Here is a 144,179-nt window from a genome sequence, read left to right as displayed (position 1 = left end):
TATCTAGTGTATGGCATCGGTTGAAGGTCCTGTGCGGTGAAGAAGTCTTGTTTGAACCTGTGCATGAAGATGTTGGCATATTGAGGTGCGAATTTGGTCCCCATGGCTGTTCCGTGTGTCTGGATGACGAACTGGTTGTTGAAGGTGAAGATATTGTGGTCCAGGATGAAGCGGATGAGTTGTAAAATTGCATCTGGAAACTGGCAGTTGTCGGCGCTGAGCACTGAGGCCGTTGCAGCAATGCCATCGTCGTGGGGGATGCTGTTGTAGAGTGCCGAGACATCCATTGTGACGAGGAGCGCTCCTGGTTCAACTGCTCCATGTGTGCCAAGTTTCTGTAGGAAGTCCGTAGTGTCGCGACAAAAGCTGGGGGTTCTTTGTACAATGGGTTTCGGGATGCCCTCGACATAGCGGGAGAGGTTCTCGCACAGGATCCCATTGCCCGATACGATGGGACGGCCGGGTGTGTTTGCCTTGTGTATGTTCGGGAGGCAGTAGAGATCTCCAATGCAGGGAGTACGTGGGATGAGAGCACGGAGGGTGCTCTGAAGGTCCGGATCAAAGGTCTTGATCAGAGTGTTGAGTTGACGGGTGTGTTCTTTGGTCGGATCGGCGGGTAACTGTCTGTAGTGTTCCTCGTTGTTTAGTTGTCGGTACACTTCTTTGCAGTCATCCGTTCTGTTCAGTATGATGATGGCCCCTCCTTTGCTGGTTTGATAATGTTGCGGTTGGTCTTGAGAGCGTGGATGGCGTTGCGTTGTACTTGGGTGATGTTCGGGGCTGTCTTGTGAGTGCGGCTGATGAATTTGGTGTTGCCGCACCTCCTGATGGCTTGGGCATACATGTCAAGTTGAGGGCAGCGGCCTTCCGGAGGAGTCCAATTCGACTCTTTCCTCTTCGGATGCACTGCGGATCTCTCTGTCGGCTGTTCCGGTTCATTGTCTGTCTCATTGTGTTTGCTGTTGTCCTCTTGGGGTTTGTGGAAGAACTCCCGCAGCCTCATTCGCCTGATGAATTCCTGTGTCTGCTGCGAGACTGATGTGGTCTATTTTGGTGGTGGGGCAAAAATTAAGCCTTCGGCTGAGAACTTCGATTTCATCTGGTTGAAGTGTGTAGTCAGACAAGTTGACAATGGACTTCCCTGCAGTGGTACTGTTTTCTACTGTGGTACCGGGGAGGCTTGGTTGCTGCTGGTGGTGATGCCGAGTTTCTCAAGTTTCCTGTTCTTGGTGTGCATGTAGATGGTGTAGTTCCTTTGTCTAGTCTGCTTGGCAGAGTTTCGCAGCTGGGCTGCATCCTGAGCGCAAGTTGAGAATGTGGACTCTATCTTGGTTTCCAGGCTGCGGCGTTTACTGTTGAGCTGGTGTACGAGGTGTTTGAGGAGTGTTTGAGAGAGGTGCGACGGCAAAGTCTCTCAGCGTAGTCTGTTATAGTTTGACCTGAGTGGGTTCGTGATCTGTAGTCCTTTCGGTATCTTGTCTGATTTCTTGCATCTTTGTAGAAACTTGATGTCTGTGTCGATATGCGCGATCTTCTTGGAGATCCTCTCCACTTGGAGGTGGCAGTTTGCGGTGTCGATGGTAGTCATGATGTGGAGATGCCGGCGTTGGACTGGGGTAAACACAGTAAGAAGTTTAACAACATCAGGTTAAAGTCCGACAGGTTTATTTGGTAGCAAAAGAAACACAAGCTTTCGGAGCCTTAAGCCCCTTCTTCAGGTGAGTGGGAATTCTGTTCACAAACAGGGCATATAAAGACACAAACTCAATTTACATGAATAATGGTTGGAATGCAAATACTTACAGCTAATCAAGTCTTTGAGATACAAACAATGTGAGTGGAGAGAGCATCAAGAGAGGCTAAAGAGATGTGTATTGCCTCCAGACAGGACAGCCAGTGAGACTCTGTAGGTCCAGGCAAGCTGTGGGGGTTACAAATAGTGTGACATGAACCCAATATCCCGGTTGAGGCCGTCCTCATGTGTGTGGAACTTGGCTATCAGTTTCTGTTCAGCGACTCGGCGCCATCGTGTGTCGTGAAGGCCGCCTTAGAGAACGCTTACCTGAATATCAGAGGCCGAATGCCCATGACCGCTGAAATGCTCCCCAACAGGAAGAGAACAGTCTTGCCTGGTGATTGTCGAGCGGTGTTCATATGGACATGGATTGCTTTCTCATCTGAGGAATCATGAATGGTGCTGAACATTGTGTAAACGTCACCAGACCTCTCCAGTTCAGAGTTTATGATGAAGGAAGGTCATTAATGAAGCAGTTGTTAATAGTTGGGTCTTGGACATTACCCTGAAGAACTCGATGACTCCTGCAGTCTCTTTCTGACACACATCAAAAGGGGACGGCTCCAATTGCAGGTTCTCAAGGAAATCTTTCTCCCAGCTCGAGCATCATTTCAATGTTGAGTACCAATGCAGTTCGAGGGTGCCCCCTGAAAGCAACCCAGTCCTGGGCTCCTCCCACACTTCTCAGACCCATGCTGTGCAGGCTTTGATTTCAAACTGTAACAACTTCAGGCTATGGTGCTGCAACCTTTTTGTTTAAAGACGAGCTGCAAACCTCTCCTTGTCACTTTTCGGGTTCCTCCAAATTTCCTGCAACTCCACAATTGTAGGAAAATGTCCTTCTGGTTATTCTTGTAAGGAAAGGTTCAGTAGAGATGTGCGGGGGAAATGTTTTACACAGAGTGGTGGGGGTCTGGAATGCACTACCAAGTGAGATGGTTGAGGCAGACATGTTAGCGACATTTAAGACTTATCTGGATAAACATATGAACAGCTGGGGAATAGAGGGATACAGACGGTTGGTCAAGATAGAACAACGTGATCAGCCCAGGCTTCGAGAGCCAAAGAGCCTGTTCCTGTGCTGTACTGTTCTTTATTCTCCAGCTTCCGAGTAACCCGAGATCCCATTGTAATTGTAATGAACATTTCAGCCACCTGAACTCATCAATACCATATGTCCCATGTAGACCTCACCCCTCCCAATCTTGAGGATCTGTACACTATCATATACCGAGGACAACGCGCCACACACACACACACAAAGTTTGACTACTCCTCTATCATGTTTTCCTGATTTACAAGCTCCCCTAACGGTACCATCTGCAACTCAGTACTGAGCCAGACAAGCCTATGGCCACTGATGGTAAGACCATGTTCATGCCCTGCATACTAAGCCGTACCTTATCCAAATTGAGCACTTAAACTTTGTCCCTCCCTGGGATAGTACAGTAATGTACATGTCTTGCATAGTGCTGTAGCCTGGTCCTGGAAGCCTCAAGACTGTCTTTAACATCTCACCGAATGTGAGGTCGATTCAGCCCAACAACTGTTTTTCATTTCTCACCTTGATCCCCTCGCCCTGACTGGTGATTATGACTTTCTTTCAAGGAGCTCTCCACTTCCTCTTTATACTCTCCCAGCCCCCACCTCCATTTGTCACTGTGCGATCTACCTCACCAGCCGCAGCAAACCTTGTATCGACCAATCTAATTTCTCACTAAGGTGATGCAAGATTAGAAGGTGGAACCAGCAAATAGACTTATATTGAGTATTCATGACATGGTAATGTACCCAAATGGCATTCCTGTCATGGATCAGTGGGAAACCCAACTCGCCATTTGTCTACCATGAATGTGGTGAGGGGAAAATTCCAAATTAATTTCCTGCCAGAAATCTGATTTTCGGCTTCTCTCTGTATTTTCTGCTCCTGCCCACCATGAAACCCGCCACAGGCAGGACCAGAAAATTCAGCCCTATGAAACAGAGTGACAATCTACTAAATCTTGTACTTGTTCTTTAAAATGTACATTTGTGAGAAGTTGCCTGTATAACATTGTTCTGTTAATATATATTGATGAGATAATTTGAATTATTTTTAATGTGTTGACTTGTATGTATTGCAACTAAACAGAAAACAACGTAATGCAAGAGAAGAATTTGACAAGTCAAAGTTTGAAGAAGGTGAAGGAGCACTAAATGAAAAAGCATTACATCAAAGCTCCAATGAGATACCTTTACGTGATCATCATCGCCATTGCGGCAAGGATACATCCCTTCATTCATTTGGCTCAGTCACATCTGAAAAATTAAATTACAAAAAGTCCAGCTCAGTTTCTGATACCTCTTCTCTTAACAGTGCTTTAAACGGTGGTGGAAAGAGCTGTATCGCCTCATCAGACTTGAAACAAAAATGCTCAGAACAGAATTTGTTCGAAAACTACACCTCGATTGGAACAAACACATCTGACCAGTTCTCTTCTGAAGAAATATGGAGGATGACTCTGAGCATTACATGGCGAAGTACTGATGAGCAGTGCACAGTTACTAGTAATACTGTGTATGAATCCTTGAGTGAAATAGAAACATCAGGATGCATGCCATCCTACTGTCCAACATCCCCACCAGGCCAGACCTTGCTTGCCTCCACAGCAATAATTGACAAAATAAAAAGCGTGCCAGTACAGAATGATTTTATAAACAATAATTACACTAATGGTCTTCATGTAACAGTCTTCCCAGACTCAGAGACAAAACAGATGGAATCATTAGAAGTTTCTAACTTAAAGAACCAGCTACCTTTGCCTGAAATTTACCATTTGGGAGAACATGAAAAATATGCATTGGCAAGCAATACTAATTTTCATGTTTATCCACGCATTCAGAAAGTTGCTTTGCTGACCAAAGAAAATGTTGAAAAATTTGAGTTACTTCAGCTCAGAAGAAAACTTCATTCTGTTTCAACACCAGTTACTGAAGAGTTGGAAATTGACAAAAAAATTCAGGGAGTGAATGGAGAAGTTCAGCAAATGGAAAATGCGAATGATCAACCAATACCTTCAGTTACTCCAAGCTTACCTAATAACCAGGTTGGTACTCTTGAGCTGAATGTTGCTCAGATGGCATTAGAAGGTCAGTGGGGATTGCCATTTATGCATAAGAAGTCACTTTCACTGATACTGCTTCCACTGTTATCCTTACCTAAGAAATCATGTATTGAACTCATCGGAAAGGATTTGAAAATGCCAGCCCTTCTGGAACCTGACATTTATGACTTGGAATTTAATTTGCAAAGGAGGATTGGAATTCATCAGTGGAGACCAATATTAATCAAGGGGGTTAACCTCATAGATTCTGTTAATGTGAACATAATGAAGTCACTTTCAGAACCATTCAATGAAAGCCATGTATTGATTATTCCACCAGTCTCCATTTTTAGCACTAAGACATTGGTTAATTTAAAACCTCAATCTCTTGATAAGAAACAGGCTCCACCATCTGTGACCCAAGCAATGGATTCTAAACAAATTAATTGTTTTGATGAGATCAAAACAGACAGAGCTGAATTTAGAACACAACAAAAAGCAAGTAACAGCCATTCATCAATTCAGTTTAGTAAATCTTACAGCACTGACATAGCCATGCCGATAGAGAAGGTTCAGAACATTACAAATGAATCTGAAATGTACGTTGCTGAGGAACAGTTTGAAATTCCATCTGATATTCAAGAATCAGTCAGCAGTGTTCACCCAAATGAAATACCTTTAATTAACTTTCCTCCTCTTGATAGAAGAAGTCAGAGGCCAAGGCCGCGATGTGTATCATTTATTGAGCAAGATGCTGTTGATTGCTTGGAGATGAAATTAAAGCAAAGACTTATTTCCCATCTCTGGCAATATCCAATTTCCTTTGAAAATTCAGTGAGAAAGGTGACTCCTAAAGAAACATTCACAACCAAGGCAAATGATGCCCAAATAAAGCCAGTTCGTGTGGAATCAGTTTTCATTGATGACAAAACAAGGGACAATCTTGAATGGCATGTTACACAGGGACAGCTCGAACACAACTGGGATTTATCCACAGATTTCCAGAAGCCAGCAGAAGCATCCCTTTCTTCAGTTAATTTGATTTCTTCACCGCTAAGTCTAATTGATACAGTTACTACCACCGAATTACCATTCGTAACTCCAGAACATAAAAAAATTGAAAGAAATGTGAATAGAAGAATTACAAGTAATAGGTGGAGTTCCTCCAGGTTTGTCCAGCAAACCTTAAATGGTTATAACGTTCCTGCACCGCTACAATCAAAAAGCACTGATAGAAATAATTCAGTGTTCAATAACACTGATATATCATATTCTTCTAAAATCATTCCCTATCAGGAAAACATGCTTCAGAATGAAAGCAAAAGCATGCTTCTGTCACTTGAACGTAATCGTAGGAATGGAGAAACAAAAAAATTAAAAGAGGGATTTGCTGTTACCAGCTTCAGGCCAGAATATGAAAATAAATTAATTATGTGCTTAACAAAACAAAAGGTTGAAATGAAGCTAAATTGTTTACCAAATCCGGTATTGGAATCGTATAATGATTCCTATTTTCTAACGTCAAAGAAACGTTTACCAGTATTGATTAGAGTTGGAAAAGGATATAAAAAGTCAAGGCCATTGTATATATCTTTTATGGAACATGATGCCGTTGCTCGATTGGAGGTAAACTTAAGCCAAAAGCTTATTTCAAGTTTGTTGGGATTCCCAACTTCATATGAAAAGTCCTTGGAAATAATGATCCCTAAAGCACCACCATTACCTCCACAACTTAAGACACGTGCAACTAAAATAGAACCCACCAGTACAGAAACTACTTTCCTTGAAGATAAGGTCAGAAACTATCTGGAAAGGCACGTTATACAGATAAAACTTCAGTTTAATTGGGGCCTACCAACAGAAATTCAGAGATCAAGAGATGCACTCATTCCACCTGCACCAAAATTGATTTCTTCCCAGCTAAATCCACTGCCTTGTTCACAGTTAGCTGTTGTCCTAACTGAACTGACAGTTATAAGTGATAATCATAAGAAAATGTTGGACTCCAATATGAAGAAAAAGATTATTAATAATAGACGGGGTCTCCTTCCCAATGTTGTGCAGAGATCGTCAATTAATTTCATGGATTTTAGTTTAATAAAAGATCTCATTGCCCATTCAGACATTATAAAAAGAAAAGCAATGTCTGTCAGCAGTGAACATCGTAAGGAGATACTGCAATACACCCCAAAATTGCCATTTCTAAAGAATAAAAGTAGGAGGAAAAACATAGATCTCAAGAAGATAGAACTTAAAGAAGTGTTCATGTGCATAGCAAAACAATGTTTAGCCATTAAAATGGATTATCTTCCTAATATAGTAAAAGAGATGTACAAAGTCACATATCCTTTCGAATCAAGAAAAGATTTACCAAAATTAATTACATTTGGCAAAGGTAATAAGAAACTACGGCCATGTTATATACCTTTTTTTGAGCAGGAGGCAGTCGATCGCTTGGAGCTGAACCTAAAGCACAAACGGATTTGCCATCTCTGGGGGCTTGAGACATTACATGCAAAGTCATTACGGATGATGATTTCTAAGGTACTACCTGTTCCTCCAGTAATCAAGGCAACTGACGCTACAATACTACCTACGGCTGTAAAGACTTCTTTTATTACTAATAAAGCCAGGTTGATTTTAGAGTGGCACCTTACACAAAAAAAACTTGGAAGTAACGGGAGTTTTCCGTTACATATTCAAAGATCACAAGAAGCATTCATTCCACCTGCTCCAAAACTAATTAATTCCCAGATCAACCCATGTCCTAATTTTGATGTGAATGTTGTTACAATTGATCCTGCATTTCTCGACGTTGAAAATAAGAAACGAATGGAACTGAATGTAAAAAAACGGAGCATAAATCATCATTGGGGTCTCCTGAAGCTTGTTCATTTGTCTTTAGAGAGTTTTATGTCTCATGCACCATCAGTAAAGGGTATCAAGTCACAGTCAGAAATATCAGAAGAAAGTGAGGTTTTGTTAAAGAGTAAGTTTAAAACAAGTTGTTTGCAAAGCAAGTTGATACAACTCAAGAGAGAAAAAACGTCTGCACCATTCTGTGACCAAGCTATCAAATTAATGAAAGTGAAGAGAAAACCAATGTTATCTGTGATTGCTACCCTGGAATCGCAGCATAAAGATCAGTTAGATACGTGTTTAATAAAACAATGTCTCGAAATAAAACTGGACAATTTACCAGCAATTGTACAAGAATGCTACAAAAATACATACCCCCCAACACCAAAAAAAACTTTAACAAAATCTTTTCCACCTGGTGAAGGTTGTAAGAAAACAAGGCCACGGTATATACCATTTTTTGAACAGAATGCTGTTGATCACTTGGAAATGAATTTGAAGATCAAACACATTTCCTACCTATGGGGATTTCAAACTCCACATGAAGAGTCAATAGAAATGATGATTCCCAAAGCTCCATCTGCACTTCCAGCACTCAAAGCAAATCGAGGCCAATCCATGGGAACCACTTGTATTAGCAAAGAAGTCAGAGATAAATTTGAATGGCATGTTACTCGAAAGAAACTTCAACACAATTGGGGCAAGCCATCATATTATCAGAAGTCAGTAGAAGCATTCATTCCAGTTGCTCCAAAGTTGGTTCCATCTCGGCTGAGCCCAAAAGCTGATTCTGTTTTGGTCATTACTCTATGTGAGTTGCCATTTGTAGATGTTGAAATTAATAAAATGTTGGAGCTGAACACCAGAAAAAAAATCATCAATCAAAGGTGGGGTCTTCCTAATTTTTTTCAGTCATCTTTAAGAAAATTTGTTGCTTCTGCACCATCAATGAATGATATTATGGAGTCAAAAAACATGGCAAGAAAGAAACCAAAAGCCAATAACATTGAAATAGAGAATAATGAAATGAGCTTTCAACAGAAAATGTTTGTACAACCACAAAGAGAAAAGACGTTCTCAGTACAATACAGAACAGGTAAAAGGAATTCAAAAACAGCTAAATTAGGTGAGCAGTTTGTCTTTGCTCATCTGAAACAAAAAGTTAAAAATAAACTGGATGTATGCTTGATGAAGCAATGTCTAGAAATGCGCATGGACTGCTTGCCAGAAAGAGTGAAGCAGTTTTATAAAGTCACCTATTATCCGACCTCAAAGACATCATTACCACAGCTAATTGTACCCAGAAATGGATTCAAAAAGCCAAGAGCAATGTATATATCTTTTATGGAACAGGATGTTATCGATCACTTAGAACTTAATTTAAAACACAAACAGATGACCAATTCTTTGGGACTTGCAACTCTGTATGAGGAATCAGTGGAAATGATGATTCCTAAAGCACCACCTATGCCACCACCTTTCAAGATGAATGGAGCTCAAATAGAGCCTGTGGGCGTGGAAATTAATTTCTCCAATGATAAAGTTCGAAAAGACCTTGAAAGGCATATTACACAGAAAAAGCTTCAGCAAAAGTGGGGTTTACCACTACATATTCAGAGATCACAAGAAGCTTTAATTCCACCTGCTCCAAAACTAATATTATCTGAGTTAAATCCCCAGCCTAATTTTGTGACTGTCTTTGCCCCGCCTGAGCCAACATTCCTTCACAATGAACATAAAAAAAGACTGGAGTTCAATCTAATGAAGAGAGCTGTAAATCAGAAATTAGACCTACCCAAGCTCATTATGTCATCTTTAAGTAATTTTATGGCTCCTGCTCCATCAGTGAAGGACTTCATGCTACAAACTGAAATAATTAAAGACAAGAAAAAATTGAGCAACACTCCCATTGAAAAGGTAAAGAGTGATCTGTTTCCTCGAGGCATATTTCCACTGCGCATTCAAAGAAAGATTTTGTTGCCACAATCTAAAAGAAGTAGTAATAACAAGACATCAAACAAAATAGATGATTTTGCTGGTCTGAAACCAGCACAGAAAGATAAACTATGTATATGCTTAACAAAGCAAAGCCTACAAATCAAAATGCACAGTGTTCTAGAACTCGTAAAACGTTTGTACAAAGATACCTATCCTGTGCAATTAAAGAAATGTCTTCCAAGGCTAATTACACCTGGTGAAGGATTCAAAAAGCCAAGATCGTTGTATATATCTTTTATCGAACAGGAGTCTGTTGATCGTTTAGAATTCAACTTCAAGCACAAACAGATTATTCATCTCTGGGCACAGGACACACTGTATGAAAAGTCAGTCAAAATGCTGGTTGCTAAAGGACCAAATGTGTCGCCAATACGTAAATCAAATGGAGTTCAAATTGTAACTGTAGGTATGGAAACATCTTTCATTAACAATGATGTTAGAGACAAAATGGAATGGCATATTACGAGAAAAAAACTAGAGAATAATTGGGGCTTTCCATTACATATTCAGAAATCAATGGATACATTTATTCCCTCGGCTCCGAAATTGGTTTCCTCTGAGCTAAAGCCACATTGTATTCATGATATAATTGTGACATCAACTGAACCACTTATTATAAGTGCTGAAGATGGAAATAGATTGGAAATGAATACAAAGAAAAAGATCATAAATCAAAAATGGGGTCTCCCAAATCTTATTCAGACATCCTTGAAGGACTTAATTACTCCAACGCCATCACTACAAAGTGACACATTACAGTCAGGAAGCATAAAAGGAAGTAAAACATTCACTCACAATGTCATAGATCTTAATTCAAAAATTACTGCAGGGCACAAGAAGGAAAAGTTCCCTTCACTGCTTTGCCAGAAAGTTTATAAAAGAGCAAAGTTTAAGAAGATAAGTGCATTCCCAGATTCTTCCAATCTCAAATCAGAATGTAAAGATAAACTAAATATGTGTTTATTAAAGCAAACTCTTGATATTAAAACACATAATTTACCTGACATTGTACAGGGATTTTATGAACGTACTTACCCTACAGCAGCAAAAAAAGAATTACCAAAACTTATTGTTTCCAATGAAGGTTGCAAAAAACAAAGACCATGGTGCCTACCATTTATTGAACAAGATGTTATTGATCATTTAGAGCTGAACTTAAAGCACAAGCAGATTATCCACCTTTGGAGACTTGAAACTGTATATGATAAATCAATCAAAATGATGATTCCGAAAGGACCACCTATGCCTCCTGCAATCAAAGCAAGTGAAACTAAAGTAGAACCTGTGGGTATGGAAAGCACTTTCATTGAATATGATCTTAGGAGCAGAATAGAATGGCACATTACACAGCAGAAACTTCAACAGAACTGGGGCTTACCGTTGCATATTCAATTGTCAGCAGAAACCTTTATTCCCCCTGCTCCAAAACTGATTCCATCCCATCTATATCTACAGTTTAGCTTTGAAGTAATTGTTGCTCCAACTGAAATGACATTTCTAAGTAAAGGACTTAGGAAATTATTAGAACTTAATACAAAGAAGAAGATAATAAATCACAAATGGGGTCTTCCAATACTTATTCAGTCTTCATTAAGAAAGTTCACAGCCCTTTCTACATCAAGAAAAGATTTAGTGTTACAGTCAGGAATAGTCGAAGCCAACAAAACAGAACCCAGCAATATTGATAGAAGAAGTAGGATGAGAATTCCTTCGCAAATGCACAAAAGTAAAGATGGTAGCAAAGACACAACACCGAGCAAAACAGCTGAAGTGGCCATTTTGTTCAACTTCAAACAAGAGTATACAGATAAACTTAATATGTGCTTCGGAAAAATGTGTCTAGAAATTAACATGCATTGTTTACCAGAAATAGTAAAAGAATCTTATAAAAAAAATTATCCTTCCATGTCAAAGAAGCTATTAAGGAAGATTATTGCACCTGGTGATGTATATAAAAAGCCACGTTCATTATATATAGCGTTTATTGAGCAGAGTGCAGTTGATCGTTTGGAGCTGAACCTAAAGCATAAACGCATTTGCTATCTCTGGGGACTTGTAACCCTAAATGATAAATCATTGGAAATGATGATCGCTGAAGTGCCACCTATGCCTCCAGCAATCGAGTCAAGTGGAGCTAAAATAGAACAAGTGGGTAGGGAAACAACATTCATTGATCGCAAAGTGAGAGACAACTTTGAAAGATATGTTATGCAGAAAAAACTCCAGAAAACCTGGGGATTACCATTAGATGTTCAGATATCAGAAGAAGCATTTATTCCACTTGCTCCAAAGCTAATCCCATCCCAGTTAAAACAAGAGCCTGCTTTTTCAGTCGTAGTTATTTCACCCGAGCTGCCATTTCTTCGTAATGAGCATAAGAAAATATTGGAGATGAATACAAAGAAAAAGATGATCAATTACAGATGGGGTCTTCCTAATCTTATCCAATCCTCTTTGAATAAGTTTATAACTACTGTTCCAGATGCATGCTGCAACATTAATGTGGGCAATAAAGAAAACAAAATGTTTCTTCACAACACGTTGACAGCAATCAGAAGGGGGAAATCATCAGCGCTACAATATGAAAAGAATAACAAAAGCAAGAAAACTAAAAAAATGGATGAGAAATTTTCACTTGCGAACTTCAAACCAGAATTGAAAGACAAACTTGAAATTTGTTTAACAAAGCTGTCTCTAGAGATTAAGACCGGGTGCTTACCTAAAATGTTAAAGGAATTTTATAAAAATAGCTATCCTTCGCAATCGAGGCAATCTTTGCCAAAGCTCATAGCACTTGGTAAAGGACTAAAAAAGCCAAGACCGCATTGTTTACCATTTATTGAACAGAATGCTGTTAATCACTTGGAGATGAATTTAAAGCACAAACTGATTACCCATCTATGTAAATTTCCAAATCTTTATCAAGAATCAATTGAAATAATGATGTCTAAAGGTCCATCTGAACCTCTAATCATCAAGAGAAGTACAGCTCTAGTATACCCTGTTGGTAAAGAAACAAGGTTCGTTGATGATAAAGTTAGAGACAGACTGGAATGGCACATTACACAGAAGAAACTTCAAAATGGTAATTGGGGATTACCATTACTTATTCAGAAATCACAAGAAACATTTATTCCACCGGCTCCAAAGCTAATTCCTTCGGAGCTAAAACCACCGCCTGGTTTTCCTTTGGTTTTTGTTTCACCTGAAATGGTTTTCTTAATCTCAGAACCTAGAAAAAGACTTGAGCTGAATACAAGAAAAAGAATCCTAAATTACAAGTGGGGCCTCCCCAGTGCTATTCAATCGTCTTTAAGTAATTTCCTAGCTTCTCCTATGCTGCAATCTGAAGTGTTGGAAAAAAGCAAAATATCTTCCAGCAATAGTCAAATGGAAGATGTACAAGTAGATGCCTCAATTAACACATTTTTACAGACGAAGAAAATAAAACTGTCTTCAAAACAGAGTCAGAAATATAGCAGTAATCTGAAACCTTGCAATGTAGAAGAGATACGGCTTTCCCCTACACTCAACCAAGAAAGTAAGAACAAGGTAGAAATATGTTTGATAAAACAGTGCCTTGAAATTAAAAATAGTGGTCTTCCAGAAATAGTGAATGAGATGTATAAAGCCACCTACCCTTCAATGTCAAAAAAGCCTTTTTCAAAACCAGTTGCCCCTGGCAAAAGATTTAGAAAGCCAAGATTGTCATACATATCTTTTATTGAACAGGATGCTGTTAATCATTTAGAACTGAACTTAAAGCACAAATTGCTTACCCATCTCTGGGGATATACAACCCAATATGAACAATCGATGGCAATTATGATTCCAAAAGTACCACCGGAGCCTCCAGTGATCAAAGCAAATGGAGTCCAAATAGAATTTGTGGGTCAGGAAACAACCTTCATTGACAATAAAACTAAGGACTTAATAGAATGGCACATAACACAGAAGAAACTTCAGCACAACTGGGATTTTCCACTCCATGTTCGAAGATCACAAGAAAACTTTATTCCACCTGCCCCAAAATTAATTCCATCACAGTTAAAACAAGAGGTTTTTTTGGTGAAGATCTGTGTGCCGGTTGAACGGCCCTTCCTTAGTAATGGACACCGGAAAATACTAGAAAGGAATACAAGAAAAAGAATTATAAGTTGCACATGCGACATTCCGAAGATCATTCAGTTATCTGTAAAGAATTTTATACCTGTTGTCCCAAAAACAGAAGATTTAATTCTACAGCCACAAGATGCGGCAATGCCCATTTTCATTGTGCCTACTTCAGACAGTATTATCCAATTAAGAAAATTGCCTTTATCAAAGTATCAAAAAAGCACAGAAGTGGAAAAAAATATCGAGGTATTTTCTTCTGATAATCACGGCGTTACATGTAGAGGTTCTATAGATTTCTGCTTAATAAAGCAGTGTTTAGAAATTAAAACAGAGCACCTACCTGAACTGGTAATGAATACCTACAGTGCTCTCAATGCTCAGACATCAAAGAAGATTTTGCCTAAAGCTATTTTACCTGGCATAGGTTTTAAAAAACAAAGATCAACATATATGCCTTTTATTGAACAAAAAGCAATTGATCGTTTGGAATTGAATTTAATGCACAAACAGATTACACATCAGTGGGGATTTCCAACTCCCTATAAAGGATCATTGGAAATGATGATTCCAGTGGTACCAGCATTGCCTCCAATAATCAAAGCCAGTGGAGCTCAAATAGAGCCTGTGGGTATGGAAAACAACTTCCTTTACAAGAAAATAAGAGACAAGCTCGAACTGCACATAACACAGAAGAAACTTCAGTACAATTGGGGCTTACCTTTGCACATTCAAAGATCGCTAGAAGTGTTAATTCCACCTGCTCCAAAACTTATTCTAACCCAGTTAAATTCCCAGCTTGATAGTGCAATAGCTGTTGCTCCTTTTGAACCGGCATTTGTTACTGACGAACATAGGCAAACCCTGAATCAAAATATAAAGAAAAGGATCATAAATCAAAATTGGGGTCTTCCAAAAGTTATTAACTCATCTTTAAAGCAGTTTATGGGTCCTACTCCATATGATGAAAGCTTCGTCCAACAATCAGAAAATGTTAAAGAAAGCAGCACAGTATTCAATAGTGCCAATTTGGGTAGAAGTTATGAAATATTTTCTCGGGGCACAACCTTGCGACTGAAAGGAGGAAAATTAGGTTCACAATTTGGAACAGACGAAATGCACATAAATAAAGTGAAAGAGATAGCTGCCAATGTTATCCTTAGATTAAAGTCTGACAAAAACCTTGATATGAGTGTGCTAAGGCAGTGTCTGGAAATTAAAACTGAATGCTTGCCTAAACTGGTAGAAGAGTTCTACAAATGTACCTATCCTTCAGTGTCAAAGAAATCTTTACCAAAGCTTATTGCACCTGGGAAGGGAATTAAAAAATCAAGAATCAGGTATATACCTTTTACTGAACAAGATGATATTGATCAGATAGAAATGAACTTGAAGCACAGGCAACTTTTATATCTCTGGGGACTTGAAACACAGTATGAAAAGTCAGTAGAAATGATGATTCCCAAGGGACCACCCATTCCTCCATCAATTAAGGCTAGTAGATTTCAAATTAAATCTGTACCTGGACAAACTTCTTTTTCTGATGAAACCAGCAACTTTCTAGAATGGCATATTTTGCAGAAAAAGCTTCAGTGTCCTTGGGGTTTCCCATCACATGTTCAAAGATCAGCAGAAGCATTTATTCCACCAGCTCCGAAGCTGATTTTAGCCCGGCTCAATCCAGGGTTTCATGTTGAAATAGTTATTGTTCCAATCGAGTTAGAATTCATGAATGATCAGCTGAAAAAGGCACTAGAAGTTAATATAAAGAAAAGGATTGTAAATCACGTATGGGGCATTCCCAGGCTTGTTGAGGCATCTTTAAATGAATTTATGGCACCTCCTCCACCTATAAGGGATTTTGTAGAACAATTTAAAATTAAAAAACAGCATAGAATGAAGTCCAGAAAGAAAGGCTTATCAAATGCTGATAAAACAGTTTCTTCTTCGTGCACATCTCTTCTGAACAAAGAACAAAATAATACTTCATACTATGGAAGTTTGAAGGGAAGTGTCCAAATGAAAAAGAGAGAAAGGAGGAAGTCTACTCTTACTGAACTTGTACCAGAATGTAGTAATAAGTTAAATATGTGTGTGATAAAACAAAGTCTATCTATTAAACTGGATTGTCTTCCTGAACTGGTGAAGGAATTGTACAAACAAAGTTATCCTCCAGCATTGAAGAAATCATTACCAAAGCTGAGAACACATGTTGAAGGATTTAAGAGAACAAGATTACCATATATTCTGTTTGCTGAACAGGATATCATTCATCACTTAGGTACAAACTTAAAGCACAAACAGATTAATAACCTTTGGGGCATTGCAACTACATTTGACAAGTCAGTAGAAATGATGATTCCTAAAGCACCATCTTTGCTTCCAGCAATCAAACCAAGTGAAGGTAAAATAGAGTATATAGGTATGGAATTAGCCTTTCAGTCTACTGAAACCATTGAAATCCTGGAATGGCACATCACAGCAAAAAGATTTCAATCTCATTGGGGCATACCATTGCATATCCAAAGATCAATAGACAAGTTCATTCCATCACCTCCAAAACTGGTTCTGTCCCAATTTAGCCAGTATCTTGATATTGATATTGCTGTTTCTGTAAATGAGCTAATATTCCTAAGTGAGGAATTTAAGGAAGCATTGGAAATAAATACAAACAACCGGATCATAAATCACAGACAGGGTATTCCCAATATTATCCAGGCCTCGTTTAAGAGCTTTATAACTCCTTTTCCATCAGTAAAGGATTTCATGCCACTGGTACAGACTGGAGAAGGAAGTACAAGAGCACTGAATAGATCTGAACTGAGCAAAATTGATACAGATGTATCTGCTAAACAGAGGTTATGTGCAAGCACAGTTTCTTCACCAAATTGTAAAGATGGTAAAGGCAGTGTAAATAGCATGGAAACATTTCCAGTCAATCCAAACTTGGAACCTAAAGATGAAGTGGATACAGATATGACAAAGCAATCTTTGGAACTGCAATCAGTGCACAGATGTTCTTACACAAGTAAACGTTTGCTGAAGCTAAATACCCCTTATAGAAGATTCAAAAAACAAAACCGAAAGAGTAAATGGAGTGATGATTGTCTTGAATTAGAGTGTTCCATAGCCTCACCCAGTTATAGGCCAAAATGCATGAAAACTGTGGGCTCTTCAACTTGGACAACAGATCCGAAATTGGCTGATTTGACATATAAACCAGTGACTATTGTGGGACTGTCTTTAGGTCCAACAATGATGGGAGCAAATGCACCTTTATCCCCCATGACTGTGCAGGAGGATTTCAACATTTATCTGAAACAAAACATGGGTTCCGTTTTATTGCCACGTCTCATTCCTTCTGCTGATTGTGAAGAAACCTCATCGAAAAGTGCAAGAGAGATTGGGAATGATGTGTCCTGTTCAGAACAATTGACTGAGGAAGCAAAAAGTCATATTCAACAAGGTGAAGAACATGGATATGTTAAAATAATTGCAGGAGCTATTGTTAAAAATCAGAATGAAGAAGAAAAGGTGCAAGTTGATCTATCGGAAATAATTTGTGCACAGCGATCACCTACAAGACCTTGTGACACCTTGCAAGAGAGAATAATGATTACATCTCAAGATCCTGATGATGGAAACTACTTGTGTGTTTCTGATGAGGAAGTCTATGATGATTATTATGAAAACTTCAATAAATCATACCATACTTCCAGAACCCATGTTGCGAAGAAAAAGTCCAAGAAAACTTTTCAAAGTCGGTATTCAAATCAAACAAAGCCAGATAAAACTTTGGTGAATTCAAAGAGTAAATTTTCCAAGCCAGACTGTCAGAGATCAAGAATATTTAAACATGAAGAAGGGAGAAAACCTGAGTTATGTAACCAAAGCACTCTTTTTGTTAGCCCAACTGAAGAACTGTGTTGGTCAGACACAGACCAAAAGGAGAAATGTTCCTCTTACTCCTCATATTGTGACCAACCAGAAAGTCCAATGTCAACAAGAGAAATTTCTCACAGTTGTAGACATGATGAAAGGTCCCCACAAAGTTCCACATCTCATAATCCAGGATGTCAGCAAGTATTGTCGCATGAGGATTCTCCATTTGCAACAAATGAAGACTGTGAAGGTACAGTGTAAGATGATGTTTTTGTCAGACAGTTGAATGATATAAACATGTACAATTGACTTATTTTTTTTACTTTCAAAGTTTGTATAAGTAAAATGTAATTTAAGATATTTAGTTGTGAGCATCCTAAATTAACTAAAATTGGTAGACATTTTATGTTGTCCTAATTTGGAACTATGATATGGATAGCTTTATGTTGTAAGTGTTAAGAATTGGGGAAAATTAAGATTAAGAGATGAAATTGGAATATAATAAAAGGGAATTGATAAGGGCACCTGTTTGAAGGAATGTTTTGATGGGGAAATTAGCATCAACTATGTGACTGGGGGAAACAATGGGGTGTAGAAGAGGTGACTTCACAGTGGAAAGATAAGGGAATTGGCACTGTCAGAGGGTAAGAATGACACATCCATAACACAATAACTGGAGAAAGGCAGCAGTTACTGTTCACAGCCACACCCTTTAAAAACAGAGATGAGGAGGAATTTCTTCAGCCAGAGAGTGGTGAATCTGTGGAACTCTTTGCCCCAGAGGGCTGTGGAGGTCAGGTCATTGAGTGTCTTTAAGACAGCGATAGATAGGTTCTTGATTAATAAGGGGATCGGGGTTATGGGGAAAAGGCAGGAGAATGGGGATGAGAAAAAAATCGGCCATGATTGAATGGCGGAGCAGACTCGATGGGCCGAGTGGCCTAATTCTGCTCCTATGTCTTATTCTATCTTCATTAGAATAGTTAATACAGCTTGCACCGATTTCTGGTGTGGAGCTGAGAGGTCCGGAAATCTGGTGGCCGGACACTCGTAGAGGCCATGGCACCCAGCGGGGAACCTGCTAAATGGCCTCCACGTGAGTCTCTCGGCAGCGCAGCGGGCTGGGAGAATTGCCCACCCCTTCTCCTGGAGTCCTGTGTACACTTTTGGTCTCCTTACCAAAGAAAGGGAATACTGCCCCAGAGGGATTGCAGTGATGATTCGACCGGCTGATTCCTGGGAATCAGGATTGTCCTATAGGAAAGATTAAGTAGCCTATATTCCCTTACAGTTTCGAAAAGTGAGAGATGATCTCATTGAAACATGTAAAATTCTTAAAGGGCTTGAAAGGTCATTGCTGGGAAGATGTTTCTCTGGCTGGAGAGCATAGAACAAGAGGTCACAGTCTTAGAATAAGGGAATGGCAATTTTGGACAAAGATGAAAAATATTTACTCAAAGAGTTTGTATCTTTAGAAACTCCACCTGAGAAGGCTGTGGATGATTGTTGGTTGAGTAAATTCAAGTGAGAGATCTTGGATACCAAAGAGTTAAGGGATATGGGATACTCACTGAAGTTGTTTAAAATCTCTCCTGTTAAACTTCCAGGTCATATACAATCAATGCATGATTACACTAATAAGGAAGAACTAAATAAATGTCTGTATAACTTCAACTAATAGGTAGACATTGATCTTACCAGTACTTAAGTGATGAGGATGACTTTCATAGTTGGCATGCGTATCAGATTTCTTATCACACACCACCCTCTTTGGTATTTAGTTGCTGTCTCTTCATTATAACCTTCAGGTCTCCTGTACCACTGGGTCTCCTTCTGGGTCTGTCTCAAAGGCACTGATCATGTTACCATTCTCTGCCTTGGGAAACCACAGTTCCGATGATTTCCATATTGTCTCCTTTTACCATCGAATTTCAGTGCTAATTTTCACATTCTAAGATATTCTATTCTCTATTGGTACACTAGCTCTCTGGAGAGACATTTGTTTGTGTTACATCACTTCTTACAGCACTCAATGTCCGAGTGAATCTATGCAAGTCTATCACGCCACATATGTTAATTTACTGGAGCAGGCATTGCCACACCTGCATTGCATTCTTTTATTATGTCAATGAATTTCTAACTCTTCAGGACTTACTTTCTAAATTATCAATCTGATGTATCATTGCTGCATATTTTATTTATTTTACGATCTAAGGCACCCAATCTAAATTTATTTCTTATCCTGTAGTGTACTTTCAGGATAATAAAAAATGCCCCCAATGACTGTATGCATGTACTGATGTTGTATTCTTGAGCCTTACTTTCGAGAAAGGTCGCAGATAACATCACTGAATTGTATTGAATCAATACATCTCAGTTTAACATCTCATCCGAAAGACGATTGAGTAATTACTTGCACCATATCTTATAGTGTTTGCACCTTAACCCCTTAACCTCTCTTTAAGCCATTGAATGTAATGTCGAACAGAATTAATTTGATGGCATCAATAACATGAATGAAAACTATAGCACCTTTAGGAACCAAGTCATGCAGACTGTACATTATTTTGAATGGCACAGAACTTGATAACAGATACAGATTGCATCATAGATTTGAGTTCATACTTAATTTAAATTTTTCTGTTTTAGTCTATTACCGATGTGAGAGTCCAGTGGTATTTCACACAGTACACGAGGAAGAATAAAACAAGAAAACGTGAAACGGGTAATGTATGTGTAATATTCAGTTTTTAATAGCCATTTATTACTTGCCAGAGTGAAATCCTAATAACATGGAAAATTGTTTTCTTGAATTGCAGGTTCATCAGCAGGATTTCACAAGACAGGACATCGATGAAGTAAATGAATATCTTTTTGCCTGCTGATATGATTTCATATCATCACGTGTAACATTTCACTTGCTTCAATAAACATCAAAATGGCAAAGTGAATAATTCCTGATCGCCTTGTAGATCATTGCAAAAATAATTTGAAAAGAGATTGTGAATGCGAAATAGTGACAGTCAGTCTTGAAACAATCACATACCAGCAACTTTAAATTTCACATAGGGTGGGATTTTACACTCTTGCTGACAAATTTGGAAGGGGAGGTTGATGATGGGGGTTGTTAAATCCAACTTGTAGTCTGCCCACACGGTCACTCGTAATCATAATTATGTGAGGAGAGTGGGGGTTGATATATATGCTGGGTCATGCCCCTTTAAGAGAACGGGTCAGGTGACCTGGAACTCAAGCTCCACCCTGGATGGTGCTTGCCTGGGCAGAATGTGCTACGATGAAGATTATTGTCATAAACTGTTCCAGTTAGTTTACTACCACTGACTTTGTGGTCTTTTACTAGTTTTAATATCCGATTCCAAACATAAAAACTGGTGGCGGCTGCATCAGGCCCAGGAACGACAGAGGGAGAAACATTTACATTGTCGTCCTGGACTCCGAAAACAGCGGGAATCGCCAAGGTACTGGAGTAGGCTCAAGGAACAGGCCTAGGCATTGGGAGTAGTAATCATGAGGGGACTCGGACCGCATTCGACGCTGCAAGAAGTACTCGCCGGGAAGGCTGAAAGCAGTGGTCACATGGGGACTTGGGCTACAGGTGAAGGCCAGGTATAGGAGAGGGATCTCTCCACCAGGACTGTTTGGAGGGAAATGGTTGCGGGGGGACGCAGACGGCAACTGACAGGAAAAGTAGGGCAGCACAGTCGGCTTGGGAGATGTGGCGAGAAGTGCGCGAAGAACAGCAAAAGGCACCCGAAAAGCGGCTACAGAATGCAAAGGAGGGAAAAACACCTGCCAAAGGAATCAGGAAATGGTGGGCCAATTAAGGCAAGGGGCCTTTCAATGAAAATGTGGAGAGCTAGATGCTGCACGTGAAGTGTTTCAACTCCAACTGAAAGGCAAATAAGGTAGAAGATGAATTAGCAGTAGCAGTTTTCTTAAGTACTGAAGGGAGTAAAATGTTTGCGACATTAAGAAGCCTCATACAACCAGAGAAACCCACAGAGCATCCCCTAGCAGAGCTGTGAGAAGCACGAAGGAATCATTATGCCCAGAAGCCACTTATGATCGCTGAACGTTTCTGATTCTTTCAGAGAATGCAATTGGAAAGTGAATCCATTGCAATTTTGTGGCTGTGTTGAAGAGACAAGCTGAGCACTGTGAATTTGGCGCTTTCCTACAGGATGCCTTGAAAGATCGTTTGGTGTGTGGAACAGATTTTTTCATTTTATATGTAGGTTAAAATCACCCATGAATATTGTTGTATTTTTACACAAGCACCAATATTTCTTCTTGTATATTTTATTTTGTGGTCAGATTGTTACAGAAATATTGATTTTTTTCATGAGCATGGATAAAAACTTGAAATGTGGAAGCCCAGTTTAAACCGAGCTGGAGTCTGCAGTTTGCAAACTGCAGAGCTGGAACAGACAGTTTTCATACAGCCAGGCTTTGGACAGTCAATTTCCCCCAGGCAGGAACTGCCTGGCCAGATGCGAATGGCAACGTTGCATCAGAACAAACTGCTGTTTACACCGCCAGTGAACCTGCTTTGTTAGAAAAATGCAACGCAGACTTGGTGGTACGCAGCTCAATAGGAGGCCAGAGACATAACATGGCAAAAACAGCACTTAACAGTTGATGGTTCAAAACGATGTTCTGTGACCTCCAAACATGGAAATAGGCACCTCATTGGATCATCCTGCCCCCCACCTGAGGCTAGTATTGGACAAAGGCCACAGAATCTTCAAGAAGGACACGAAGAGGGGGAATCTAAAGGGGCGATTTTACCTTTTTTTTGTCTTTAGTGCTGGGCAGACTTGAAACTGGGAGAGTTTCAGATCCAACTTTTGGTGTGTTTTTTGTCCCCCTGCTGGACAAGTTCTGAACAAGCCTGTTGCCCATTACAGAAGCCTGTGGGCAGGGCTTAATGTGCCCAAAAGCCGGCAGAGCGGGGTAGTGAGCATCTGCTGGTCTCTGATGCTGCGTATGTGCAAGCCTCTGATGCTGCAGTAGCAGGGGAAAAGAGAGAGCTGTCAGGCCCCTGCTAGTGCAGGCAGCCTGAAGTAGCTCCCTCCTCCTCTCTCTCCCCGCCCCCCCCCCCCCTGGCAAACACGGGGGCATGTGCCCCGGGAAACAGCGCATGCTACCTCCTGCTGTCCAGACCGATCGCGGACCCCCTCCCTCCCCCACAGATAGTGGCCCCTTTCCTCTCCCCCCACCAATCGCTGCATTGTGGCAGTGGGCCCCCTCCCCCATTAACCCTGCCCAAACTAACCTGCCCCTAGTTGCCCCGCCTCCACTGGCCCCTCCCCCATTAGCCCTGCCCCTTGGGACTGCCCGGTGGGCAGTGCCCAGATGCCATAGAACCATGGAACTTTACAACACAGAAACAGGCCTTTTGGCCCTTCTTGCCTGTGCCGAACCATTTTTGTGCCGAGTCCCACTGACCTGCACCTGGACCATATCCCTCCACACCCCTCTCATCCATGTTCCTGTCCAATTTTTCTTAAATGTTAAAAGTAAGCCCGCATTCACCACCTCATCTGGCAGCTCATTCCAAACTCCCACCACTCTGTGTGACGAAGCCCCCCCTAATATTCCCTTTAAACTTTTCCCCCCTCACCCTTAACCCATGTCCTCTAGTTATTTTCTCCCCTGGCCTCAGTGGAAAAAGCCTGCTTGCATTCACTCTATCTATACCCATCATTTTGTACACCTCTATCAAATCTCCCTTCATTCTTCTACACTCCAGGGAATAAAGTCCTAACCTATTCAACCTTTCTCTGTAACTCAGTTTCTCAAGTCCCGGCAACATCCCTTGTAAACCTTCTCTGCACTCTTTCAACCTTATTAATGTCCTTCCTGTAATTAGGTGACCAAAACTGCACACAATACTCTAAATTCGGCCTCACCAATGTCTTATACAACCTCACCATAACATTCTAACTCCTATACTCAGTACTTTGATTTATAAAGGCCAATGTACCAAAATCACTCTTTACGACCCTATCTACCTGTGACGCCACTTTTAGGGAATGATGTATCTGTATTCCCAGATCCCTCTGTTCTACTGCACTCTTCAGTGTCCTACCATTTACCTTGTATGTTCTACCTTGGTTTGTCCTTCCAAAGTGCAATACCTCACAATTGTCTGCATTAAACTCCATCTGCCATTTTTCAGCCCATTTTTCTAGCTGGTGCAAATCCCTCTGCAAGCTTTGAAAACCTTCCTCACTGTCCACTACACCTCCAATCTTAGAAGAATCTTAGAAATCTTAGAAACCCTACAGTACAGAAAGAGGCCATTCGGCCCATCGAGTCTGCACCGACCACAATCCCACCCAGGCCCTACCCCACATTCCTACATATTTACCCACTAATCCCTCTAACCAGGACACGAAGGGCAATTTTTTTTAGCATGGCCAATCAACCTAACGTGCACATTTTTGGACTGTGGGAGGAAACCGGAGCACCCGGAGGAAACCCACGCAGACACGAGGAGAATGTGCAAACTCCACACAGACAGTGACCCAAGCCGGGAATCGAACCCAGGTCCCTGGAGCTGTGAAGCAGCAGTGCTAACCACTGTGCTACCGTGCCGCCCCTGATACAATCTTTGTATCATCAGCAAACTTGCTGCTCCAATTTACCACATTATCATCCAGATCATTGATATAGATGACAAATAACAATGGACCCAGCACTGATCCCTGTGGCACACCACTAGTCACAGGCCTCCACTCAGAGAAGCAATCCTCCACTACCACTCTCTGGCTTCTTCCATTGATGTGGAGATGCCGGCGTTGGACTGGGGTAAACACAGTAAGGAGTCTAACAACACCAGGTTAAAGTCCAACAGGTTTATTTGGTAGCAAACGTCACTAGCTTTCGGAGCGCTGCTCCTTCGTCAGGTGAGTGGGAGTGAGAGAACTCCCACTCACCTGACGAAGGAGCAGCGCTCCGAAAGCTAGTGGCGCTTGCTACCAAATAAACCTGTTGGACTTTAACCTGGTGATGTTAGACTCCTTACTGTGTTCTTCCATTGAGCCAATGTCTAATCCAATTTACTACCTCTCCATGTATACCTAGCGACTGAACCTTCCTGACTAAACTCCCATGCGGGGCCTTGTCAAAGGCCTTACTGAAGTCCATGTAGGCAACATCCATTGCCTTCCCTTCATCCACTTTCCTCGTAGTCTCCTTGAAAAACTCTAATAGATTGGTTAAACATGACCTACCGCGCACAAAGCCATGTTGACTCTCCCTAATAAGTCCCTGTCTATCCAAATATTTGTACATCCTATCTCTTAATACTCCTTCCAATAATTTACCTACTACTGACGTCAAACTTACCGGCCTATAATTTCCCGCATTACTTTTTGATCCTTTTTTAAAGAACGGAACAACATGAGCTATTCTCCAATCATCCGGCACCTCACCCGTGGATACCGACATTTTAAATATATCTGCCAGGGCCCCTGCAATTTCAACACTAGTCTCCTTCAAGGTCCGAGGGAATACCCTGTGCGGTCCTGGGGATTTATAGAACATAGAAACGCTACAGCACAAACAGGCCCTTCGGCCCACAAGTTGCGCCGAACAATTTCCTTACCTTCGAGGCTCATCTATATCCCTCTATCTTACTAACCTCCATGAACCTATCCAAAAGTCTCTTAAAAGACTCAATCGAAACCGCTTTCACCACCACTACCGGCAGCCGATTCCACGCACCCACCACCCTCTGAGTGAAAAACTTACTCCTAACATCTCCTCTATACCTACTCCCCAGCACCCTAAACCTGTGGCCTCTCGTGACAACCATTTCAGCACTGGGTAAAAGCCTGTGAGAATCCACTCTATCAATACCTCTCAACATCTTATACACCTCTATCAGGTCACCTCTCATCCTTTGCCTCTCCAAGGAGAATAGACCTAGCTCTCTCAACCTATCCTCATAAGGCATACCACTTAATCCCGGCAACATCCTCGTAAATCTCCTCTGCACCCGTTCTATGGCTTCCACATCCTTTCTGTAATGAGGCGACCAGAACTGGGCACAGTACTCCAGGTGGGGTCTGACCAGGGTCCTATACAGCTGCAGCATTATCTCCCGATTTCTAAAGAACCTTCCTGACTAAACTCCCATGCGGGGCCTTGTCAAAGGCCTTACTGAAGTCCATGTAGACAACATCCATTGCCTCTTGATGAAGGCCAGTATTCCATACGCCTTCTTAACCACAGCCTCTACCTGCGACGCCGCTTTGAGCGTCCTATGAACCCAGACCCCAAGATCCCCCTGTTCTTCCACACTGCCAAGCGTCTTACCCTTAATATTATATTCTTCCATCCTATCCGACCTGCCAAAATGAACCACCACACACTTATCTGGGTTGAAGTCCATCTGCCACTTCTCTGCCCAGTCTTGCATCTTATCTATGTCTCGTTGCAACTGCGAGCATCTCTCTGCACTATCCACAACACCTCCAACCTTTGTGTCATCAGCAAACTTGCCAACCCACTTCCTCATCCAGGCCATTTATAAAAATCACAAAGAGCAAGGGTCCCAGAACAGATCCCTGGGGCACCCCACTGGTGACCGACATCCACTCTGAAAAAGACCCATCTACAACCACGCTTTGCCTTCTGTGGGCAAGCCAGTTCTGAATCCACAAAACAACGTCCCCTTGTATCCCATGCCCCTTCACTTTCTCCATAAGTCTTGCATGGGGCACCTTATCAAACGCCTCACTGAAATCCATATAAACCACATCTCCCGCTCTTGCCCCGTCTAAGTGTCTAGTCACATCTTCAAAAAACTCAATCAGACTTGTAAGGCATGATCTGCCTCGGACAAAGCCGTGCTGGCTACTTCTGATCGTACTATTTCTTTCCAAACGTTCATAAATCCTGCCTCTCAGGATCTTCTCCATCAACTTACCTACCACTGAGGTTAGACTCACCGGTCTATAATTTCCTGGGATATCTCTTCTCCCTTTCTTGAATAACGGAACCACATCCGCCATCCTCCAATCCTCTGGAACCTCTCCCGTCTCCATTGACGATGCAAAGATCATCGCCTGAGGATCAGCAATCTCTTCCCTCGCCTCCACAGTAACCTGGGGTACATCCCATCCGGTCCTGGCGATTTATCTCACTTGATGCTTTTCAACAGCTCCAACACATCCTCTTTCCTAATGCCCACATGCTCAATCTTTTCAGTCCACTGCAAGTCTGCGCTGCAACTACCAAGATCCTTTTCCACTGTGAATACTGAAGCAAAGTATTCATTGAGTACCTCTGCTATTTCAACCGGTTCAATACAGACTTTCCCACCGTCACATTTGATATGTCCTACTCCTTCACATCTTATCCTCTTACTCTTCACATACTTGTAGAATGCCTTGGGGTTTTCCTTTATCCTGTCTGCCAAGGCCTTCTCATGTCCCCTCCTGGCTCTTCTAATTTCCCTCTTTAGTTCCTTTCTCCTCGTCGTATACTCTTCTAGATTTCGAACATTACCGAGCTCCCTGAACCTTTTGTAGGCTTTTCTTTTCTTCCTGACTAAATCCGTTACAGCTTTCGTGCACCGCGGTTCCTGTAACCTCCCATAACTCCCCTGTCGCACTGGAACATTGCCGTGCAGAGCTCCAGACAAATTTTCCTTGAAAATTTGCCACATTTCTTCCGTACATTTCCCTGAGAAAACCTCCTTCCAATTTATGCCTCTAATTTCCTGCCTAATCGCATCATAGTTGCCCTTACTCCAGATAAACACTTTCCTAGCTCGGCTGATCCTATCTCCCTCCAATGCGAGTGTAAAGGAGATAGAGTTATGATCACTATCCCCAAAATGCTCTCCCATTGATAGATCTGACACCTGCCCAGGTTCATTCCCTAATATCAAATCAAGCACAGCCTCTCCTCTTGTAGGCTTATCCACTTACAGTGTCAGGGAGCTCTCCTGAACACACCTAACAAACTCCTCTCCATCTAAACCCCTTACCCTAGGGATATTCCAATCGATATTTGGGAAATTAAAATCTCCCATCACAACCACTCTGTTATTATCACATCTCTCCAGAATCTGCTTCCCAATCTGCTCCTCCACATCTCTGCTACTATTGGGCAGCCTATAGAAAACACCCAATAAAGTTACCGACCCCTTCCTGTTCCTAACCTCCACCCACAGAGATTCCGTAGACAGTCCTTCCGTGGCAACCATCTTTTCTACAGCTGTGACACTATCCCTGATCAACATTGCCACTCCCCCACCTTTTTTGCATCCTTCCCTGTCCCTCCTGAAACATCTGAAACCCGGCACTTGAAGTACCCAGTCCTGACCCTGAGATAACCAAGTCTCTGTAATGGCCACCACATCACACTTCCAAGCAGCGATCCACACTCTGAGTTCATCCATTTTGTTCACTATACTCCTTGTGTTAAAATAAACACACGTCAACCCTTCGGTCTGAGAGCTCCCCTTCCCCTTCACCTGCCTATCCTCCCTCTCACACTGCCGACCAGCCCCTCTTACTTTTACTCTAACCTCCTCTCTCCCAGTCACCACATTTTGATTCCCACCCCCCAACCATTCTAGTTTAAACCGTCCCCAGTAACCTTAGCAAACCTTCCCGCCAGAATATTGGTCCCCCTGGGATTGAAGTGAAACCCGTCCTTTTTGTACAGGTCGCACCTGCCCCTAAAGAGGTCCCAATGATCCAGGAACCTGAATCCCTGCCCCCTGCTCCAATCCCTCAGCCACTCATTCATCCTCCACCTTATTCCGTTCCTTCCCTCACTGTCTCGTGGCACAGGTAGCAATCCTGAGATTACGACCTTCGTGTTCCTTTTACTTAACTTCCCACCTAACTCCCGATATTCTCTTTTCATAACCCCTTCCCCTTTCCTGCCTACGTCGGCAGTACCAGTATGCACCACAACCTCTGGCTCCTCTCCCTCCCACTTAAGGATTTCTTGAACCCTGTCGGAAACATCCTTGATCCCGGCTCCAGGGAGGCAAACCATCATCTGCGTTTCTCGACTTCTTCCACAGAAACGCCTGTCTGACCCCCTCACTGTGGAGTCCCCACTCGCCTTCGGACTCCTTTCCTTTCCTTTTTTTGCTACAGGGCTGGACTCCGCACAGGAGGCACGACCACTGCTGCTTCTCCCAAGTGGGCTGTCGCCCCCAACAGTACTCAAACAAGAGTACTTATTCTTAAGGGGCACAACCACTGGGGTACTCTGATCCACCTGACTCTTCTCTTTCCTAACTGTGACCCACTCGCCTGATCCTTGTGGCCCCGGTGTTACCACCTGTATATAACTCCTATCTATCACCTCCTTGTTTTCCATGACCAGATGAATGTCCTCGAGCTGCAGCTCCAGTTCCCTAACTCAGTCCCTCAGGAGCTACAGCTCAATACACCTCGCGCAGATATGTACCTCTGGGAGGTTAGGCGACTCCACGACCTCCCACATCCGGCACTGAGCACAGCAAGCTGGCTTCACATTCATATTTCCCTTTTTCCTCAGAATCCGCAGGGGAAGAAATAAGAGTTAAACGTTGCAGGGGGGGACCTACCCTGCCTCTGCCTGTTTACGCTGAAGCCCGCTGAGCCAAAGCCTTTCAGCTCTCATTCTGCTCCCTTCTCACTCCACTGCCCGCTCTCAACGTTGCCCACTGTATACTGCAGCTTGCTTTTTAAACCTCCTGCACGCTTAAAAAAAAACTAAATTCCTTCCCAGGTCGCCCCGCGGGCGGCCTACTTCCGCTTTTCAAATCTAAACTCCTAAAACGACAAACCCCGTGAAAAAGTAAGTTAAAATAATCAATTTCTTACCCCTTTAGCTGAACACACAAATCGCTCCTCTCTTCTTTGCTCCTGTCGAACTCCTCCCCTTTAATCTGTATAGGTTCCAAGACTTGTTTGCCTTATTTCCGTAGATTCCATGCCAGTTTCCTTAGTAAATACAGATGCAAAAAACCCATTTAATATCTCCTCCATTTCTTTTGGTTCCATACATAGCCGACCACTCTGATCTTCAAGAGCACCAATTTTATCCCTTACTATCCTTTTGCTCTTAAAATACCTGTAGAAGCTCTCAGGATTATCCTTCACCTTGTCTGCCAAAACAACCTCATGTCTTCTTTTTGTCCTCCTGATTTCTTTCTTAAGTAGTTTCTTGCACTTTTTATACTCCTCAAGCATCTTATTTGTTCCTTATTGCCGATACATGTCATACATCTCTCTCTTCTTCTTTATCAGAGTTCCAATATCCCTCGAGAACCAAGGTTCCTTATTCTTATTCACTTTGCCAGATTGGCATTGCCCAGGTGCCAGGGTGGCACTGCTCAAGGGGCACATCCCTTGCCCTTGGCCTCCCTGGGGAGCTCTGTGGCCTCCAGTTCCACTGGCGAGGCGAAGTTGACTGCTCCCCTTTCATGGGGAGCATGTCTATTCCTCGCCGACACGAACCTTTCCTGGCGAGGTCATAATGGCAGTAGAACCCGGACGATTGAGCACCGGACTCGCTAAGCAGATGTTGAACAGCATTTAAATAAATTTAAATACATTAACTTGCTTCTCCTCCATTTCTGGCGAGAGGTTGACCGCGCCGGAAATCCGGCGCTCGTAAAATGGCAACGGGCGCGCAAACTGGTGGCAATCGCACTAATCACTTTACCCCCCACTGTACTGCGTCCAAAAACGGGCACAACGGGTAAAATCACCCCGTCAGGAACAACCTGGAGCCCCAGTTCTCCCTCCACCTTTTGCACTTTCTTCAACAGCATCTCCAGAGAGCACCTTCGACTGACAGCCAAGCAGCACAGCATCTCCAGCTCCTTGTATCTCGTGACACGTACCATCGGACTGACCAGACCCACCAGATCACCCGGTGAGATGACCCGAAGTCCAGAACCAGCCTTGGACGAGAGGGGAAGCCCAAATGGACAAACTGCAGATCCTGAAACATCAGCCAAAAAGACCGAGGAACAGCCTTATTGAACAGGTATTACCAGTCTTTTCAGACAAATAGTTTAAATATATTAATAGGGATCTTTGGATAGGGTGCAGCACACTGTTTACTCAGAGATTTAAGACTATTTACTGAAGAGTCCTGTAAAAAGAGTGATAGTTTTATAATTTAATTAAGTACAATAGTAGAGTCTGATAAATATTGGGCGGTATTTTACCATTTTTTGCGCAAGTGCTGGGCGGACTTGAAACATGGAGAATTTCAGATCTGTCTTTTGAGCTCGTTGTTCGCGTCCGATCCTCGCTGCAGAAGCCTGTGGGCAGGGATTAACATGCCCAAAACCCTGCAGCTTCAATCAGAGTCTCCAACTGCGCACGCACAAAAAACAAATAATGCTGCTCCCCTGCCAGATCCCTCCCGGGCTGGATAATGCCTCCCCTGGCCCACACGGACATTGGAACCCCCCCCAACATTACTGACCCCCTTACTGCCCGCCACCCAGACAGATCACGCCCATCCCCCCAGTGATCGCAGACAGAGTGGCAGTGGACCCTCTCATCCCCCCACCGATCACAGGCAGAGTGACAGCGACTCCTCCCCCCCCCCCCCCCCCCACCCCCCCTCCGACCTTGGACCCTCCTGCACAAGGCCCCCATCTCCCCATGATCCCCATGACTCCGATCACTGTATGCCACCTCCCTCTCATCATAGAGGCACAGACCAACATGCACATCAGCACACCTGCAAGTGCTCACTTGCTTTCCCATCAAGCTAACAAGCAAACTGAATTTAACTTGCTGGAATACTCTCCCAAACTGTCTGCAGCTGATCTGCCCTAACAAGGCTCCAAAAAACCCCAAGGATGGACAGGCAGGCAGACAGTGCAGGAACAAGTGGCAAAGTCAGCGCCCAGATTCACTGAGGGTGACCTCAGCAGGTTGCTGAATGCTGCAGTGGCAGCAGCCAGCAGGAGGCAAACCCAGGGGAGCTGACGGCAAAGCAGCCTGGGAGGCAGTTTCTGCCTCAGTGCCATGGCACTGGCCCCCAGAACTGCGAAGCAGTGTCACAAAAAGGTCAATGACCTCATCCGGGCAGCAAGGGTGAGTGGTTAACCCCATCTAACATCTTTCCCCAAATCGCCCCCAGATCCTCCTATCCCCAGCACCCTGCATGCTTCCAGCCCCTGACCCCAAAGCATCTCCTCCCTCCCCCCCACTCCCAAGAGTACCACTGCGCTTGCCCTCTGAGGACCACCACTTGATACTCTGCAGGAGTCACACCATCATTTATTTCATGGCTCCTATCTCCACAGGAGAAGAATGCCCATAACACTCGTGAAAGGGCGGACAGGGAGTGGTGATCCTGATCACCGGGTCCTCACCTCCTTCGAGGAGTGCGTGCTGGAGCTATCCAGAGAGGAGGACATCCGAGTTGCCAGTGTCAGCATGGACGGGCTGGAGTCGAGAAGTGAACACCTGTCAATCTTCCATTCAATTTAAGTCAATTATAGGGGGCATAGGTTTTGGGTGCAAGGGGCAAGATTTAAAGGAGCTGCATGAAGTATTTTTATTTACACAGAGGGAGGTGGGTGCCTGGGACTCGCTGCCGGGAGAGGTCGTGGAAGCAGATATGATCGTGACCTTTAAGAAATTTTGAAAGAAGTTTGACAAATACTTGAATGGGATGGGTATAGAGGCATATGGTCCCCGGAAGTGTTGGGCGTTACAATTCAGATGGCAACATGGTCGCTGCAGGCTTGGAGGGCCAAAGGGCTTGTTTCTATGCTGTAATTTTCTTTATGCTTTGTTCTCCGTTCAATGGAGAAATGTGAATCAAGTTTTTTGAATCCCAGATTCCTCTCCTTCCCTTGCACTTACCTTGTGTACAGTATTGCAGGAGCAGATCCGGATGCTGCAGAGCCATCTGGAATCGAGGCCCCTACTACAGCTCCAGCCCATCCTGAGACTGACAGCTCCAAAGACTCCTTGGAGGAAGCGGGTGAAGGGACCTCCGAGGGTGGCACCTTTTTGGTGTAGCTTCCACTTCACAACTCACGATTCCAGATACTCTCACATCGGTGGGTCCAGTTAGTGTTGAAGTTTCTGGGTCACTCTCTGGTGAGCACGACACATCTGATAAGGTAAATCGGGTGAAAGAGGGAACGTTCAAGACCTCTGGCATGTGGGGGCCTGCTGGAAGTGAGGACTCAGCTGGCCCCAGGCTTCTCTCTCAGCTGCTGGAGATGCAGCAACAGAGCCAGGGAATGCAGGAGGCGCTGACAGCCACACTGGAAGGACTGCGAGGCTGTTGGGAGGAATCTCAAAGCTTTCAGACGGACTAGCTATTGCCTGTTTTGCGTGGTTCCCAGGCCAACGCTGCAAGGGTTGCATCCGCGGTGGAAAGCCAAGGGCAGGGATTCCTCACCATGAGTGGCAGGCTCCAAGTGATGGCCGAGTCACAACAGATTCCCAGAGGGCCACAGCTGAGTCACAGCTGAGGGATTCAATAGGCTTCTCGAGGTTCTGCGGCCCATGGCTGAGAGGTTCGAGAGCTTGCACAAGACCCAGCGGAACAGCGCTGAGACACAGAGGGCAATGGCAGCAGCCCTTGAGAATGTGGCCCAGTCACAGAGGGTCATGGCTGAGGGACTGCAGAGCATGGCCCACTTTCAGAGGGCACTTGCTGCAGCCATTGACAGGTGGGCCCTCGACTCAGGTGGCCATCACAGAGAGCTCGACCACCATGGGCAGAACGTAGGTGGACTCCAGGTTTGGTAGGGCCAGGTGACGCCAGAGCTTCTGGAGCTCACTGCAGAAGCACCATTATCCCATAGAGTGACCCAGGGGCCCACAGGAACCCCAAGGGAAGAGGAAGGGCTGGAGCCTATTCCGGAGCATTCCAGCCACGAGACTGTGGCTGTGGCTACACCTTCTGACTCCCCCCTTCCTGACACCGGGGCATCTCAGGGGCAGCGGGATGAAGAGGGTGTCACGGGTACATCCCAGACACCTGGAAGGCGGCCAGGCCTTCAAGGTCCAGGCCCTCCAGAGGATGCCCACCAAGCACATCACAGGCCATGGGGCAAGGTAGGCAGCTGGCCCCCTCCACTTCGGATGTACATTCTGGGGAGACACAAAGACATCGTGGTAAGCCACGTAAGGTTAGGAAGTTGTAGTTGCACTGAGATGGCACAGGTGAAGAGCTGCACTGGTTACATAGATTTTTAAGCACCTTACAGTTTTCTGTTCACACGTTTTTCTGTTGGCACTTTTTATTTAGACACTTATTGTAAACAATAAATGTTTTTTCACCACCCACCTGTGACTAATTTGTCTCAGATTTGCTTCGAACGGGGATGCAGTTACCCTGACAGTCGCCGGTGGGATCCTTCATGTTGATGTCAGCTGGGGAGGCCCCTCAATGCTGTGTCACTGAGAAAATGAAGCCATTGGTTCCCCAGAACCCACGAATGATTCCCTCCCCTCCCCCACTCCACCTGCCCCGGGACTCCTGTATGGGGGTTCACTGATCCCTTACTCACTACACAGACATGGGCCCAGGTGCCAGCATGCATATGGAGCTCAGGTAGGAGTCAGACTAATTTGCACCAGGGCATCATCATCATGGTGCTGAGCGAGTTGATGTCAACCTCCTGCCTGCCAAAGAAACTTGCTAACACAGCATACCCAGGCTCACCACTCTGGTGTTACAATGTTTCAGGAAACAGTAGGATTTGGGGGTGGGGGCAGAATGGAACCCACGAGCAGAAACACAGGCCCCTTGTAAGCGAAGCACCTGGTGATCAGGTCCTCCCTCATCGCCCTCGCATGTCTGAATCTTGCTGCCAGCCCTCCAGCGTCTGGGTGGTGTTACTCGGTGTGGTCCTCCTCCTCTTCCTCCTCCTCTTCCTGCTGGGCAGCCTCCTCCCCAGCGACGCCCGGCGGGTCAGCCTCCACGTCTTCTTCCTCCAGTAAGTCAACTCTCTGCTGCGCCAGGTTGTGAAGGACACAGCACACCACCACGATGGTGGAAGAAATCAGGGGGGCGCTGTATTGTAGGGCCCCGCCAGAGTGGTCCAGGCACTGGAACCGCATTTTCAGGAGCGCGATGCACCTCTATTATACAGCGGGTGACAACATGGGCCTCATTACAGCAGGTGTCCACCTCAGTCTCAGGCCTCCGCACCAGTCATCAGTCAAGTCCAAAGCGGGTTACCAATGTCACCCATGAGCCATCCCTGCACCCTGGGCTCCTTCTCAAAGGCCTCCAGTATGTCTGAGCTCCTCAGAATAAAACTGTCATGCACGCTGCCGGGGCTTTTGGTGCAGACGTGCGTGATTTCATCTTGTCACAAACCAATTTAGGGAGTGGAACCCCTTTCTATTGATGAATCATCGTGGATTCCTGACCAGGGCCTTGAGGGCAATGTGGGTGCAGTCTATAGCCCCCTGCATATTGGGCATACCTGCAATGGCCACGAATCCTGCAGCCCAGGGTTCCCGTTGAGCCTGATCCAGGTGAAATTTGACATATTGGCCAACCCGGGCATAAGGGCATTCATGACCTCATTGACACAGGTATGGAGAGCTGATGGTGAAATGCTACATACAACTCCGCTGGGAGTCTGGAAGGAGCCCGTGGCACAACAGTTTAAAGCGGCTGTCAATTTGACAGCCACCGAGAGTGGATGTCCACCCTGCCCCAAGGTACCAGATCCTGCAACAAGTGGCACAGGTGTTGCACTGTCTCCTTTCAGAGCTGGAACGGTCGGTGGCACATGGTGTGCAACATTTGTTCAAACGACACTCATGTGCGGAATTACTGGGATCTTTGAAAGCTATCCCGTTCGTTTCAGGCTGGGTCCTGATGTTCCTGGCTCCACAGTAGTAAAATAAAAATAATATTTGGTCCCTTTTGTGTAGGTGTTACCAATACGTTTTTGGTTAGTCTGCATTGCATGATGTAAATAGGGAGAGCATTGTCAGAGCATACTCCCAACTTAAGTTAAAATTTGCAACCAGAGTCTTGCAGCAGCGCACCATTCCTATTTTCATATTTGAACATACTCCGACTTCAAATTATTGGGCATGCTGTTTTCCCATTTACAGGTAGCTTAAAAATTGCATTCCGGAGAAAGGAGCAGTGATTGCCCCCATAATGTGAAGGAGATGCTGAAGCATATTATTAAAAACAAATGTACTTTCAATGAAATATTGCTTTTAATGAAAGTGTCCACTGTCTGATACATCTGTATAAAATCCACTTGTAAGAAATGAAAGTTGAATTATTTTATGCTTGAATTTAATTTCTCAGAAAAATGTATTGTAGAAAAATCTGTAAAGGTCTGCTTTTATACTTTGCTAGAAATATGCACTTTTAGAGTGAACTTCTATGAATATTACAGTTGTTACTCTTAACGTTGCTTTTTAACAGCAAAGCACTAGCCTGGTAAACATTTACAATTATGTGCTGATTAAGAAGCAGTTTTAAATTAACTTATAAATTGACCACAGGAAGATAACTTCTATTTCTAATTCTTGTTGCATAATCACAAAGACTTAATGTAATCACATATAAATTACAACACCGAAACAGGCTATTTGGCCCAACTTTAGAATATGGCATGGCCGATATCAAAGGTGTCATTTACTGCCATCCCTCGTTCTGAGAAAGTGGTAATGGGTTTTCTTCCTGAACTGTTGCAGTCCCTGTAGTAAAGGGACTCCTCGGTGCTATTAAGTAGGAACAGGAAATTTCGAGGATTTGGATCTCGTGACAATGAAAGAACGGTAATTCATATTTTCAAATGGTAGGTAAAATAACATTATAAAAGATATAGCGAGATTAACATGTAATTTAAAGGACCTTATCAGAGTAAAGATAGAGAGCTTTTAATTTTAGAAAGCATGAACTTTGAGGAGATCTTTAAAATAATGACAGCATTAGTCTTGGCCCATATGAACAATAATTTGAGGTTGGTAGACTTTGGAGGACCAGATCACATAAATATTATTTGGGTAAGAAGTAGTTTAGATGTCAAGAGGTATTTTTCCCACTTATTGACCAATAGAACAAGTTATAATCCAGAAGACCAGGTGAAGGATAGAACTGAAGCCAATCTTTTACAAGCATTAATTTACAGAGATATACGTTATACAGTTACCTCCTCAGCCAAAAACCACAGTTTCAGTCTGTTTCTTTCTATAGAGGCACAAATGAATTCCCCAGTTAATGTATACAGTTAAATACAATTAATATACAAGCTATTGTATGCTCCAATTGTTCAAAAAGGAATTGAAAGATTTTTTACTGTGGTCAAGTCTGTATATCGGTGAATTTGTCTCCCAACCATAGATTGCTATTAAGATTTGAAGAGGTGGCATAATTGTTGATACATTAGTCATGGCTCACGATAGTCCAAAACCATCTTGATTCATGAACTGACCCCTTAGATTGGAAAACTTCCAATTTCACTCCATTATTTAGGAGAGTTAAACTAGGAAATTATAGGTCATCAGCCTAACGCTGTTTTAGAGAAGCTACTAAAATAGAATGAACAGAATCCCGACAGTCGAGTCTGCACCGACCACAATCCCACCCAGGACCTATTCCCGTAACCCCACGTATTTACCCTGCTAGTCCCCCTGACACTAAGTGTCAATTTAGCATGGCCAATCCACCTAATCTGCACATCTTTGGACTGTGGGAGGAAACTGGAGCACCCGGAGGAAACCCACACAGACACGAGGAGAATGTGCAAACTCCACACAGAGTGTGGAGGCCGGAATTGAACCCGGGTCCTTGGCTCTGTGAAGCAACAATGCTAACCGCTGTGCCATCCCCATCTGTTAATGGGGTAAGATGACAGAACATCTGGACAAATATCGATCTGATCAGGAAGGGCCAGCATGGAACTGCAAATGTTGAAGAAACCTCGCAAATTTTTGAGAAGGTAACTGTCATGATAATTGAGTGATTGTTGTCGTGGACTCTAATATTAGGTACAATATGGTACACTCTGCTTCACAGGGTTCCCTGACCTGGGGTTTGAAAGTCAGAAAGTACATGTAAGAAAAGTTGTAACAAGGCTTCAGATGCTTTGCAGTTGTGTGTTCATGTCTTGAAAATTAGTTAGTTTACAGCAATGATGTCGGTCATCCTGCATCATAAAAACAAGACGGGGGGTGTAATTTACCCGGCCCGCTGTGCTGCTCGAGTAGCGCAGTGTGATGGGAAAAACCGGCGAGAAGATGCCGGTCACGACTTTCCAAGACTGTTTTGTATGACACAATCAGTCTCGCGCCAGGATACGATGCGAAGCTGATTACCCGATTGAAATTGACATTTGAATCGCATTAGTGAGCCCGTGACGGCATTGTCTGGGCTTGCTCATGTTTCTGACTCTGCCGGGGGATGTTCCCATCAGTGGGGATTAAAGCTCGGGGCGGATCCAGTCTGCAGGCAGACCGATCGGGGGCGGGGGCAGGAGGCGGGGGCAGTGGCGGGGGGGGTGGGGAGAACCGCTGCTCTGTGATCAGTGGGGTGAGAGGGGGATGATCAGGGCTGGCCATGGTGGGCGGAGCAGGGGGGGGGGGGTTGCGATCAGGGCTGGTCATGGGGGAGGAGGTGTCGGGGCCGGCTATTGGGGGTGTTCTGGAAGCTAATGGGAGGCTGGCAGTTTGGGGGGCAGTGCGCATGTGCCAATCTCCCTACCGGGCCGCAATCCCCCGCCCCAGGCAGACTCTGTGAAGCATGGAGTGCTGGAAATTCAAACAACTAACTTTGCCCAAAAAACAGATGGGAAAATCTCCCGTTTTTACGCCCGTCGGGCATGTAGTTTTCTTTTGGGAAAATCGCCCCATGGTGTTGGAAGTGAACTAAAGACAAAATGGACGCTCTGAAAAGACAGACAGAGCTCAGTTTGGAGGGTAATCTTGCCGACAACTGGAGAAGATTCGAGCAGCGCTTCGACCTGTACCTCACAGCGACAGGCAGTAATATGAAACACTCGCAGGTACAGTTTTTTTCCTTTCTTCATGTCGTAGGGAAGAAGCCCTAGAAGTTTATAACACATTCACATTTGAAAGTAATAGAAAATGAAATTACTTGAAAGAAGTAATGGAAAAATTTAAAGCTTACTGCAGTCCTAAGAAAAACATCAGATGTGAAAGATACAATTTTTTTGTGTGCATGCACGGCAGTACGTAACGGAGTTGAGAAGACTAGCTAAATCCTGTGAATTTGGAGAGCTTGAACAATCACTCGTCTGAGATTAAAACATTTAAATGGAGTTGATGTGGAACAGACCATTATGTACATAGTTGTCCAGCCTCCGGAAAGCAGTACAAGAACTGTGATAAACGAAATCACTCTGCGAAGATGTGTAACTCAAAGAAAGTGCACTCGAGTGCAACTGATGTCACAGACACTGAAACTGAACCTTTGGTTCAGTAACAGCAAATTCTATAGACAAATGGAAGGTTGGTTTAAAAATTGTCAAAAATTTAACATAGAAGCAGCTGCTCCTCATAGTTGAAGGGTCAATAACAAAGGGGCATAATTTTAATGTGTGGGCAGGAGATTTAGAGGAAATTTGCAAAAAGCTTTTTCACTCAGAGGGTGGTAGGAGTTTGGAATGCACAGCCTAGGAGGGTAGGAGAGGTGGGAAACTTCATAACCTTTAAAAAGTATGTGGATGAGCACTTGAAACGTCATAACATTCAAGGCTATGGGCCAAGCCCTGGAAAGTGGGATTAGTGTAGATTTAGTGTAGTTTCGTTGGTGCAAAGTTGATGGGCTGAAGGGCCCCTTCTATACTGTATGACTCCCAACAGGATGGTGAATTTCAAGCTTGACACAGGTGCACAAGCAAGTACCATTACCATAAGCTTTCATTGTAAGATAAGTAAAAAAAACAGCTAACTAAAACAAAAGTGAAGTTGTCTACCTACACAGGTGCAAAAGTTGCTGCAGAAGCCGAATGCACACTTCAAGTGAACTACACAAAATGGTCACAAGCACTTCCATTTATCGTAGTAAAAAATTATTCTTCGAATCAAAGCTGGTGAAAATCTGAAGCCAATCAAGAGAATAATGACTGCCACGTCTGCTGACACCCTGAGTAAGTTCAAAGTGTGTTCAAGGCGATTGGTTGCCTTAAGGGAGAACACACCATCAAGGTTGATTAAACCGTGATACCCAAAATACATCCCCTCAGGAAAGTACCAGTAATGCTGAGAGTTGGACAGAATGGAGAAGCTTCCCATCGTAAAGAAAATTGAAGAACCAACGAAGTGGGTAACCCACTTGTTGGGATTCAGCAGGTCTGTCTGGATCCCAGAGACCTAAATTGGGCAGTAGAAAGAGAGCATTATCAGTGCCCACAGTAGAAGAGATCATGTTTAAGCTTGCTGATGCTAAATACTGTTCAGTCTTGGATGCAAGTTCAGGGTTCTGGCTGGATGAACGCAGTTCCTTTCTCTGTATGTTCAATACACCCATACAGGCTACAGATTTTTATGTTTACCTTTTGGTGTTAATTCAGCTCCTGAGGTGTTCCATGGGACAGTGAAGCAGCTGTTTGAAGGGTTAGAGTGTGTAGAAACCTACACTAACAAATGTGCTGGTCTGGGGAGCTATACAAGAAGAACATAACCACAGAATGAGGTGGAGCTGAGAAGAGCAAGAGAAAGGAACTTCAAATGGAAGAAGCAAAAGTGTGAAATAGCTCCCTTGGGACATGTGCTAACAAGTTAGGAACTGAAACCAGAGCAAAATTGAAGCAGTTGTGAAGTTCCCACCCACAACATGTAAGAAAGACTTGGAGAGGTTTTTAGACATGTTGATCTGTCTTGGGAAATACATTCCATAAATGTCAGACCTGACAGCACCTCACAGAGTTTCCACAAAATTATGTGGAGTGGCATGGGGAACAATGTCACCAAGAAGCTTTGATCAGTCTAAAGAAAACACTGACCCAGATACCAGTGTTAAAATATTACAATGTCAATCAACCAGTCAAGATATCAGCGGATATCTTGACAGGCTGATTGAAAATGTTCTGGGAGCTGCCCTCTTGCAAAATAAGACAGAAGTGGTGGTATGCTTCAAAGGCAATGACTGAAACAACAACATTATGCCCAAATAGAGAAATAAATACGAGCAATTGTGTTTGGCTCGGAACGTTTCCACCAGTTTATCCATGACAAAGACCTGGAGGTAGAGTCTGATCATAGGCCTTTGAAAACTATACTTAAAAGCTCCTGAACTGAAGCAAGAATCCAAAGGTTAATGCTGCATCTGCAGAAGCACCAGGTCTGATTTAAATACAAACCAGGCAAAGAAATGTACATCGCAGACAACCTGTCACATGTATATCTATCCATCACGGAAGAAAAGGACAAAGAAACGGAAGCGCATGTTCACATGCTGACAAAACACTGACCTGCGACTATAACCAAACTGGATGAGATCAGGGAAGCGACCAAGAATTACGTCACCCTTTGAAGATGGCAGTGACTTGTACAAATTGGCTGACTCACAAGCCAGAGAAGAGCCTCTTCTTCTGCACAAGAACTTTTGCGAGGAACTTCATGTAGCAGAAAAGATAGTAATTCCTGTCACACTGAGGAAAGAAATGGTGCAACACATACATGAAAGTTACCTCAGCATAGAAACATGCAAGAAAAGAACTCAACATGTAATGTATTGGCCTGGAATGGGAACACAAATTGGGGAAATGGTGAACCCTTGTGCCGTGTGCCAAAAGTACGCTAAATGACAACAAAAAGAACCACTTCAACCAAACACTGTTCGAGAAAGACCATGGCTGAAAATTGGATTGGACCTGTTCACATTTGACAACAGTTGAGTCCCTACTAGCTGTTGAGTATTACTGAGTTTTTAATTTATGCTGTTAAGAGGATAGTAAGAGCATCACTTTTTTTTTGCTCACCATGGCATACCTGAAGTGCTCATCTCATATAACAGTGCACAATTCTCAGGCACTGAGTTTTGCAAATTTGCACAGGATTCAGAGTTTTGGCACAATACATCAAGTCCCAAATATCTACAATCCAATGAAATGGTGGAACATATCATGCAGACCTTAAAACATCTGTTGAAGAAGGCAAAGGTAGACAAAAGAGACCTCTACCTATTGAATTGAACATGGGAGAGACACTGAGGATTCTGCAGGAAGGGATCTGGAATCCTGCCGTTGTCACAGGAATCACAGACCAAGGTCTTGCACAGCGGAGACTCCAAATGGACAACAGTATAGGAGAAACTGGAAATTCCTATGGACAACAAAAGAAATGTGACCCTGCTCTGAACCAGTACATGTAGCAAAAGATCAAGAAGCAGAATCCACCGGTGAAGCAATAGATAACCAGACAAAGCCTGAGACTCCTGAAAAATACCTCAGAACATCCAGTGAAAGAATTGTGTACCACAGAGATATTGAGATGAATAAAAGATCAAACAGACTGATCAAAACAGTGTGAAAGAGTAAATAAGAGATTCTGTGTACACGAGTCGGCAGTATTCACAATCTATTTTGTTTTAACAGAGACTTGCCAGAAGTGCTTCTGGTTTATAAAAAGGAAATATTATGATAATATGTGGATTATGGTTGTGGACTCAAGTATTAGGTACAATATGGTACACTCTACAGATCAGGTAACATATGTGAGGGAAGGTTGCAACAAGGCTGTAAATGCCTTGTCATTGTGTGTTCATGTTCTGAAAATGTTATTAATAAAATTGGTATCAGTCATCCTGCGTCATGAAAACAAGACAGTAACAAATGTAAGAACGGAATACCAGTGGATTTTATTTATTTCAACAAGTTTGCAACAAGATCCTCATAAAAAGATCATTAACAAAACTGAGAAAGCATGGATTGGTAACAATTTATTGGCTTGAATAGGGAGTTTGTTGGGAGTAGGAGACAGGGATAGGGATAACGGCTATGTATTCTGATTGGGAGGATGTGATCAGAGGGGCTGGATTTTACGACCCCGCCAATAATATGCTCATCCATCACACACTCTGAATAAAGAGTTACACACATCACCCTATTTTGCAGTCCCAGCAGCACTCACTACTGAGCACTCAGCACTAGAGCTGTCGGCCAAGATTGGACTGCAGCGGAAGCTCTCATGGAGGCAACTTATTTCGACTGAGGAGCGGAAGTCCGACTCTCATCTTGTTGAGGATGCTCAGAGTGAGTTGTGGCTGTGGAACAAGCCTGGTTTAAAGTTGGTAGATTTGCAGGGAACAACTTCCAGAGTGATGAACTAAACACCCTCCCCCCACTGTAAAATCCAGTCCATGGTGGGGGATTTGTGCTGGGGCCTCAGATTTTCAATGGGAACTGAAAATGTAGATTTGCTGGCAGTACTGAATTAGATGAAACATTAGATTATGTAAATAGGAGCAGAAAATTGCAAGAATACATTGATACATTTAGTGAAAAAAATTGTAGTTGGTGGCGCTTCTACTCTCGACCTAAGAAATATTGTTATACTTGCTAAGAGGCAAAAAACTAGAAACTGTAGATGAGCAGAAATGTTTAGATGTCCAACTTAAGAAGCAATGAAAACCTGGAGCACGGGTACAAAAGAATTCAAAGGCCTGATAAAATGTCGGCCCTTACTTTTAAGAGGGTTGCAATACAAATGGATGGCAGAGCTCTGGTCAGACACAATTTGTCACAATCAGGCGCTGTTTTAAGACCTGGGCTGAAAGGTCCTCAAGAAGGAAATATTGGCCTTGGATGGAATGCAATGCAGATTCACCCAAATTATTTAGGATCTAAAAGGATTAAAATATGAACTTAGATTGCAAAAATTAAGATTGTATGTCCTTGACTATAGAAGATTAAGGGCTGATCCAATTTGGGTGTTTAAGAGGACCAAGTATATTTAAATAATCAAATAAATCGGTAGGATTCCCTGTTCTGGATTCCCCCATCAACTCCTCTGATGGGGGAATCCAGAACAATGCCGCATAATCTTAAAATCAGAGCTAGATCATTCAAACATGGTATCAGAAAGCGTTAATTGTTTCCACAAAAAGCTGTTGAGGCTCGGTCAATTAAAATTCTGAAACTGTGATTTGTAGATCTCTGTTAGGCAAAATTATAAAAGTTACAGAATCAAGGTGAGAAGATGGAATGAAGAAATGGAAGAACCAAGACCTACTGGAATGACAGAGCAGGCTCAAGAAACTGAATGGGCTCCTGTTCTTATGTTTAAAATTATTCACAAAACATTTTTCCTCTTCTGAGTGGCCCAACAATTTCCAATTATTACATGCTTTTTCTTTGTCACTATGTTTGCAGCACATTTTGTTTTAAGTAATATAAGTAAGCCGACCATTGCTGTTTGTTTCTTCTTCAGTCATTGATTGCAGCCTAAATATTGGGATAAAAGTCTTCTGTCAGTTGTGAAGTTGCTGCCTGATGTGGGATAATAAGAGTAGTGAGATTTTTTTAAATCAGTACACATTAAGGCACTGACAGAATTAGCAACATTCAGTTAAATGACTTGAAAATAAGCTGGCAAGAAGCAATTTCCACTTATGGGATGCAGTGATTGATTCAAGTAAGTGATTATGATTGTAAAATATTTAATGCTGATAATTTAAATATTATTGTTGATTTTGAGGAATATTGTTCACTTTGGTCAAAAAGCATTTTACACCAGGGAGCAATGTGGAAGGAGGATTGTGCAAGGGGTGGGGGAAGGGCAAACACTAAGGGACTATGTGGAAGGAGGGTCGTGCAAGGAGTGGGGTGGGTTAAGGGTAAGGGAACCTGAACCAAAATGGGACCAGCGTCCTCGCAGGGAGATTTGCTAATACCGTTGGGGAGGGTTTAAACTAATTTGGCAAGGGGGTACGATCGAGAGAGAAGGTTCAGCCTTTTGGAGGTGTACCTCCAAAATTAGAAGAGACAGCAAGTGAATCAGGAAGGCATAGAAGTTATGGACCACTTAAGGAACAAGGGAGTTTGGCAAGATTTGATGGTATCTTAATGCAAGAAGTCTGACAACAAGGCAGATGAGTTAAGGGCATATAAATTAAACATGGGGGTATGATGTCACTAAAACAGAGGTAGGATTGACAACTCAATATTCTATATCGGATCTTCAGGCGAGCAGTGAAGGAGGTGAAAAAGGAGGGGGTGTCACAATTTTGATAAGGAAATCAGTTAGAGCAGTAAAGAGTTAGTGTCTTCAAATGAAGCCATATGGGTAGAACTTAAAAATCAAGAAGAAGCAATCAGATTGCTGGGAATGTTCCATAGGTCCCCTAATCGTCTTGAGAGAAATAGAAAGCAGATATGTCGGCAAATTTCAGAGAAGTGTAAAAATAATAGGGAGTGATAGTGACGGATTTCAACTTCACCAACGTTAACTGGGGTAGTCATAGTGTGAAAGATTTAGAGGGAGCGGAATTTTTAAAGTGCACCCAGGAAAATCTTTTAAGCCAGTATGTAGAAGATCTTACAAGAGAGGGGATGATGCTGGACTTCAATTTATGTAAGTGGTTGAAGTATCAGTCGGAGGATATTTTGCAGACATCGATAATAATTCTGTTAGATTCAAGATTGTTATGGAAAAGGACAAAGATGGGCCTGAAATCTAAGTTCTAAACTGGAGAAAGGCCAATTTTAATAAGATCAGATATGATTTGAGCATAGTGGAGTAGTAGCAGACACTTTTAAGTAAATCTGTGACAGAAAGGTGGGACGCATTCAAGAAGGAAACAGGGAGCATATAGGGCCAATATGTTCTAAGAAAGAAAAACAGTGGGACCAATAAATCCAGTGAGTCCTGGATATCGAGGGACATAATACAGCATTGGACAAAGAGAAAAAGAGAGGCTTTTGGTTGATATCAAGGTCTCAAAACAGCAGAAGCCCTCGAGTATAGAATGTGGAAGAGGGAACTTAAAAAGGAAGTTGGGAGAACAAAAAGGGGACATGAAAGGATACTGGCAGATAAAATAAAGGAAAATCATAAGTTGTTTTACAAGTACATTCATAGTAAAAGGAGAACTGTGGAAAGAACAGGGCCCATTAAAGACCACAGTGGTAATTTGTGTGTGGAGCCGGAGGATGTAGGTAAGGTTCGAAATAAATACTTTGTGTCAGTATTCATGAGTGAAAGGGACATTGCAGGTATAGAAATCATGGAAAAGGACTGTGATACAATTAAAGTAGTCCCATCCCCAAGCACAGCACCTACCATTTTCGCAAGGTGGAAGGCGGGACGGGTGGGGGGGGCGGGGGAGGCGGCAGGCGGGGGGCAGTTTTGGGGGTGGATTCCAAGTTGCACATCTGTGGCTCACTGAGGCTGCTGCCCATATTAAACAACAGCTGTCTCCATTCATGTCTGATTTTTGTTAGTAAGAAGTTTAACAACACCAGGTTAAAGTCCAACAGGTTTATTTGGTAGCAAAAGCCACACAAGCTTTCGAAGCTCTAAGTGGCTGTCTTGTCTGGAGACAATACACATCTTTTTAGCCTGTCTTGATGCTCTCTCCACTCCCATTGTTTTGTTTCTTAAAGACTTGATTAGTTGTAAGTATTCGCATTCCAACCATTATTCATGTAAATTGAGTCTGTGTCTTTATAAACTCTGTTTGTGAACAGAATTCCCACTCACCTGAAGAAGGGGCTTAGAGCTTCGAAAGCTTGTGTGGCTTTTGCTACCAAATAAACCTGTTGGACTTTAACCTGGTGTTGTTAAACTTCTTACTGTGTTTACCCCAGTCCAACGCCGGCATCTCCACATCATGATTTTTGTTAGCCAAGAGAGAAAAATAGCAGGCAGATCTGATAGGAGCAGATCTAAGCTTTGTCGAGTTGCTTGAATATGTAGGACATTCTTTTGGTTATGGTCACAGGACACCTTGGTGGTCAGGTGTCCTTTTGTGTTGTTAAAAGTAGGTATGAATATATGCAAAAAACAAACTCATTGGAACTATCAAGCAGATTTGAACTGTCAAAACCAACTGTCTAAAGGAGCTGTTGAGGTATTTAAAACTCCCATCCTTTATTTGTGAATAAAACTGGAGTGTTAAAAAAAATCAATGCTTGCTATATCACTATCTTGACTTAAGCCTGAGGATTATCATTACTGGATTAGTGCTGCATGAATGATTTAATAAACTTCCATTATCACAGTGGAGTGTCTGCCATTTCAGTCATTTGACAGTCCTGAGTAGTTATCACCTCTTTGAAGTGGGACCAGGAATACTTGATTTTATAAGTAATGAAAGGAAATTAAATGGTTTTTAAAATCAGCATTTTCTTTTCAAATAGTGAATTCTTCAGTAGACCCATAAGAACTTTATTTGATCTCATCTTAACACAAATCCTGAGGTCTTTCTATGACAGATACTGGATGGATTGGCATAGTGTAAAGAAAAAGGATGGTGGGTGGGGAATGGAATGCTATGAGTTGGCATAAAGGGGCTATAAAGGGCCATGTAGAGTGGATGGAGGAAATAGCTTTCCATAGATGCTCTAAGGAGCCATGGGAGGTGGGTAAATGGCATGGGGAGTGTGAAGGTTGGAGGGATGTTATTGTTTTCATTTAAAATGTCAACGCAGTGCTGAAACACTGAGGCAAGCCATCCACCCAGCCCACATCCACACCCAGCAGCCTCTGCATAGTTTCCAAAAATTATGGCCTGAATGTTTGTTCTCAGGTCAGGTTGAAAGTGCACTGAATTCCCATCCCCCTTCTATTAAGTCCTGAGTCAGAATGCTTGTAGGCTACCTTCCCACCTAAAAGCTCCAAATCTTGTTGGGTTTGCCTGCGGCTCTCTGAAGTGGAGAGGTGGTCCCTCGTTCAAAGGCACTATGTGTCCTACTGAGGTACCTGGAATCAGGAAGGTGGGGCCTCAGAGTGAGCCATCCTTGCTGGTGATCCCACACCTCCCTCCCCCCATCTCCAATGACCAGCATTCCCCTTCCAGGGAACCCCACTTACCTGATTCCAGAGGATTAATTGTTGATTCCCAGTGCATTACTGGGAGTGGGCAGCTCTCCTCATGGTGCTGCCGAACTACAAAGCTGTCAGCCTCGAGATTGGGATTTCTGCCTGACGTGGGCCTTACTTCAGTGGGAGCCCTGAATGTTTCGGAATAGTATCAAGCCTCCTGTGTAGAGGTAATGTGGAGCTCCCATTGGTTCTCCATTGGGTGGTTTCCATGTCCCTGCTATTAAATTTCACCCATAGCTTTGTAAAAGGTACTGATCTATTGGAGATTAAATAATCACTCATCAGGTTTATAAATCAACCGTCCATCCATATTAGTTCAGGTTTTAAGAATAGCAACACATGATTTTTATAACAAATTGCTTGGATTAAAGGGTTTCTCTCGATTTGAAATTAATGTTCTGCCTTGTGGTGCCCAGAAGTCCGAAATGACCATGCTATTTTAGACAAATGCAGTAGCTTTCATCCAATGTGTTGCAAATCAATGTTATTGTTGCCATGGTGCAGATTGTAGTGCAGAGTGAGTGATGTGGTATTTGACAATATAGTTCCTAAATCATTTTAGAGTAATATAACAATATAACAGTACAGTTGGCATGAGTGTGAATTGATCCCCGGAACTCTTTGTATTAAAATTCTCATCGGGAACTACATTGATTTGAGGAATTTACAAATACAGAATGACCAATTTTCTATGCAACCATTCCCAGATAATACAAGCCAAATATTATCTCGCTCCTGTTAGTGCATTTGTTTCAGAAATTGTGAAGCAAATAGGTTAAAAGTACACTTCTATTGATGTTTGACTCTGTATTTCTTAAATCAGTTTGTCGCATAACATGTTTTCAGGTTCCTATTCTTTTGAAATAACTTCCTCTTGAAAGAAATTTGAACCCTAAACGTGTCTCTCAGGATATGGTGCAAGTCCTGTAGGTGTCCTGTTCCTCTGACCCTGACATACTGTTTACCCCTGACCTTGCCAGCGCACAGTGCTGTGCCTCACTCACTCCCTCTTGGTGTGTGTGATCCCTGGCGATTGCTGCTCGCTGGAAGGATCAGCGCAGGAAGGCGAGCAGCTGAGATCAAGCTGCACATTGGGCTTCAGCGGGCGGGGGTAATGGCTCTTCATCTGGACGACTCCTTCCCTTACCACGGTCTGCTGCTGAAGAAGGAGACGGGCGCCGCGTCTTTCCTCGCCCGGTACCCGGAGTACGACGGCAGGGGGGTTCTGATCGCTGTCTTGGACACGGGAGTGGATCCGGGAGCACAAGGACTGCAGGTAAAGGCAGGCGATCGCAAGCTCGGCATCGTGAAGCCTCGGCCTCGTACACAACACAGCCACGTAGACTTTTAGAAGCAGCATTAAATCGACCACCATTCACCTTGGAAACAAGATATTATTATCTTACACCACATTTAATACATGTAAAATAGCATTTGATTACAACCCGGATGTGTTAATAAATTATTGGATGGTGGTGATCAAGACTTAACTGGCCTCTTTCAAATGTGCAGTTTTAACACTTTGCTCCTCTCATCACTGTGAGGTTATTAATTCGTGCATATTTATTCACTCATTTTGATATTCCCACTTGATTAGTATCGTAGTATTCGTATAGTATAGTATATTAGATAACTGGCTGGACCAAGTATACTGGATATTGAGTTCACTCTTTGAGACCAATTTCCTCTGTGCCATGAATAGTATAAGTTTATTATCATGACTGTTAGAAGATTGTGGAGAGATGTGTGTATGCATATATATATACACACACACACACACCCTTGGTCAGCTGGAATTTGGGGAAGGGATGTGTATTATAACAGTACTTGTGCTCAATTTCCAGTGACCGGAAACTACAGGCTTTCCTCTTGACAGTGCTATGACAATGCACAAGCCGAATTTCATGTTTGATCTAGAGTGGAATTTTGCGATATAAATAATTTTTCCAGTCACCCTTTTATTTCTTAGCAAGGTACCAAGGTTACACTTTAACGTACGGTTAAAAAGTTGTATAAATTATTTCATCCTTCATTGCATATTGTTTATAATTGCCCGTGGAAGCAATTGATCTATTATATCATTTTGGAATAAACAGACAATGCAGTTTCCAATATGACCTCAAGAAAAATAAAGTTTTTTTTCAGGTTCCAAAGAATATTATGTCACCCTCTCCCCTCCACCCTTCTCCAAAAAAAAAAAAAACTTCCCTGCCTGCTGATAAGTCAGAAAATGAAGGGAAAGTGACAGCTTCCAAAAATTAGGATACCTTTTAAATGTGGTGTTAATTAGGAACCCAGTTGTGTACCACATACAGAAAAACGAAGAACTGGATGTAGTTTGATCCTAAATTTCTAAAATTAGATTGGTAAGTTATTAAAGTGAAGTTGAGGTCATCATAGACTTTTGACCTTTTCATTTCACTCATTTAAGCACATTTTAAAGTGTAATTAAATTAGAAGGCCAAAATCTTGTTTTTAAATATTTTTACATGTATTGAACTGGAAATAATGCCTCATACACAATTATGGTTGATCATTCCAGTTACTTTCATGTCACTGTCACAGGACATAATGGATGTGAAAACTTAGAAACATTTTTGCTGCGGAAAGAGCTCATTTGGTCATCTTGGCCATGCCAATTGGGAAAATTGTCACCCAGTCCAATCTCTCCTTCCAGCTCTTGGTCTCGAGCCCTGTAAGTTAAGACGTTTAAAGTGCATATCCAGATTTTTCTTAAATGTGATGTTGCCTCTACTATGCTTCCAGGTGGTTAGTTCCAGAATCCCATCACACTCTGGTTGGCAAAATTGTATTGCCACTTTCTCTAATCCTTCTGCCAATTTATGCCCCCTGGTTATTTCTGCAAACAGAAATTGGTCATTCCTATTGTTGGAGTAAAATTGAGACTGTTCAAGCCATTATTGTGACTTATAAAACTTTTTAAGCCATCATTGTGAATGTAAAACTTTTTAAGACAAGAAAAGTTGTGTATGTAACTTTTGCACTCTGTGGTTAACCACAAACACTCGAGCCTTGACTCGTGACAAGCTGGGGTGAGCCATGTCTCATTTTTAGTGTAAAAGTGCAAAGCAAGCAGGAATAGTCAGACAGCAAAGGACAAGAATAGTTAGGTCGCTCAGGGGCAGATGGCCTGAAATTGGCCTAGAACAATGAGGTATTTTCAACGAAATGTGATTGGGAGTTATTGATAACTAACTATTGGCAAGGGGCACACTTGGCCAAAGTATGTAACCGCCTACGGCTTGATGCAAAACTGCTGATGTTTGCGATGTTTTAACGGATATAAATGCACTTGCTGCCAAGCCAGATTGAGGAACTCTGCCCAGAGATCCTCCCAAAGCTTCGATTCAATAAACTGCATGTTGAATCTCAAGTCTGATCTCCGAGTGGTGACTTTTCCCACAACACCTATCGACGCCATCTAGGCTCTTCATACTTTTATACAATTGAGTTAAATCTGCCCTTAGGTCCTATTTTCCAAAGAAAACAACTCTAGCTTATCTAAAGGAGCTAATTACATTAGCTGATGTAAGCCTGCTATTCAAAAAGGGAGTTAGAGAGAAAACAGGGAACTATAGACCGGTGAGTCGAACTCTAGTTGCTAGAGTCTATTATCAAGGATTTCATAACTCGGCATTTAGAAGGCAGTGGTATAATCAGACAAAGTCAGCATGGATTTACAAAAGCGAAATCCTGCTTGACGAATCTATTGAAATTCTTTGAGGATGTAACTAGTAGAGTTGACCAAGGAGAAGCAGTGGATGTGGTTTATTTGGACTTTCAGAAGGCTTTTGACAAGGTCTCACATAACAGACTACCATGTAAAGTTAAAGCACATGAGATTGTATGTAATGTCTTGAGATGGATAGAAAACTGGTTAGCAGCAAGGAAGCAAAGAGTAATAAATGGGTCTTTTTCCGATTGGCAGTCAGTGACTCGTGGGGTTCTGCAGGGATCTGTGCTAGGACCCCAACTGTTCACATATATTAATGATTTGGAAGAGGGAACTGAGTGTATTATCCCCAAATTTGCAGATGATACAAAGTTGGGTGGGAGAGTGAGCTGTGAGGAGGATCCAGAAGTGGGGATCAGGATATTGAATTTGATGACCAGCCATGATCAAAGTGAATGGTGGAGCAGGCTCGAAGGGCCGAATGGCCCATTCCTGTTTCTATGTTAATCTTCACTTGTACCTAAAATTTCCTGTTCTTGGACTACATCAAATACTCTACCCTAGTTGACTCTCCTTGTTATTACCTGAACAAGTTGAATCATATTAGTCTGAAATGAGACCTATCTTTAACAAATCCACGCTGACTGCCCCTGGCTGATGAGTACCTCGAAATGACAATTTATTCGGTTTCTCAGAATTCTTTCACTTGCCCACCATTGAGGTTTGGCTGACTGGTCTGTAATTACTTGTACTATCCTGTGTCCCTTTTTATACAGCAGTATAACATTAGCAGTCCTCCAGTAATACCCCTGCAGCAAGAGAGGATTGGAATAAGATGGTCAGAACCACTGCTATTTCTTCCCTTGCTTTAGCAGTCAAAGCAAAAATTGAAAATTTTGACTGGTCCATTGGTGATGGTATTATTTGATGTCAAACAATTTTATATGTCTCTATGTGTATCATATCAGTTGTCAGGTACCTTTATATTTTTTAATTGTTATATGATGCAAAAAGGTTAAGTTAATTTTAGGTAAATTGAGCGAGATGGAATCTAAGCTTTATAACAACCGACAAAACTTAATACTTTTAAAGTAACTTTGATAGATGAAAATACGTGTCGGGGGATATGTAAATAAAAAGTCTTGTGTATGGTACACATTTCCTGTGCACAAATCTTTTAGGATTTTACCTCAACATTTATAATAACAGTTGGTTAAAAAAACACTGTAATTGGTTTCCTGTCAGGGTGTAGATGCAAGTTCCTGCCTTTTGTGGTGCAAATTGATGAGCAGAGGCATTCTACCAATTTTCACTCAATGTGAAGGTAACTTTGATTTTTAATCAATCTTATCTCATTTAAATTTTTAAAAAATTATTTTCTTTTATTATTCTCTCCCTTGCCACCGTCTGAAATTCTTCACAATTCCTATCCATGATGCAGCCTCAAGTCATGGGCCAATTTTTTTCCGCCTTATTCAGCTTTGCATTGCAACTCTCGTGTCAGACGTAGACCAGGTTCAAGTTCCATTCCTGTCCTCTTCCTCATAGACACTGTACTGTTCCCTTCTAACACTTGCCTCAGCTTTCTGCACATAATCAGCTGGGCAGCAATATGCACATTTTAAAAACATAATATTTCATAAACTTAGATCAACTTTTTTGATGAAATAACTTTTGTATGTATATAGACAGAGACAATCATTTACAGAGCATTTTTTAACCAGTTGCCCATTATAAATGTTGATGTAAAATCCTGGAAGTGTGTACCATACCCAAACTTTTGAATTATATGTCTCCCCAACATGTTTTTCATGCATCAGAATTACATCCAAAGCATTTAGTTTTATTGCTTATTATAAATAATTTAGATTCCATCCAGTGCCATTGTTTTTCATGTTTATTACTGACCATAGAACCATTGAAAATTACAGCTCAGAAACAGGCCTTTTGGCCCTTCTTGTCTGTGCCGAACCATTTTTTGCCTCATCCCACTGACCTGCACTTGGACCATATCCCTCCACACCCCTCTCATCCATGAAACCGTCCAAGTTTTTCTTAAATGTTAAAAGCATTTACCACTTTATCCGGCAGCTTATTCCACACTCCCACCACTCTCTGCGTGAAGAAGCCCCCCTAATATTCCCTTTAAACTTTTCTCCTTTCACCCTTAACCCATGCCCTCTGGCTTTTTTCTCCCCTCGCCTCAGTGGAAAAAGCCTGCTTGCATTCACTCTATCTATACCCATCAAAATCTTATACACCTCTATCAAATCTCCCCTCATTCTTCTGCGCTCCAGGGAATAAAGTCCCAACCTATTCAATCTCTCTCTGTAACTCAGCTTCTCAAGTCCCGGCAACATCCTTGATAACCTTCTCTGCATTCTTTCAACCTTATTTACATCCTTCCTGTAACTAGGTGACCAAAACTGTACACAATATTCGAAATTCGGCCTCACCAATGCCTTAGATAACCTGACCATAACACTCCAACCTTTATACTCGATACTCCGATTTATAAAGGCCAATGTACCAAAGGCACTCTTTACAACCCTATCCACCTGTGACGTCACTTTTAGGGAATTCTGTACCTGTATTCCCAGATCCCTCTGTTCAACTGCACTCTTCAGAGTCCTACCATTTACCCTGTACGTTCTACTTTGGTTTGTCCTTCCAAAGTGCAATATCTCACACTTGTCTGCGTTAAATTGCATTTGCCATTTTTCAACTCATTTTTCGAGATGGTCCAAATCCCTCTACAAGCTTTGAAAGCCTTCCTCACTGTCCACTACACGTCCAATCTTTGTATCATCAGCAAATTTGCTGATCCAATTTACCACATTATCATCCAGATCATTGATATAGATGACAAACAACAATGGACCCAACACTGATCCCTGCGGCACACCACTAGTCACAGGCCTCCACTCAGAGAAGCAATCCTCCACAACCACTCTCTGGCTTCTTCCATTGAGCCAGTGTCTAATCCAATTTACTACCTCCCCATGTATACCCAGCAACTGAACCTTCCTAACTAACCTCCCATGAGGGACCTTGTCAAAGGCCTTGCTGAAATCTAGGTGGACAACATCCACTGCCTTCCCTTCATCCACTTTCCTGGTAACCTCCTCGAAAAACTCTTAATAGATTGGTCAAACATGACCTACCACACACAAAGCCATGTTTACTCTCCCTAATAAGTCCCTGTCTATCCAAATATTTGTAGATCCTATCCCTTATCACACCTTCCAATAACTTGCCCACCACCAACGTCAAACTTACTGTTCTATAATTTCCCGGATTTCTTTTGGAACTTTTTTGGAACAACGGAACAACATGAGCCACCCTCCAATCATCCGGCACCTCCCCCGTGAATACTGACATTTTAAATATGTCTGCCACGGCCCCTGCAAGTTAAACACTACCTTCCCTCAAGGTCCGTGGGAATATCCTATCCGGTCCTGGGGATTTATCCACTCTGATTTGCCTCAAGACAGCAAGCACCTCCTCCCCTTTAATCTGTAAAGGTTCCGTGACTTCCCTACCTGTTTGCCCTATTTCCGTAGACTCCATGCCCATTTCCTCAGTAACTACGGATGCAAAAAAACCATTTCGTATCTCCCCCATCTCTTTTGGTTCTATACACAGTCTACCATTCTGGTCTTCAAGAGGACCAATTAAAATTCTCCTGAACACATTTTACAAACTCTACCCCGTCTAAACCTTTAACAGTATGCAAGTCCCAATCTATATGTGGAAAATTAAAATCCCCTACTATCACAACTTTGTGTTTCTTGCAGTTGTCAGCTATCTCTCTGCTGATTTGCTCCTCCAGTTCTCGCTGACTATTGGGTGGTCTATAATACAACCCCATTAATGTGGTCATACCATTCCTGTTTCTCAGCTCCACCCATAGGGCCTCTGTAGACAAGCTCCCTAATCTATCCTGCCTGAGTACCGCTGTAACATTTTCCCAGACCGACAATGCCACCCCACCCCACCCCCCCCCGACCCACCCCGGCCACCCCACCCCCAACCACCCGAGCTACACCCCCCCCATCCCAGCCACCCCCCCTCCCCCCCTCCCCCCTTCCAACCCCAGCCACTCCCACCCCGGCCAGCCCCCCCTCCACCCTGGCCACCCCCACCCATCACCATCACCACCCCAGCCACACCCCCCACACCGGCCAATGCACCCCCACCTGCCTGGCCACCCTGTACCCACCTCCACGCCGACCACTGCCCCCCCGCAACCCCCCCCCCCGCCCTACCCCGGTCACCACCCCCGTCCCCACTCCCCCAGCCACCACCACCTCCCCACCCCTGACAAGACAAAAAAATTGGACAAGTCAGGTCTAACACGTTGCTAACCTTCATTATTCGATGGTATCACTGTCCTTGTTATAGCCATCTTTTTTCTGATTTTTGAGATGTGTCACAGACAAGGCTGGGATTTATTGCCATCCATACCTACCCTGTGAAGGTGACAGTGGGCTTGCTTCTTTAATCATTCGTAGCAGTCAGATAAAACTAAATGACTTGCTCAGCCACTTCAGCAGCAGTTAAGCATGAACCACAGTGGCGGGGAACTGGTGTCACGGACTGAGCTGAATGGGTGAGAATAGGAAGTATGCTTTCCTCAAGAGCATAACTGAACCAGTTAGGTGTTTAAGACAATCTGCCAGTTTCATGGTCACTTCCACTTGTATCATTTTTTTTTATTTCTAGATTTTCTTAAAAATGGCCATTAAATTCTCAAAATGCCACAGTGAGATTTGAACTCACATTTAATATTAATCTTCAGATGAAATCAAACAAGCTAGCCAGCTGTATCAAATTGCTACAGAGGTTCAAGGGAAAGGCCTAGCATCACTCTCAGGGCAATAAAGGCTGATCTTGTCAGAGATACTTATGTTCCAAAATGGTTAAAGACAAAACAAAGCAGATTCGATTTTTTCAACACCTCAGTTGTCTCCATGATTAATTTCTTTCAGTGCAGCCAACAGCCTTTTCAAAGCATATTTAATATTGTGAGCATATGGAACATAAAATGGCCACATTTTTGCTTAATGGATGTAATTCCAATAGCCAGATTAATCCTTCTGTTTGAAAGGTTGTAAGTAAGCCATTACACATTTTTAAAGAACGTAAATCCATTACCTCACTAGTTGTGCAATTTCTTACTTTTATTTCATTAACACAGGAGTACTTTCAAGTTCCAGTGTGCCTCAGATGGATTTTCCAATCTTGTGAATTTTACTTTGAAATTATACCTCTTTTGAGGCATCTAAAAGCAAATTAATAACTGTGTCATTCCGTAAACTTCATGTACCTGGACCCTGGTACTAAACAGGAAATCAATCATTCGGGAATAAGATAAAGAATTTATTCGCGTGGGCACAGTAGTTTCCAGAGGTCGCTTTGACAGTGCAATTTGCCCAGAATCGGCAAAAGCAGTATAAAATGGAATTTCAAATCAAGTTTCAATGATTTTTTTGTGCTAGTTTATAAACATAGTGCTGGAATCCAACCTGGCCAACAAAACTGACCTACAGAGAGAGCAAATTAACACCATGGTATGTTTCCACTAATTCTTTTTTAGCTTACTTGGTGGATATGGGCATTACTCACAAGACGAGAATTTGTTATCCATCCCTAATTGCCCTTAAATTGAGTGGCTTACTATGTCATTTCAGAAGGTAGTTAACCATATTGCTGTGGATGGAAGTTATGTAGGCCACATTAGGGAAGGATAGTAGATTTCCTTTCCTAAAGGACATTCGTGAACTAGATTTTTTTTCTTATTCATTCATGGGACATGCACATTGCTGGCTGGCAAGCATTTGTTGCCCAAATGCTAGGCAAATCGTAATTACCCTTGGGAAGGTAGTGGTGAGCTGCCTTCTTGAAACGCTGCAGTCCACTGGCTGTGAGGTGACCCACAACGCCATTAGGGAGGGAATTCCAGGATTTTGACCCAGCAACTGCAAAGGAATGGTGATATATTTCCAAGTCAAGATGGTGAGTGGCTTGGAGGGGAACTTGCAGGTGGTGATGTTCCCATGTATCTGCTGCGCTTGTCCTTCTCGGTGGAAGTGGTCGTGGGTTTGGAAGCTGCTGATCTTTGGTGAATTTCTGGAGTGCATCTTGTAGTGAGTACACTACGGTCAAATGTGGCCTTGATGTCAAGGGCTGTCACTCTCGCCTCACCTCACCTCTGGAAATCAGCTCTTTTGTCTGTGTTTGAACCAAGGCTGTAATGAGGTCAGGAGCTGAGTGACCCTGGTGAAATTTAAACTGGGTACTGAGCAGGTTATTACTGAGCGAGGACTGCTTGATAGCACCGTTGATGACTCTTCCATCGCTTCACTGATGATTGAGAGCAGACTGATGGGGCGGTAATTGGCCAGGTTGGATTTGTCCTGCTTTTTGTGAAGTGGACAATATGGCACTTGGTGTGTGTTAGAGTAAGAGCAGTAGAGTTTTGGATGATCATGTATCAGGGTTTCAAGAGTAGGCAGGCGTGTGGATGGGTGATTGTTATGCAGGTTGAAGTAAGCAGCCTTTATGCTTAAAAGGATGTGGCGTCAGAAGCTCAGCCCAGAGTCAAGTAAGATAGAAAGAATTGTATTAGCTTTATTGATTGCTGCTCTGTTTCATGTTGGACATGTTTAGCATCAAGTCTATTAAGACTCCTGGTTTTGTTGCAGTTTTAGCTTTGCTATTTAAACACTTTTCACTGAGTATGTGTAGCATCTATTTTTCCTTCCTCAGCTTTGGTCAGAGTCCATCTAAAGAAAGGATATACTGGCCTTGGAGAGGATGCAGTGCAGTTTCACCCAATTCATATCAGGTTCAAAGGTTTACATTATGAAGACAGGGTTCATAAAATTGGGTTTTACTCCACTAAGTTTAAAATATTGAAGAGCGATGTAATTGAAGTGTTTAAAATGATAAAACAATTTGATAAAATAGATTTGCTCTTTCCTTTGGCAGGTGTATCCAGAATGTGAGGACAACTCTAAAATTAAAACTAAGCCATTCAGTCATGAGCTCAGGAGACACTTTTTAATACAAAGGGTATTGAATATCTGGAACTCCCGGCCCCATGAGGCTGTAGTTGCTGGCACAGTTGAAACTTCCAAGACCAAGATCCATAGATTTTTATTCAGCAAGGAAATTGGTGAATGGAGTTCAGGTACAAATCAGCCATGATCTAACTCTCGTCAACAATCCTTTGAGAAATTTCCCACTCCTCCAATGACTCCCCTTGTCAGACCCAATATAGACTGAGACCTAACTTAAATAATTCGACCATCCCTGGAACTTCCTTTCGAATCAACGTCAAACCAATTTCACGAGTACCATGCACACTTCTGCTGATTCTGTGCATTGACATGAGATTCAGGGTCACTAAATGATCTGAATTAAAATACCTATGAAGTATAAAAGCTCTTCATCAAGGCCTCATTTTTCTTACTTTTTGCTAATGCTCTTTTTTCAGTTTTTGGAGGAATCAGAACCTTCACATCAGCGCTAAAAATGGAGAAGCAGCAGATTCATCTGATATTTCTACATTGCCCTGCCATTCATGAGGTATTCTTCCTCGCTAAAATTAGGAGAATCCCAGAACTGGTTAAGGGATCACTTTTTACTCTAACTGGTTTCACCTTTTTTGATAAACTCTCAAAGGGACACGAGATTGTTGTGGCAGATGACTATGAGATCCTAAAGGAACATTTCTCATCAGTATTTACTGTTGAGAAAAGCATAGATGATAGGGAACTTGGGGAAATAAATAGTGATGTCTTGAGGAGTGTACATATTACAGAGAAGGAGGTACTGGAAGTCTTAAAGCACAACAAGGTAGATAAATCCCCGGGACCTGATGAAATGTATCCCAGGACATTGCGGGAGGCGAGGGAGGAAATTGCGGGTCCCCTTGCAGAGATATTTGAATCATCGATAGTCACAGGTGAGGTGCCTAAAGACTGGAGGGTGGCAAGTGTGGTAACTTTGTTTAAGAAGGCCTGCAGGGAAAAGCCTGGGAACTACAGGCTGGTGAGCCTCACATCTGTAGTAGGTCAAGTTGTTAGAAAGTATTTTGAGAGACAGGATCTACAGGCATTTAGAGAGGCAAGGACTGATTAGGGATAGTCAGCATGGCTTTGTGAGTGGAAAATCGTGTCTCACAAATTTGATTGCGTTTTTTGAAGGGGTAACCAAGAAGGTAGATAAGGGTAGTGCAGTTGATGTTGTCTACATGGACTTTATCGAGGCCTTTGACAAGGGACCGCATCGTAGTTTGTTGCATAAGATTAAATCTCACGGGATCCAGGGTAAGGTAGCCAAATGGATACAAAATTGGCTTGATGATAGAAGCCAGAGGCTGGTTGCAGAGGGTTGTTTTTCCAACTGGAGGCCTGTGACCAATGGTGTGCCTCAGGGATTAGTGCTGTTATTTGTCATTTATATTAATGATTTGGATGAGAATAAAAGAGGCATGGTTAGTAAGTTTGCAGATGACACCAAGATTGGTGGCATAGTAGACAATGAAGAAGGTTATCGAGGATTGCAACGGGATCTTGATCAATTGTGCTAGTGGGCTGACGAATGGCAGATGGAGTTTAATTTAGATAAATGCGAGGTGATGCATTTTGGTAGATTGAACCAGGGCAGGACTTATTCAGTTAATGGTAGGGCGATGGGGAGAGTTACAGAACAAAGAGATCTAAGGGTACATGTTCATAGCTTCTTGAAAGTGGAGTCACAGGTGGACAGAGTGGTGAAGAAGGCATTCGGCATGCTTGGTTTCATTTGTCAGAACATTGAATACAGGAGTTGGGATGTCTTGTTGAAGTTGTACAAGACTCTGGCAAGGCCACACTTGGAATACTGTGTATAGTTCTGGTCACCCTATCATAGAAAGGGCATGATTAAACTGGAAAGAATGCAGAAAAAATTTACTACCATGCTACCGGGACTTGATGGCTTGAGTTATAAGGAGAGGTTGGATAGACTGGGACTTTTTTCTCTGGAGTGTAGAAGGCTGAGGGGTGATCTTATAAAGGTCTATAAAATAATGAGGGGCATAGATCAACCCAAAGGAAGGGAAGTCTAAAATTAGAGGGCATAAGTTTAAGGTGAGAGAGAAGAGATACAAAAGGGTCCAAAGGGGCAATTTTTTTCACACACAGGATGGTGAGTGTCTGGAACAAGCTGCCAGAGGCAGTAGTAGAGGCGGGTACAATTTTGTCTTTCAGAAAGCATTTAGACAGTTACATGGGCAAGATGGGTACAGAGGAATATGGGCCAAATGCGGGCAATTAGGAATTAATTGGGAGTTGGCAATTAGGGGTTTAAAGAAAAGGGGCAGCATGGATAAGTTGGGCTGAAGGGCCTGTTTCCATGCTGTAACCATCTATTACTCTCTGGGCCCGATTTTACCATTGCATCGCGCCCATGTTTGGGTGCAAAAACTTGGTAAAGTCGGGCGTGAGGCAATTAGCACGATCCGCGCCTGCGTCTGCCCACTTTACCAAGGCCACTTTATCAAATGCATGCATTTGAATTAATGGGCTGCCCAGCCAACTTCACCAGCATTTCTCCCTTTACCATCACGTTCGCCCATCCAGATTCGGCACAAAACAGACATGCTTGGCAAAGGTCTGTTTCAGGTGCTCCAACCTCTGAAGAGGTAAGTTTAGAGCTTCCAGCGGCTCTCTAACTCAGATCGATTGTTGGGAGTGGTCGGGGGGAGGGGCAGGCGGAGGGAGACGATCCAGATCATTCTCTGGTTTGGGGGGGGGGGGGGGGGGGGGCGGCGCGGTAGAAGGGAGACCAGAATCGCTGGCTCCTTAGTTTGGCTGATGTCAAAACAGAGCCAGCATTTTTGGGTGTTCAGGGGAGATGAGTATTATCGCGGTTACAGGAGGAAGTATTGTTGAAAGGGTCGGATGGGTGAACATTTTGGGGGCTACGGGAGACGGTGAATATTGTCAGGGAGGTGAGGGACAGTGAGCATTGTTGGGAGGGTGTTGGAGGTGTGAGCATTGTTGGCATGAGGGAGGGATGAGCATGGTTAAGGATGCAGGGGTGTGACCAGTGTCGTGTGCTAGTGGGGGGGGGGGGGGCGCTTTGTTGAAGATGCAATGTGGGTGAGGAACATTGTCAGGTTTGTGCAGGGACATTGTTGGGGGCTGCGCAGTGGGTGATTATTTACAAGGGGGTGGGGGGTTGCAGAGTGGTGAGCATTGTTGTGCGGTGCAGGGAGTGAGCATTATCAGGAGGGTTGGGGGGGAGTGAGCAATGCCAGGAATAATTGAGAGAGGTGAGCATTGTTGGGGGTGCAGGGTAGATGAATGTTGGGGAGTTAGAATAGAATAGAACAGTACAGCACAGAACAGGCCCTTCGGCCCACGATGTTGTGCCGAGCTTTGTCTGAAACCCAGATCAAGCTATTTCCTCCCTATCATCCCGAAGTACTCCATGTGCCTATCCAATAGCTTCTTAAATGTTCCTAAAGTTTCTGACTCCACTATCCTTGCAGGCAGTCCATTCCACACCGCAACCACTCTCTGAGTAAAAAACCTACCTCAGACATCCTTCCTATATCTCCCACCATGAACCCTATAGTTATGCCCCCTAGTTACCGCTCCATTCACCCGAGGAAATAGTCTTTGAACGTTCACTCTATCTATCCCCCTCATCATCTTATAAACCTCTATCAAGTCTCCTCTCAACCTCCTCCGCTCCAAAGAGAAAAGCCCAAGTTCCCTCAACCTTTCCTCATAAGACCTACCCTCCAAACCAGGCAGCATCCTGGTAAATCTCCTTTGCACTCTTTCCAGTGTCTCCACATCCTTCTTGTAGTGAGGTGACCAGAACTGCACACAATATTCCAAATGTGGTCTCAGCAAGGTCCTGTACAGTTGCAGCATAACCCCACGGCTCTTAAACTCCAACCCCCTGTTAATGAACGGCAACACACTATAGGCCTTCTTCACGGCTCTATCCACTTGAGTGGCAACCTTCAGAGATCTATGGATATGAACCCCAAGATCTCTCTGTTCCTCCACATTCTTCAGAACCCTACCTTTGACCCTGTAATCCACATTTAAATTTGTCCTACCAAAATGAATCACCTCGCATTTGTCAGGGTTAAACTCCATTTGCCATTTTTTGAGTGTCACAACTGGTGTTGTGACCAGTATCAGAGATTATGGAGGGGAAACGGTGTTAGGGGAGGCTGAGCAGTGATGTGAGTGGTTGAGGAGGAAACCGAACAAAGACAAGAGATTTAAAATCTCTTCAGGTCAATGAACTTAAGGGATATGTATTCATAAAATCAGAAGAATTAGGAGAAGTTGTAGACTATTCTGCCAATCAAACTCAGCCATTTGATAAGATCTTGGCTCATCTGACTGGCTTTACCTTCACTTTCCTGCCTGCTCCCATAACCTTTGACTCCCTTGTTAATCAGAAATCTGTCTTACTCAGCCTTGAATATATTCAATGAACCAGTCTCCACTGTTCTCTATGGAAGAACATTCCAAGGAGAGTTCCTCTCAGGATCTACTCTCAGCACCTCCCTTGTGAAGCCCCTTCAGAACCTCACATGTTTCAATATCATCACCTCCCATTCCTCCAAACTGCACAAAGTATAGGCCCAACCTGCTGAACCTTTCCTCATTAGACATGATAAAGGGCATCAGTGCAATTAGGTTTTGCCACAAGGCCTCCCCAGATTGCTCGGTGATGATTCAAGCTGGGACAGGAATATCCAAAGGCTTGAGCACTGGATAAGTAGTGAGAAAGCACTGCTCAGTAGCTGATTGGAAACCTGGGCCAATACTTCAGATAGGGTCTGGTCAAGTTTAAGGAGAACTTTCTCCCTGTGGAATTGGGTTGATAACTCTAATTTATCCTGTCGAGCTGAACATGTGACATCTGCCAGCAGTGTGAACATTGTGAGGGAACCCAGAGTTATAAGATTAAAAAGTGTGATTTCCACTGTGAAGTCGGGATAAAAATTAAAAGCTGGATTCATCTGCTGCACAAAGGTTCAGAGGTTTATAAGCATTCCTTGGCATAATTGTGTGCTCAAGGACACTAACATCATGGGGCATACGATATGATATATCCTTCTTCATCAGGCAGTTTGTGAATAACAGGAACTGGCATCTACATCACCACAGCAATGCATTGATAAATTGTAAGATACCATAGTCTAACAATGATGTGGAGATGCCGGCATTGGACTGCTGAAGGAAGCTCAACCCTCTGAATTACTCCTGACATTGTTCACTCCCCCAACCCTCCTGATGATGCTCATTCCCTACACCACATAACAATGATCATCACTCTGCAACCTCCCCCCGCCCCCCATCTTGTAAATGTTCACCCACTGCTCAGCCCCCACCTGCTGAAGGAGCAGCGCTCTGAAAGCTCGTGATTCCAGATAAACCTGTTGGACTTTAACTTGGTGTTGTGGGACTTCTTACTATAATCTTACAATGGATAACATTAAGGATGGCCTTAAATCACTTGTCAATGAATTCTGGAAGCAGAGTGAAACAAGAAAGTGTCCACCATCTACATCTCACAGTATCATGTTTACTCGAAGAATGTTGACGAAAACAAAAGATGTTGGGGACAATTTTCTGCGCATGCGCTGATCTGTCAGTGGGGAGATTGAGCACGCAAACTGCACACCCTCGCCCCGCGCCCCCACCCCCCGCCCTCCCCCCACCCCGCCAAATTGCCGGCCTCCCAATCGCCAGCTTCCCCGACCAAACCCCATGATCGTCGGCCTCCATGACTTCTCCAATGGCTGGCTTACCCAACCGACACCCCCCATGACCAGCCCCAATTGCCCTCCTCCTGCTTAACCCCACCGATCCCTAATGTAGAGTGCGCAGCAGGGTCCCCCACCACTACCGATCAGCCTCGTCCTCAGAAGGCCCCACTCCCTTGGCACTGCTAGGTGTCCGGTGAGCAATGCCAGGGTTCCCAGTGGAACCCCACCCCTTGACCTCCCGGAGTGCGTGGGGGGAGCCTCAATGGTCTCTGTCCCCACCAACGGAGTGATCATGCCTGGTCCTTGTTGATGGAAACCAGCTTCAGTCCCTGCTGGTGGGAACCTCAGCTGGCTGGGGGGTGGATGGAGAGGGAGCATGAACGAGCCTCAATGGTATCATCCAGGCTCACTCATGATATGGAAATTGGAATTTCCACATGGTAATCAGCCTCACACTAATTGCCGGCGTGAGGCTGATGACGTTCTAAAAAAAGGGCCATTTCTCAGCCTGCTGGCTACTTCAGTGCAGCTGGTGGGATGGGCTCCACCTAAACTGATCTGGGACCAGGACCCTAGCGGAAAGGCTAAATAGGGAAGTCACAAGGACTTTAAACTAGTAAAGGGGGGAGCGTGAGGGGCAGGGGCAGAGCTCAGTAGAAGTTAGTAAAGTTTCCAGAACTAGTCATAGAGTAGAGAGTATGGAAATTGGCAGGAATAAAACTTCAGGCACAACAGATAAAGGGACAACTATGGGAAGAAGGGCAGTCAACACAGCACTGAGGGTGCTGTACCTAAATGCGCGCAGTATATGGAGCAAGGTAAATGAGCTGGAAGCACACATTGTAATTGAAGGGTACGATGTTGTGGGCATCACAGATAAGTGGCTGCAAGGGGATCAGAGGCGGGATCTGAATATCCAAGAATATGTGTCCTATCAAAAGGACAGGCAGATGGGTCGAAGAGGCGGTGTTGCCTTGTTGGTAAGAAACAAAATTAATCATTAGTAAAAAGTTGGGGAAGGGATGGGTAGGATCTGTGTGGGTAGAGCTGAGGAATCGCAAAGGGAAAAAGACCTTGATTGGAGTTATGTACTAGCAGTACTCAGGAATCTTGTTGGACCGAAAATAAATCAGGATATAGAAAAGGCAATATTACAGTAATCTGGGGGGATTTCAACATGCAAGATGGACTGGGAAAATCAAGTTGGTAGCAGACCCCAAGATAAAGAATTTGTGGAATGTCTATGGGATGTTTTTTTGGAGCAGCTTGTGCTGGAACCCACTGGGGAACAGGCATTTCTGGATTTGGTGATGTGTAATGAGGCAGACTTGATCAGGGAACTTAAGGTGAAGGAACCCCAAGGGGGCAGTGACTACATATTCTAGAATTCACCTTGCAGTTTGAGAGGGAGGCATTAGAATCAGATATGACGGTGCTACAATTGAGTAAAAAAAAAACTACAAGGCCATGAGGGAGTTGCTGGCCAGATTTGATTGAAAAGGGAGCCTGGCAAGAAAGACTGGAACAACAGTGGCAGGAACTTTTGGGGATAATTCAGAAGGCACACGTAAATTCATTCCAAGGAAGAGGAAGCATATTAAGGGGAGGACGAGGCAACCATGGCTGACAAGGGAAGTCAGAGATAGCATAAAAGCAAAGGAAAGAGCATACCGTAAAGTCAGGAATTGTGGGAAGCCAGAAGATTGGGAACCCTTTAAAAGCAAGCAGAGGACAATGAAAAAAAGAATGGAGAAGATGAAATAAGAGGGTAAGCTAGCTCGTAATATAAAAGAAAATTGCAAGAGTTTTTTTAGATATATAAAAGAGGGGCAAGAATGGACATTGGACCACTGGAAAATGAGGCTGGAGAAGTAGTAATGGGGGACAAAGAAATGACAGAGTAACTTTGTATCAGTCTTCACGGTGGAAGACATCAGTAACATGCCAGAACTTCGAGACAGTCAGGGGGCAGAGGTTAAAGTTGAAATCAAAATTCCCAATTGAAGTCTCCAGAGTGTCTTTGTAGTGCTTTCTTTAACTACCATGAGAGTGCACCCCAGAATCAATTTCCCCATAGAAGATTTGCTTTGTACTCTGGCTAGATGACCAGCTCAACTCAGTTGAGACTGTCTCAATATGATGATGTTGGATGTTTGGCATGCCAGCTCAAGGTGAGCACTTCAGTGCCTGGTATTTCGTTCTGCCATCTGATTTTCAGATATTTCCAAAGTCAGCTTGAGTGAAAGTGAATGGTTGAGTTTCTCGGCATGGCACTGGTCTGCAGTGTAAGTCTTGCATGAATAGAGCAGACTGGGTGACAATTGCTCTATAGGCGTTCCGTTTGGTCGGCAGACATACAAAGTCCACTGAAGGCTACACATGCTTTGGTAATCCTTGCATGCGTCTTGTTGTCAGCATAGTCAACTCAGGGGAGAGCATGCTGCCGAGAACAATGAACCTATCCACTGCTGACAGATTCTGGTCATGGACTGAATCCTTACGGTTGAGATACCTGGCGAGTGCATTACTTCAGTTTTCTTTGTTCTGATCATATGGATTGTCATATGCATTGGAGAATAAGCTTTGCTGCTTGACAGGAGTTTGATTGCATTCAACGTTTCTAACAGCGTGGGAGGTTCATCAGATGAACGGTTGATTGTTTCTTCATTGCTGAATGGAGGTTGATCGAGGATGTGGTTAAAGTGCTCTGCCCATCTTTCCAAAATTTGGGCTTTTTCCTGGGAGCAGTGTTGACCCATCGGCCCCGTGGCTTAGTGAGGAATCAGTAGAGTGGGGTCGGGAGACAGATTTCAAAGCATTGTAGAATCTCTACTGGTCTTTGTGGTCTGCATTTGACTGAAGTTCGTCTGTCTTTTGATTCAACCAAGTGTCTTGCATCCCTCTGAACTTACTTTGAACCGTCCTGTGGGTGTTTCAGTCGGCATCAGGCTCGGATAGTGATGCCTTGTCATTCAGATAAATGCTGTCGAGCTGATGTTTCCTCTACATTTCCTCATTGGTTCAATGAAAACAATCTTGATGCTTATGAGAGGAAGGGTAAAGGGCTACTTGAACAGTGGAGTATACAATATCCTTGAAGATCGCTCAGTCATCCTGAATGCAATGAGTCCATTTTCACTGTACATTCGTGACTCTTGAGTTTCTCAGAGAGATTTCTTCATGACTACTTGTTTGAGCCTCGAGAAATTGTGAAACATCTGGACCTTCATGCCCTGGGAGTGCCCAAGGAGATAAATCTTGAGGTTTAACATTGATAAGATAAGATAGTGGTCAGTCCAGGAGTCAGCACTACATATAACATGCAAATCCAGCCTGTTCCTCTGCCCGGTAAAGACATAGTCCACGAGATGTCAATGCATAGCAAGGTGGTGCATTCAAGATGCTTTGTTGTGAATCAGTCAAAATGTTTCCTCACGAAACAACTTAATTCCTGCCAGGATCAACATTCAGTAACCCAAGGATGCCTGAACAATCATTGATTTAAATTGCAAAGTTAATTCATGCCCTTTAGGGAATATTACCCACTGTTCTGACCTGATCTGGCCTATTTCTCAGAATCCCTACAATGCAGAAGGAGGCCATTCAGCCCATCAAGCCCACACCTACTCTCCGACAGAGCATCCTGCCCAGGCCCTATCCCCGGAACTCCATGTGTTTACCCTGCTAATCCCATTAACCTGCACATTTTGGGAGATTAAGGAACAATTTAGCATTGCCAATCCACCTAACCTGCACATCTTTGGACTGTGGAGGAACTGGAGCATCCGAGGAAACTCACGCAGACACAGGGAGAATGTGCAAACTCCAGATAGACATTCACCAAAGGCTGGAATTGAATCCGGGTCTTTGGCACTGTGAGGCAGCAGTGCGAACCACTATGCCACCATGCCACCCAATGCATATTTGATGCAAGTCCCACATTTATGTGGCTGACTCTTAACTGCCCTCAGTGGCCTAGTAAGCCATTCAAGACAACTAAGGATGGGCAGTAAATGCTAGCCTTCTCAGTAATGCCCATAAGCTGAGATTTAGTTTTTGTTTTAAATTGTCTTTTTTTTCTGTTCTAAATCCTCCTAATGATATTAACTCTGTACAAGTGGGTTATTTTTGAATGGATTAAAATCAGGTTCAGTAAGTCAGCCTACAAAACTTTGAAAGCTTGTGCTACTCTATACATTTCTCTTTTTTTAATTCATTCATGGGATATGGGTGTTGCTGGCTAAGCCAGAATTTGTTGTCTAATTGCCCTTGAATGGAGTAGCCATTTCAGAGGGCAATTCAGAGTCAACCACATTGCCTTGACCTGGAGTCACATGCAGGCCAAACCAGGCAAGGATGGCAGATTTTCTTCCCTGAAGGATATTAGTGAACCAGATGGGTTTTTATCACAATTGATGAGATTTCATCCTTAGACTTTTACTTCCAGATTTCTATTGAGTTTGAATTTCACTATCTGTCATGGTGGGAATCAAACTCCGGTCCTCAGAGCATTACCCTGGGTCTCTGGATTACTAGTCTTCTACAATACCACCATGCCAATGCTACTGTTGCTGTAGTGATTACCTTGAATGCAACAACTTAACCAACATGAGTCTGGTTTGTTTCTTGTGAGGATCTTCAATCTACAGCATGCATCAGCACTTCATCTTGTGGTCCAAAAGAACAAATGGTTGTTCCTCGTGAAACTTGAATCACAGTTTAAATAAATCTGGATCACATCCAGGCAGCAGCCAAACCCCCCAGTCGCTGTAAATGGTTTTGATGTGGCTTTTAAAATAGGTGGATCAATCGATGCTGCTGACCAATTGTATTTCATTGAAAGTCATGTCACATCTGAAGGCTTCTGTAAATTATTTCAAGATTTCTCGGAATACTTGTGCCCTGAAGGACTAGAGGTTCTCAGTGCAATGAAGGACTGGCTGCAAGGGGTATGATATAGCAGGAAAATGCTTTCAAGATGAATGTCAGCTAGTGACAGTCATTCAACATCCAATAGATTCATTAAAGTTATTCCAAATTTTATGGAATGCTTGTGCCCGACTGGATTTTTTCTACGGACAGAAAAATTAATCTCTTCCTCCACAAATTGTTAAGTTTAACCTTTGCTGTGTGTTTTCTTCACTACAGTAATAATACAATGTCGGTGATTTGGACTCAGGTTTTAAATTGATCGAAAGCATCCGAGTCTGGAAATTAGAATATTGATTGCGAATAAGCATTTTAAAAGCAATAAGTGAAAATGCCAGTCTGAGGCTGATTTATAGGCTCTTTAAATATTGGTGCTTAATTGTTGTTTACTGAAAGGGCTCTGATGTGTGCCACCATTAGGTTTATAAGGCGAAACCTCAGGAATGCTAATTTTCAATGACCTTCTGCAAACGACAAAGAGAAAACAAACACGCAGCTGAAACACAAGGACCTCAACTTGACAAGGTCAAGGTCACCGTAGCTCTATAAAGAGCTTATATATTGATACTGGAAGGAAACAACTCAGTGCACCAGTAGGATTGGCCCATTGCTTTGTAATCAAAGTTCAATAGCCAAATGGCTTTCACAATGGTCCTGTTTTAGTTTTTGTTCAATTTATTAATACACAGGGTAATAGAATTTTGGCTATGGGAGAAGTAGTGACATTGCGGTAATGTCACTAGATAATAATCCAGAGGCCGAGGCTATTATTTTGGGACACTGTTCAAATCCTGCCAGGGCAGCTGGTGGAATTTAAATTCAATGAATAAAAATTAAAGCCATTCTCAGAAATGATGAGTCTGAAACTGTAGTCAATTGTTGTAAGAACCCATCTCATTCATGAATGCCCTTCAGGGAAAGAAATCTGCTACATGTAACTCCAGACACAGAACAATGTGGTTGATTCTTAAATGCTCTCTGAAATGGCCTGGCAAGTTACTCAGCTCTACCAAACTATTACAAAGTGAAGAAGAATTGAAAACGGTCAGACTATCCAGTATCGACCTAGACACCGAAATGACAATGGCACACCTACACCTGTCAATTATTGGTGAGGACCCTACACCTGTCAATGCTGCAAGGTCCTCACCACTAACATCTGGGAACTTGTGCCAAAATTGGAAGAACTATCCCACAGAATAGTCAGTAAACAGCCTGACATAGTCATACTCACCAAATCATCTCAACGCAAATGTCCCTGACTCCTCCATTGCCATCTCTGGGTATATGCTGTCCCACCAACAGGACAGACCCATCAGAGGTGGCAGCATAGTTGTATACAGTCAAGAGGGAGTTACCCCAGGAGTCCGCAACATCAACTCCAGACCTCAAGAAGTTTCATGGCATCAGAATCAACATGGGCAAGGAAACCTCCGATCACTTACCACACCACCATTCCATGCTCACTCCTCAAGTGATGAATCAATACTTCTCCACGTTGAGTACCAGTTGAAAGAAGCACTGAGGGTGGCAAAGGCATATAATGTATTCTGGATAGGGGCCACAATATCCATCACCAACAGTGGATTGGTAGCACTACTACTCACTGAGTTGGCTAAGCCCTCAAGGATATAACTGCGAGACTGGTTAGAAGATGTGGGACCAACAAGAGAGAAAAACCTACTTGACTTCATCCTCACCAACCCACCTGTCACAGAAGATAGTAGTGACCATTGCACAGTCCTTGTGGAGACGAGGTCCCATCTTCACATTGATGATACCATCCATTGCTTTTTGTGGCAGTGCCGCGAGGCTGAATGGGATTGATTTTGAACATATCTAATTACATATCCACTTGGTACTGTGCATCATTGTCAGCAGCAGAATTGTATTCAACCACAATCTGTAACCTTATCGTCTGGCATAACCCCCACTCCACCATTACAACCAAGCTGGGGATGAACTCCGGTTCTCTTAGTGCAGGGGTGCATGTCAGGAGAGGCATCAGGAATACCTGAAAATGAACTTCTAACCTGATGAAGCTGCAACACAAGACTACTAGCGTGCCAAACAGTGGACGCAACATACAATAGACAAGCCTAAGTATTTCATAACCAACAGATCAGATCGAAGATCTGCAGTCCAGCCACCAGTCATGAATGGATAGTTGATTGGATAGGTAACTGGCTATCTAACAGAAGACAGAGGGTGGTGGTGGATGGAAAATTTTCGGACTGGAAACCGGTTACCAGTGGAGTGCCACAGGGATCAGTGCTTGGTCCTTTGCTATTTGTAATTTTTATAAATGACTTGGAGGAGGGGGCTGAAGGGTGGATCAGTAAATTTGCTGATGACACCAAGATTGGTGGCGTAGTAGATGAGGTGGAGGGCTGTTGTAGGCTGCAAAGAGATATAGATAGGATGCAGAGCTGGGCTGAAAAATGGCAAATGGAGTTTAACCCTGACAAATGCGAGGTGATTCATTTTGGTAGGACAAATTTAAATGTGGATTACAGGGTCAAAGGTAGGGTTCTGAAGAATGTGGAGGAACAGAGAGATCTTGGGGTTCATATCCATAGATCTCTGAAGGTTGCCACTCAAGTGGATAGAGCCGTGAAGAAGGCCTATAGTGTGTTGCCGTTCATTAACAGGGGGTTGGAGTTTAAGAGCCGTGGGGTTATGCTGCAACTGTACAGGACCTTGCTGAGACCACATTTGGAATATTGTGTGCAGTTCTGGTCACCTCACTACAAGAAGGATGTGGAGACACTGGAAAGAGTGCAAAGGAGATTTACCAGGATGCTGCCTGGTTTGGAGGGTAGGTCTTATGAGGAAAGGTTGAGGGAACTTGGGCTTTTCTCTTTGGAGCGGAGGAGGTTGAGAGGAGACTTGATAGAGGTTTATAAGATGATGAGGGGGATAGATAGAGTGAACGTTCAAAGACTATTTCCTCGGGTGAATGGAGCGGTAACTAGGGAGCATAACTATAGGGTTCATGGTGGGAGATATAGGAAGGATGTCCGAGGTAGGTTTTTTACTCAGAGTGGTTGGGGTGTGGAATGGACTGCCTGCAGGTATAGTGGAGTCAGAAACTTTAGGAACATTTAAGAAGCTATTGGACAGGCACATGGAGTACTTCGGGATGATAGGGAGGAAATAGCTTGATCTGGGTTTCAGACAAAGCTCGGCACAACATCGTGGGCCGAAGGGCCTGTTCTCTGCTGTACTGTTCTATGTTCTATGAATGGTGGTGGACAATTTTAAACAAATATTTAATATCCTTACCCTAAAGGATGCGGGATTGCATTTACAATACAATCTTTGTAAAGCTGCATTTACAACCATCTTTGGCCTAAAGTGCGGAGAAGATTCCAATTTTGGTCTCCTCCAGAGATGTCCAGTATCTCACATGCCAGTCTTCAGCCAATTCAGTTCACGCCACCTGATATAAGTAGTAACTAAAGATATTGCAAAGGCTCTGGGCCTTGACAACATTCCAGCAGCAGTGCTAAAGAGATGATCTCCAAAACAATCTTTGTCACTAGCCAAGATGCTCCAGTACAGCTACAACACTGGCATCTGCCGGAACAGGTGGAAAATTGTCCATGTATGTCTTGTTCACAAAAAGCATGACAAATTCAATCCTACCAATTACCTCCCCATCAGGTCTAACCTTGAGTGTCAGTGGAGTGATGGAAGGAGTCATTTGAAGAGCTATTAAATAGCACTGACACAGCCAGTACATGCTCACTGATGTTCTGCTAGGACTACTCATCTCCTGACCTCATTACAGTTTTGATCCAAGAACACGGACAGAAAAGCTGAACTCAAGAAGTGAGATGACAGTGAATGTCTTTGACATCAAGTCAGTATTTGACCGAGTGTGGTATCAAGGAGCCTTAGCAAAACTAAAGTGAATGGGATTCATGGAGAAAATTCTCCACTGGTTGGAGTCATACTTGGCACAAAGGAAGATGGTTGTATTACGAGAGGTCAATCATCTCATTTCCAGGACATCTCTGCAGAAGTTCCTCAGGGTAATGTCCTAGGCCCAACCATCTTCAGCTGCTTCATCAATGACCTTCCCTCCATCATTAAGTCAGGATATTCGCTGATGATTGCACAATGATCAGCACCATTTGCAACTCCTCAGATACTAAAGTGGTCTTTGTCCAAAAGCAGCAAGACCTGGACAATGTTGATGCTTGGGCTGATATGTGACATGTATCATTCGCACTACTGACCACCTTCAAGTTCTCCTCCAAGCCACATAACATCCTGTCTTGGAACTATATCACCGTTCCTTCACTGTCACTGGGTCAAAGTCCTGGAATACCCTATGTACAGCACTGTGGGTTTACCTACACCACTTGGCAGTTCAAGAAGGCAGTTCACCACCACCTTAAGAGGAAGTAGGGGTGTGCAATAAACATTGATCTAGCCAGTGATGCCCACATCCTATAAAATAATTTTTAAAAAATCTTCCCAAAAGGTTATGGATTCTCGGACAACGAGAATTTAAGGGTGACAGAGATACATGTTTGTTAGGGTTATGGCGTTAAGGTGGGTAAATGTAATTGAGGGACAAATCAGACATAGAATCAGAGATGAGTTACAGCTGAGAAGGAGACTATTGGCTTGTCATGTCCACGCCAGCTCTCAGTAAGAACTCATCGAATCTCACTCTGCCTTTTCCCCATAGCCTTGCAAATTATTTTCTCTTAAAAATGATCCAATTCTTTCTTTGAAAGCCATGATTGAATTTGCCACCATCACATTCTCAGCAGTGCATGGCAGATCCTAATCACTTATTGAGTGATTACAGTTTTTCCTCATATTACCATTGCTTATTTTGCAAATCACTTAAATCTTTGCCCTTTGGTTCTTCATCTTTCCACCAATGGGAACAGTACCCTACCTACTCTGTCCAGACACTCCATGATTTTCAAACCATTATCAAGTCACTCCTCCCCCTTCCCTCCAAAAGGACCCTCCGGGTTTGTCAATTTATCCATGTAACTGAAGTTTCTCAGCCCATTCTTGTAAATGTTTTCTGCACGCTCTTCAATACCTTCCCATCCTTCCTTAAGTGCAGTGTCCAGATTTGGACGCAATGTCCCAGTTCAGGATAAACCCTTATCTTAAAGATAAAAGCAAAATACTGCAGATGTTGGAATCTGAAACAAAAACAGAAAATGCTGTAAAATCTCAACAGGTCTGACAGCATCTGTGAGGAGAGAACAGAGCCAACATTTGGAGTCTGGATGACCCTTTGTCAGAGTGAGTATCTTATAAAGGTTCTATAATTTCCTTGCTTTTGTACTCAATGGGTGGAATTTTACCATCTCGCCCACCACAGGAATTAAAACAGGCGGGACATGGACCATACAAAGGTCCATTGACCTCAGGTGGGATTTTCCGACCTTGGAGAGAGTCTGCAGATAATGCATTGGATTTATCAACTTTAGAGACATTAGCTTTATCAGCGGCAGAAAATGTCTCTCTAAAACCCAGGATCTCAACTGCCTTATTAACTGTTTTCTTAACTCTCCGTACCATCTTCAACAATTTGTGCACACATATCCCCAGGTATCTCTGCTCCTGCACCTCCTTTAAAATGGTAACCTTTATTTTATATTGCCTTTCTTCTTGCTTGCTATTATGAAGTTTGAAATTGTGCCCTGCACACCCAAATCTATTGCCAGAATTTTACCACCTCGCCTGCCCGAGGCTCATAAGATCCCACCTGAGGCCAATAGAGAATGCTGTTCCTGTATGTCGATAAAATTCCGGCACGTCATTATTATAGATCAAGAAGCGCAGCAATCCAATGGTAAACCTTTGGATACCTCCTCCTGTCTGAAAAAAAATTGTTTCTCGTCTCTCAGAGAAATTCGTTTGCTGTGGTCCTTTTTATTCCATGGGCTTCTCCTTTTTAGGCAGTCCCTTAGGTTCGAGGATGATCTGCTTTGACACTGGCTTGATAAATTCTAAGATGGCTGATAAATTCAGTGCATTATCTGCAGCCTCTACTGCATATGGTGCAGCTGGTGCTTGAAAGGTTGGGCAGATGGCTTGTTTGGAAGTTTGTATACTCCCTCCAATGCCTCAACTTTGCTTCTGCAGGTTTCCAATTAAGTAGCTCAATGTGTTTGGTGCATTCCCAAATGAGCCTTTGCCATTTTGGTCACTCACAAACTAAAGTTTCCCATGAGTCTGTGGGGCTTAAGTTCATCAGTGATGCATCGATGACCTCTCCAAAGAATTTCTGCCATCCTCCTGGGAGTCTGTTGCTATGAATGAGTTGAGCAATTGCTCCGGAGTCTGGTCTCAGATATACAAGCGACATTTCTGGCCCAGTGCAGCTGAATTTGAGTGATTCGCAGCTCAAGCTAAACTTTGCTGAGAAACCTGTCATGTGGTGCTTTCTAAAATGCCTTTTGAAAATCCCGGTACACCACATTATCCTCATTAACCATCCACGTTGCTTCAAAAAACTCAAATCAAATTCGTTAACCATGATTTTCCCTAAAGAAATCAGTGCTGGTTTTCTTTCATTAATCCACATTTAATTCTGTCCCAGATTATCATTTTTAGAAGTTTTCCCACCACTGAGGTTAAACTGCCTGGATGCATACGGTTTTGAGCCATTCCAGATGATCAGCCAGTATTGTAGCGCCAAGTCTGGTGTCAAGTTTGAAGTGGAGATGCCGGCGTTGGAGTGTCAAGTTTGAAGTCAGTTTTAAAGCCTTTAACTCCATAGTGACTGACCCAAAAGTCTTGTTTGTGATCCCTTAGGAAATCTAATTCTCATTTCTTGCTTTATTCACAATTTCTTGAATTGTCAGCATTTCATAGACATTCTCTTGCCTTCTTCCTTCAATTCTTTTTTAGATTTACAGAACTGCATCAAGTGTCTTGTCTTTCCGCATTGGAAATACTCTGTACCCCCTACTAGGCAATCTTGCTGCAGCATAAGCACCTCAAGATGGCTTTTGTAGCGTTTCCAGCCCTTTTGCTCATTTTGGCAAGTTTTAGTGTGGGTGTGGATGCCACTTTTGGGCCTAACCACCAGAGTTATCCAAAGCCTTGGTATTTTGACAGATTATTGCCCGAATGTGCTCCCTAACTTTGACCTGTCACGTATATAGAACCACTTTGGGTTGAGGAATGCAATGAATGCTTTTAGAACATTTTCAAAGTCTGAAAAGAGCTCCTCTCTGCCCTGTGTCAGGAGGACATCAGAAATAGGCGAACTAACCTGGCATGCAAACCCAACACTTCTCAATAGTGTTGGAAGTGTTCATTCCACAACTCCCAACGTTGGCTCCTCTGTGGACCTTGAAAATTTTTGAACGGCTGCGGAAAGGTCAGTGACTGCTCGACTGGCAGTTGGATTGCTACTGATTATCAGTTTGCTCTCATCAAGGGAAGTATTCTTATTCTTCCTTTCAAATCTTTTTTCCACCTTTTTCCTTCGGGAAAAAGATACAAAAGTCTGAGGTCACATACCAACCGACTCAGAGGTAGAGGTAAAGACTCAAGAACAGCTTCTTCCCTGTTGTGCTGTCAGGCGTTTGAATGAACCTTGCATTAAGTTGATCTTTCTTTACACCCCAGCTATGACTGTAAGACTATATTCTGCACTCTCTCGTTTCCTTCTCTATGAACGGTATGCTTTGTCTGCATAGGCGCAAGAAACAATACCTTTCACTGTAAATACATGTGACAGTAATAAATCAAAAATCAAATCAAAGAATTTCTCTTCCAATTTCTCCTTGTAGATGTGTTACCAATGGCACCAAATCAGTGTTAGATTGATGTCTCTACCTCTGCTACCATGTTTTGTGGCTTACTTCATGGCCTAATTTATACTGGGAGGGGTTCCCTCTATGCATGGGGCCTTATGTTTGACTGGGGTAGATTTCTTCAAAATTATTTTATTTGCATGATAACCTCCTAGTTAAGTGCATCTCTCGTGTGTGCGCTATTCCATCGTGTCCTTATGATCTCCAGCACATGACTCTGATGTCACTGTTACGTCATGATACACATCAACATCTCATGAGCACAACTATTAACCTACTTTGCTACAACAGGTACAGACAAAGCCCTAAGGCTGACCTGGAAATCTAATTGTCACTCAAACAACAACAAAAGTGATGTTTGGTGAGCATCCTGACAGAAATATCAAACTTTTATTTGTTGTTCTCAAAGGAATGGGCAGCTTCTCTCTGGAAGGACCAGCTGGTAAGGTGGCTGTTTGGAACCGCCCAGCCGCTAATCTTTATTGTTTAATATCAGGTTAATTTAAAATAACATTTTTGGCCAGTCTGTGCCCACAAGTAAATATCCTATTGGTTGCCTGAGGCTTGGCATTACCAAATTCAAAACATTGGACATAAGATGATCCAGTGCTGGAATAGACATGGACCCACTGAAAGTTGGACTGCCTGGCACAAAACCAGAAGAATGGCCAACCTACCGAGTTCGCTACATTCCGCCTGCAGGATCTCATCCCTCTTTCTCCCTCTGCTGGATACACATCACCTGGCCAGATTAATTCAATGGTTGAATAACTTAGTCATGTTCCCATGTTCCAAATTAATTGGTAATCTCCGTGATAATTTATCTGGCCAATTACTTCTCATTGATTATCTTTTAAATTTTAGATAAATTTCCTTTGTGAACTTACATGCTTACTTTTAACATTTAGGGCCCTATTTTACCATTTTGATTCCAAGAGCTGGGCAGACTTGAAACTGAGTGTTTCAGATCCGACTTTTAGTCCTGTTCTTAGGCGCCCCCATACGCACTCTGCCTGCAAAAATATCAGCGATTCCGAATCAGCCGACCCTCACCGATGAAGCGCCTGATTCAGACTTTTATTCAGCAGGTCCATTACAGCGCGGTTCCGGATTGGCAAATGTGGTGGTAAAGGGGGAAATGCTGATAAAGTTGGGCGGGCAGTTCATTAATTCAATTTAAATGCATGCAAATGCATTTAAATCCCCGTTGCGCCCGTTTTGGGCGTGAAGCGGATCGCCATCATTCCCGGGTTTCGGTAAAGTGGCGATCTGCGCGGACGCGGGTGCGGATCGTGATGATGGCCTCTCACCTGACTTTACCACGTTTTCGTGCCCGAAATCGGGCGTGAGGCAATGGTAAAATAGGGCCCAATGTTACCATGGTTAAAATGACATCGTTTTTTGCGGTTTCACCTGTGTCCCTTTAAAAACATTGATATACTAATGTATTAAAATAAGGGATTAAAATGTTTTTAACTTCATTAAAGTCCCCTGATTTCCAATTTAATTCTTATCCTCACTATAACATCACACTAATATCTGCAGCAAAGTACCTTTGGGCATTCTTTCAATTTAGCTGACACAAGTTAATGGAGACAGTTCTTTTCATGGGGTATTTTCTCCGTAACCAATTATTTCCTGGGGTCTGTCAATAAGAATATATTTAAATGCCAGGGCTAATGAAATTACTGAATGAGGACAATCTGCATGATTTTATTTTGGTCACAACATTTTAAATTAGCAGGGTTCAGTTTCAATTCTGTGGAATAGTCGCTGAATGAACAGAGAGTATTGACATATGGAACAAACTTCTCTGCTTTCAAGGTTTGGACTTGGATGAAGATTTCCAAATAGGTCCTGTCTCTGATAAATAGTATCTTGAATTTACTGACACATCTCATCCAATATTATTGTCAAATGCATTCTATTTGAATGCATTTGCAATTGATGATATGTTTGATTAGAGCCTGTAATTCATATAGTAGATATCCCAGCAGGTGGTAGTGCCTGAATGTTTATAGAATACTGAATTTGTGGCATTCAATTCGCTGAACATTTTGCATGCAATTCTCATTACCCATGTAAAAAGTGATTAGCATAATATCCTATGCATCTGATTTCACTTGAACTCTAAATTTCTTAATGGACAACATGAACATGACTGCTGAAAATTTAACTTTGCCGATGAACTTTCAACTTAAGGCAATGTTTAGTTACAATTTTAACTGCAATTGTTCCACTTTTAGCTTCATATTAGAAGAGTACTCGACAATCACGAATACAAATGATAAGTTTAGAAAATTCTCAGCACACTTGGAAACAATTTTCCTGTTCTGCCCAACATATAATAAATTTCACACTCATCTCCACATGATTTCATCTTCATTCGAGAACCCACTTCCAATTAAATAGTATCGAGTAGATTTAGATTGTCACCCATGATGCAATATTTCACAGGCCAGGAGTATAGATAGTGCATTTCCAGGCCTCGCACCTTTGATTTGGAAATCAAGCTAAGAGTTACCTCAACCCTTGAAACTCAGGGAAACTCAACCCTTTTGGTCCACTTTCCAACTTGTGACATAGAACAGAGAACTGAAAAAAGGGATAAATTATTTATTAGCTATCGAGCAATGGTTTCCATTTGTGGGTGAGCCCAGATCAAGGGTTATAAACATAAGATCGCCGTTAATAAATCATAGAAAGAAGTTTAAAGGGATTTCTTTACACAGTGAGAGTGGTGTAAGAGTGGAATTCACTGTCATATGGAGTGTTTGAAGCAGAAAGAGCAAATGGCTTTAAGTTGAGGCTTACTTTATCCCAGATAGTGTTGAACTTCGAGAGTATTTTTGGAATTGCACTCATTCAAACAAGTGGAGAGTATTTCATCACACTCCTAACTTGTACCTTATAGGTGGTGGACAAGCTCTAGGAATGCAGAGGTGTTATTCACTACAGAATTCCCAGCCTTTAACCTGCTTTTGTGTCCACAGTATTTATATGGCTGGTCCAGTTCAGTTTCTGATCAATAGTAACCCCAGGATGTTTTTGGTGGGGATGGTAATGCCGTTGAATGTCCAGGGGAGATGGTTAAATTCTCTCTTGTTGGAGATGTGCATTGCCTGGCACTTGCATAACTTGTAGCTTCACCAGGTTGACAGCTCATTTTAAGCATGGCTGATGCTGTTCCTGGTATGCTCTCCTGCACTCCTCATTGAGCTAGAGTTGCCACCTTGGCTTGATGGTGACAGTGTAGTGAAAGATATACGAAGTCATGAGTATTCAGACTTTGGTTGAATTCCACTGCTGCTGCTGAAGGTGCACGAATACTTTTTTTAAAAATTCATTCATGGGACATGGGCGTTGCTGGCTGGCCAGCATTTATTGCCCATCTCGAGTTGCCCTTGAAAAGGTGGTGGTGAGCTGCCTTCCTGAATCGCTGCAGTCCATGTTCTGTGGATTGACCCAAAATGCCGTTAGGGAGGGAATTCCAGGATTTTGACCCAGCGACTGCGAAGAAACAGCAATATATTTCCAAGTCAGGATGGTGAGTGGCTTGGAGGGGAACTTGCAGGTGGTCGTATTCCCAATTATCTGGGAACAGATAATTGTCCGAGATGGAAGGGGTTGTGGGTTTGCAAGGTGCTGTCTAAGTATCTTTAGTGAATTGCTGCAGTGCATCTTGTAGATAGTACACACCGCTGCTACTGAGTGTCGGTGGTGGAGGGATTGAATGGAGGCACCACTCATGGATGCCCAATTTTGATGTTAGATTGTTTTGACTCTATCCTATTTAGCATGGTGGTAGTGGCACACCACATGAGGGACAGTATCCTCATATGAATCTGGGACTTTGTATCCATAAAGACTGTGCAATATTCTCCCATCAGTACTCTTGTGGACCGATGCACCTGTGACAAATGGGGGGTGGGGGCGGGGGGGTCATGTATGTTTTTCCCTCCTGTTGGTTCCCTCACCACCACCTGCTGCAGTTTGGAAGATACATCCTTTATGACACAGCCTGTTCATTCAGTGGTGTTACCAAGCAACTCTTGGTGATGGTCTTTGAAGTTCCCCACCCTGAATACATTCTCTGCCCTTGCTGCCCTCAGTGCCTCTTTCAACTATTGTTCAACATGGAGGAGTGATGGTAATCAGCAGGAAGTTTCTTTGCTCCTGTTGGCATGAGATTTCAGGAGCTCCGAAGTCAATGTTGACTCCCAGGGCAATTTCTTCCTGGCGGTATAGCACTGTGTCCCTGCCTCTCATGCAGAGCAGGTATACCCAAGGATGGTAATGGTGGAGTCCGAGTTACTCATTATAGGTATGGTTCAGTGAGCATGTCTATGTCAGGCTGTTGGCTTGATCAGTCTGTGAAACATCTCTCCCAATTTTGGCACAAACCCCTCAATATTTGTGAGGAGGACTTTACAGAGTACGGTGTGCCATTGTCATTCCAGGTGCCTAGGTTGATGCTCATCCCGTTTCTTACATTTCTGCAATGGTTTGGTATAACTGTATGCCTTGCTCAGCTATTTCAGAGGGCAGTTAAGAGTCAACCACATAGTTTGTGTTTGGAATATCCTGTAGGCTTCGGTTATATCTCTCACCACCTGGTTATCTTGAAGAGAACACTCCCTCCTATTGCCTCCCTTTCACCTTTAAAGTATACAATTAGCTTCTATTCTTCCACTTCTCTTATCCCTTAATACACTCCCCTCTGAAGGTAACAAGAGGCCTCCTTGTCCCTTCCCTCTCCTCCTTCCTCAATCCTGTATCCCTTTCCTTGCCACCATGTGTCCCAGCAACCTAACACTTCCTGTCCTCTTTAATTTTCATTTGCAGCCGAAGCACCTAGCCAGCTTTCCAACAATAAGTTGGGAATCAAGCAATTTGTTTTTAAGATGTTTATAGCACTATGTTCCATTCATTGGGCCCGATTTTACCATTGCAATGCACCCATTTTCAGGCACGAAAACTTGATAAAGTTGGGCGTAAGGCGAATAGCACGATCTGCGCCAACGCCAATTCCCCCTTTACCAAGGCCCGAAAATGGATGCAATTGGGACAGCGCCCAAAATGGGCGCTTCGTCAATTTAAATGCATTTGCACACATTTAAATTGACTTAATGGGCTGCACGCCCAAACGTACCAGCATTTCCCCCTTTACCATCGCGTTCGCCCGTCCAGATATGGCTGAAAAAGACCTGCTTGGCAAAGGTCTGTTTCAGGCGCTCCAGCTTTTGAAGAGGTAAGTTCAGAGCTTCCGGCTGCTCTCTGACTCAGATCGGTGGTGGGGGGGGGTCGTGGAGCAGGGAGGCCAGATCATTCTCTGGTGGGCGAGATTGGGGAGGGGGGAGGTGAGGATGGAGGCCAAATTGTTCTCTGGTGGGGGAGAGGTGGGTGAGGAGGAGGGCCAGATGGATCTCTGGTGGGGGGGGGTCCACTGCCACTCTGCGGGTGATCGGTGAGGGGTTGCGAAGAGGGGGTCCGCTGCCACTCTGCAGGCGATCCGTGGGGGGGGGGGCAGGGGGGGGAAGGGAGGCAGGGGGTCACATTCGGTCTGGGTAGCAGGGGGAGGGGTGGGTGGATAAGGGGGACGGTTATGTTGTGGGGGTGGGACAATGTCTGTGGGGGCCATATCTCCCATTTTATGCGGCCTGGGAGCGATGTGGCAGGGCAGCGGTTTTCAAATTTATTTTACTGCGCATGCGCAGTTGAAGACTCCCATTGGAGCAGCAGCGTTTCAGGTGTGATAAGCCCCGCCCACAGTGCGATTCAGACTCGCAACTTTTTTTTCAGGCTGAGTGCGGATGGAGGTGCCTGTGAACAGGTTTCCGAGTCGGATCTGAATCATGCCCAGATTCAGCACTAAGAATCAAAATGGTAAAATCGGGCCCACTGTTCCAAAAATATTTTAAAAAACAAATTGCGAGCTGGAGGCAGAGTGTGGTGACAGGGAATATGAGGAAGAAAGATAGGATGTGAGGATTGTTGCAGGCATGGACTGGTGGCAAATAGCTTGACCGGAATGGCACAATGGGCTAGCATGGGAAATGGGGAGAAAGTGGCCACAGTCCCAAGCTCGTGAGTGAGCCCTGCGAGATTTGACAGGCCTTGGGAAAGGGAAGCCGATAGGAAGGGGGAGAGAAAATGATCTGTCCAATAAAACACAGATGGTAGCAATGAGAAATGAAAGTGACAATTAAAACAAAACCCTGAGGAGGAAGACTGGCTGGCATAAATTCAGGTTAAAAAACCAATAAATAAATCGCAACATTAGATAATGGAGCAAATAGACAAAGCTCAGAGAAGCAATAGCGCCATCTCGTGACAGGCAACTATAATGACACCTTAGTTGAAAATAGCACCCAGATATGCCAGAAATTAACGTGACAAAGGGGACATGAATGCCAGATCCAGAATTTTTATTACAGGTACAAGACTGATGTCCAGTGCAATTGCTAATGGGTTCTGAAGCCTTATTAGGAAAATAAAGCCAACCAGGATCAGCTGATAGTGAAGTGATGAATTTGGATAATATTTACACAAAAAAATGCTGGAGCTGTGTAGAGCAGAGGGTTAATCTAAAATGGACCAATTTTAAAGGGAAAAAGATAGGGGGAAACTTAGACAAAAGGTTCATAATTAAAGAAGGAGCTCTGATCAAAAATCAAAAAAATAGTTCCAAGGTATATTGCAAAATGTGAGCAATAAACCAAGGGAATTAATTTTACATGAAATTCTAGTCTCTAGCATTTAAAAAGTCTGATTATAAACTAGATAAGAATCAGATACAATACATGCAGACGAGAGAGAAAATTTGCCACCTCTGCACAACTTTTCCAAAGGTGGCTTCTCAGGGATGACAGCCACCCACCTAGTAGTGGTGGGCAGTCAATAAGGGTGATTAAGCAGGTACAGAGAAATCTATTGCAATTTGTCAGAAGCCCATGGGCCGTACACAGGTTCAGCACCTCATGGAAGCTGATGAGCTATTGTCTATAGCAACAGACATTAAAAAGGGAATCAGAAAAGAGGAAGTCAAGCATGGTCAATGACCTACCATACTTTTAGCAGATCTCTCAGATTGGGAGTGCTGAGAGAGGGAGGGAATGGGATTTATAGTGGGGTTCATTCTGAGCTGCAATGAGTGCCACATTCATCTCAGCATTCCATGGGCAGTCCATTCCCATGCGAGGGTCAGCACTGCCTCAGGGAACTCTGACACACAGTCACACATTTCCTTTGCTGGTCCACAAGCACCTGTTTATTTGTGGCCCTCGAGGCTCGGCATCTCCAGCCAGGGGTTGAGCTTGGCTGGAGCGTTCCTCTGTCCTTTGATAGGCACTGCCAGATCAGACATTGCCTCTATCATCTGCTCCTGCTGATGACGTTATGACATGACAAGACGAGAGTATATGGTGTTGCGACTGATATAGTGTCGATAGAGGACTGGCTAATTAACAAGAAAGTCAGAATAAATGTGCCATTTTCAGTTTGGCAAACTGTGACTAGTGAAGTGTTGCGGGGTCAGTCCTGGGACTCAACTACTTCGGACTTAAAAGGAAAGTTCAACTGTATTGGAGCCAAATTTTCTGATGATACAAAGGTAGGTAGGAAAACAGTTGTGAGGAGGATACAAAGCGTTTATAAAGGGATATCAACAGGTTAAGTGAGTGGGCAAAAAATGACAAATGGTGTGTAATGTAGGAAATATGAGGCTGTCCATTTTGGCAGGAAGAATAGAAAATTTTATGAGGAAAGATTAGACAGGTTGGGCACGTATGCATTGGAGTTTAGAAGAATGTGGGATGATTTTATTGAAATGAATAATTTCCAAGGGAAATTGACAGGGCGGATACTGGGATGGTTCCTCTCAAAGAATATCCTAGAACTGGGACACAGTTTAAAATTAAGAGATTTCTCATTTAAAATGGAGATGATTCGTTGTTTTTTTCTCACAGGATGGAGGGAATTTGGTGAAGATGACAGAATGTGTTCCTTTCCTTTTCTACCTTTCCTCAGAAAGAAGAACAGCAGGCAGCATTGGTAAGTAAGACCTAGTGAGTATTTCTACTGTCCTTAATTTGCAGATGACACAAAGATAGATAGGAAAGGAAGCTGTGAAGAGAACATAAGGAGTGAGCGCAAATCTGGCATATGGAGTACAATGTGGGAAAATGTAAAATTACATATTTTGGAAGGAACAATAAAAAAAGCACATTATCTGAATGGTGAGAGATTTCAGAGCTCTGAGGTGCTGAGGGATCTGGGTGACATAATGCATGAATCACAAAAGATTAATATGCAGGTACAGCAAGTAATTAGGAAAGCTAATAAATGTGTACATGTCCCTTAACAGTAATCACATGCTTGAGTGGCATATAAAGGAAGGAATAATGGGAGTTATGACAATAATCATGGAGGATTTTAATTTACACACTGACTGGAAAAATCATGTGGACAAAGGTAGCCCAGATGAGGAGTTCAGCAAATGTTTTTGGGAGTTTCTTCGAGCAGACATTGAAGAGCCAACCAGAAAGCAGTCCACACGAGTCCGGATATTGTGTTATGAGACAAGATTAATTAATGGCCTCATAGTGAAGGCCCCCTCGGTAGCAGCAAACATAATGGGCCCGATTCTCCCATCGCAATGAGCTAGTTTTTTGGCACGTCAGCCATTTCATGGGAATGCATGTGCGTCTCCCATCGCCGGAGAGCAGGTGCAGTTGAGACCACGCTGGAAACCGGCAGGAACACCAAGTAAGTGATTTTAATCTTTTTAATGTAATTTAAATGTCATTATTGGGCCCGGGACTGAATTCTCCGGGCCCAATAGCATCTCCCACACCGCCACACCACATTTCACTCGGCGGGGTTTAGAGTAGCTCCCCACATTCGGGGAACTTGCGAGAGATCCCGCTGGAGTGAAGGGGAGGCAATCAGGGCCCCCTCGGGGTTGGTGGCAGGGGGTGATGCTACCTGGGTATGGGCATCCTGGCAGTGCCAGCCTCTTCCCCCTGGCACTGCCCAGGGGGAACCTTGGCACTACCCACCAGGCATGGGGCAGTGCCAAGGGGTTGGGGCCTATTGTGGGCGGGACCATCGGTAGGGGTTGGCGAGGGTCCCACTGTCACTCTGGATTGGAATCTGGTTGGGACTGGAGAGAGGCCAGTGATTGGGGCGGGCTGGAGGGGGGTGGTTTGCCAGAGGTGTTTGCCTCCCAGGGGTGTCTGCCTCCCGTGGGGGGTGGTCTGTCAGGGTGGGAGGGGTCTGGAGATTGGGGTGCTCCCGGACTGGGGAAAGTTGAAGCTGGCCCGGAAATGTTCATGGAGGCTGCAATCAGGCCGTGGAGTGTTGGGGGGCAACATTGTGAGGGTCCCATGTTGGCCAGCGATCGAGCTGGCCAGCAAATGGGAGGCTGACAGATCGGGGTCACTGCGCATGCACAGAGGCCTGGAACTGTCCGACTCTGACGTGAATTGGCCCCGCCCCCCGAGCTTTTAATGATATTCACGATTGTGACCTCTGCAGTGCACAGAGTGTGGGAGATTCGAGTCTGAACTCCCACTCGAAAAACAATCGTTATTTACATCATTGTTCCCGCCAATTCAGCACTTAGTATTTTTTTGGGAGAATTGGGCCCAAGGATTGAATTTTACTTTGAGTTTTAGGGAGAGAATGGGTCTAAAATTAATATTTTAAACTCAAGTGAAAGCAATTATGAAAACAGAGCTAGCTAAAATGAACTTGTAAATAAGGTTAAGGGATAGGTCAATAGTGACGCAGTGACAGGCATTTAAAAGAATATCTCAGAATACACAGAATAGACAAATTATAATGAGAAATAAAAATTCCAAGGGGAAAAGTTAAAGATAGGATCAACCTGAAAGAAAAAACATATGATTGCACAAGATGGAAGTCAGAAGATTGGACAGAATATAAAACACAGCAAAGAATGATTAAGATTAATAAAGGAGGGAAAAAAGTACGAGAAAAAGCGAGCAAATAAGATCAAAGCATGAAGATTCTCTGTAAATATTTGGAGTTAACTTTGAGCATTGGTCCTATAGAAAATGGGTCTGGAAAATTAATAATGATAAATAAGGAGATGGCCGATGAGTTGAATGGACATTTTGCACCAGTCTTCACAATAGAGAATAAAATAATAACATCCCAGATATCGCTGTAAATCAGGAAATAAAGGGAGAGCGAAATGCAGGAAAATTACATTCACCAGGGAAGTGGCATTGAGCAAATTGCTGGAGCTGCGGTTGACAAGTCCCTGGGTCCTGATGGATTTCATCCGAGGATCTTAAGAGAAATTTCTAGTGAGATGAGTGATGCATTGGTTTTAATTTTCCGACATTTAGTGAAGGTTCCATTCATTTGGAAAATAGTGAATTCAAAAAGGGAGGGAGACAGAAAGCAGGAAATTACAGGCAGGTTAGCCAAACATCTGCCACAGGGAAAAAGTGAGAAGCTATTATTCAAGACATTAAAGCAGGGCGTTTAGATTAATTCCAGGTAATCAGGCAGAGTCAACATTTTGAGAGAGGGAAACCATGTTTAATCAATTTATTAGAGTTCTTTGATGAAGTAAGATGTGCTGTGGATAGAACATAGAAATACTACAGCACAGTACAGGCACTTCAGTCCACAAAGTTGTGCCGAACATGTCCTTACCTTAGCGATTACTAGGCTTACCTATAACCCTCTATCTTACTAAGTTCCATGTACTTATCTAAAAGTCTCTTAAAAGACCCTATCGAATCCGCCTCCACCACTGTTGCTGGCAGCCCATTCCACGCACCCACCACCCTCTCAGTGAAAAACTTACCCCTGACATCTCCTCTGTACCTAATCCCCAGCACCTTAAACCTGTGTCCTCTTGTGGCAACCATTTCTGGCCTGGGAAAAAGCCTCCGACTATCCACTCGATCAATACCTCTCAACATCTTATACACCTCTATCAGGTCACCCCTCATCCTTCGTCTCTCCAAGGAGAAAAGGCCGAGCTCACTCAACCTATGCTCATAAGGCATGCTCCCCAACCCAGGCAGCATCCATGTAAATCTCCTCTGCTCCCTTTGTAAGGCTTCCACATCCTTCCTGTAATGAGACAGACAGAACTGAGCACAGTACTCCAAGTGTGGTCTGACCAGGGTCTTATATAGCTGCAACATTATCTCATGACTCCAAAACTCAATTCCTCGATTGATGAAGGCCAGTACACCATACACCTTCTTAACCACAGCTGCTTGGAGCGTGCTATGAACTCAGAACCCAAGATCCTTCTGATCTTCCACTCTGCCAAGAGTCCTACCATTAATATTATATTCCGCCATCCTATTTGACCTGCCAAAATGAACCACCTCACACTTATCTGGGTTTAACTCCATCTGCCACTTCTCCACCCAGTCTTGCATCCTATCAATGTCTCGCTGCAACTTCTGACATCTTATCTTAGAATCTTAGAATCCCTACAGCACAGAAAGAGGCCATTTGGCCCATCGAGTCTGCACCGACCACAATCCCACCCAGGCCCTACCCCCACATATTTACCCACTAATCCCTCTAACCTACGCATCCCAGGACACTAAGGGCAATTTTAGCTTGGCCAATCAACCTAACCCACACATCTTTGGACTGTGGGAGGAAACCAGAGCACCCGGAGGAAACCCACGCAGACACGAGGAGAATGTACAAACTCCACACAGACAGTGACCCAAGCCGGGAATCGAACCCAGGTCCCTGGAGCTGTGAAGCAGCAGTGCTAACCACTGTGCTACCGTGCCGCCACATCCCTCCACACTATCCACAACACCTCCAACCTTTGTGTCATCAGCAAACTTACCGACCCATCCCTCCACTTACTCATCCAGGTCATTTATTTTTTTTAAATCACAAAGAGTAAGGTTCCCAGAACAGATCCCTGGGGCACTCAACTGGTGACCAACCTCCATGCAGAATATGATCCATCGAAAAAGGGAACCGGTGGATACTGAACCTAAGAATTCCAGAAGGCATTTGATAAGGTGTCACATTAAAAGTTAATGCGGAAAATAAAAGGTGATGGTGGGGGTAAGGAGGGAAGTGATGTTAAATATTGGCTTGGATAGAAAATTGGCTGGCTCACAGTAAACAGAGGGTAGGCATAAATGGGTTATTTTCTGGTTGGTAAGATGTAAAGAACGGTGTGCCACTGGGATCAGTACTGGGGCCTCAAGCTTTTAAAATTTGTATAAATTACTTGGATGAAGTGACCAAAGGTATGGTTGCTAAATATGCTGATGATACAAAGGTAGGTAGGAAAGTGAGATGTGTGGAGGATATAAGATGGCTGCAAAGAGATAAAGATGGTTTGTGTGTGGGCAAAGATCTGACATGGAGTACAATATGGGAAAATACAAAATTGTTCATTTTGATTGGACGAATAAAAAGAAACATAGTACATAAATGACGAGATTGCAGAGCTCAGAGATACAGAGGAATCTGGTGTCTTAGTCATGATTCACAAAAGATTAATTTGCAGGTACAGCAGGTAATTAGGAAAGCAAATAGAATGTTATTGTTTAGTGTGAGGTGAATTGAATACAAAAGTAGGGATGTGATGCTTCAACTGTACAGGGCATTGGTAAGATCACATCTCGAACACTATATGCAGTATTGGTCTCCTTATTTCAGGAAGGATGTAAATGTATTGGAAGCAGTTCAGAGAAGGTTTGATGAAGTAATACTTGAAATGGGAGGGTTGGACAAGCTCAGCTTGTGTCTGCAGGGGTTTAGAAGAATAAGAGGCAGCTTATTTGAAGCATATAAGATTCTGAGGGATCTTGACAGGGTGGATGTGGAAAGGATGTTTCTTCTTATGCAGGAATCTAGAACTTGGGGGTCACTGAAAATTAATAAAACAATTGAACACTACAAAAGCCATCATGAATTCAAGAGGTCAAGTTCTATGTCATTATGACTATATGTTTGCCATTTGGGCATCTTGCGTTAGGGAGAGAAACAAACTATTCAGCTATTCCATTCTCCACTCCCCTCAAGACACCAGATAAAGCTTTTTGGAATTTTAAAATGGCCTTTATTCAAGCTGTAGCTCAGCAAACAGCTTTCCACAATGTGGTCTACTGATCCCCAGAACAAAGGAATACAATGGTAATTATATCTTTAGGCTCAGCTGCAAGTAATTAACATGCATAAATCAAGATTGCACACTCATTCAAAAGTAATCAATATCCAATCCTAACTAATAGTTCTGATCACTTCTTTCATTTCCCACAGTGTGTTTAACCAATTACAACAACTCTACACTTGCCTAATTACAATAGCCAATCATTAATATGGCACATACACAGAGCTATATTATCAATAAATACATGCTTATGGTCCTGGACTGTCTGGCACCTGGGTATTTCTTTTGGTACCAACCAAATAAACAAACTCAAACTAACTTAGGGACAAAATTAAAAGGAGCAGCTCCCTAAAAGGAGGGGCAGCAGCTCGAACAAAAAACAAAGTCAAAAGAAAAATGCAAACATCAAATTAAAATGTGATTGTCGCAGTCTATTATACACCCCAGCCCCTGCGGTGCCCAGCGGGCACGGAAGGCGTCAACTGCACCCGCAGACACTGCATGTTCCCTCTCCAGGGACACCTGGCCATGAATATAGCCGCGTTAGAGGGGCAGAGAGTCGGGATGGACGACCCCATCAATCGCCCGCTGCCTGGATCTATTGATAGCTCGCCTTGCCAGGCCCAGGAGCAGGTTCACGAGGAAGTCATCCTCCCGACCCGCCCCCTCCGCACCAGGCTGGCACTCTGGGTAGTGACTTATGATTCATATCAAAACACACTGCAGTCTTGGGCTGTTATCAGAACAGTAAGAAGTCTCACAACACCAGGTTAAAGTCCAACAGGTTTATTTGGTAGCAAATACCATTAGCTTTCGGAGCACAGCTCCTTCGTCAGATGGAGTGGATATCTGTTCTCAAACAGTGCAAACAGACATAGAAATCAAATTACAGAATACTGATTAGAATGCAAATCTCTACAGCCAGCCAGGTCTTAAATGTACAGACAATGTGGGTGGAGGGAGCATTCAACACAGGTTAAAGAGATGTGTATTGTCTCCAGACAGAACAGCTAGTGAAATTCTGCAAGTCCAGGAGGCAAGCTGTGGGGGTTACTGATAATGTGACATAAATCCAACATCCCGGTTTAGGCCGTCCTCATGTGTGCGGAACTTGGCTATCAGTTTCTGCTCAGCGACTCTGCGCTGTCGTGTGTCGTGAAGGCCGCCTTGGAGAACGCTTACCTGAAGATCCAAGGCTGAATGCCCGTGACTGCTGAAGTGCTCCCCCACAGGACGAGAACAGTCTTGCCTGGTGATTGTCGAGCGGTGTTCATTCATTCGTTGTCGTAGCGTCTGCATGGTTTCCCCAATGTACCATGCCCCGGGACATCCTTTCCTGCAGCGTATCAGGTAGACAACGTTGTTCAATAAATGGTAGGCACCATGGTCTTTGTTTTTTGCAACCTTCATTGGAAACATAAGTTTTGGTAATTCTTTTTTTGCTGCTGTAGGGTAACTACGCTCATAAAATCCCTGTACAATGTCAGGTAAATTATGTGTTTTAATATCAAGAGTTTGCTTTAACAAACACATATTTAATTTATCTTTACATTCTGATTTGAGATTGGAAGAATCTGGGAATGCACTTATCTTCTTAAAGTTTGCTCTTTTATAAACTTTCTGGCAAAGCAGTGAAGGGAACTTTTCCTTCTTGTGTCCTGTAGTAATTTTTGAATTAAGATCTATGACATTGTGAGTGGATGTTTTACTTCCTTTTATGCTTCCTGACTGTAATGTGTCACTTTGTAGTGATGGCGTTGGAGTAATGAAGTCCTTCAAGGATGTCTGAATAAGATTTGGGAGACCCCATTTTTGATTTATGATCTTTTTCTTTGTATTCATTTCCAATCTATTTCCATCTTCAGCACTTATAATAAGTGGTTCAGTTGATGTCACAATTATATCATGAATACAATGTGGCTTTAGCTCAGAGGAAACCAATTTTGGAGCAGATGGAATAAATGTATCCATTGATTTCTGAATATGTAATGGAAAGCCCCAATTATTCTCTAGTTTTTTTCTCGTAATATGCCATTCCATTTTGTCTCTAACATCATTGTTAATGAAAGATGTTTCCATACCTACAGTTACAATTTGAACTCCACTTGATTTACGTATTGGCGACACATTTGGTCCTTTAGGAACCAGCATTTTGACTGACTTTTCATACAGTGTGTCCTGTGCCCAGAGATGAATAATCTGTTTGTGCTTGAAGTTGAATTCTAAACGATCAACAGACTCCTGTTCGATAAAAGATATATACAACGATCTTGGCTTTTTGAATCCTTCACCAGGTGTAATTAGCCTTGGAAGACATTTCTTTAATTGCACAGGATAGGTATCTTTGTACAAACGTTTTACGAGTTCTGGAACACTGTGCATTTTGATTTGTAGGCTTTGCTTTGTTAAGCATATACATAGTTTATCTTTCTGTGCTGGTTTCAGACCAGCAAAATCATCTATTTTGTTTGATGTCTTGTTATTACTACTTCTTTTAGATTGTGGCAACAAAATCTTTCTTCGAATGCGCAGTGGAAATATGCCTAGAGGAAACAGATCACTCTTTACCTTTTCAATGGGAGTGTTGCTCAATTTTTTCTTGTCTTTAATTATTTCAGTTTGTAGCATGAAGTCCTTCACTGATGGAGCAGGAGCCATAAAATTACTTAAAGATGACATAATGAGCTTGGGTAGGCCTAATTTCTGATTTACAGCTCTCTTCATCAGATTGAACTCCAGTCTTTTTTTATGTTCATTGTGAAGGAACGTTTGCTCAGGCGGGGCAAAGACAGTCACAAAATTAGGCTGGGGATTTAACTCAGATAATATTAGTTTTGGAGCAGGTGGAATTAAAGCTTCTTGTGATCTCTGAATATGTAGTGGTAAACCCCACTTTTGCTGAAGCTTTTTCTGTGTAATATGCCTTTCAAGGTCTTTTCGAACTTTATCATTGGAGAAATTAATTTCCACGCCCACAGGCTCTATTTGAGCTCCATTCATCTTGAAAGGTGGTGGCATAGGTGGTGCTTTAGGAATCATCATTTCCACTGATTCCTCATACAGAGTTGCAAGTCCCAAAGAATTGGTCATCTGTTTGTGTTTTAAATTAAGTTCTAAGTGATCGATAACATCCTGTTCCATAAAAGATATATACATTGCTCTTGGCTTTTTGAATCCATTTCTGGGTACAATTAGCTGTGGTAATGATGTCTTTGAGGTCGGATAATAGGTGACTTTATAAAACTGCTTCACTCTTTCTGGCAAGCAGTCCATGCGCATTTCTAGACATTGCTTCATCAAGCATACATCCAGTTTATTTTTAACTTTTTGTTTCAGATGAGCAAAGACAAACTGCTCACCTAATTTAGCTGTTTTTGAATTCCTTTTACCTGTTCTGTATTGTACTGAGAACGTCTTTTCTCTTTGTGGTTGTACAAACATTTTCTGTTGAAAGCTCATTTCATTATTCTCTATTTCAATGTTATTGGCTTTTGGTTTCTTTCTTGCCATGTTTTTTGACTCCATAATATCATTCATTGATGGTGCAGAAGCAACAAATTTTCTTAAAGATGACTGAAAAAAATTAGGAAGACCCCACCTTTGATTGATGGTTTTTTTTCTGGTGTTCAGCTCCAACATTTTATTAATTTCAACATCTACAAATGGCAACTCACATAGAGTAATGACCAAAACAGAATCAGCTTTTGGGCTCAGCCGAGATGGAACCAACTTTGGAGCAACTGGAATGAATGCTTCTACTGACTTCTGATAATATGATGGCTTGCCCCAATTGTGTTGAAGTTTCTTTCGAGTAACATGCCATTCAAATTTATCTTTTTTTTTGTGTAATGTGCCACTCTAAAATCAACCTGGCTTTATTAGTAATAAAAGAAGTCTTTACAGCCGTAGGTAGTATTGTAGCGTCAGTTGCCTTGATTACTGGAGGAACAGGTAGTACCTTAGAAATCATCATCCGTAATGACTTTGCATGTAATGTCTCAAGCCCCCAGAGATGGCAAATCCGTTTGTGCTTTAGGTTCAGCTCCAAGCGATCGACTGCCTCCTGCTCAAAAAAAGGTATATAACATGGCCGTAGTTTCTTATTACCTTTGCCAAATGTAATTAATTTTGGTAAATCTTTTCTTGATTCGAAAGGATATGTGACTTTGTACATCTCTTTTACTATATTAGGAAGATAATCCATTTTAATGGCTAAACATTGTTTTGCTATGCACATGAACACTTCTTTAAGTTCTATCTTCTTGAGATCTATGTTTTTCCTCCTACTTTTATTCTTTAGAAATGGCAATTTTGGGGTGTATTGCAGTATCTCCTTATGATGATCGCTGCTGACAGACATTGCTTTTCTTTTTATAATGTCTGAATGGGCAATGAGAACTTTTATTAAACTAAAATCCATGAAATTAATTAACGATCTCTGCACAACATTGGGAAGGAGACCCCGTCTATTATTAATGATCTTTTTCTTCATATTGCAGTCCAACATTTTCTTATGATTATCACTTATAACTGTCAGTTCAGTTAGGACAACAGCTAACTGTGAACAAGGCAGTGGATTTAGCTGGGAAGAAATCAATTTTGGTGCAGGTGGAATGAGTGCATCTCTTGATCTCTGAATTTCTGTTGGTAGACCCCAATTAAACTGAAGTTTTATCTGTATAACGTGCCTTTCCAGATAGTTTCTGACCTTATCTTCAAGGAAAGTAGTTTCTGTACTGGTGGGTTCTATTTTAGTTGCACGTGTCTTAAGTTGTGGAGGTAATGGTGGTGCTTTAGGGATCATTATTTCCAAGGACTTTTCATATAAAGTTGGGAATCCCAACAAACTTGAAATAAGCTTTTGGCTTAAGTTTACCTCCAATCGATCAACGGCATCATGTTCCATAAAAGATATATACAATGGCCTTGACTTTTTATATCCTTTTCCAACTCTAATCAATACTGGTAAACGTTTCTTTGACGTTAGAAAATAGGAATCATTATACGATTCCAATACCGGATTTGGTAAACAATTTAGCTTCATTTCAACCTTTTGTTTTGTTAAGCACATAATTAATTTATTTTCATATTCTGGCCTGAAGCTGGTAACAGCAAATCCCTCTTTTAATTTTTTTGTTTCTCCATTCCTACGATTACGTTCAAGTGACAGAAGCATGCTTTTGCTTTCATTCTGAAGCATGTTTTCCTGATAGGGAATGATTTTAGAAGAATATGATATATCAGTGTTATTGAACACTGAATTATTTCTATCAGTGCTTTTTGATTGTAGCGGTGCAGGAACGTTATAACCATTTAAGGTTTGCTGGACAAACCTGGAGGAACTCCACCTATTACTTGTAATTCTTCTATTCACATTTCTTTCAATTTTTTTATGTTCTGGAGTTACGAATGGTAATTCGGAGGTAATAACTGTATCAATTAGACTTAGCGGTGAAGAAATCAAATTAACTGAAGAAGAAAGGGATGCTTCTGCTGGCTTCTGGAAATCTGTGGATAAATCCCAGTTGTGTTCGAGCTGTCCCTGTGTAACATGCCATTCAAGATTGTCCCTTGTTTTGTCATCAATGAAAACTGATTCCACACGAACTGGCTTTATTTGGGCATCATTTGCCTTGGTTGTGAATGTTTCTTTAGGAGTCACCTTTCTCACTGAATTTTCAAAGGAAATTGGAGATTGCCAGAGATGGGAAATAAGTCTTTGCTTTAATTTCATCTCCAAGCAATCAACAGCAGCTTGCTCAATAAATGATACACATCGCGGCCTTGGCCTCTGACTTCTTCTATCAAGAGGAGTAAAGTTAATTAAAGGTATTTCATTTGGGTGAACACTGCTGACTGATTCTTGAATATCAGATGGAATTTCAAACTGTTCCTCAGCAACGTACATTTCAGATTCATTTGTAATGTTCTGAACCTTCTCTATCGGCATGGCTATGTCAGTGCTGCAAGATTTACGAAACTGAATTGATGAATGGCTGTTACTTGCTTTTTGTTGTGTTCTAAATTCAGCTCTGTCTGTTTTGATCTCATCAAAACAATTAATTTGTTTAGAATCCATTGCTTGGGTCACAGATGGTGGAGCCTGTTTCTTATCAAGAGATTGAGGTTTTAAATTAACCAATGTCTTAGTGCTAAAAATGGAGACTGGTGGAATAATCAATACATGGCTTTCATTGAATGGTTCTGAAAGTGACTTCATTATGTTCACATTAACAGAATCTATGAGGTTAACCCCCTTAATTAATATTGGTCTCCACTGATGAATTCCAATCCTCCTTTGCAAATTAAATTCCAAGTCATAAATGTCAGGTTCCAGAAGGGCTGGCATTTTCAAATCCTTTCCAATGAGTTCAATGCATGATTTCTTAGGTAAGGATAACATCTCCCAAGCCCTCTCCTCCTTTTGCTAGTTGTTTATTCACTATACTCCTGGCATTAGAGTAGACACCTCTCAATCCTATGGTCTGACCTCTCCCCTTCTCTGTTCCCAGTCCACCTGCCCTCTTGCACTGCCTATAACCCTTCTCTGTTTGCGAGCTACCTTCCTCACTCTCAGTCACGTCGCTTTGATCCCCTCCCCCCAACCTATCTAGTTTAAACTCTCCCCAGTAGCCTTAGCCAACCTTCCTGCCAGGATATTGGCCCCCCTGGGATTCAAGTGCCACCCGTTTTTAGTATACAGGTCACACCTGCCCCTAAAGAGGTCCCAATGGTCCAGGAACCTGAATCCCTGCCCCCTGCACCATTCCCTCAGCCACACATTCATCCTCCACCTCACTCCATTCCTTTCCTCACCTTCCCGTGGCACAGGCAGCAATCCCGAGATTACTACCTTTGCTTTCCTCCTTCTCAGCTGTCTCCCTAATTCCCTATACTCTTTTTCCATGTTCCCTTCCCCCTTCTTACCCACATCAGCGGTACCAATATGTACCGCTACCTCCGGCTCCTCTCCCTCCCACCTCAGGATTTCTGGGACTCGCCCAGCGACATCCTGGATCCCAGCCCCAGGGAGGCAGACCACCATGCGAGACTCCCGCCTGCCTCCGCAAAATCGCCTGTCCGTCCCCCTGACTGCCGAGTCCCCGATTAATACCACCTTCCTCCTCCTTTCCTTAGCCCTCTGAGTTACAGGGCCGGACTCCACCCCGGAGACACGGCCACTGCTGCTTCCCCCAGATGGGCTGTCCCCCCCAACAGTACTCAGACAGGAGTACTTGTTATGTAGGGGCACTTCCACCGGGGTGCTCTCAATCACCCGTGTTTTACCCTTCCTGGCTGTCACCCACTTGGCCTCCTCCCGTGGCCCTGGTGTGACCACCTGATGATAGCTCTTGTCAATCACCTCCTCATTCTCCCTCACCTGCCTAAGATCGTCAAGCTGCAGTTTCAGCTCCCTAACACGGGCCCTCAGGAACCACAGCTCGACACACCCCTCACAGATGTGGATGTCCGGGAGGCCAGGTGCCTCCAGGACCTCCCACATACTGCACTGCGAGCACCACACTGGCTTTACACTCATATTTCACCCTTTCTTCCGAGGTACACAGAGAAAAGTAAATTATAAATAAAAAAAATAAGAAACTCACCCCTGCTCGCCCTTTCTGCTTAAGCCCGATGAGCCAAAGCCCCTCAGTTCTCACTCAGCTCCCTCTCACTCCGCTGCCCGCTCCCAATGCTGCCCGTTAGATAGTGGGGACTGCCTTTTAAACCTCCCGTGCACTCTTTTAAACCTCCCGTGCACTCTTCAGTAACAGTGAAAGCAGTATCAGTGAAAGTGACTTCTTATGCATAAATGGCAATCCCCACTGACCTTCTAATGCCATCTGAGCAACATTCAGCTCAAGAGTACCAACCTGGTTATTAGGTAAGCTTGGAGTAACTGAAGGTATTGGTTGATCATTCGCATTTTCCATTTGCTGAACTTCTCCATTCACTCCCTGAATTTTTTTGTCAATTTCCAACTCTTCAGTAACTGGTGTTGAAACAGAATGAAGTTTTCTTCTGAGCTGAAGTAACTCAAATTTTTCAACATTTTCTTTGGTCAGCAAAGCAACTTTCTGAATGCGTGGATAAACATGAAAATTAGTATTGCTTGCCAATGCATATTTTTCATGTTCTCCCAAATGGTAAATTTCAGACAAAGGTAGCTGGTTCTTTAAGTTAGGAACTTCTAATGATTCCATCTGTTTTGTCTCTGAGTCTGGGAAGACTGTTCCATGAAGACCATTAGTGTAATTATTGTTTATAAAATCATTCTGTACTGGCTCGCTTTTTATTTTGTCAATTATTGCTGTGGAGGCAAGCAAGGTCTGGCCTGGTGGGGATGTTGGACAGGAGGATGGCATGCATTCTGATGTTTCTATTTCACTGAAGGTTTCATACACAGTAACATGTGCATTTCCTGTTTCAGTATTCATGCTCGTACTTGTAGACCTAGGTGATTCAGAAGGCCACTGAATATCTGAACAACGGGCAAAAGAGAAACAACCGTCACGACTGCAGAATGGAATGGTTTCAAAACCAGGAGTTGGCACTGGAGAAAGTGGGTCGCAAACTTGGCTTTGTAATGTAAAGTAAGGTGCCAGATTATTTATATTGACGGATGGTATTTTTCTCATTGATGTTTCAGTATTGTAAGAACTTTTGATTGTTTGTGTACTGTAATTAAGAGATGACTCAGGACTTGATCATCGTGAACGTGCCATTTTGGCATCCTCACCACCTGTTATCTTTGACATAAGTGCTTCATCCTTTCTAAATTGTGACGGTGATACAGAATATTTCTCACTCTTGTAACTCCTGGAATCAGCTTCTTTCAGTGCTGTCTTACTTCTTGGTCCTGAACAATATTTGTCCATTGTGTTACTAGTAACTGTGCACTGCTCATCAGTACTTCGCCATGTAATGCTCAGAGTCATCCTCCATATTTCTTCAGAAGAGAACTGGTCAGATGTGTTTGTTCCAATCGAGGTGTAGTTTTCGAACAAATTCTGTTCTGAGCATTTTTGTTTCAAGTCTGATGAGGCGATACAGCTCTTTCCACCACCGTTTAAAGCACTGTTAAGAGAAGAGGTATCAGAAACTGAGCTGGACTTTTTGTAACTTAATTTTTCAGATGTAACTGAGCCAAATGAATGAAGGGATGTATCCTTGCCGCAATGGCGATGATGATCACGTAAAGGTATCTCATTGGAGCTTTGATGTAATGCTTTTTCATTTAGTGCTCCTTCACCTTCTTCAAACTTTGACTTGTCAAATTCTTCTCTTGCATTACGTTGTTTTCTGTTTAGTTGCAATACATACAAGTCAACACATTAAAAATAATTCAAATGATCTCATCAATATATATTAACAGAACAATGTTATACAGGCAACTTCTCACAAATGTACATTTTAAAGAACAAGTACAAGATTTAGTAGATTGTCACTCTGTTTCATAGGGCTGAATTTTCTGGTCCTGCCTGTGGCGGGTTTCATGTTGGGCAGGAGCAGAAAATACAGAGAGAAGCCGAAAATCAGATTTCTGGCAGGAAATTAATTTGGAATTTTCCCCTCGCCGCATTCATGGTAGACAAATGGCGAGTTGGGTTTCCCACTGATCCATGACAGGAATGCCATTTGGGTACATTACCATGTCATGAATACTCAATATAAGTCTATTTGCTGGTTCCACCTTCTAATCTTGCATCACGTTAGTGAGAAATTAGATTGGTCGATACAAGGTCTGGAAATGAGTGGCATGCAGCTGCTGGGCCTCATATCGCTCGTGCTTTTGAGATGACTGCAACATTCATAATTTACTTGCAGCAGCACTACTCCAGATTCTTACCAATAACAGTGAGGCCAGAGTGGCGGGGGATGCAGGGTAACTCTGCTCACTGACACTCTCCGTACTCCAGGAGGGCATGTTCTGCAGGGCTAAGTCAGGGCTGCAGCACAAGACAGAGAACAGCATTGATACGTTTGGGAGTTGCGGGGAGGGGGAAGGATTATGGAGTCATGAGTGACAATGGGCAGTAGTGGAGTTGGTGGGTAGAAATGGCAGGCAGAGGGGAGACTGAGTGTGGGGAAGCTGGAGCCTGATGTGGAAGACTAGAATGCAGACACAAAGCTGGTGGATGAGATCGAAGTGTTTGAATGGGAGGGAATAGACACAGACACCAGAGAGGTGCGGTGGGAGTGGGGGCGGGGGGGGGCGGCGGGGGCTGCGGCTGGTGAGATAGATCGCACAGTGACAAATGGAGGTGGGGGCTGGGAGAGTATAAAGAGGAAGTGGAGAGCTCCTTGAAAGAAAGTCATAATCACTAGTCAGGGCTAGGGGATCAAGGTGAGAAATGAAAAACAGTTGTTGGGCTGAGTCGACCTCACATTCGGTGAGATGTTAAAGACAGTCTTGAGGCTTCCAGGACCAGGCTACAGCACTATGCAAGACATGTACATTACTGTACTATCCCAGGGAGGGACAAAGTTTAAGTGCTCAATTTGGATAAGGTACGGCTTAGTATGCAGGGCATGAACATGGTCTTACCATCAGTGGCCATAGGCTTGTCTGGCTCAGTACTGAGTTGCAGATGGTACCGTTAGGGGAGCTTGTAAATCAGGAAAACATGATAAAGAGGGGGTAGTCAAACTTTGTGTGCGTGTGTGTGTGTGTGGGGCGTTGTCCTCGGTATATGATAGTGTACAGATCCTCAAGATTGGGAGGGGTGAGGTCTACATGGGACATATGGTATTGATGAGTTCAGGTGGCTGAAATGTTCATTACAATTACAATGGGATCTCGGGTTACTCGGAAGCTGGAGAATAAAGAACAGTACAGCACAGGAACAGGCCCTTTGGCTCTCGAAGCCTGGGCTGATCACGTTGTTCTATCTCGACCAACCGTCTGTATCCCTCTATTCCCCAGCTGTTCATATGTTTATCCAGATAAGTCTTAAATGTCGCTAACATGTCTGCCTCAACCATCTCACTTGGCAGTGCATTCCAGACCCCCACCACTCTGTGTAAAACATTTCCCCCGCACATCTCTACTGAACCTTTCCTTATAAGAATAACCAGAAGGACATTTTCCTACAATTGTGGAGTTGCAGGAAATTTGGAGGAACCCGAAAAGTGACAAGGAGAGGTTTGCAGCTCGTCTTTAAACAAAAAGGTTGCAGCACCATAGCCTGAAGTTGTTACAGTTTGAAATCAAAGCCTGCACAGCATGGGTCTGAGAAGTGTGGGAGGAGCCCAGGACTGGGTTGCTTTCAAGGGGCACCCTCAAACTGCATTGGTACTCAACATTGAAATGATGCTCGAGCTGGGAGAAAGAGAAAGATTTCCTTGAGAACCTGCAATTTGAGCCGTCCCCTTTTGATGTGTGTCAGAAAGAGACTGCAGGAGTCATCGAGTTCTTCAGGGTAATGTCCAAGACCCAACTATTAACAACTGCTTCATTAATGACCTTCCTTCATCATAAACTCTGAACTGGAGAGGTCTGGTGACGTTTACACAATGTTCAGCACCATTCATGATTCCTCAGATGAGAAAGCAATCCATGTCCATATGAACACCGCTCGACAATCACCAGGCAAGACTGTTCTCTTCCTGTTGGGGAGCATTTCAGCGGTCATGGGCATTCGGCCTCTGATATTCAGGTAAGCGTTCTCCAAGGCAGCCTTCACGACACACGACGGCGCAGAGTCGCTGAGCAGAAACTGATAGCCAAGTTCTGCACACACGAGGACGGCCTCAACCGGGATATTGCGTTCATATCACACGATTTGCAATCCCCACAGTTTGACTGGACCCGCAAAGTCTCACTGGCTGTCCTGTCTGGAGACAATACACATCTCTTTAGCCTGTCTTGATGCTCTCTCCACTCATATTTGTATCTTAAAGACTTGATTAGCTGTCAGTATTCGCATTTCAACCATTATTCATGTAAATTGAGTTTGTGTCTTTATATGCCCTGTTTGTGAACAGAATTCCCACTCACCTGAAGAAGGGGCTTAAGGCTCTGAAAGCTTGTGTGGCTTTTGCTACCAAATAAACCTGTTGGACTTTAACCTGATGTTGTTAAACTTCTTACTGTGTTTACCCCAGTCCAACGCCGGCATCTCCATATCATGACTACCATCGACACCGCAAACTGCCACCTCCAAGTGGAGAGGATCTCCAAGAAGATCGCGCATATCGACACAGACATCAAGTTTCTACAAAGATGCAAGAAAGCAGACAAGATACCGAAAGGACTACAGATCACGAACCCACTCAGGTCAAACTATAACAGGCTACGCTGAGAGACTTTGCCATCGCACCTCTCTCACACTCCTCAAACACCTCGTACACCAGCTCAACAGCAAACGCCGCAGCCTGGAAACCAAGATAGAGTCCACATTCTCAACTTGCACTCAGGATGCAGACCAGCTGCGAAACTCTGCCAAGCAGACTAGACAAAGGAACTACACCATCTACAGGCACACCAAGAACAGGAAACTTGAGAAACTCGGCTCACCACCAGCAGCAACCAAGCCTCCCCCGGTACCACAGTAGAAAACAGTACCACTGCAGGGAAGTCCATTGTCAACTTGTCTGACTACACACTTCAACCAGATGAAATCGAAGTTCTCAGCTGAAGGCTTAATTTCTGCCCCACCACCAAAATAGACCCCATCAGTCTCGCAGCAGACACAGAGGAATTCATCAGGCGAATGAGGCTGCGGGAGTTCTTCCACAAACTCCAAGAGGACAACAGCAAACACAATGAGACAGACAATGAACCAGAACAGCCGACAGAGAGATCCGCAGTGCATCCGAAGAGGAAAGAGTCGAATTGGACTACTCCGGAAGGCCACTGCCCTCGACTTGACATGTATGCCCAAGCCCTCAGGAGGTGCGTCAACACCAAATTCATCAGCCGCACTCACAAGACAGCCCCGAACATCACCCATGTACAACGCAACGCCATCCACGCTCTCAAGACCAACCGCAACATTGTCATCAAACCAGCAAAGGAGGGGCCATCATCATACTGAACAGAACAGATGACTGCAAAGAAGTGTACCGACAACTAAACAACGAGGAACACTACAGACAGTTACCCGCAGATCCGACCAAAGAACACACCCGTCAACTCAACACTCTGATCAAGACCTTTGATCCGGACCTTCAGAGCACCCTCCGTGCTCTCATCCCACGTACTCCCCGCATTGGAGATCTCTACTGCCTCCCGAACATACACAAGGCAAACACACCCGGCCGTCCCATCGTATCGGGCAATGGGATCCTGTGCGAGAACCTCTCCCCCGCTATGTCGAGGGCATCCCGAAACCCATTGTACAAAGAACCCCCAGCTTTTGTCGCGACACTACGGACTTCCTACAGAAACTCGGCACACATGGAGCAGTTGAACCAGGAGCGCTCCTCGTCACAATGGATGTCTCGGCACTCTACAACAGCATCCCCCATGACGATGGCATTGCTGCAACGGCCTCAGTGCTCAGCGCCGACAACTGCCAGTTTCCAGATGCAATTTTACAACTCATCCGCTTCATCCTGGACCACAATATCTTCACCTTCAACAACCAGTTCGTCATCCAGACACACGGAACAGCCATGGGGACCAAATTCGCACCTCAATATGCCAACATCTTCATGCACAGGTTCAAACAAGACTTCTTCACCGCACAGGACCTTCAACCGATGCCATACAGTAGATACATCGATGACATTTTCTTCCTTGGGACTCATGGTGAACAATCACCGAAACAACGATATAATGAAATTCCATCCCACCATCAGACTCACCATGGACTACTCTCCGGAATCGGTTGCATTCTTGGACACACGCATCTCCATTAAGGACGGTCACCTCAGCACCTCACTATACCGCAAGCCCACGGATAACCTCACGATGCTCCACTTCTCCAACTTCCACCCTAAACACGTTAAAGAAGCCATCCGTATACACAGGATCTGCTCGGATGAGGAGGATTGCAACAGACACCTCCAGACGCTGAAAGATGCCCTCATAAGAACAGGATATGACGCTCGACTCATCAATCGACAGTTCCGACGCGCCACAGCGAAAAACCGCACCGACCTCCTCAGAAGACAAACACGGGACACGGTGGACAGAGTACCCTTCGCCTTCCAGTACTTCCCCGGAGCGGAGAAGCTACGGCATCTCCTCCGGAGCCTTCAACATGTCATTGATGAAGATGAACATCTCGCCAAGGCCATCCCCACACCCCCACTTCGTGCCTTCAAACAACCACACAACCTCAAACAGACCATTGTCCGCAGCAAACTACCCAGCCTTCAGGAGAACAGTGACCACGACACCACACAACCCTGCCACAGCAACCTCTGCAAGACGTGCCGGATCATCGACACCGAGGCCATCATCTCACGTGAGAACACAATCCACCAGGTACACGGTACGTACTCTTGCAACTCGGCCAACGTTGTCTACCTGATACGCTGCAGGAAAGGATGTCCCGAGGCATGGCACATTGGGGAAACCATGCAGACGCTGCGACAACGGATGAATGAACACCGCTCGACAATCACCAGGCAAGACTGTTCTCTTCCTGTTGGGGAGCACTTCAGCGGTCATGGGCATTCGGCCTCTGATATTCGGGGAAGCGTTCTCTAAGGCGGCCTTCACAACACACGATGGCGCCGAGTCGCTGAACAGAAACTGATAGCCAAGTTCCGCACACATGAGGACGGCCTCAACTGGGATATTGGGTTCATGTCACACTATTTGTAATCCCCACAGCTTGCCTGGACCTACAGTCTCACTGGCTGTCCTGTCTGGAGGCAATACACATCTCTTTAGCCTCTCTTGATGCTCTCTCCACTCACATCACATTGTTTGTATCTCAAAGACTTGATTAGCTGTAAGTATTTGCATTCCAACCATTATTCATGTAAATTGAGTTTGTGTCTTTATATGCCCTGTTTGTGAACAGAATTCCCACTCACCTGAAGAAGTGGCTTAAGGCTCTGAAAGCTTGTGTGGCTTTTGCTACCAAATAAAACTGTTGGACTTTAACCTGCTGTTGTTAAACTTCTTGCATATGCAGCAAGACAATGGACAATATTCAGGCTTGGGCTGACAAGTGGCAAGTAACATTCATGCCAATACCATCTCCCCATGCCATTCAATGGCACTACCATCGCTGAATCCCCCACCATCGACATCCAGGGATTTAACAATGATCAAAGCCTGAACTGGATTAGCCATATAAACATAATGACTATAACAACAGGTCAGGAGCTAGGAATACTGTGGCAATTCACCTTTTGACTTCCTTCCCCAAGGCCTGTCCACAATCTACAAGGCATAAGTCAGGAGCGTTATAGAATATTCTCCCCTTATTTGGACTGCCAATACCTTCTTCAAGAAGCTCAACACCATCCAGGGCAAAACAGCCCTCTTCATTGACACTTCTTCCACAAACATTAATACCTTCATCAGTGAGGCACAACGGCAACAGTACATACCATATGAAAGATGCATTGCTGGAACTCACCAAGGCTCCATTGACAGCACCTACCTAACCCACAACCACTATCATCAATAAACAAAAAGGGCAGCAGATACATAAGAACACTAAAGTTTATCTCAAACTACCTCCACATCCTGACTTGAAAGTATACTTTGTTCATTCACATCTAACAGTCCCAGGGTGGAGGAGTATTGAATAATGGAACCTGGTGCTCATTGCTGCCTTCTTGATGGCAGTGATTCAATTGAGGGGAGAAGGGCCCCGCACCGTCTAGCCCATCTTCCAGAGGAGGCCTCGCCTGAGGTCCATGGTTCAGGGGAGCCCCAGTGCCACCCAGAGGATGAGGAGTTTAGACCCATCTAATGGAGGCCACCTGCACAACCAAGGGTATATCGAAAAGTCTCTCCTTTCTGGAGATGAGCAAAGACAATGTCACATATATCTGCATCTGTCAAGGTATGTAGTGGATCAGAATTGCCACATAGTGTGGGAGGATCAAACACCCCATGATCTGGGAGGACATCTCCTGCCAATCAAACTGAAGATCACTGGTGCACTCAATTTCTTTGTCTGAGGATCATTGCAAGCATCCAGAGGGAACCTATGCAGCATCTCAGTCCTTGGCACATAAATGTATCGAGCAGGTGACATATGCCCTCTACTGAAATTCACATGTGATGAAGCTATTCAGGCTGTTCGATTTCTGGGGTTTGCAGCGATCTCAGGATATGCTCGAGTTCAAGGTGCAGATTGCACACATATAGCTTTGAGAGCTCCATGGCAGCAGCTCTTGATGTTCATCAACAGGAAAAGGTTTCACTCACTGACCATTGGTGTGCAATCATCGGAAGGACATAGAACATGTTTGTAACAGGTACCCTGGGAGTTCCCATGATTCACATACATCCTGAGTCACTCCCAGATACTTTGCATCGAAGGGACTCAGTAATTACAGGGCTGGCTGCTTGGGGATAAGTGGTAACGAATCAAACAATGTCTCTAGACACCCACGTGTCGTCCTCAGAGCTATATTATCAATAAATACATGCTTATGGTCCTGGACTGTCTGGCACCTGGGTACTTCTTTCTGGTACCAACCAAATAAACACACTCAAAGTAACTCAGGGACAAAATTAAAAGGAGCAGCTCCCTAAAAGAAGGGGGAGCAGCTCGAACAAAAAACAAAGTCGAAAGAAAACTTAAAACATCAAATTAAAATGTGATTGTCGGAGTCTATTATACACCCCAGCCCCTGCGGTGCCCAGCGGGCACGGAAGGCGTCAACTGCACCCGCAGACACTGCATGTTCCCTCTCCAGGGACACCTGGCCATGAATATAGCCGCGTTCGAGGGGCAGAGAGTCGGGATGGACGACCCCATCAATCGCCCGCTGCCTGGACCTATTGATAGCTCGCCTTGCCAGGCCCAGGAGCAGGTTCACGAGGAAGTCATCCTCCCGACCCGCCCCCCTCCGCACCAGGCTGGCACCCTGGGTAGTGACTTATGACTCATATGAAAACACACTGCAGTCCTGGGCTGTTATAAGAAGGCAGTGATATATGCAGTTACAGCCTTTTTTGTTGTCCCTCAGAGCCCTTTGTTCATTGTTTTTGCAGCTGTACCTTGCAGCTCTAGCAGTCTCCCAGCCTTTGTTGCATTGAATAATTTTAACCCTTTCAACTTGCCAGGCCCCAGAAGATCACTGAAGACCTTCCTGAATTGTACTCTGGTCCCACTTAGTCTGACAGACAGGACGCCACCTGCCACTCCGAAGAAATCAAATTATTTCTGCAAACTCTTACCGCACCCCAGAAGATCCAGCAAGGCTTTGATGAATTGTGAGTCCACGCTTCCGTAACAGAATTCCGTATTGCTGCTCTTTACTCTTACATACTCGGTAATGATAGTCTGCCTACAGTCACATTAATGGCTAACAAATGCCCTTTAAATTAGCCTTGCCATGTCTCGCTACCACCTCCCGAATATACCTGCCCCCCCTAATTGGATGGCAATCAACAAGGACAAGTCACTAATTGGTTGCCTCATGCAAAGTTTTGCTGAATGCCATGCAACAACCTTGAGTGAAGTTGGGACCCAGGAATTATTCCAATATCAGTTTTGCAACACAGCCGGTAATATCCAACCCTATAAGAATGGAACTGGCAATATTTATAAAAGAGAGTTTAGAGATGGGTGATGTGGACAAAGAAGGGGCACAGACAGTTCTTGGAGTGGCTGGAGCTCAAAGATTTAAAAAAACGTGTTAAATTAGTAGGATAGAACACTGGCAACCAAATTGTGGGAGGGAAATGGAAGAGAAAATCAGAAGTCAGATTAGAGAGATGAAGAGGAAAAACAATTATTGTTCTGGGAGATCTTCATTACCCACTTATTAATTGAGACAAGGAGATAAAGAAAAGGGAACTGAAATCCTCAAGTACTTGCAGGACTGAAGATTGGCCAATGCAGAGCTCATTTTTAAAGGGGAAACAGAACTAATTCAGGTAATTACAGCCCAGCTAGCATCACATCTGTGAGAGGGACATTTTTAGAGTGTCTAATTAAGAATTAAATTACTAGCAATGCAGATAAAGGGAAAATAGAATGGGCCAAGATTGATTTCAAAAGGAATGATTGTGCTTGACAAACTTCACAGAGTTTGTTGAGTCGGTTCCAGGTTTGGTCGATGGGGAATTACAGAGAACGAAGTGTAGACTTCAAATATTTTGACAATGTCTCTACAGGAGCTTTCTGTCTCGTAAGATGATTGTTTGAGCCGTGGTGGTCAACTCTGTGTTAAGTATTTCCTGGTGTGGCTTAGAAACCCCATTTGACATGGTAATCTCTGCTGCAATTGCTGTAGTGGAAGACCGAGAAGGTTGAGAAGTTGTACGATTCACTGGCCTCTGTTTTCTCTGGATCCTCCTCTTATCCAGCTGAGCTTTTTGGTTCTGTTCACCTTTTTCAATGCCCTTCCAAACAATCAGCTTCCAGAGGTCATGGAGGTTAGCGAGTGTCTCCCAGTTATCGGCGACAATATCCACCATCATCATATCTTCCGTGCGAGTGTCCTTGTACTGGAGGTATGGACACCTAACAGGCCATGACCCAGTGGCCAATTCATGGTACAAATGGTCCTTGGCTATACAACTGTCATCCATCTGATAAAACAGCCAGTGCAATTGTTGCAAGTTTAACAATGTGCAGATGTTAATGGAATTGATATGCTCCAGGTGGTTGTGGAGCCTAGAAATATGAAGCAATCAATAACCAGATATCTTTTGACACAGATCATAGTGGTAGCATGTATGAAGGGATCAATAAAGAAAACAGCTCAATTGAAAAGGCAGGAGAAGTCATCGGTGACTCCAGTAAACAGTTGGAGAGATGGGTGGAACACTGCCACCAGGGAGAACGCTGTTATATAGGAAGTTGCAGATTCCATAGAAAGCCTACTTGTCGTGGAGCTACATACTGAATCTACAGTGGAGGATCTTTGGATGGCAACATCCTGGACTCTGACATTTGTCTTCCTGATGCCAATGGTCAAACCAAATCTCTTTCAGATGTCAGAGAGTCTGTTCATTTGCTGCTGACATGTTCCTTGGTATGGAATATTATTGCGGCATCATCAGCATGGAGCAACTCTCTGATGAGACCTTGATGCACCTTTGTCCTGGACCTCAGGTGAATAAGGCTGAACAGCTTTCCATCGGTTCTGGTATATGGGGAGACACTATCTGCAGAGGACATGAAGACAAATGTCAGCAACAAAGAGAAGAATATGCCAGAGTATTGGTTCCAGAACGCAACTTTGTTTGAATCCACTGTGGCTCTCAAAAGGTTCTGATGTTTCAACATCAGAGCTGACCTTGCCGAACATGTGATCATGGAAAGAGGAGATCACTTTGAGCAGCTTCACTCAACAGCCAATTTTCTCCAGCAGCTTAAATTAGACTGCTTCTGTTCACATAGCCGAGTGCCTTTCTGAGATTGATGAAGGTAAGGTATAGTGGTCTCCTTTGTTCATGGCAATTGTCCTGCAGCTGCCACACTGAGAAAGTCATGTCAATTGTCGACATTCTAGTTCTGAAACCACACTGGGATTTAGGATAGTGTTCAGCCAGGATCTGCAGGCTGACACGGACAAAATGAGAAAATACTTTTCCCACAATGTCTCAATAGTTGATGAATTCGCTGTGGTTGCCCTTGTTCTTGTACAGAGTCACAATCTTTGCATCACACATACCCTGGGTCACTGCAGTCTCCCTTCAGCTGACACAGAATCTCATACAGGTGCTGCAGAGTACTGGTTTCCCATGCTTGATGAGTATGCCATTAGCACTTGGAGCCTAATCCGTGGCAAGCGAGTCAATAGCTCAATATCCAGCTCTGCCCATGACAGGTAGGCTTTCTATAGATTCTGCAACTTCCTATATAACAATGTTCTCCTGAGAGTACCAACTCAAGGTAGTGTTCCGCCCATCTCTCCAACTGTTTATTGCAGTCACTGATGACTTCTCCTGTGTCTGAAGACAAGGCTGGCAAAAATACACTTTACACATTTGCCAGCAGATGGTGAAACATAATAAACCATTCATCGATGGTGAAGTTATCAAGGACGCTTCAACAGTTGCTGCTGACACCTTGGCCAAAGACTTTAAAAATAAAGATGAAATTATGACAGCTATCAAGAGCGAAGGGTGGAATTGTTGTCTGAGGACATCTCAGCAAATTAATGTCGACTTATCATGCTGTGAATGTTTCTCACTGCAGTTTGATGAATCAGTAGTTATGACAGATATGGTCCAGCTGATTGAATGCAATGTGACCAAAAACAAAGACTCAACAACAAAAGAGGACTTTCTCACTCTTTTGCCACTCCACTCAAAGGGAGGACAAGAAGCGAGGATATTTACAACAAATTCAAAACTCATATGACTGAGAAAAACATTCCGATCAAGAAATTGGTTTCTTTCACACCGTGAAAGCGAGGTAGCAATGCAGGCTTTGTGGCACTTTGCACATATGATCCTGAGTTCTCCTTTGTCAATTAGAACTGTGTTATCTATCAACAAGTGGGAGCGAGCTGGGTTATTGACTTTTCTCATGTAATGACAGTTGTTGTCAAGATTGTCAACTCAATTCATGCCAAACATCTGCAAATTTGTTTGTTCAAATTGTTACTCGAGTTTCATGCCACCAATGGTGAGCTCATCCTTCATGCAGAGGTAAGGTGGTTAATTTGAGGAAAAGTCCTCCAGAGAGTTTTGGATCTGCTCCCTGAAATTGTCACCTTTCTTAAATTTGAGGTGTACAGCGAGCTGTCAGATAATGCATGGATTGCTAGACTTGATATTTCTTACGGATATAAGCACAAAACTGAATGAACTGAATCACTGACTTTTAGGAGGGACAGAGACTTGTCACACATGATCAGTACAGAGAATGTGTTCAAGTTGAAAGTGGGCCTGTGGTCCTCCCAAATAAAGACACAGCCACTGGAGTGTGGTGACGAGGGAATTACTGAGCACTTCCCAAATCTGGAGACAAGGTTCCATCCAAACATCTTTGTCCCCCTGAACAAATTGGAAAACAAATTCAATAGACAATGTCAGGAGTTAGACAAGATTAAACAAATCACTATGCTTGTCTCACATCATTTTCTTCAAGTGGACATTGGAGAACCGACAGCAACATTTCGGCAGGTGTTTGAACAGAGCAGTGGCCTTGACGTAGAAATCATCACCATGCAAGATGACATAGAACTGAAAATTAGGTCAAGGGGCAAAGACTTTTGGGGATTTGTGAACAGAGACAAGTACCCTTTTCTGACATTCTGTGCACTCAAGGTGAAGGCATACTTTGGTTCACCTGTGAGATGGCTTTTTCCCAGATGAAAATGTCACTGATGCCATCTGATAGGCTGTATGAGACTGGCCATTTCAATCTACAACACAAACATCACAGCACTCCCAGAAAGTCAGAAAAGATGAGTGTTATGCACGGCATACATTTTAGGGGGTTTTCGTAAAGTCGAATTTTTAAGAGCAGATCTTGTGCTGCATTTAGATTCTGAAAGTGATCTTGTGCTTCAATCGGTTGGAGACCACTGTTGGAGAGTCCTGAGGATTGGGCATGTGTATCATAAACTTCAGTGCTTGCTTGAAACATGCAGTGCATACATTTCACACAGATCTTTTTAGATCTTTTGAGATTATTGCTTAAAATGCTAAATGTTAAAGTTTATTTATTAGTGTCACAGGTGGGCTTACATTAACACTGAAATGAAGTTACTATGAAAATTCCCTCGTACACACACTCCGGTACGCTGAGGGAGAATTTAGCATGGCCAATGTACCCAACCAGCATGTCTTTCGGACTGTGGGAGGAAACTGGAGCAACTGGAGGAAACCCACAGAGACACGAGGAGAATGTGCAGACTTCACATGGTCACCCAAGGTGGGAATCGAACCCGGGTCCATGGCGCTGTGAGGCAGCAGTGCTAACCACTGTGGCACTGCTGCCTCTGCTGTCTCCATGGCCGATTTGAATTCTGTGAACTTGAATTCATCCAAAATTTTACTTCCCGTTTACTAATGCATGTTAAGTGTCACATCTATTTTTCCTTTGAACACTGACCTGCATCAGCTCCCAGTCTGGTAATGCCTTTATTTCAAAATTAATTTTCTTGTTTTCAAGAGTGGGGAGCGAGCAGGAAAATTGAATTAAAGCCCAAAATAAGACATGAGTGTATTGAATAGTGGAGGACTTTTGAACACAAGGAATAGGAGCAGGAGTACATCTCCAGGGAGGGAGATAAAGAGGGATTTTAAAACGTATTTAGAAAGGTAACGAACAATGGAGAATTGGAACTGGGCAAGTATACAAACATTACTAACAAGATGCGAGGAGTCTGAGGCATGTGCCTCACCTGGAATCTTGTACTGACGTCCTGTCTGAAAGTTACAGGCACTTAAATTAAGATTAACTCCTGGGTTTCCTCTTTCTGATTAACTGTGGCATGTCCTGCCAGAAACTTAACAACGCTGCTATTATATCATACCCTACAGATCTGCCTCAACTTTCTTTCCTGATTTTGACAGTGTGAGGTTGGACATTGCACAGAAAAGTTCCCTTCGTTGCTAGCAACCCAGTGGAGATGTACTCCTGCTCCTATTTCTTGTGTTCAAATCTGTCGATAGGTTTACCCCTCCCTATTTCTATAAGCTTTTCTTCTCTCCAGTGCTGAGATGTGTGTGTTCACCTAATTCTGATCTCTTGCACAATCCTGATTTTCTTCTCTGCACGATTGGTAGTTGATCATTTAGCTGCCAGGATCCTAAACTCTAGAATTAATTCCTAAATCTTTCTGCCTCTCTCTCTCTTTAAGATACTTTTAAAAACCTACCTCCTTGAGCAAACTTTCAGCAGTAGTTGTAATGCCTCCTCCTTATGTGGTCAGGTCTCAAAATTTTGTTTGATAAGCACGACTGTGAAATGTTTTGGGGATTTTACTCAGTTAAAGGTGCTATATAGATGCAGGTTATTGTTGGGCTCAAAGAATTTACAGAGCTAGGGAGGGAGATAAAGAGGGATTTTAAAACGTATTTAGAAAGGTGACGAACAATGGAGAATTGGAGCTGGGCAAGTATACATACATTACTAACAAGATGCGAGGAGTCTGAGGCATGTGCCTCACCTGGAATCTTGCACTGACGTCCTGTCTGAAAGTTACAGGCACTTAAATTAAGATTAACTCCTGGGTTCCCTCTTTCTGATTAACTGTGGCATGTCCTGCCAGAAACTTAACAACGCTGCTATTATATCATACCCTACAGATCTGCCTCAACTTTCTTTCCTGATCTTGACAGTGTGAGGTTGGACATTACACAGAAAAGTTCCCTTACTCTCTTCAGAATTAGAACCATAGGTGCATTGATAAACTGAGTTTCATTAATAATGCTTGCAGGCTTTTCAAGTTAATGTCTAATTCAGCACCATTCTTTCTGACTGGTTACTCAGTTGTCTTGTTAATTAAAATGCATCAGAACATAGCGATAGGAAGAGGATATTCAGCACCTCAAACCTGAACTCCATTTGCTTGCCCTTTCTCCATATTTTTTGATACTTGGGACAGGGTTTTCTGGCCACGCTCACCCTGAAACTGGAAAATCCTGCATGAGGTCAACGGACCTTTCCATGGTCTGCCTCTTGCCCACTACGATTTCTGTGATGGGCGGAACAGAAAAATCCACCTCCATGACCCAACAAAATGTATTAATTGCAGTTCTGAAATTTTCAATTGACCTTGCCCCTGCAGTCTTTTGCAAGAGAGAATTCCAGAATTCCATGAATCCTGGTATGCAAAGGGATTATTAACTGCACACTAACAAAAATGTAAGAACTATTTTCTTCAAATACATCAACAGATCCCCAGAGTCCCACTGGTGAGCAATGGGAAACAAGGCGATGGAGACTGAGGTTTCCAAATGTGCTGAGGAAGTATCACAGACACAAGAGAGTTGAGGAAAGCTGGAAATGACCTACTGTAATGCTGTCGTGTTGCCATTCTACATGTCTTCTTCAGTGGCATCCACTATCCTCGAGGTTCTGCTGCAGGATTGAAGATTCGAGTGAGGGCTTGCACGGAACAGGCTAAACCTGTGTACCCATTTTGTGCAAGGGTCTTTAAACAGGCACAGAGTGTTCCCTGGCACATTAAAAGTGATCCAGTGCTGATTTCTGGTGGCTTGAAAAAGGACAACAGCAAGGACTAAAGAGGTGGCTATGCTGTTGACACCGTTTAGGTGTAATACCTTGCACCCAGAAATTGGGATAAATTACGATACTTGTATGTGCAAAAATGGGGAAGACACATACCAATTTCTCTTCTAGCAAATATTTTTACTGTAAGTGGGTCATGCCAAGTACCAGAATGTTGCACCAAGCCCACAATGTGAAAAAATGATGGCAGCTGAGTGAGGTGACTTTGTGCAAGCTGTCCCCAGCATACTCTCTAATTCAATCTTTTACTCTCGTTCTATGCTCTTAAAACTTAACTCTAACACCTTTAAATTGTCTAATAGTGTTCTCTTTGCTGATCTTTCTCTTCACCCTGTCTGGAATCTGCAACACCATATTCTGTAGCCTCTCCTTTCCTTCTACTCTATGTACTCCATGAACGATTCAGAAAGGGTGTCAGTGCAAGGTTCCAGTGAGACATTTGCTTTAGGCTTGTGCAACTTGCCTCTTGTTAGTCATGTATGTATACTTGCTCACCTCCAATTCTCCATTGTTTGTTTTGCGCACGGGAAACAATGCTTTTCACTCTATACCAATAATAAATCAAAATGTGAATTCTGTTTGATACCACTAAAGTTCTGACACTAATTCTGTGCCAAAGTCTGTAGTTTTTGTTACCCACAAGGAAAAATAAATTGCCAGCAAACATTTGGTCGATCTTCCTCAGCTGCAAACCCGCTATCCATTGCAAACACCACTGCAATGCCCAGGTTTGACGGTAATGTGTGTGCACTCTGCTCACAGGCAGCAGCTGGTCCCCAGGAGCCAGCCTACCGGCACGTGCCTCTTTCCCGCGGCAAGTGACACCTGGCAATGAGTGTCACACAATAGCGTCGCCTATCCAATAGATAGCGGGGGAGGGGGGGGGGGGGGGGGGGGAGATTTTACTTTATTCTTTAAAAGTGAGGGCAAAAGTAGAAGCAGAAACACCAGCACGTCTGAAGTACAAAATAAGTAATAGTAATTGTATTTGAAATGTTTACTTATTTCCGCCTGTGTGTGAATACTGTTATATTTTCTGGTCTCCCTCCCACACCGCCCCCCCCCCCCACAAGTGTGGGTGATGGGCTGAGCCATTGTGACCGAGCAATGGCGCTGGGCAGGCGGTGACGGGGAGCCGGGACCATCCCGTTCAGTGTCGGCGCTGACCTGACACGTTGTGGCTGAACAATTTTTTGCACTGTATTTTTTTTAGAAAGAAAAACAGTTTCGAGGAATCGGTTCGTGTTCCTCATCCTGACTCTCCGTTTCTCGGCTCCAGTTTCTCGGTGACATCGAGGTTGAATCGGGAGCTTCGCGTGTGTGCGGGCGCGCGCAGGCGCGTTGGCCGACCTGCCGAGCCGCCATGTTGCAGACTCTGTTCGAGAGGTCGGGGCTGAAAACGGTGATTGAAACTTTGGCGATATGGTGCGGCTACAAACTGAACCCCCGGTCTCGGTTCGCCATCCTCTACGATTTCATGTACAACTTGCTGTCGTTCCTGTGGACCACGAACCTGGGCATCGTCATCTTGGTGATCGCGGTTTTGCTAATAGTCTGGGGCCTCGTGGTCTTGATCATGAAATTCGTGGGCAAGTTCATCCAACGGAAGAAGGAGAAGGAGAAGAAGAAGAGCTTACTGAAGTCAGTAAAATCGACGACTGCACACTATCCGCGCTGCAAGGTACGTGCCCGGGGTTGTCCTGTTACTGAGTATTGGAATACCCCGTGTTTGTGTGTGACAGGGAGTTAATTGGGTGTTTGGGAGTCTTGTATTGTCCACCTCCCATTATCACCATCATCTGCTGTTGGAAAATATTTTGTTCATGTGCTTAATCGCTGCAACGTACAATTTGTCCAAATTTACCTCTACCTTTTAACAGGTCGTAATTTTCTTGATTTAGGGAGGCGGCAAACAACGTAATTATTTGGAACATTTTTCAGTCTACCAGCTTGTATCCTCCTGGTAGATTTCTATATCCCATTCAGCACATTAAACTTTATTCGCACCACTACATGCACAATGTGTACCATCTACAAAATGCACTGCAGAACTCATCAAGGTTTCTTAGTCAGCACCTTCCAAATTCTCAACCTCCAGCACCAAGAATAACAAGGGCAGAAGATGCAGGGGAACACTACAATCTACAAGTTCAACTTCGTCAAGCAAAATCAGGCCTTCGCACTATATCACCATTCTTTAATTGTCATGGGTAATAAATTCTGGCCTTGCATACAAAATCGCAAAGATTAGTGGAAAACGAGAGGGTTGGGAAATCTTTAAAGGCCAACAGAGAGCTGCAAAAAAACTATAAAGAAAAGTGAGATAGACTATGAGAGTAAACTAGTTCAGAATACAAAAACAGACAGCAAAGGTTTCTACAGATATATAAAAAGAAAAAGAGCGGCGAAGGTAAACATAGAAGCTAAGCAGGGGGATTTAATAATGGGAAATGAGGAAGTGGCCGAGGCATTGAACAGGTATTTTGTGTCGGACTTCACAGTGGAAAACACAAATAACATGCCCCAAATTGATGATGAGAAGGCAATGACAGGTGAGAATCTAGAAACGATCATTATCACTAAAGAAGCAGTGTTAGGTAAGTTAATGGGGCTAAAGGTAGTGTTATGGTTGAGGTTAGAAACTCTAATGTATTTTATGAAGCCCATCTGAATCATAAATGTTGTATCTTGAATTTGGCTAGGATAAACATGATATATTCCACTTCAGGTGTGATTCAAAAGACCCAAGGAAGCTTTTGTGGATCAAAGTTTATTTAAGAACATAGTTAACATGTATAGTAAGAAAATTAGCAAGAATTTTTTCAATTGCAAACAAGAAACAAAACAACCGCTATAATGTATAAAACCCTTAACAAAGATATCTAATGTGTTCCAATCAAACCAAAACCCTTGCCATAGAGAAAACCCTTTAAACATGTTCAGCAAAGTCTACTGCTCACGTGATAAGGGAGATTGAGTCCTTTGGTTGAAGTCTGCAGCTCTCTGGATTTATTCTGCACAGTTTGAAGACCAGGCAGCTTCCCAACGCACCAGAGAGACTCTGGTCCAGCCCCAACAACAGCAGATATTCACCCTTCAGGAAAACAGGAGAATTTCCAAAGAAAACAAAACCGGGAGAGAGAGAGAAAACAATTCCTTTTATCTTGCTGTCTCTTCTAAAACTAAAACTCAAACCTGCAGCTCTGAACTGAAAAGTAAAAAACCGTCCAAAAACACATGACCATCCTCATAACAATGCAGGATTGCAAAGCTAATTCCAAAGCAAACACCACAAACAACCCCATTTAAGACACTTGAGCAATAAAAGGACATTTCCAGTCAAGCCGGCAACAATGACGTCACTGAAGCTGTGAGCTAAGAAACCACTGAAGCTGTGAAAGCTGCAGAAGTCATGTTTTTAAAAAAAACTTTCTTTAAGGTACACTAGCATCACAGTAGACAAGTCTCCTGGCCTTGAAGGAATGCATCCCAGGATACTAAAAGAGACGGTGGGGGAAATAGCAAATGCACTCGTGGTAATTTATCAAAATTCGCTGGACTCTGGGGCGGTTCCAGTAGATTGGAAGGCAGCAAATGTGACGCCACTGTTTAAAAGAGGAGATAGAAAAATGGTGGGTAACTATAGGCCAGTTAGCTTAACTTCTGTAGTGGGGAAAATGCTTGAAGCTATCATCAAGGAAGAAATAGTGAGACATCTGAATAGAAATTGTCCCATTGGGAAAACACACGATGGGTTCATGAAAGGCAGGTCACACTTAACTAATTGAATGAAATTCTTTGAGGACATTACGAGCATAGTGGACAATGGGGAACTGGTAGATGTGGTGTATCTGGATTTCCAGAAGGCATTTGACGAGGTGCCGCACAGAAGGCATTTGACGAAGTACAGCACAAAAGGCTTTTGCATCAGATAAAGATGCACGGCATTACGGGTAATGTATTAGCATGGATAGAGGATTGGTTAACTAACAGAAAGCGAAGAGTGGGAATAAGTGTGTGTTTTCCTGGTTGGCGATCAGTGGCTAGTGGTATGCCTCGGGGATCAGTGTTGGGACCGCAATTGTTAACAATTTACATAGATGATTGGGGACAAAGTGTAGTGTGTCAAAGTTCGCAGATGACACTAAGATGAGTGGTAGAGCAAAGTGTGCAGAGGACACTATAAAAGTCTGCAAAGAGATACAGAGAGTTTAAGTGAGTAGGCAAGGGTCTGGCAGATAGAATACAATGTTGGTAAATGTGAGGCCATCCATTTTGATAGGAATAACAGCAAAGTGGACTATTATTTAAATGGTAAAAAATTGCAGCTTGCAGAGGGACCTGGGTGTCCTTGTACATGAATCACAAAAAGTTGGTTTGCAGCTGCAGCAGGTAATTAAGAAGGCAAATGGAATTTTGTCCTCGAAAGCTAGTGGGATGGAGTTTAAAAACAGGGAGGTTATGTTGCAGCTATATAAGATGCTGGGGAGGCCACACCTGGAGTACTGTGTACAGTGTTGGTCTCCTTACTTGAGAAAGGATGTCCTGGCGCTGGAGGAGGTGCAGAGGAGATTCACTCGGTTGATTCCGAGTTGAGAAGGTTGGCTTATGAGAAGAGACTGAGTAGACTGAGATTATACTCTTTGGAATTTAGAAGAATGAGGGGGGTGTTATGGAAACATATAAAATTATGAAGGGAATAGATAAGATAGAAGTAGGGAGGTTGTTTCCACTGGGGGGCGAAACCTGAAAATAAGGGGGAGCAGATTCAGGATTGAGTTGAGGAGGAACCTCTTCACCCAAAGGGTTGTGACTTTGTGGAATTCCCTGTCCAGTGAAGCAGTTGGGACTACCTTATTGAGAGTTTTTAAGGCAAAGATAGATGGATTTTTGAACAGGAAAGGAATTAAGGGCTGTGGTGAGCGGGTGGGTAAGTGGAGCTGAGTCCGTGAAAAGATCAGCCATGATCTAATTGAATGGCGGAGCAGGGTTGAAGGGCCAAATGGCCTACTCCTGCTCTGAGTTCTTGTGTTCTTTTTAAAAATCAATATATTTTAGCCTGAGTTCCTGCACAGATTCTGCAGATTCCAGACTATAGCCAGTACACATGGTTCATGGAATCATAGAATCCATACAGTGCAGAAAGAGGTAATTCAGCCCATTGAGCTTGCACTGGCAACATCCCACCCAGGCCCTATTCCTGTCAGCCCCATTGCCAAATTCCTTGACACTCAAGGGACAATTGCGCATGTAACCTGCACATCTTTGGACTGTGGGAGGAAATTGCACAGACACAGGAAGAATGCGCAAACTCCACAAAGACAGTTACCCAAGGCTGGAATTAAACCCAGGTCCCTGGTGCTGTGAGGCAGCAGTGCTAACCACTGTGCCACCATGCTGCCCACATAGAAACATGGAAGATCGGAGCAAGAGGAGGCCATTTGGCTCTTCGAGCCTGCTCCGCCATTCACTAAGATCATGGCTGGTCATCCAACTCAATAGCTTAATCCTGCTTTTTCCCCATAGCCTTTGATCCTATTTGCCCCAAGTGCTATATCCAGCCGCCTCTTGAATGCATTCAATGTTTTGGCATCAACTACTTTCTGTGGTAATGAATTTCACAGGTTGACCACTCTTTGGGTGAAGAAATGTCTCCTCATCTCCGTCCTAAATGGTCTATCTTGAATCCTCAGATTGTGATCCCTGGTTCTGGACTCCCCCACCGTCGGGAACATCCGCCCTGCATCTATCCTGTCTAGGCCTGTTAGAATTTTATAATTCTCTATGAAATCCCCCCTCATTCATCTGAACTCCAGCGAAAACAATCCTAACCGAGTCAATCTCTCCTCATACATCAATCCCGCCATACCTGGAATCCGCCGGGTTAACCTTCGCTGCACTCCCTCGAGAGCAAGAACGTCCTTCCTCAGAAAAGGAGACCAAAACTGCACACAATACTTTAGGTGTGGCCTCACCGAGGCCCTGTATAGTTGCTACAACACATCCCTGCTGCTGTACTCAAAAACTCTCGCGATGAAGGCCATCATGCCATTTGCCGCCTTTACCGCCTGCTACACCTGCATGCTTACCTGAAGTGACTGGTGCACAAGGAAACCCAGGTCCTGCTGCACACTCCCCTCTCCCAATTTACAGCCATTCAGGTAGTAATCTCCGCCTTGTTTCTGCTTCCAAAGTGAATAACCTCACACTTATCCTAATTATACTGCATCTGCCATTGATTCGCCCACTCACCCAACCTGTCCAGATCATTCTGAAGGATCTCTGCATCCTGGTCGCAGTTCACCCTCCCACCCAACTTGGTATCGTCTGCAAACTTTGAGATGTTACATTTTGTTCCCTCATCCAAATCATGATTTTATATTGTGAATAACTGGGGTCCCAGCACTGATCCCTGTGGCACCCTACTAGTTACTGCCTACCAATTTGAAAAGCACCCATTAACTCCTATTCGTTGTTTCCTCTCTGCCAATCAGTTTTCTATCCATCTCAATACACTTCCTCCAATCCCATGCACTTTAATCTTGCACAATAATCTCTTGCGCGGATGTTTGTCAAACGCTTTCTGAAAGTCCAAATATACCACATCTACTGGTTCCCCCTTGTCAACTCTACTCGTTACATCTTCAAAGAATTCCAACAGATTTGTCAAATCCACGCTGACTGTCTGATCCTGCCACTGCTTTCTAAATGCTATAAAATCCTTGATCGTGGATTCGAGACTTTTCCCCACTACCGGTGTTAAGCTTACTGGTCTATAATTCCCTGTTTTCTCTCTTCCTCCCTTTTTGAATATTGGAGTGACATTCGCTCCCCTCCAATCTGCAGGGACTGTTCCAGAGTCTATAGAATCCTGGAAGATGATCACCAATGCATCTACTATTTCTAGAGCCACTTCCTTCCGTACTCTGGGATGTAGATTATCAGGCCCTGGGGATTTATCTGCCTTCAATCTCATCAGCTTTCCCAGTACCACTGCTCTACTAATATTGATCTCCCTCAGTTCTTCCCTCTCACTCAATCTTGCATACGCCAACATTTCTGGTATCTGATTTGTGTCCTCTTTTGTAAAGACAGAACCAAAGTATATATTCAGTTGCTCGGCCATTTCTTTGTCCCCTCTTATACATTTTCCCGTTTTTGTCTGCAGAGGACCTACATTTGTCTTCACCAACCTCTTTCTCTTTACATATCTATAGAAACTCTTAGAGTCAGTCTTTATGTTCCCTGCAAACTTACTTCCGTACTGTATTTTCCCCATCTTAATCAATCCCTTGGTCCTTCTTTGCTGAAATCTAAACTGCTCCCAATCCTCAGACCTATTATTTTTCTTGGCCAATCTGTATGCTTCTTCCTTAGAGCAGATATGCTCTCTAATTTCCTTTATAAGCCATGGATTGGCCCACTTACAACATCAGGTTAAAGTCCAACAGATTTATTTGGTAGCACAAGCTTTCAGAGTGTCGCTCCTTCTTCAGGTGAGTGAAGAGTTGTGTTCACAAACAGGGCATGCATAGACACAGATTCAATTTACAAGATAATGGTTGGAATGCGAGTCTTTACAGGTAATCAAGTCTTTACAGGTTCCGACAATGTGAGTGGAGAGAGGGTTAAGCACAGGTTAAAGAGGTGCGAACTGTCTCAGCCAGGACAGTCAGTGATATTTTGCAAGCCCAGGCAAGTTGTGGGGGTTACAGGTAGTGTGATATGAACCCAAGATCCCGGTTGAGGCCATCCTCAATGGATGAATGAAGACTGCTCGACAATCGCCAGGCAGGAGTGTTCTCTTCCTGTCGGGGAACACTTCAGCAGTCACGGGCATTCAGCTTCTGATCTTCGGGTAAGCGTTCTCCAAGGTGGCCTTCACGACACACGACAATGCAGAATTGCCGAGCCCAAAAACTGATAGCCAAGTTCCGCACACATGAGAACGGCCTCAACCAGGATCTTGGCCTTGACTCGAGCTGCAAGCCTCTTGAGGAACTATCACCCTCACCAATGTCCAGAACAGAGAACTCAATTGTTTATGGGATGGACTCGGGGGACTCCTGCATTAGGCTATCTGCCTGATGCTTCTACCTGATGCTTCTAGATTGACTATTGCGTCTCTGTACTCTTTTCACCTGTAGTGTGATCGATCACCACCTTAAATGTGCTATCCATGAGTTCTCGGTCTCATAGCTGCTGCCCATCGAGTCTGCACCGACCACAATCCCACCAGGCCCTATCCCCACATATTTTGCTCACTAATCCCTCTAACCTATGCATCTCAGGACTCTAAGGGGCAATTTTTAACCTGGCCAATCAACCTAACCCGTACATCTTTGGACTGTGGGAGGAAACCAGAGCACCCGGAGGAAACCCACGCAGACACGAGGAGAATGTACAAACTCCACACAGACAGTGACCCGAGCCGGGAACCAAACCCGGGACCCTGGAGCTGTGAAGCAGCAGTGCTAACCACTGTGCTACCATGCCGCTGCAATCAGTGATCAGCTGCTGTTTTCATGCTTGCTCACTTAAAACAGTGTAATGATTTTCAGTAATGATGGAGTGGAACAAGAAGGTTTGCAGAGTTTAACTGTCATAGTACATCGGACAGTAAGATCTATGCAGAGAATGATAGTAAAAAAATTAAAGGCTCGATCTGAACGTGCAAAACATTTGCAGTGAGATAAATGAAGTAGTCCATAGTTCCAAAGACTGGCAGAATGCATCAACCGGCATGTCGCTTCTGCTGTTCGTGACAGGCCAGGTATAGATTGTACTTAACCAGCTGGTGCTTGCAAAACCTCAGAACAGCGTCCAGCATTAGATGTGATTCTGCGATTTGACAACATTTGCGAAATAATCCTCATTATGCTAAAAGTAAAACTGATGGTGTCAGTCAAGCTCACAGTGGAGCACCTTTGCATGCACTGGAAGTTACACATAGAAATACACGGGGCCCTGTTCATTGCAGAGAGAAAAAACATATGCACACATTTGTGCTTGCTGCAGCTAAACAGAATAAGTTTGCTGGTTCATTCCTTGGAGTAATGCCATTATCAATCAAAGTTAAGCTGCCTGGTTTAAGTTTTCAAACAATGCTTGGCGATAATCACAAGAATACCAATGTCAGGGGAAACAAAAGTTATACTTTGAGAAGAGAGTGCGGATTGGTTAGCAAGTGGACTCTGGCAAGACAAAAAACTTGGACAAAATTTCTTCTTTCAGCAGTGCTCAAGTTCTGTGAAGCCTAGTTGCTATAGGTGAAGTTGTGGCATAACAGAGATAAATGATTTTGATCTAATCACCGTTACAGAGACAGAGGGTGAGATTTTCTGGCCACACTCTCCCCAAAACTGGAAAATCCTGCCCGAGGTCAACAGATCTTTCCATGGTCCGCCCCTCGCGATTCCCGTGGTGGGTGGAACGGGAAAATTCACCCCAGAGTCAAGATGAGCTAAGTGGGAAAATAAATATTCCAGTAGAACAGAAACCTTCGAAAAGACAGACAGAACGGATAAAGAGGAGTAACCTGGACAGTAAAGGATGATATAAGGACAGTTGTGAGGATGGATCTTGGCTCGGAAGATCAAGAAGAATCAGTATGGGTGGAAATTAGGAATAGCAAGGGTGAGTAAATACTGGTGGGAGTGGTTTATAGGCCTCCTAACAATAGTTGCACCACTGGACAGAGGAATAAACAAGAAACCCTTGGGGCTTGTAGTAAAGATGATGGCTGAGATTTTCTGCTCCCTTTTGCATTGGGCAGGTTTGGTGGTGAGAGTTGCGAGAAGTCTTTAGGTGTGATAAATGACATAGATTTAGGGCGCGATTGCCCCTCCTCCCATTGGTGGCTGGTCACATTTCCTGTGCTCAACAGCAGAATCTCAATGTAATATATTTGCATATCATTATCGGGCCCATAAGTTGGAATCATGCCCCCACGTCAAATTAAACTCAGAATGGTTTCAAGAGACACAAGCAGACCAGACCTCCGAGGCCAACTTGGAGTTGAGTGAATTCAAGCTGGCACCTGTGAATCGGCTCTACATCTTCGTTTTGGGGTGGTGGGGGCACAGGCAGCCTTCTTGGCGGCTTTGTGGTGCCGGTGCTTCAATGCAAGCCTGAAGAGAGGGATATGAAGGGAAGCCTGGGGCAAAGGTTTCAAGGGAGGGGATGGAAGGGAAAGCTAGAGAACCGTCCAATTTTTGATCAGTGTAGGGCCCCCTGATCTCGGCACCTGAGATTGCTGGTTCACCTCTCCTTGCATGACATCCTGCCTCTTAACTTTCTTAAAACCCCTAATTTGTTAGAAAATACAGTGGGAAGACCTGGCGAGGCAGCTGGTGGGCTATCCTCCGTTTTTCCTGCCTGAGACAACACCTGGAAAAGAAATGGGAAAATTCTGCCCAGGAACAGCATATGGCAGAATGAGAGTTACTCTTCAGTGACCAGAAAGGCTGCACCGAATGATCTTTTGGCAAATGAGCTCTTCAAATTCAGATACACGCACTCAGATCTGATGGGACGCAAGAAGCTGATTTTTAAAAAAAATATCCATGCAAAATTATTTGGTATAATAAATTGCCTTGTTATATCATCAAAGGTTTCAAGATCTTCTTCATATATATGTCATTGTTATGTCATTGGAATAATGCTGATCTGTATCCACGTCGTAACATTGGGTATAGCAACGATAAGTTATTAACCGAGGCAACATATAAGAGCCACATCAGCTAATTCTACATGGCATTTTAACATAACAGCCCTCATGCTCTTCCATGTGTAATCGACAGCTGCAGGTACATTGTGGCATTTTTACAGCAGATGTAAATTGTGTACTTATACTACATCATCATATTTTCATAAATATGTTTTCCAAAATGAAAATTGCACTCTTTGGCAATTAATACTACTGAATTACGAATTTAGTTTACTATTCTGTCCGAATAAAAATGAAATGTTTGTTTATTTTTAGCGTTATTTTCGTAAAATGCGGAAGAGATTAAAGAAGGCTGAAACGTGGAAAAATCCAATTAATGGGAATGTTGGAATTAATGAAAATTTGTAAAGTTTGCAACCAATTTTGGAGATTAAAACATATTAATTGTATAGTTATTGATAATTCTGACATTTCTCTACTCTTTGACTTAGAGTCAACTGAAATAGAGCAAGGCTGGAAATTGACAAATGCGTGCCCTTACGTAAATATAAACGAGGTTTACATCGCATCAAAAAGTAAGTTTTAAATTTCAAAAGATGTTCCAGAAAAGCATCAACAAGTACATGCCATTTTTCCTATTCATTTGCTAAAATCAGACATCTCAATGAAACTATAGTAGTTATTTTGGTGACTTCAGACAAAGGACAATCACTCTCAGATGTCCATGTAATAATGGTAGCAGAGCAATGATGAATAACTTTCATAGAACACTATGAAGCATATGTAGCTGTCAGGAAAGCAATATGTTGAGCATCAAAAATATATTATACCTTCCTCAAGGAATAGTGTTGAAAAAATGATGATAAAGTGCACGTTGTGTGTAATGTTTCTGTTGCTGGCAGGAGCCAGGTTTTTGTCCAAACTAGCAATATGTGAACAAGAAAGCAAATTTATCAAACTTTTCTCCCTTTCGATTCCTTACTTCAAGGGAAAATTAATGAGGATTTAGAACGTATTATTAGTTCAGGAATTAGCATGGTTTGTTAAAGGCACATTTAATTGGCCATTAAAGAAAGATAATGGAAACCTTACTCAAAGATGGTGATATAGTAGTAATCCGGAGGCCCAGGCTAATGCGCAGGTGACATGGCGACATATCCCTCCAAAGAACAGTACAGCACAGGAAACAGGCCCTTCGGCCCTCCAAGCCTGTGCCGCTCCTTGTCCAACTAGACCAATCGTTTGTATCCCACCATTCCCAGGCTGCTCATGTGACTATCCAGGTAAGTCTTAAACTATGTCAGCATGTCTGCCTCCACCACCCTACTTGGCAGCGCATTCCAGGCCCCCACCACCCTATGTGTAAAAAACATCCCTCGAATATCGGAGTTATACTTCGCCCCTCTCACCTTGAGCCCGTGACCCCTCGCGATCGTCACTTCTGATCTGGGAAAAAGCTTCCCACCATTCACCCTATCTATCCCCTTCATAATCTTGTACACCTCTATTCGATCTCCCCTCATTCTCCATCTTTCCAGGGAGAACAACCCCAGTTTACCCAATCTCTCCTCGTAGCTAAGACCCTCCATACCAGGCAACATCCTGGTAAACCTTCTCTGCACTCTCTCTAACGCCTCCACGTCCTTCTGGTAGTGCGGCGACCAAAACAATGCTGTGGGTCTGGAGTCACCTATAGGCAGCTTTCCTTCCCTAAAGGATGTTAGTGAACCAGATGGATTTCTATAACAATCAATTATCGTTTCATGGTCACCATTACTTAGACTAGGGGAACGCTCGGGGTCCTGCTCCAGGTGAAAGGCCTGAGCTCCTCCGGAAGGGGGTCCGTCTCCCATGGACCGACCAGGAGTCCGGAGCACTTGGCCTAGTTGATCCTGGCGGAGGACGTGGTGGAGTACACCACCTGGCATTCTCGCATCCTCCGCAGGTCAGCCGGGTGCGTGAACATGAGGAGCACGTCATCGGCGTAAGCCGACAGGACCACCCCTACGTCCGGGCCGCGCAGAGTCAGACCCGACAACCTCCTCCGCACGAGGCGCAGGAATGGCTCGGCGCAAATCGAATACAGTTGGCCGGACAAGGGGCAGCCCTGCCGTACTCCTCTCCCAAAACGAAGGGGCGAGGACTCATCAGGTATTTCTTTCGATACCAACCAAATAAACAAACTCAAACTAACTTAGGGACAAATTAAAAGGGGCAGCTCCCCAAAAGGAAGGGGGAACAGCCCGAACCAAAAACAAAGTCGCAAGGAAACTTAAAACATCAAACCAAAAGGTGATTATCAGGGTCGATAATACACCCCAGCCCCTGCGGTGCCCAGCGGTCGCGGAAGGCGTCAACTGCGCCGGTGGACACCGCATGCTCCCTCTCCAGAGACACCTGGCTGCGAATGTAGCCGCGGTCGAGGGGCAGACAGTCAGGATGGACGGGCCCGTTGATCGCTCGCTGCGTGGACCTATTGATGGCGCGTCTCGCCAGGCCCAGGAGCAGGTTCACGAGGAGGTCGGCATCCCGACCCACCCCTCTCCGCACCAGGTGCCCGTAGATCAGGAGCGTGGGACTGAAGTGCAAACAAAACATCAGTAAAAGGTGTTTGAGGAAACCAAAAAGGGTGTGCAGCCTAAAACACAGAACGTAGACATGGTCCACGGTCTCCACAAGGCCACAGAAAGGGCAGTCTTGGGAGCCCGTGAACCGGAAAAACCTACGGTTGTACGGCACTGCTGCGTGCAGCACCCTCCACCCCAGGTCCCCAAGATAATTGGGGGAGATCCCTCCGTAGAGGGACCTCCACTGGGGACCTCCGCCGCCCGGCGGCAACAAGGCCCACCAAGATGTATCCGGGCGACAGGCGAGGACGCGGTAATGAAAGGTGTGCAGCAGCAGCCCGTACAGGAAACGCCTCCGCGCGGTGGAAAAGGGCACGGAGGAAATTTCCGCGAGGCGGCACACGCAGTGGGGCATCTGAACCGGGGGCGGGGGGGGGGGGGGGGGGTCTAGGCTTTGGGCCAATGTGAAATTCCGTCCGAGCAGGGGAACGCTCGGGCGGGATCCCACCGCACGCCTGCGCCGCCTCCAGACCGCGTGCGCACTCGGGGCCGAGCACGACCGTCCTAAGGTCTTGGATGGCTTTGGCCGCGCGCCAGACGGCCACCCCCGCGTGCTCAGCCAGCATGTGGGGGCTCATCCAGTCCGCTCCTCCGCCATCCAGCACGTCCCCGATCCTGGTCACCCCGCCGTCCACGGCCCTCCTCTCCGCCAGCCACCTGAAGTTGTAAGGCTGGAGGTGCGGATTCCTGAGCAACGGCTCTCGCACAAGAGCCGCTACTCCTGACGGGGGAGAGCTGCGTCGCGAGGCGACTGCGTTCCAGACCGTAAGGAGGTCCTGGTAAAAGACGGGCAACTCCCGCAAGGAGGTCGGAATCCGCCCCAGGTTGATATGCAGGAGCTGCACGTCGTAGTTGAGGCCATGCAACTGGCGGAAAAAATACGTCGCCATCGCACACCATCGTGGAGGAGGCTCGTCGTAAAGGTATCTCTGCAGGGTCTGGAGGGGGAAGGTCGCTACCTATGTGCGGAGGCACACCAGACCTTGTCCGCCCTCCTCAAGCGGGAGATGCAGAAGCTCGGCAGAGACCCAGTGCAGTCGGTTGTCCCAGAAGAACCGCACGAGGGCTATCTGCATATCGGTGACAAAGCCAGGGGGCGGGGTCAAAGTGACCAGCCAGTGCCACAGCATGGAGGCGACCAGCTGGTTTATGACGAGAACTCGTGCCCTGTAGGACAGCACTCGGAGCAGTCCTGTCCAGCGACCCAGGCGGGCGGAGACTTTGGCCTCCAGCTCCCGCCAGTTCGCCGGCCAGGATTCCTCGGCTGGGCTGAGATGGACCCCCAGGTAGAGGAGGCTGGTCCTGCTCCAGGTGAAAGGCCTGAGCTCCTCCGGAAGGGGGTCCGTCTCCCACGGACCAACCAGGAGTCCGGAGCACTTGGCCCAGTTGATCCTGGCGGAGGACGCGGCGGAGTACACCACCTGGCATTCTCGCATCCTCCGCAGGTCAGCCGGGTCCGTGAACATGAGGAGCACGTCATCGGCGTAGGCCGACAGGACCACCCCTACGTCCGGGCCGCGCAGAGTCAAACCCGACAACCTCCTCCGCAAGAGGCGCAGGAATGGCACCACGCACACAGAATAAAGTTGGTCGGACAGGGGCAGCCTTGCCGTACTCCTCTCCCAAAGCGAAGGGGCGAGGACTCATCAGGTAGTTCATACTCGAGCAAGCCAACCTCATTACCCTGGCTGAAGTCATCACAGCTACCTCACCCTGGATCCCATGAGGTTTAACCTTATGCAACAACCTACCGTGCGGTACCTTGTCAAAGGCCTTGCTAAAGTTCATGTAGACAACATCAACTGCACTGCCCTCCCCTCATCCACCTTGGTTACCTCTTCAAAAAACTCAATCAAATTTGTGAGACATGATTTTCCACTCACAAAGCCATGCTGACTGTCGCTAATCTCTCAATGCCTATAGATCCTGTCTCTCAGAATACCTTCCAACAACTTACTCACTACAGGTGTGAGGCTCACCAGCCTGTAGTTCCCAGGCATTTCCCTGCAGCGTTTTTTAAACAAAGGCACGACATTTACCACCCTGCAATCTTCAGGCACCTCACCTGTGGCTGTCAATGATTCAAATATCTCTGCTCGGGGACCCGCAATTTCCTCCCTAGCCTCCCACAAAGTCCTGAATTCCTCCACAGCCTTGGTGGGACGAAACCTGGAGTATTATGTATAGCTTTGGTCTCCTTATCAAGGAAGGATATACCGAACATAGAGAGAGCGCAACAAAGGCTGACCAGGCAAATTCCTGAGATGGTGGGATTGTTTTGAGGAAAGATTGAGGAAACTCGGCCTGTACTCTAGAGTTTAGAAGAATGAGAGTTGGAGCCCGATTTTACCGTCACATTGCGCCCGTTTCCGGGCGTGAAAACTTGGTAAAGTCGGGCGTGAGGCAGGTAGTACGATCCGTGCCCCGCCTCCCCCTTTACCAAGGCTCAAAAATGGCCGCGATTGGGACCGGGCGCGACGGCCATTTAAATGCGTTTGCATGCATTTAAGTTGACTTAATGGGCTGCATGCCTAACTTTACCAGCATTTCTCCCTTTACCACTACGTTCGTCCATCTGGAATTGGCGTGAAATAGACATGCTCCATGGAAGTCCGATTTGGACGCTCCATCAGTGAGGGTTCGTGAGGAGATAAGTGCCTGGCGTCTGACAGCTCTCTGCTTGAGATTGGTGGGGCGGGGGGATGGTGGGTCCACTTCCACTCTGCTTGAGATCGGTGGTGACGGGGAAGGGGGGGGTCCGCTGCCACTCTGCCTGAGATCCGAGGCGAGGGGGTCCATTGCCACTCTGCTTGAGATCGGTGGTGTGGGGGTGGGGGGTGGTGGTCTGCTGCCTCTCTGCCTGAGATCAGTGGCGGGGGGTAAGGAGGGGTCCGCTGTCACTCCGCCCGAGATCGAAGGGGGAGGGTGGATCACTGCCTGAGATTGGTCGGGCGAAGTGGAGGTTCGCTGCCCTTCTGCTTGAGATCGGTGGTGGGGGGAAAGTGGGTCTGCTGCCACTCTGCTTGAGATCGATGGGGGGGGAGAGTGGGAGAGGAGGGGCCCACGATTGGTCTGGGTGGCTGGGGGATAAGGGGGTCAGTAATGTTGGGGGGGGGAGTGGGACATTGTCTGTGGGGTGGTGGGGGGGTGCCTCGAGGGATGTGGCTAAAAGGCTACATTCTGTCAGTAGTTGGAGGTGCCGATCGGAGCTGCAGGGTTGTGGGCGCATTGAGCCCTGCTCACAGGCTTGTGCAGCGCGATTCGGAATCGTTGATATTTTTTCAGGCAGTACGTGTATGGGAGTGCCTGAGAACAGGTCTAAAAGTCGGATCTGAAACACTCCCAGATTCAGCACTTAGAATCAAAATGGTAAAATAGGGCCCTTGATCTCATGGAAGTGCATGAAATTCTTACAGGGCTTGAAAGGTAGATGCAGGAAGGATATATTTCCTGGTTGAAGGGATATCTAGTATCTGTATCAGGCGGCACTGTCTCAGAATAAGGGGTAGACCATTTCGGGTTGAAATAAGGAATTACTTCAATCAGAGGGTGGTGAACCTTTGGTTCCCTGTACTTCAGAGTGCTGTGGAAGCTCAGTCATTTGAGTATGTTCAAGACTGAGGTTTATAGATTTCTAGATACCAATCACATCAAGGAATATGGGGATAGTGTGGGAAGATGAGATTGAGGTAGACGGTCAGCCATGATGCAGTTAAATGGCAGAGCAGGCTGGAGGGGCCAAATTGCCTGCTCCTGTGTTCTTGGGTTCATTGAACAACCCTTAACCTGACCTATTCCTGATCCCCACTTCCATGCATTCCCATTCCAAAATCACTTCTTAGAATCCTTCCACTTCAATAAAGCTCTGCTAATTAATTAACAATAATATAAATGGTATGTGGCATTGCAGGATCAGCAGCCACTATAAAAATGCTCCATAGACCAGCTAATAATTGGAAATGCTTTCACATTTTAATGGCTTACTATGATGCCAGAACGTAATATTCTCAGCGGTGCGAGTTCATAATATTCCTAAATTTTACTTCTGGCTACGCTATGCTTCTACAGGTTGTATTGCAGTGGTTTTAGCATGGAAAATGTAAAAATGCTGCTGCTCAGAAGAAGGCTGTAAATATGTTCATGATTAGTAATCTCGAGGAATTGAGAACTCCGAGATCGACTGCAGATTGCAGTGTTTCAGCCCAGATGTTGTGCACATCAATCAGGGGTATTTGAACGATCAAACACGTTGTTTTATTGAGAGAGAGAGCAGCATATGCCAACCACATCTGTGATACTTATACCCCTGTAATAGAGTCTAAATCAGCATTCTGACTGATGCTAGAAATCTATAACTGAACTTCCGATATAGGAAGTCACCATCAACCAAGTCCAAGGAAAAGGTGATGGTTTCGCCAAAGCCTGATTGACTGACATCTATGTGGATTTGACTGTAGATTTGGCTGTCACTCAGCTCGTATTATTCCACTTTAGACTTAAAATCTGGTTTGAAACTCCTGGATGCTGCATTGCATGAGTACATTGACGGAGGTGTCAGATTCAGGATAAGATGTTAAACCAAGGTCCCGTCTGCTCTCAAGTGAAAGTAAAAGATCCCATCACATTATTTTGAATGTAATTTGTTATGTATTTATCCTCCAATCAAAGTAAATTAACATAGTGGTGTTGTGGGAAAAATCCACTAGTAGTCAGACTTCGAGATTCAGAAAATACGATTTATTAAACGGATCCGTGGAGACAAGGCACATGGTCTGTAGCAAACCTTCTCTCAATTGTATGCCGGGAGCGGTTCATTTTTATACCCTTTACACAATGGGCACACCGGTGATTCGAACATTATCACATTGTTTAAGTGAGTACAAGTATTTAACATTTCATGAATGGGTACATTTCCCCATGTTTACAAGAGTACAAACAGGTATAGACATTTAACATTTTATGAATGGGTCTATCAATGGCTAGTTTCGTCTCATTCAGGTGCTAATCGGTTCCCTCGCATTCATATTTCCCGCCTTCCTTTAACATTAATCTAAGCTCTTTGTTTTGGGGTTTCCTTATCTTAAAAGATGTCTTGACCCTTGGCTTTGGCTTCCTGAGGTGTTCGTTTGCTATGAGTCACTGTCTGTGATTTGGAAATGGCTTGTCTGTGAGGTTTTTCTGAACAGCAGGAGCCTGTGTCTGCTCTTTTGGCTTTCCCAGTTAACCCTTTATGTGCCAGGCAGCCATTTTAAAGTGTGCTTTCTTGTATTGCCATTTTAAAGTGTGCTCCCTTGTATTTTTCCCCTTACAGTCCCTCCTTTTTGGTCGGATTATAGCTTGAACAATCCCCAGACCAACAATCATACATTCACATATACAGGTCTTCGTTCTTCTCTCCTTCTTTGCTTCTTTCGATGTCTTTATTTCTTCCAGTATCTTCATTTCTTCTGACGTCTTCGGGAATCTTCATTAGGGGTTCTTCTTCGATGTACACACTGGCTCCTGGCACAATTCTTGTCAACATTATTTTAAAACAGGCTTTAAGGCATCCCACAGTCAGACAACAGACAAGTATAATGACAATGAGTATAATCAACCCATGTAACAGGTACGATTCCCAGGATTCTCCCACCAGCCATGTGAGCCAACTACTTCCTCTTTTGGGTCCCTGTCTAAAGTTATCAAGTTGTGTCCTGATGTCATTGATGACCTGTGTAATATTGTAAGACTCATCTGTGACATGGGTTATGCATTTGTTGCCTATGATGGCACATACTCCCCCTTGTTGTGCTAACTGGTAGTCCACCGCGTATCGTGTCTGCTGAGCATACAATCTTAACTCAGCCATTTCTTGGTTGACAGCCTCCAATGCTTTTGAAGTGCTGTTTCCCAGGATTGTTAGCCCACAAACAATATGGTTTCTATTCTTTGCTCCAATTACCCCAGCTGACCCTCCTAGAGATAAAGCTCCGAGGAACCCATACCCCAGTGAGGATCCCAGTGTACCCGGGGCTTCCCAGTCAGCGCAGAATTCCCTGCTAATAGCCCGGGTTACTATTCTCCTCCGAATGTACCCCTTCTGAGGGCATGGAACAGTCAGTGGCCCGATTGTTCCTACCGCAAAACGGTTTGGGAGGTTTGGTGTTTCTGTCATGTAGGTACCATTGAAGAGGAATACATACCCCTTTTTAGCCCGGTAACATTTAGTGTCCCGATTGTGAGTTTGCTCATACTGCCAATTGTTCAGTTTATTTGGCTTCCCGTTTGATCCCACCACCTGGTAAGTATCAAAGGGGTATGTCCATTTGGCTGAGCTTACGTGAGTCCCATTACATTGCCCGCAAATAAGCTGTCTTCCCGCGGTTATATTTAAACATTTCCATTCGTCACAAATACAAGTAATCTGTCCCTTGTTAATCTGACAATGTTGACGGACACACTGTGTCTGTACACAAGAATCATTCTTAGGGACTAAGGCATAGGCACATCCCCATCCCTGCCCTGTGAAACAAAGCGGATAGCTTGCAGTGTCTGGGCAAGCTTTTCCTCCCTCCTGTTGGGACCCCTCGCATGTAGGATTTGTGGGGTTTACAAGTCCCACACATCTCCCCTGTAAACCTCTTTTATATTTGCCAATTTGTCCCTTACAGGGTGTCTCTGATGTATCTACAGTATATAAGTCATGAGGGGTCCACCCAGGGGTGGCTACAAATAGGGCTTCTACAGATTGTGTTAATGGGTAACATACAGTTCGATTCCCATGTAAATGTATGTGGGCTTTGTAAAACAAGTTATCTTCTAGCCCAGTCAGATTTACAGTTGCCACAACGCAAAATAATACAATTACATACGCGATTACATACATATTCGCAACAGTTATAAAACTTAACACTACAATTCAATTTTTTACAGTTATTTCATTTATTAACCCGCGCACGCCGGCTCTTGCTTGCAGTCTTTGCCTGTGTTGAGGAAAGCAGTTCTGTTAGTTCATCACTTTAGCTACTTATCTCCTTTGTATAATTTCAGCTGCGTCCAGTGCTTCCAGACACCTTTCCCTCTTATGTCTATACAGGCACAGGTGTCCCCACTAATTATAATTTCATGTGGCCCATTCCACTTTGGTGCAAACCCTGGTTTGTCGGGTAATGTTTTCACTAGGACGCGACTTCCCGCTGTTGGGACGTCAGGGAGCATTTCAAGCTCTCTCTCTGCGTCTTTTATTTCTTGATTGTCTTTTACCAATTTGCGCATCCCTTTTAGCTGGGTGCTCAGGTCCAGAATCTATCTCTTGATTTTATCTTTTAGTGGACCGACATCGGTCCCACCTGTTATGATGCTTTCTGGTAGTTGCATCACCCGTCCTGTCATTAGTTCATAAGGGGTTAATCCGGTTGTCTGGTTTGTGGTAGCTCTTAATTTCTTTAAAATAGTGGGCAATACTCTGTCCACCTTCTCCCTGATGTTTGTATGGCTTTAGCTAGTGCATTATACATTTTAACTATATATCCCCCTTCCATAGCAAGCTTAGTGTGAATTAAATAACACTTTGTACTGGCCTTTTTTGGCTGCAGTTGGACATCCATTCATTTGTATGTAATCTTATCAAAAGACATCGCTTTCCCCATTAAAATCACATGCCATTCAGTTCCGATCTTTATATGATGTACTCTTACATTATCTCTAATTTGATCATTTGTTTGCGTGCAAGCGCTACACCACAGTACTTCACAAAATAATTATGTCTTTATCAATACACAATATAGTATATGAATATATCATACAAAGTTGGTTAAGGCTTTTCAGGATTTGATGTTATTCTTGTGTCTATATGGCAGTGCTATACTGTATAATATCAACAATCAAGCGGCAGTTGTATCATACCACTTTACACATCGTAACCGTGATATCCAAACCGTTTTAATTCAAGCCGTTTCTATTTTTAAACTGAGCTCCAGATCGAAACCCCCGTACTCTAGGAAAAGTAACAGGCGCCGAATCAAAATCAAAGCAGGTACAATACATACCAGTTATTTGATTAGGAACATTTTGGTTTCTTAACTGGCTAGATTTTAAGCTTTGCAGTGCTTTTATATTTGGCAAACCTTGAACCTTGATGGCTCATGAAATTCCGACGGCAGTACATAATTTTAACTAGTTCAGAATACTAAACTATCTGACGTTCGCAAATCGCGATATTCTGCGATTAATACTGTATTTCACTGACTTGGTATACTTTAAACTGACTCATAGACAATATATTTACCTTAGTCTTTTGTCCCTGCTTTTCTACCTTTCCACAAAATAACTTATTTTCTTTTCTTAACTCCTCAACTAACTCTTATAATTTCTACTTCAAGACAAAGGAAAGAGCACATCCTTTTTCATTCAAGATTTAAATTCTTTCTTAACATTAAAACATTAAAGCAAACAACAACAAAGCATCCACGCAACCACTTTGTTTAAACACACACACACACATGGAAGCTTCCAAAAGTCATTCCACAGCACATCCTTTTTCATTCAAACTTATCATTTCAGACTGGGATGAGTGTAAAACATTCAAAGAGAATACAGAACATTGATTAAGACAGTCGCTTTTATTCTTCTTTCTTCCAAACTGTAATTGACTCAAAACAGAAGTAAATTCAAGAAATCCTATCACTTTAATCTTTACAGTTTTAACACTCTCCCAGCCCCCTGAGGCTAAACCAAGGTGCAATGTACTGCACCCACTGCCTGCAGCAAACACTCCACAGGAACAAAGAGGCTTCTCCGGCTCCCTGCTCTCAATCTAATTACAACAACAACCACCTACATTCGACAGGCTACCAGATCTCACAAACACACTGAAATACAAAAACTAAGATCTCTCCTATCCATCTGCAGGTATGCCACTAGCCCATTCTACCAATTCATCGTAATCTTGGGACATAATCACTCCCATTTTTAGGATGACCTGGTGAGAACTAGAGAGTCCATCCTTAAAAGCCTGGATGAACGCTCGATCTCCTCGCCCTGGATTCCCATGTCCTGAGCACTCTTGGTATATTCGGAACAATTGTTCCCCATACTCAGAGGCTCCTTCTCCTTTTAGCTGCTTTGTGGTGGTAATTCTGCTCCAGTTAGTGGGAGCATTCCCTAAGACCCTCTGAATTTCTTCTTTAAACTGTAAGAAGGGTGCCTGTTGGGCATCTATTTCTGCTGTTAGGGGGATTACATGTGTCCACCGTCCCCCACTATAATCCTGTGCTATAGGGGCAACGGGTCCCCCTGCTACCTGCCTCCACTTATCCGCTGGACAGGCTGCCCTGACCAGCCGGTGTACGTCTCTTAGGTGTAATTGATGTCCTACCCAGATTGTGTCTAATTCTTCCCAGAATGTAGTGTTCGCGCTTCTGGTTTGTAATTTGCCCAGGGAAGCCATTATCTGCTGTCTTTCCCCTGGGGTAAAGGGTTTATAATTTGCCTTGGGTCGCGCTGCGGTCCCCCCTCTAGTTATGGGCGCTAAGTTGTGTTCCAGCTGTTCCCACTCTTCTGAAGGTGCCGTTGGCCCTTGCTGGGTAGACTCATAAGAAGGTAGAGGATCAGTTTCTCCTCCCCCTTGCCTTTCTAAAACCTGATTTCGTTTTTCCAATTCCCTCACTTGGGATTCTAGTTCTCTAATTCTTTCTTTGTCCTCTCTCCATTTCCTTGTAGAGGCAATTGTTTGTTCAATTAGACCTGCTAACTGATGTGTTAACGTTATTCCTATTTTCTTCGTTCTGTTTCTTTTTACTTTATCTATCCACTTTCTCTGCTGCTCTAAGGTTTGAGAAGTATCCCAGCCATCCTTTTGCATTCTCTTTATTAACTCCTTCCTGTCTGTCATGTAGATTTCAATCAGGGAACCTGCAGATCCCCTTTTAACTTCACTGTCTGCCATTTCGCAGACTTCACTAACCCCGGCCACGATTATTCTTTAGTAAAGTGTGCTAACTACCGTAGGGACTTCACTACCCCAGGCCACTATTGCTATTCTCACACCGTGTTTTACTGCCGTTACAGGGTTTTAAGTTATACTCACGGCTTCCACGATTACCACTTCGGCAATGTGCTTCTCCACCGGATTTCGGTTTAGGTCAGAGTTGATCAAACTCCTGTTCCGCCCCGCTTTTCACCACATTGACAGTACAGTTCCCAACTTTTCAATAACTTTCATGCAATCAGCTGGCACCTCTGCGTCTGTTCGCCACTACAGAGGGTGATGTTAAACCGACTTCTGCCCTTTTGTGTTTCACAATCCTTTAGTGCCCTTGGTGTCTCTCACTCACTTCAATTCCTGACCTTCACGTGGCAGATTTCTGCTCTTAATAGCCAGTCTAAGGCAGAGGTTTTGAGACAGGCACTACCTTGTCCTTTTGTTGATCAGCACAAATCACAGTTATTCTTATTCCTATCAGCAGTTAGTACTTATCACTATAACAAATCTTATCACCAATAAACAGTACAAATGTTTCCCCTTATGAACCGTATTTCCTGATCCAGTCTGACTGTCACAGATTCCGCGATCTCTACCCCGGTTGCGACCGTGGCCAATCGATCTCACCAGTAATAGGATCCTAGCCGACTACGCCAATTGTTGTGGGAAAAATCCACTAGTAGTCAGACTTCGAGATTCAGAAAATACGATTTATTAAACGGAGCCCCGGGAGAGAAGGCACTATGTTCGTAGAACACCTTTTCTCAATTGTATACCGGGAGCGGTTCAATTTTATACCCTTTACACAATGGGCATACCGGTGATTCGAAGATTATCACATTGTTTAAGTGAGTACAAGTATTTAACATTTCATGAATGGGTACATTTCCCCATGTTTACAAGAGTACAAACAGGTATAGACATTTAACATTTTATGAATGGGTCTATCAATGGCTAGTTTCGTCTCATTCAGGTGCTAATCGGTTCCCTCACATTCATATTTCCCGCCTTCCTTTAACATTAATCTAAGCTCTTTGTTTTGGGGTTTCCTTATCTTAAAAGATGTCTTGACCCTTGGCTTTGGCTTCCTGAGGTGTTTGTTTGCTATGAGTCACTGCCTGTGATTTGGAAATGGCTTGTCTGTTAGGTTTTTCTGAACAGCAGGAGCCTGTGTCTGCTCTTTTGGCTTTCCCAGTTAACCCTTTATATGCCAGGCAGCCATTTTAAAGTGTGCTTTCTTGTATTGCCATTTTAAAGTGTGCTCCCTTGTATTTTTCCCCTTACAGTGGTAATGTCACAGAATTAGTAATCCAGATACCAGAACACGAGTCCATTTTCCACCACAACAGCTGGTGAAATTACTAACAAGTTCAGTTAGTAAATCTGGAATAAAAAGATAGTCATGTAATGGTGACCACTTGATTGTTTTAAAGATTTATCTAATTCACTAATATCCACTTTAGGGAAGGAAATCTGACATCCATGCATGAAATGGCCTTGCAAACCACTTAATTACATCATCTTCCACATCATACTTCTTCGGTTGTATCTTCACATGGTGCTGACTCTCATCTCTGTCTTTAGATTTTAGCCCTTCCTGTCCTTCATCATCTAAGAAGCTATCAACTTTCTCCATATCTTCCTCTGGCCAGGGACCCCCTTTGAAGCGCCAGGTTTTGAAGAGCACAGTAGACTATGATTATGTGGGGTACCTTCTGCAGGTTCTTGCAGAGCCCCATCCCCACCTGAGCGGTCCAAACATTCAAAGTGATGTTTTTGGATTAAGGTGCTAATGGTCTGCTCGATGATGGATTGTGTCAATTTATGCATCAGATATACTTCTCCACTGAGGAACTCTGAGGACGACACGTGGGTGTCCAGAGACATCGTTTGATTCGTTACCACTTATCCCCAAGCAGCCAGCCCTGTAATTACTGAGTCCCTTCGATGCAAAGTATCTGGGAGTGACTCAGGATGTATGTGAATCATGGGAACTCCCAGGGTACCTGTTACAAACATGTTCTATGTCCTTCCGATGATTGCACACCAATGGTCAGTGAGTGAAACCTTTTCCTGTTGATGAACATCAAGAGCTGCTGCCACGGAGCTCTCAAAGCTATATGTGTGCAATCTGCACCTTGAACTCGAGCATATCCTGAGATCGCTGCAAACCCCAGAAATCGAACAGCCTGAATAGCTTCATCACATGTGAATTTCAGTAGAGGGCATATGTCACCTGCTCGATACATTTATGTGCCAAGGACTGAGATGCTGCATAGGTTCCCTCTGGATGCTTGCAATGATCCTCAGACAAAGAAATTGAGTGCACCAGTGATCTTCAGTTTGATTGGCAGGAGATGTCCTCCCAGATCATGGGGTGTTAGATCCTCCCACACTATGTGGCAATTCTGATCCACTCCATACCTTGACAGATGCAGATATATGTGACATTGTCTTTGCTCATCTCCAGAAAGGAGAGACTTTTCGATATTCCCTTGGTTGTGCAGGTGGCCTCCATTAGATGGGTCTAAACTCCTCATCCTCTGGGTGGCACTGGGGCTCCCCTGAACCATGGACCTCAGGCGAGGCCTCCTCTGGAAGATGGGCTAGACGGTGCGGGGCCCTTCTCCCCTCAATTGAATCACTGCCATCAAGAAGGCAGCAATGAGCACCAGGTTCCATTATTCAATACTCCTCCACCCTGGGACTGTTAGATGTGAATGAACAAAGTATACTTTCAAGTCAGGATGTGGAGGTAGTTTGAGATAAACTTTAGTGTTCTTATGTATCTGCTGCCCTTTTTGTTTATAGATGATAGTGGTTGTGGGTTAGGTAGGTGCTGTCAATGGAGCCTTGGTGAGTTCCAGCAATGCATCTTTCATATGGTATGTACTGTTGCCGTTGTGCCTCACTGATGAAGGGAATTAATGTTTGTGGAAGAAGTGTCAATGAAGAGGGCTGTTTTGCCCTGGATGGTGTTGAGCTTCTTGAAGAAGTTATTGGCAGTCCAAATAAGGGGAGAATATTCTATAACGTTCCTGACTTATGCCTTGTAGATTGTGGACAGGCCTTGGGGAAGGAAGTCAAAAGGTGAATTGCCACAGTATTCCTAGCTCCTGACCTGTTCTTATAGTCATTATGTTTATATGGCTAATCCAGTTCAGGCTTTGATCATTGTTAAATCCCTGGATGTCGATGGTGGGGGATTCAGCGATGGTAGTGCCATTGAATGTCATGGGGAGATGGTTATTGGCATGAATGTTACTTGCCACTTGTCGGCCCAAGCCTGAATATTGTCCATTGTCTTGCTGCATATGCAAGAAGTTTAACAACAGCAGGTTAAAGTCCAACAGTTTTATTTGGTAGCAAAAGCCACACAAGCTTTCAGAGCCTTAAGCCACTTCTTCAGGTGAGTGGGAATTCTGTTCACAAACAGGGCATATAAAGACACAAACTCAATTTACATGAATAATGGTTGGAATGCAAATACTTACAGCTAATCAAGTCTTTGAGATACAAACAATGTGATGTGAGTGGAGAGAGCATCAAGAGAGGCTAAAGAGATGTGTATTGCCTCCAGACAGGACAGCCAGTGAGACTCTGTAGGTCCAGGCAAGCTGTGGGGATTACAAATAGTGTGACATGAACCCAATATCCCAGTTGAGGCCGTCCTCATGTGTGCGGAACTTGGCTATCAGTTTCTGTTCAGCGACTCGGCGCCATCGTGTGTTGTGAAGGCCGCCTTAGAGAACGCTTCCCCGAATATCAGAGGCCAAATGCCCATGACCGCTGAAGTGCTCCCCAACAGGAAGAGAACAGTCTTGCCTGGTGATTGTCGAGCGGTGTTCATTCATCCGTTGTCGCAGCGTCTGCATGGTTTCCCCAATGTACCATGCCTCGGGACATTCTTTCCTGCAGCGTATCAGGTAGACAACGTTGGCCGAGTTGCAAGAGTATGTACCGTGTACCTGGTGGATTGTGTTCTCACGTGAGATGATGGCCTCGGTGTCGATGATCCGGCACGTCTTGCAGAGGTTGCTGTGGCAGGGTTGTGTGGTGTCGTGGTCACTGTTCTCCTGAAGGCTGGGTAGTTTGCTGCGGACAATGGTCTGTTTGAGGTTGTGCGGTTGTTTGAAGGCAAGAAGTGGGGGTGTGGGGATGGCCTTGGCGAGATGTTCATCTTCATCAATGACATGTTGAAGGCTCCGGAGGAGATGCCGTAGCTTCTCCGCTCCGGGGAAGTACTGGAAGGCGAAGGGTACTCTGTCCACCGTGTCCCGTGTTTGTCTTCTGAGGAGGTCGGTGCGGTTTTTCGCTGTGGCGCGTCGGAACTGTCGATTGATGAGTCGAGCGTCATATCCTGTTCTTATGAGGGCATCTTTCAGCGTCTGGAGGTGTCTGTTGCAATCCTCCTCATCCGAGCAGATCCTGTGTATACGGATGGCTTCTTTAACGTGTTTAGGGTGGAAGTTGGAGAAGTGGAGCATCGTGAGGTTATCCGTGGGCTTGCGGTATAGTGAGGTGCTGAGGTGACCGTCCTTAATGGAGATGCGTGTGTCCAAGAATGCAACCGATTCCGGAGAGTAGTCCATGGTGAGTCTGATGGTGGGATGGAATTTCATTATATCGTTGTTTCGGTGATTGTTCACCATGAGTCCCAAGGAAGAAAATGTCATCGATGTATCTAGTGTATGGCATCGGTTGAAGGTCCTGTGCGGTGAAGAAGTCTTGTTTGAACCTGTGCATGAAAATGTTGGCATATTGAGGTGCGAATTTGGTCCCCATGGCTGTTCCGTGTGTCTGGATGACGAACTGGTTGTTGAAGGTGAAGATATTGTGGTCCAGGATGAAGCGGATGAGTTGTAAAATTGCATCTGGAAACTGGCAGTTGTCGGCGCTGAGCACTGAGGCCGTTGCAGCAATGCCATCGTCATGGGGGATGCTGTTGTAGAGTGCCGAGACATCCATTGTGACGAGGAGCGCTCCTGGTTCAACTGCTCCATGTGTGCCGAGTTTCTGTAGGAAGTCCGTAGTGTCGCGACAAAAGCTGGGGGTTCTTTGTACAATGGGTTTCGGGATGCCCTCGACATAGCGGGGGAGAGGTTCTCGCACAGGATCCCATTGCCCGATACGATGGGACGGCCGGGTGTGTTTGCCTTGTGTATGTTCGGGAGGCAGTAGAGATCTCCAATGCGGGGAGTACGTGGGATGAGAGCACGGAGGGTGCTCTGAAGGTCCGGATCAAAGGTCTTGATCAGAGTGTTGAGTTGACGGGTGTGTTCTTTGGTCGGATCTGCGGGTAACTGTCTGTAGTGTTCCTCGTTGTTTAGTTGTCGGTACACTTCTTTGCAGTCATCTGTTCTGTTCAGTATGATGATGGCCCCTCCTTTGCTGGTTTGATGACAATGTTGCGGTTGGTCTTGAGAGCGTGGATGGCGTTGCGTTGTACATGGGTGATGTTCGGGGCTGTCTTGTGAGTGCGGCTGATGAATTTGGTGTTGACGCACCTCCTGAGGGCTTGGGCATACATGTCAAGTCGAGGGCAGTGGCCTTCCGGAGTAGTCCAATTCGACTCTTTCCTCTTCGGATGCACTGCGGATCTCTCTGTCGGCTGTTCCGGTTCATTGTCTGTCTCATTGTGTTTGCTGTTGTCCTCTTGGAGTTTGTGGAAGAACTCCCGCAGCCTCATTCGCCTGATGAATTCCTCTGTGTCTGCTGCGAGACTGATGGGGTCTATTTTGGTGGTGGGGCAGAAATTAAGCCTTCAGCTGAGAACTTCGATTTCATCTGGTTGAAGTGTGTAGTCAGACAAGTTGACAATGGACTTCCCTGCAGTGGTACTGTTTTCTACTGTGGTACCGGGGGAGGCTTGGTTGCTGCTGGTGGTGATGCCGAGTTTCTCAAGTTTCCTGTTCTTGGTGTGCATGTAGATGGTGTAGTTCCTTTGTCTAGTCTGCTTGGCAGAGTTTCGCAGCTGGTCTGCATCCTGAGTGCAAGTTGAGAATGTGGACTCTATCTTGGTTTCCAGGCTGCGGCGTTTGCTGTTGAGCTGGTGTACGAGGTGTTTGAGGAGTGTGAGAGAGGTGCGATGGCAAAGTCTCTCAGCGTAGCCTGTTATAGTTTGACCTGAGTGGGTTCGTGATCTGTAGTCCTTTCGGTATCTTGTCTGCTTTCTTGCATCTTTGTAGAAACTTGATGTCTGTGTCGATATGCGCGATCTTCTTGGAGATCCTCTCCACTTGGAGGTGGCAGTTTGCGGTGTCGATGGTAGTCATGATATGGAGATGCCGGCGTTGGACTGGGGTAAACACAGTAAGAAGTTTAACAACATCAGGTTAAAGTCCAACAGGTTTATTTGGTAGCAAAAGCCACACAAGCTTTCAGAGCCTTAAGCCCCTTCTTCAGGTGAGTGGGAATTCTGTTCACAAACAGGGCATATAAAGACACAAACTCAATTTACATGAATAATGGTTGAAATGCGAATACTGACAGC

At 43.9% G+C, this 144,179-nt stretch overlaps 2 protein-coding genes across 3 annotated transcripts; both read left to right on the top strand.

Annotated features, from left to right (window-relative positions):
- The first annotated feature begins 16,615 nt into the window (after positions 1 to 16,615).
- Positions 16,616 to 20,679, top strand: LOC144500019 (uncharacterized). 2 transcript variants are annotated; one of them, XM_078222764.1, is made up of 3 exons: positions 16,616 to 17,980; positions 20,380 to 20,460; positions 20,550 to 20,679. In XM_078222764.1, the coding sequence occupies exons 1-2, from the start codon at positions 16,768 to 16,770 to the stop codon at positions 20,433 to 20,435; spliced, it is 1,269 nt and encodes a 422-aa protein (XP_078078890.1). In that variant the 5' UTR covers positions 16,616 to 16,767; the 3' UTR covers positions 20,436 to 20,460; positions 20,550 to 20,679. The 2 variants fall into 2 exon arrangements, with proteins under 2 accessions (XP_078078890.1, XP_078078889.1); XM_078222763.1 differs by having other exon boundaries at positions 16,640 to 17,980; positions 20,380 to 20,455.
- A 28,143-nt stretch (positions 20,680 to 48,822) lies between these two features.
- On the top strand, positions 48,823 to 114,422 carry LOC144499441 (uncharacterized). The gene is made up of 5 exons (XM_078221427.1): positions 48,823 to 49,026; positions 84,945 to 85,029; positions 107,331 to 107,480; positions 111,316 to 111,463; positions 114,233 to 114,422. Exons 1-5 carry the CDS (start codon positions 48,865 to 48,867, stop codon positions 114,420 to 114,422), a joined length of 735 nt encoding a protein of 244 aa, XP_078077553.1. The 5' UTR covers positions 48,823 to 48,864.
- Positions 114,423 to 144,179: the final 29,757 nt, after the last annotated feature.

The sequence above is a fragment of the Mustelus asterias genome, chromosome 10 (genome assembly GCF_964213995.1).
Source record: "Mustelus asterias chromosome 10, sMusAst1.hap1.1, whole genome shotgun sequence".
Taxonomy (NCBI): Eukaryota; Metazoa; Chordata; class Chondrichthyes; order Carcharhiniformes; family Triakidae; genus Mustelus; species Mustelus asterias.
Note: the sequence above shows the minus strand (reverse complement) of the source record. Positions and strands in the feature narration are given on the sequence as shown.

Bases quoted from the DNA above. Each gene is read 5' to 3' on its own strand.
- LOC144500019 (XM_078222764.1), top strand. From the start codon at position 16,768: ATGGAAACATTTCCAGTCAATCCAAACTTGGAACCTAAAGATGAAGTG. The intron at 17,981-20,379 runs GTACAGTGTAAG...TTTCTGTTTTAG, and splicing joins AACAAATGAAGACTGTGAAG to TCTATTACCGATGTGAGAGT.
- LOC144499441 (XM_078221427.1), top strand. From the start codon at position 48,865: ATGGCTCTTCATCTGGACGACTCCTTCCCTTACCACGGTCTGCTGCTG. The intron at 107,481-111,315 runs GTGAGTCCACGC...ATTTTCTTCAAG, and splicing joins CAGCAAGGCTTTGATGAATT to TGGACATTGGAGAACCGACA. The intron at 111,464-114,232 runs GTACCCTTTTCT...TGTCTTCTTCAG, and splicing joins GGATTTGTGAACAGAGACAA to TGGCATCCACTATCCTCGAG.